Source organism: Pseudophryne corroboree, chromosome 3, assembly GCF_028390025.1.
Source record: "Pseudophryne corroboree isolate aPseCor3 chromosome 3, aPseCor3.hap2, whole genome shotgun sequence".
Classification (NCBI taxonomy): domain Eukaryota; kingdom Metazoa; phylum Chordata; class Amphibia; order Anura; family Myobatrachidae; genus Pseudophryne; species Pseudophryne corroboree.
In genome coordinates, this window is record NC_086446.1 from 596307652 (window position 1) to 596451830 (window position 144179).

The 144179-nt window shown below is 44.5% G+C and overlaps 2 protein-coding genes across 3 annotated transcripts; one reads left to right on the forward strand and one right to left on the reverse strand.

Annotated features, from left to right (window-relative positions):
- Positions 1 to 9994: 9994 nt before the first annotated feature.
- Positions 9995 to 50359, forward strand: PLA2G12B (phospholipase A2 group XIIB). 2 transcript variants are annotated; one of them, XM_063963694.1, is made up of 4 exons: positions 9995 to 10305; positions 13657 to 13733; positions 46055 to 46220; positions 49663 to 50359. In XM_063963694.1, exons 1-4 carry the CDS (start codon positions 10074 to 10076, stop codon positions 49779 to 49781), a joined length of 594 nt encoding a protein of 197 aa, XP_063819764.1. In that variant the 5' UTR covers positions 9995 to 10073; the 3' UTR covers positions 49782 to 50359. The 2 variants fall into 2 exon arrangements, with proteins under 2 accessions (XP_063819764.1, XP_063819763.1); XM_063963693.1 differs by having other exon boundaries at positions 9996 to 10305; positions 13657 to 13745.
- Positions 50360 to 64007: 13648 nt separating this feature from the next.
- Positions 64008 to 118018, reverse strand: OIT3 (oncoprotein induced transcript 3). The gene is made up of 9 exons (XM_063963695.1): positions 117816 to 118018; positions 115395 to 115769; positions 113371 to 113481; positions 97811 to 97933; positions 92761 to 92883; positions 89644 to 89804; positions 83796 to 84211; positions 67360 to 67459; positions 64008 to 64441 (listed from the first exon to the last, which is right to left on the reverse strand). Exons 1-9 carry the CDS (start codon positions 117871 to 117873, stop codon positions 64268 to 64270), a joined length of 1641 nt encoding a protein of 546 aa, XP_063819765.1. The 5' UTR covers positions 117874 to 118018; the 3' UTR covers positions 64008 to 64267.
- Between the last annotated feature and the right edge of the window lie 26161 nt (positions 118019 to 144179).

Sequence of the window (144179 nt, forward strand, 5' to 3'; positions counted from 1 at the left end):
GAGGCACTGGATTATAAGGAAAGGTTACTAGGTTAGATATGTTTACACTAGAAAAGAGGCATCGAAGAGGAGCTATGATTAATATTTACAAATATATAAAGGGACAATACATGGAGCTAGCAAGCGATTTGTTTATTGAGAGATCTCTACACAGGGCACGCGGACACCCCCTGAGGTTAGAGGAAAGGAAATTTCATACCCAGCGAAGGAAGGGATTCTTCACAGTAAGGGCAGTAAGGATTTGGAATTCTCTGCCAGAGAAGGTAGTAATGGCAGACTCAGTAAATATGTTTAAAAATGGGTTAGATAAATTTTTAACTGAAAAAGATATCCAAGAATATAGTATTTAAAATGAAGGTATTTTGGTAACAGTATGCAATATAGTTGTCAAGTAGACTAACAACATAACGTCATCTCGGTCAGTATAGTTAAACTATACATACAGAATAGTGTAGGAAATATAATACAGGGTGAACTCGATGGACAACTTGTCTTTTATTAACCTCATTAACTATGTTACTATGTTACTCTATGGTGGTACTGGTAACCAGGGCCAGATTGGCCACCTGGCACTTCTGGCAAATGCCAGAAAGGCAGATGGCCCAATGGACCGGTCTGGCCACACAGAGATCGGGTCTGGCCAAGCAGTGCAGTCTCCCAGGGTTCTGTTTGGCTGCTCGAAACATAGAGACAGGGGCTGGCCGAGCGTATCCGGACTCCAGGTCGACACCACTTAGGTCGACACCATCAGTAGGTCGAAACGGACAGAGGGTCGACATGAACAAGGTCGACATGAGTTTTTCACATTTTTGTTTTCATATATTTTTACATTTTCATACTTTACGAGTCCACGTGGACTACAATTGGGAACGGTAACCTGTGCTGAGTGTAGCGGTAGTGGAGTGAGGCACCTTGCCCGAAGCATGGTGAGCCATGCGAGGGGGACACGGTCACTTTACAAAGAAAACGACACAAACCCCCCCACCCCATAAAAAACACATGTTTACCTTTTTTCCATGTCGATATTGTTCATGTCGACAGTTTGTCGACCGTTCTCTCACGTTGATATAATAGTGCTCACATTACTAATGAAACACTGCCATTTACGTTATTACATTATGCTTTGCTATGCTATTTTAGCTTTTATTCATATCAATAACATTTCTCTTACATCCTAGAGGATGCTGGGGTCCACATTAGTACCATGGGGTATAGACGGGTCCACTAGGAGCCATGGGCACTTTAAGAGTTTAATAGTGTGAGCTGGCTCTTCCCTCTATGGCCCTCCTACTAGACCCAGTTTAGAAAATGTGCCCGGTGGAGCCAGTCACAGCTAGGGGAGCTCCTAGGAGTTCTTTTAGTTTTATTATTTTTTTTAAAGAGTTAGGTACAGGGAGACTGCTGGCAACAGCCTCCCTGGTTCGTGGGACTTAGGGGAGAGTAGGATCAAACCCTCTGAGGTTAATGGCACCTATCTCCGCTGACAAGACACTGAGTTACTGAGGGTGTCGATCTCAAGCCTGCGAGGCGACCGCTCGCTCCCGCAGCACTGCCGCCACCCCATAACAGAGCCAGAAGAAGTCGGTGGTGAGTACGACGCCGGCGCCCCGACAAGCGGGGAGCTGGTGAGAATGGCGGCATCAGGGTGGGAGGGCTCAGAGGTACAGTGTGTGGCACTGTGAGGGGCGCCCTGGGCCAGCTCAAACACCCTTACACTGGTCACTGTTGCTATCAGGGACATCTGTACTACTGCTAGCGCCATTACCTCAGGCCAGTATAATCTGTGCGGGAATACACGCCATTTTAGGGGGGGAGCTTCTCATCAGAGTGGATCCCGCACTCACCAGCGCCATTTTCTCCCTGCAGATCACACTACAGAGATGCGGACAGGGAGCTCTGACCCTCCACATAACTCCAGCTATCCTGTGCGGTACCATGGGGTTATAGAGGGGGGGGGGGAGTGTTTATTCATATTACTGTGTAGTCTGTTTAGGTTACTCAGTCGGCGCCAGGCATTTATTATTATAACTGTCTACTGGGGCGCTGTGTGGGCTGGCTCCCTAACTCTGTGTCTCTCTGAAGGCAGTTGGGGGAAACTGTGTCTGACATTTTCGTGTGTGTGTGTGTGTGTGTGTGTGTGTGTGTGTGTGTGTTATATATCTCACATTACCATGTCTAGGGATTCTGTATCTCGTGCTGCAGTGTATGTATCTTCTCCAGAAGAGTCTATTCCATGTACTCAGGAATACAATATACTGTCTCAGCCCTCTGAATCCGAACCCCAGTGGGTGGCTTCTATTAAGGGTATGATATCCCAAATTTCATCTAGGATAGCTCATTATGAGACTGAAACACAGGTTTTAAAAACTCTTGTAGTCTTCTACTCCCACTACCTCAACAAACTCTCCTAGTATATGCCCAAAAAAGCGTGCTCTTGCCCAGGTAATGCAAGTCGACACGGATACCGACTCTGATATGGGTGACGGTGATGGGGATATACTGCGGGGGAGGCATCCCTTGCTAAGGGGGTGCAGCTAATGATTGAGGCCATTAGGGACGTTTTACACATTACTGACAAGGTACCTGAACAGGTCGAGGAGGCTTACTTTACAGACAATAAGAAAGTCTCCCTTACCTTCCCTGCGTCTAGGGAACTAAACGCATTATTTGAAAAATCCTGGGAAAATCCGGAGAAAAAATTCCAGATCCCAAAGAGAGTTCTAGTTGCTTTTCCTTTCCCTGAAGAAAATAGGAAAAAGTAGGAAAACCCTCCTATAGTAGACGCTTCTGTTTCTAGATTGTCTAAAAAGGTGGTTTTACCTGACCCTGGGTCTACCACTTTGAAAGAACCGACAGACCGTAAGATTGAGACTATGCTCAAATCCATATACACTGCTTCAGGCGTGGCGCTTAGGCCCACTATTGCTCTAGTAACGTGCCTGACCACTTTACTATTTCTAAGGCCATAGTAAAGTGGTCAGGCACGTTACTAGAGGATTTAGATACTATGTATAGAAGTGACATTGAAATGTTTTTACATCACATACAGGATTCTGCGGGTTTCATGGTGGAGGCCATGAAAGACCTTGGTAATCTAAATGCACGGACGTCTTCCATGGCTGTCTTGGCACGCAGGGGACTCTGGCTACGCAGTGGACCTCCCAGCCTGGAGGTCGGGCAGGTGGGAGCACGTCTAAGAAATTTCAGTCAGGTCTGGGCGTCCTCAGACCAGGACCCCTGGGTACAAGATATGTATCTCAGGGGTACAGACTGGAGTTCCAAAAGCTCCCACCTCATAGATTTTTCAAATCAGGCTTACCAACTTTTCTGACAGAAAGGGCTATCTTACAGGAAGCCATTCAAAAATTGGAAAGGGCAAATGTCATTGTTCCAGTTCCACCTCATCTGGAAAACAAGGGTTACTACTCAAACCATTTTGTGGTGCCGAAGCCGGGCGGTTCGGTCAGACCAATATTGAACCTCAAATCGTTAAATCCATATTTGAGGGAATTCAAGTTCAAGATGGAATCTCTGAGAGCGGTGATCTCAGGTCTGGAGGAGTAGGAATTCCTGGTATCCTTAGATATCAAGGATGCATACCTTCACATTCGTATTTGGCCGCCACACCAGGCTTATCTCAGGTTTGCGCTGTTGGACTGTCACTATCAGTTCCAGGCGCTGCCATTCGGCCTATCCACGGCACCGAGGGTGTTCACCAAAGTAATAGCAGAGATGATGCTTCTACTCCGCAAGCAGGGAGTGAACATAGGCCCTCATTCCGAGTTGTTCGCTCGCAAGCTGCTTTTAGCAGCTTTACACACGCTAAGCCGCCGCCTACTGGGAGTGAATCTTAGCTTCTTAAAATTGCGAACGAAAGATTCTCAAAATTGCGACCACACACCTCTTAGCAGTTTCTGAGTAGCTCCAGACTTACTCGGCATCTGCGATCAGTTCAGTGCTTGTCGTTCCTGGTTTGACGTCACAAACACACCCAGCGTTCGCCCAGACACTCCTCCGTTTCTCCAGCCACTCCCGCGTTTTTCCCAGAAACGGTAGCGTTTTTTCGCACACACCCATAAAACGGCCTGTTTCCGCCCAGAAACACCCACTTCCTGTCAATCACATTACGATCACCAGAACGAAGAAAAAACCGTGAGTAAAATTCCTAACTGCATAGTAAATTTACTTGGCGCAGTCGCAGTGCGGACATTGCGCATGCGCACTAAGCGGAAAATCGCTGCGATGTGAAAAAATTTACAGAGCGAACAACTCGGAATGACCCCCATAATTCCATATCTGGACGATCTGCTGATAAAAGCATCGTCCAGGGAGAAGTTGTTGCAGTCCATTGCTCTCACAACTCGACTGCTCTGGGATCATGCATGGATCCTGAATCTTCCAAAGTCACATTTGGAGCCGACAAGGAGATTGTCTTTCCTAGGGATGATCCTCGACACGGAAGTGCAGAGGGTATTTCTACCACTGGAGATAGCATTGGTGATACAAACAATGATCCAGGATGTCTTGAAACCTACCCGGGTATCGGTTCATCAGTGCATTCGTCTTGTGGGGAAGGTGGTTGCCTCTTACGAGGATCTACAGTACGGAAGATTTCATGCACGGTCCTTCCAACTGGATATTCTGGACAAGTGGTCGGGATCTCACCTACACATGCAACAGAGGACACATCTGTCACCGAAAGCCAGGATTTCACTCCTATGGTGGCTGCAAATGCCTCACCTTCTCGAGGGCCGCAGGTTCGGGATTCAGAACTGGATCCTTCTAACCATGGATGCAAGTCTCAGAGGTTGGGGCGCGGTAACCCAAGGGGAAAACTTCCAAGGAAGGTGTTCAAGTCTGGAATCCATCCTTCCAATAAACATTCTGGAACTGAGAGCCGTATTCAATGGCCTTCTACAAGCGGCACATCTTCAGCAGGGTCAGGCCATTCAGGTGCAGTCGGACAATGTAACGATGGTAGCCTACATCAACCAACAAGGCGGAAACGAAGAGCAGAGCTGCAATGACAGAGGTAACAAAGATCCTCCTCTGGGCAGAAAGACGTGTTGGCACTGTCAGCAATCTTCATTCCAGGAGTGAACAATTGGGATGCAGACGTCCTCAGCAGACACTATCTCCATCCAGGAGAGTGGGGACTCCACCCAGAACTGTTCGCAGAGGTGACAAGTCTTTGGGGCGTACCTCACATAGACATGATGGCTCCTGCCTCAACAAGAAGCTTCGCAGGTACTGTTCCAGGTCGAGAGACTCACATAGTCAGTGGCGGTGGATGCACTGGTGGCTCCGTGAATCTTCCAGTCGGTGTATGTGTTCCCTACACTCCTACTCATCCCAAGAATTCTAAAACTTATAAAAAGAACAAGAGTTCAGGCGATCCTCATAGCTCCGGACTGGCCAAGACGGGCTTGGTACGCGGATCTTCTGGAGTTACTGCTGGAACATCCGAGGCATCTTACTCTTCGGGAGGACCTTCTGCAACAGGGGCCGTTCACTTATCAAGACTTACCACGGCTACGTTTGACGGCATGGAGGTTGAACGCCAGATCTTAGCTCGGAAAGGCATTCTGAAAAAGGTTATTCCTACCCTGATGCAGGCTAGGAAAGGAGTAACATCTAAACATTACCATCGCATTTGGAAAAAGTATTTGTCTTGGTGTGAATCCAAGAAGTTTCCTACGGTGGAGTTTCAACTTGGGCGGTTTCTCCTCTTCCTGCTAGCAGGTGTGGATGTGGACCTACGTTTGGGCTTCATAAATGTCCAGATTTCGGCCATGTCCATTTTTTTTCCAGAAGCAGTTGGCTTCCTTCCCTGAGGTTCAGGTGTGGATGTGGACCTACGTTTGGGCTTCATAAATGTCCAGATTTCGGCCATGTCCATTTTTTCCCCAGAAGCAGTTGGCTTCCTTCCCTGAGATTCAGACTTTCTTGAAAGGGGTGCTGCACATCCAGCCTCCCTTTTGTGCCTCCTGCGGCACCTTGGGATCTTAACATGGTGTTGCACTTCCTGCAATCAGATTGGTTCGAACCTTTACAGGAGGTTGAGGTCAAGTTTCTCACTTGGAAGGCGGTCACACTGCTGGCATTAGCATCTGCTATGCGCGTGTCTGACTTGGGGGCTTTGTCCTGTAAAGGCCACAACTTTAATTTTTCATGAAGATAGAGCTGAGCTCAGGACGCATCAGCAATTTCTTCCGAAGGTTGTGTCGGCTTTTCATATCAACCAACCTATTGTGTTGCCAGTGGCTACTGACTCCTCACTTACCTCACAGTCCTTGGGTGTTGTGAGGGCTTTGAAGAATTATGTGAAGAGAACTTCTCGTCACAGAAAGTCGGACTCTCTGTTTGTTTGTCCTTTATGACCCCAACGAGATTGGGTGTCCTGCTTCTAAGCAGACGATTTCTCGCTGGATCAGGTTCACTATCCAGCATGCTTATTCCATGGCAGGCTTGCCGTGTCCAAAATCTGTTAAGGCTCACTCTACTCGTAAGGTGAGTTCTTCCTGGGCGGCTGCCCGGGGTGTCTCGGCTTTACAGCTTTGCCGAGCGGCTACTTGGTCTGGATCCAACATGTTTGCTAAGTTCTACAAGTTTGATACTTTGGCCTCTGAGGACCTAAAGTTTGGTCGATCAGTTCTGCAGGAGCCTCCGCGCTCTCCCTCCCGTACTGGGAGCTTTGGTACATCCCCATGGTACTAATGTGGACCCCAGCATCCTCTAGGACGTAAGAGAAAATAGGATTTTAATTACCTACCGGTTAATCCTTTTCTTGTAGTCCGCAGAGGATGCTGGGTGCCCGCCCAGCGCTTCGTTTTCCTGCAGTTGTTTCTTGGTTCAGTACTGCCTTATTACTTGGCTGAGTACGGCATTGTTACTTGGTTAAGTACTGTTGTTCAGCTGTTGCTGGATTGTTTCAAGCAGGTTAGCTTAGTTTGCTTTGTTACAGTATGTGAGAGCTGGTGTGAATCTCACCCCTATCTGTGTATTTCCTTCTCTCGAAGTATGTCCGTCTCCTCGGGCACAGTTTCTAGACTGGGTCTGGTAGGAGGGGCATAGAGGGAGGAGCCAGCCCACAGTATTAAACTCTTAAAGTGCCCATGGCTCTTAGTGAACCCGTCTATACCCCATGGTACTAATGTGGACCCCAGCATCCTCTACGGACTACAAGAAAAGGATTTACCGGTAGGCAGGGGTTAAAGTGAGCTGAAACGGGGTGGAACTGCGTTACGTCCGTTCCACATGGAGACGGAACGCAGTTACGCCTCCTCCGGCTCACCTAACCCGATGTCCCGGCGCTACAGGGAGATGCCGGGCGCCCACTGAGATTGCGATACCAGCGAGCGCCCGTCTCCCTCTCCACAGCCGCAGCCAGGAGCTCACTACTGAGCTCCGGCTTCCGGCTCTGTCAGTGCGCGCTATGGGAGAGACGTCATGACGTCTCTCCCATAGTGCCGAGTTGCGGACGCCCAGAGAGGACTGCGGCGGGAGCGGGGCTTGGTGAGTATGGTGCCCCCCCTCCCGTATGTGTACTAGTAGCGGCGCTTTTACTGGGGGCAAGTTACTTTGGAGCTTTACTACTGGGGGCAAACTACAAAGGGCAAACTACTGGGGGCTTTACTGCTGGGGCAAACTACTGGGGGCATTACTACAGGGGGGCTAAACTACTGGCGGCATTACTACAGGGGGCTAAACTACAAAGGGGCATAACTACAGGAGCTAAACTACTGGGGGTATAACCACAGGGGGGCATTACTACAAGGGGACATTACTAACGGGGGCAAACTACATGGGGGCTAAACTACAGGGGCTAAACAACTGGGGGCACAACTAGAGGGGGCATTACCACTGGGGTCTAAACTACAGGGGGTGGGGCAAACTACACGAGGGCAAAACTACTGGGGGCATTACCACTGGGAGGCTAAACTAAAAGGGGGTAGTAAACTACTGGGGTCATAACTGCAGGGGCATTACCAGTGGGGGCATGACTACTGGGGCTAAACTACAGGGTTCTAAACGACTGGGGCCATTACTACAGGCAACATTACTACTGGGGGCAGTACTACACAGGGGCATTACCATTAAGGGTATTAATGAGGGCATTGTAAAGGGGGCATTTAATAAGGGGCACCACTCCTGGGGACATAAGGGGCACTACTATTGCGGGTATTGCATAATGGGCACTACTACTGTGGGCATTGTATAAGGGCTGCTACTGCTGTGGGCATTACTATATGGGCCGACAAAGAATTTGAGCTCCCGGTCCGCCCTCCCTCGCTCCGCCCCTACCATCGCCACTGCACTGGAAGCCCTGGTTCCAGACTCCCAGCTGCAGCGGATCTGGGACCAGGCCGGCTTTATTATCCCTGCCGCCGCATCGAGCTCCTGTGACCGCGGCACTACTAGTTCAAATCTGTCGCTGATTGGCTGCCGATCCGCAGCAGTTTTGAAATATTAGCGCTGTGGTCACAGGAGCTCGATGCGGCGACAGGGATGATAAAGCCAGCCTGATTCCAGATCCACTGCAGCCACCCTCAGCATCCTCTGCCGCCCTGCCCTCGGACCTCTGCATGCCCACAGCCTCCTCCTCCGCATTATCTCTGAGGCCCACAGCCTCCTCCACTCCACGCCTACCACAGCCTACTCATCCACCGCACCGCAGACCACCGCCGCTGCTAAACAGGTAATCTTACCCTGCTGCCTTTCTCTCTCCCTAATCCCTACTGTATGCCCTTGCTGTCACTCTCCATGTCCCTGCTGTCACTTTCCATGTCCCTGCTGTCACTCTCCCTGTCACTCTATAATGTGAATTTCGGCTCATACCATGTGCTATAATGTGAATTTCGTCTCATTCTGTGTGCTATAATGTGAATTTCGGCTCATACCATGTGTTATAATGTGAATTTCGGCTCATACCATGTGCTATAATGTGAATTTCGGCTCATACCGTGTGCTATAATGTGAATTTCGGCTCATACCATGAGCTATAATGTGAATTTCGGCCCATACTGTGTGCTCATAATGTGAATTTCGGCCCATACCGTGTGCTATAATGTGAATTTCTGCTCATACCGTGTGCTATAATGTGAATTTCGGCTCATACCGTGTGCGGTGATGTGAATTTCGGCTCATACTGTGTGGTGTAATGTGAATTTGGCTCATACTGTGTGGTGTAATATGAATGTGGCTCATACTGTGTGGTATAATGTGAAAGGGGTCCTACTATTGTGGTGCATAATGTGTATAAGGGGTATATGGTGTGGTAAACTACACTGAAGGGCACGCCCCCTTTTGCATGGGCACACCCCCTTTTCAGGAGCGCGTGCGCCTTTGGCGCACACATAACTACAACCTTCACTTTTCCATACCCCCACTTCAAAATTTCTACTTGGGTGCTACTACTGTGGGCATTATTACTATTGTGTGACCACGCCCCTATCTTTTTGAAACCACACACCCTTTTTGCCGCACGCGCCTACGGCGCGCGCAATACATTTGTTACATGGGCACCGTGGAGAGGGGGGTGAGTTTCACCACCTCTCTAGGACCACTTTAAGCACTGCCGGTAGGTAATTAAAATCCTATTATTGCCTGTTGGGTAATAGCTGTGGACGGTATGTGTATTTTGTGATTGTGGGGAAAGAGAATTACTCCATCCCTCTTTTTAGCGAAGCTTACAGGGTAAGTAAGGGAAATATTTATTAATGCAGCATTATACCTTCATACTGACCTGTACTGTATCAGTCTAGTTATGCCCTCCTGCCACCATTGCTGATATTTTGTGTTGTAATAATAACAATTTTCTGTATGCAGAAACAATAATACATAAGACATGAAATTGTTAGATTTGGAGAAATCACTAGCTAAGAGTTTGACTAATCATCTCCTGGTCAGACTTCCACCAGGTCCAACCTTTGAACTGAATGTTCCCTGTATTTTTATTATTTCAGTGACCTCACCTCAGTTACTATTTCAGTGTGTAAAGTCCATTCTCAGGCATTATAGAAACTGCAGCCTGACAACACAGAGAACCTGCACAGCTGAGGTTTACGCACAGGATGAAGGTGATCATTAGAGCCACTGTGCTCTGTCTGGCACTTAGCATTGCCACCAGTACAGATGATGTAACACAAAATACCACCAACAACCAGATACCCCCTGATGATTCATCCTCAGACTGGGGCCTAGGTACAGTACGTGATGGATTTGAGGCAGTCAATGGTTATTTTGACTCCTTTTTGGAACTCCTGGGTGGACGAAATGGAGTTTGTCAATACAAATGTCGATATGGTAAGTTCTTGTTTCATGTTAACCCAAGAAAGTGCATTTTTAATAGAGCATTTACCTGTTATAGAACAATATAATATAGATCTGTATTCACTAGCTGTATGGGTTTTGATAATATTTCTGCTAGAAATTAGCAAAGTGTCCTGCGACACTCATTCTGCATTTAGGTGTGCTATGTGCATGCGTTGCAAGTGGAATTTGGCTTAACATTTTCCAGTCAAGGCCTGGGCAACCTGCGGCTCTCCAGCTGTTATGAAACTACACAACCCAGCATCCCCTGCCACAGTTTTAGCATTCCCTAATAGCAAAACTGTGGCAGAGCAAGCTGGGACTTGTAGTTTCACAACAGCTGGAGAGCCAAGGGCTGACCAGGCCTGTCCCAGTCCTAGTTAGGGTTGCCACCTTTCAAGAATACCAGGGCTGGACAATTCCTCCTACCCACCAGGACTACTATGTTAACACGAATAAGACAAACATTAAGAAAATGTCTTTAGCAAAGTATGTGTGTCTGCCAGTTGTCACAGTCTGACACTGAGCTCAGTGACTGCTGAGGAGACTGTGCCCAGTGTCCAGAATTTCAGGGGTCCTATGTGTTTTGCTTCAAATTTAAAATCACTGTAAAATCTACCAATATGCACTCACTGTCTGAAGAAATGTAAGCGCAAGCACAAACAAATGGCCACCACGCAGCCTCCGCCTGGCAGCCTGGCCTAGTGTCCACAGACCTCTGCTCTTTCTCCGTCAGCTGATGCAAGTGGTCCTTACTTCTAACTGTGGTGGCCAATCCTGGGATCAGAATCATCGGGATCCTAGGATTTAGGCCAAAAATCGTCAGGGATTAAATACCGGGGAGTTTGGGATCAGGTAGTCCTTTGATTTTTTTTAATGTCGGATAGCGTTGAACGTCCTCAGGAGACTCGGACGATGCCCGGCTCCCTCCTCCCGGCTCCCCATGCGCAGCATGACGTGAAGTCAGAGGTCACGCTGCGCAGCCAGACACCCGCCACACAGACCGTACCAAACTGGAAGAAGTGACCCATCTACCTTCCCAGGTACTATGGTGGTCAGTTATGTGGGTGGGGCGGGGAAAAAAGGAACCAACTAATCCCAGGATTAACCATTTTTCAATCCTGATACCCGGGATTGTAAAAATGGCCCGGGATTGGCCACCCTACTTCTGACCCATCCACGGTCGATTTCACTCCCAGGTAGTGACTCAGTCAGTAAAGTGGGCAGACGGCAGCGGCAGGTCACACGATATGGTGTCAGCAGTGGGCAGCAGCTGCTAGTCCTCCTAGGGCTCCTCTCCTCTTGCTGGTTTTGCTCACAGCGGGGACTTGGGGAGAACATTCCAAGCCAACTCCAGTCAGCCAGTATCCAAGATGGCCCTGGCATCTGTGCACCTGTGTAGGAGTGCTGCGACCTGAGGCTGCGGAGCTTGAGCAGGTAGAGAGGGCTCTCACTCTCACAGGCAGGGCATATGCAGACTGTGGTGGCTGGCAGGAGCGGGACAATATGCTCTTGGTCCAGGACAATCCCGCCGAAAACTGAATGGGTGGTAACCCTAGTCCTAGCCCTTCTGCACCACAGCACACCACAAAATGAATAGACTGTCATTGCCCCAGTTCTATTTGTTATACATTCAGTGAAATACAAATTTCACAAATGCAGTGCAGAGAATAATGCAGAAAAATAGGATTTATTTGGAAAACAAGAGCTAAACTCTGCAGAATTTGGTAAAAAAGAGTCCAGACAGCAGTCCCCACTTAGAATAATGGCTACTGCAGTCTGGAGCATCAGTTTGCCTAATGCCGAGATATACCCTATATTATACTTTTCTAAAATTGCAGACATACTATACACTAAAAGAACGGTACAGATTATGATAAACTGGCCACTGGGTGTCACTGTTTGACTTTTGTCCATGGAAAATAGACATTTTTGGTTTTGTATTACACAATAATTCTTTAATCCCCTTATTGTTTAACCTCTAGCACAGTTGCTGGGAAGTAATTTCAGAAATGTACAAGTAATAATATTAAATGAAAATTCTTTTACTATTAAATTAGTTTTCAATTGCAGGATGGGTGCCCTAGTAAACCTCAAACCTCTGGAATATTGCCCAATATATTGTCTTGCTTTAGGTCTCATACACAGTCTATTCGCCACTCCAAATTAAATGACTCTGCTTTATATGTTACTTGTGCAGTTACTTTGTCTGACAAAATATATTAGCCTGAACAACAGTTGTACTTTGACATATCTGTAATTATTTATTTATTAACAGTTTCTTATATAGCGCAGCAAATTCCATTGCGCTTTACAATTGTAAATAACAATGATATAACAAAACTGCCTAGTAACAAACAGTCATAGAGGTAGGAAGGCCCTGCTCGTAAGCTTACAATCTATAGGAAATATCAAAATAATGTTCTAGTAGGCATAGCATAACACAACAAACAACAAGAATACATACTTTTATAGCAATTCGAACAGCTTTGGCGTTTGGGCCAGTTACAATGTATACTTTTTTTGGAGAGTGAGTGACATTTCAATTCAATATAAAATTTGTCTGAAGAAGAGTATTCCCATTTCACCTAAATAATTATATGTTGTTATTATCAGTCTGTTGTTATTATCAGTCTGAACAGAAGTGGCAATAGAGAAGCTGATGCAAAAGAAGTACTACATTGCAGCATCACAATGAGGTCAGATGGAAGAGAACACATTACAGACATGTATTACAGGCACTGAACTGGTTTTCAGGAACATAATTTCCTTAGTGGTGATATTATAATTTTCTGATTGCGGCATTTAGCTACCCATTGTCCTCTCAGTCAGCAAGTCGGCAATGACCATATAGGCAGTCATAATGTCAACAACAGCATTTTGCATTGTACCATGTCAACAAATTATATGTCTGCATAACGGGGTTCAGTCAGGATCCTGACAGTCAGAATACTGACAGTGGGATGCCGGTGGTCAGAATCTAAATGGATCCAGATGGTAAGTACTGGCCTTGGGGTTAGGGTTAGACCCTTTGGTGGGAGGGTCAGGGTTAGGCTACAGGGGTGGAGTAGGTTAGGGTTAGATTGTTGGGGATGGTTAGGGTTAGGCTTCGGGAGGGGACAGTTAGGGTTAGACTGCAGCTGAAGCTGAATAAGGCCCTCTGTTCTCTAGATTAGATTCAGGCCAGGGATTTTGTTAGTAAATAGTTTGCTAAAGGTTGCAGAATGTTTCAAACTTGCTTGGAAAACCATTAAGGTAAATATTGTGCTTTGTTTGGTATTTTAGTTATTGTACGGTGAAGCTCTGCTTTTTAATATGATGGTTATTTGTTATTTTTGATTGCAGGTAAAGCCCCTCTACCCAGGCCAGACTACAAGCCCCCAGAACCCAATGGCTGCAGTTCCTATTTCCTTGGTCTCAAGGTACCAGAAAGTGTATGTACCGCTAACATCAACTGTATTCCCAGCACAGACCATTATAGTTTTTAATTCCAACAATTCATAAGCATCAACTGGCTGAAAAACAAGCAATTATAACACTGTGATAAAAAAAAAAAAAAAAAAAATTTCGACCATAAAATCACATTTGTATATATTTTTGTCAAAAAATCACAGACATGTACTGTATAATTGAGACACACACATTACAATATATGGGCCTGATTAAGGGACGGGCAATGACTGGACATTATCAGGTAGGCTGTGTTTTCCTAGGTTATGTAGGTAGAATTGCAGGCTATTCAAAGTTAAGCATACACAAAGATCCATCTGATTTCTAATATCTTTCATTGGATATAGGGCTAGTGTAAGTGCACGCAGAGGCGTAGCATGGAGCCATGACACTAGGAGCAGGTTCATGTCCACACACACACATTCAAACATACACATACGGGGATTGACACAGACACACACGTATACACAGACATATACACACATACATACACACACATGAACACGCACATATACACACATACACATAAACACCCACATATATACATATACACACACACATACAGTATACACACATCAATTCTCACAAGAAGAGGGCAGCAGCTCCTCGGTCTAGTCTGGAGGGGTGGAGCTTCTATGTGATTGATAGGCTGGGCCACTGTGGGTAGGAGGAAAGGACTGATGAGAGGGAAGGGATAGCCACCACATTGCCTGCATGTTCCATATTACTGAATGCAGGTACCTGGCAGCCAGGAAGGTTCTTTTGACAAGCCTTCAAATTTCCTCTCATCCCCCAAAACTACACTGCACTGGACTCCCTGCAATGCAGTCAGTGACCAGGAACATACAGGCTCCGCCCTCATTACGGCCCTTAATGCCGTAATGAGGGCATTAAGGGCCGTAATTATGATGCCTACATTCACAAGCGGATCAATAGGGCAATCACATACTGTAGTTGTGGCCAACTCTGAATACAGGCGAAGTGCCGCATTTATTTCCAGACAATTCAGCAGTATCTATTGTCGACTTGTGTGCAGATCTGAATAAGGCCTTATTTGTTTACAATGTAATTGTTTTAAATCACATTGTAATAATAAAAAAAATGCTTGGTGAAACAGTTTTTATGTCAGCCTTTGTGATGTCACTCAGTTTTGGTATAATAGTCCCTGCTTGTTATATAGTTGCCAGTTTACAGCTGCATTTGCTGATATGACATCTCACAGCGTAATGTAATCTTATTTTAACCTAATTGTTATATGCAAATAGTGTTAGATGGATAACGATAGAAAGCAGTGTTGAAATGAAGTCAGATTGTGATTATCACTTTAATAGGCTGATCATAGCCTTTATGATTTCAGTCAGCTGTGGTATAAAAGTAACCAAACAAATTAACAGGTGGCGCTTGTCAATCAGTTGAAATAAAAAAACATTTATTTAAGCACAATGAATAAGATTATAACACACTCCCGGGAGAATAAAAGAATGTAACAGAGTTCACAATAATAAAAAAATGTGCCCTATAATAAGGCTGCTTATTTCATTCCTCAGGAAACCAGTTATAATTTGATGAACTTAAATGCACATGTTAAATAAATAACTGCGCCCAGAGGATTTGCACTATCAGTAATATATTTTTGATGCAAACAAATTAAAATATAAAATATATATGTGTAAATAATTAATTGATTGATATACTATCATAACAAAAGTCACTCACGTCTTGGTATACCAAAAGGTACTGAATGAGTCACAAATCCACTGCAGTTGGTATTTAATTGTAAAGACACTTTGTTGAATTACCTCCGCTGGGCAGGAGCCTATTCTATCCTTGCTCCCTGGTGTCGTCCCGCTGTGCTGTCAGGGAAACGCACCAGAGCCTCAGCGGGTAAAGTGTGCTGCGCCGTGCAGTGTGCCTCACCGAGCTGTGCAGGTAGATTACACTGCCTCCGGTACCTCCGCACTTGCAGACAGGAGGCTGTTTGAGCTGATATTCTGGAGTGCGCCGGTCTGCGCCGGGTTGCAGGGAAACAGCACCGATGGTGACCACTTCCCCAGATGGCGTGGTTGGCCGTAGCAACGGGGATGGGAAATGCAGTGCAAATGCAGGTGCTCCCGGTGGTGATGCTGTAAGAGTGGGCTACTCTGCACGGACAATGCTTTGGTGCAGCGGCTGATGGGAGTGTGAATCCTTCCAAGTAGAACCTTGTGGTATAAAAGTCACTGCTTGGTATACTATCAATTAACAGCTGTATCTGCTGATATGACATTTCATGCTGTAAGGAAAGCTTCTTTTTTAACCTAATTGTTATATGAAAATAATGATAATGGATATGAGTAGTGAAAAGCAGGCAGGTTTTATCACTTCAATAGGCTGATTTATGTGACTGACTAACATCATACAGCCTTTGTGTTGTCACTCAACTTTGGTGTAAAAGTAACTGCCTAGAATGTCAGTTATTAGCTGTATCTGCTGATATGACAGTTCAGTGTCCTATATATCCCTCTATCTCTATCCAGCTATCATTATTTACATATAACATTTAGGTTAAAAAAACATACTTTACACTGTGAGATGTCAAATCACCAGATGCAGCTGATAACTGACCTTTCTATACCAAGCAGTGACTTTTATGCCAACACTGAGTCACAATGCAAAGACTGTTTATGATGTTAACCAGTCATATGATAAGCCTACTGATAAGCCAACTTGCCTGTATTTCAGCATAGATATCTATCATTACTTTCATAAACATTTAGCTTAAAATAAACTTTTTTTCTCTGTCAGATGTTATATTCAGCTTACAGCTGATACGACATGGCAAAGGCTGTTTAACGTGTAAGGCAATCACATAATTATCCTTATTGTTCTCATTTAATGAGCACACAGCAAAAATGCTAAACGTAAACACCTATCAAAACTTAGCAGTAGGCGCTAGATACTGTATACATTAATAGTTAAAGTGCATTATTTATGGGAAAAATACCTTTAAGAAATTGTTAATGATGTAAAAAATCTTCTTGCATGAACTAACTGCCAAATATTCTGGGCACAACTGTTGTCTGACACTTATTATGCAGGTTGTTTTAATAAATAATCTACAAATTGGGAAATTGTTTGAAGATAGCTTTATTTTTCATAAATTATCAAATTAATTACCTTCCTCAAAGTCACCTTTCTGATTTTAAATTTACATTGGTGTAAATTCAGCCAGTTCCTTCTTTAAATGTTTTGTACATATTTACATGAATATTTATCAAACAAATGTAATATCCAGAAAGGTACTATCATTGGCTCCTGTACCTATAGTGTACATACTGGGTATCTAGAATGAGGAAACCCATGGCGCATGTTCCAGACTAAGTATTGGAACAATATGAAGGAAATTGGACTAAAAAAATTGAGCATGGCTTATTTATTTGTTCCAGAGGAATTACTTATCGTGCAATACATTACAGAGGAGGCTCCCCCAGCATTTACTCCAGATGGATTTAGATGAGCCATAAAGTCACACATTTTACACTGTATGTCTACTGTATTTCTTTTTATAAAGTGCACTACAGGTCCAACAGACTCTGAATGCCAGGGCATGGTGATGCTGAGAGCACTACAAGTGCCTGCATACTCTGCTGTGTGACAGTATGATATGAGGGTTCCATGCTGCGGGTTTTCTTGTTATAGCATCACCAGGCCAGCCTGTCGCAGCCTAGTGCATGTATTGGCTATTTTGTGCCCTATTGTATCAGTAGACTATAAGCACTGCTCCTGATGACACTTTGAGAGCGGGGGGGACATGCTGGTTTTTATTTAACAATGTTATTATTATTATTATTATTATTAATAATAATAATAAAAAAAATAATAATAATATAAAACACTGCAGAGGACTGCTCTGATTGTTTTCATATGCATGGAACTTTTTACAAACGAACTGTTGTATACATACAGATAGATATATAGAGATAATAGTCTCAGAGCTGTACTGAATAGTGCTGATGTAGTAATGTATATCAGCAGCCACCTGGGAAACAGGATTGCCAGCATATTAAAACGAAAAGCACACTATATAGACCCAGGCAGCGCTTAATAATACATATACACAACAGTAAATATGAATAATCTCCCGGGGGTATAGGTATAAAATTGGATATAAATAATGCACTTATCGAGCATATACAGATAGCATTATACCATGGTATTTCTCACAAAATGAAAAAATACAATAAAATCACATGAAATAAAACAGCCTGTTTGCTGAATGGGTAGAGCTCTATAGTACACTAAATGTCCAGTGATATTAGATGTAATACCGCTAGGTCAGCCGGCCATTAGAGAACAGCGGCGGCACTCAGATTTGAAACAGTCTGCCCAATCCGCTGGAATGGCATTGGTGTACATAGAATAGCCAGATATAAATATATTTTCTCTAGCATCCATAAGGGATATTGGGGACAGAATTAGATGGGGTATAGACGGGTGCAAAGGAGCCAGTGCACTTTACATTTCTTCAACTGGGTGTTCTGGCTCCTCCCCTCTATGCCCCCTCCTACAGGTCAGTTTAGAAAAAAGTGCCCTCAGGAGAGGATGCACACTCTGCAAGCTCCAGAGTTTTTCTTCAGTTTCTTTTAAAGTTTTATTTTTTTTGGTATGCTGTTTGGACAACAGCATTCCTGCACAGTGGGAGTTAGGGAGGGACGGTCACAGGCATCTTGAGGTGCAGAGCCGCTTCCCCGGTGCAGGACCACCGTCCTGAGGGGCTGTTTGTTCAGCGGGGCATGGCGCCTTGGCTGTCGCAGCTGCAGCATGCTACACACCCCTAACGCTGCCTGAAGGTGATCATAAGTGGTGAGTACATGCAAAGGACCCCACTGGGGGTCCCCCCTGGTTCACTGTACGGATGAAGCGCGGGGGAGACCCACTGTAGCACCTGCGTGAGACTGGCTAAAATGCATTGTACTGTTCCAAGCATTTATGTGAGGCTACAAACATAGGGAGACATGGCCAGTATAAATATAAAACAGTAGCTACGGCACCATGGCGGGAGGCAGAGCTACATGAGAGCAGGCTCAGCTGCATTTTAGCACATTCCTCTGCATAGCAGCAGCAGCCTCATATAGCTCCTCCATAACAGTCCCTGGATCGCTGGTACCGGGTGTAGAGGGGGAGAGCCGCTATATATGTGCACAAGTAACATCCCTCTGAGAGATTTCTCAAAATATAATCTCACTGTTGTTTACATATAAAACGCTGACAGCCTCACTGGGGCTGTGCAGCGCTGGGTGCGCTGGTGTCCTCTCTCCTGTGTCTCCTCTCACATGCAATAGGACAGGCTTGTGTTGTATTTCAGGCTGTGTTGTATGTGTATTGTTCCTGTTTTCTTATTCAATATGGTAAAACAGAAGTTATGCAGTGTTTATAATGCTAGATTCTCTCCTAGTTCATCTGGCTCAATATCATATGAGCAGTGTAGTCGGTCATCTCAGAATGCTGATAACAATGTGGGGGAGAGTCCAGAGCCCTCCTGGTTTGGGGCTATCAAAACTATTATGTCTGATATGTCATCTCAACTCACTGCAAATGCCAATAAGACTCAGGAACTGCAACAAGCAGTGGCAAGTCTAACGGCTAAACATCCCTCCCTGTCTGCAACAGGGGCACAAAAATGTGCTCTACCTGCACTCCTATCAGATACTAATGATATACAGGATGATGGGGATGATGTGGACCCCATAAGTGGGGATCCCACCCAGGGGTGTATCTACCCATTGGCCAGGATGGCACTCGCCAGGGGCGCCAGGCAAGGAGGGGGCGCCGCCTGGCTGTGCCACCCGCGCAGCCAAAGGGTAGAAAAGCAGTACTGTCAGACTGTACCTGGTGAGAGTCTGTTACTGCTGGAGCGGCGCTGGTGTCCGGTAGCACCGCACTTGTAATCAGACTCAAAATAAACTACAGCTCCCAGCAGCCCTTGTTGCTGGGAGCTCCCGGCAGCAAGGGCGGCTGGGAACTGTAGTTTATTGTGAGTCTGATTACAAGTGCGGTGCTGCCGGACACTAGTCTTATCACTAGTGCAGTGTGGTATGCGGTGCTGACGGACACCGGCGCCGCGCCGGCAGTAAAAGACTATCACCAGGTACACAGCAATTGTTATATAGCACAGTACTATAGATCTATTTGTTGTTGAAGATAATAAAATAGTGTCAGTGTTTGGGAGAAGGGACTGTAGTACCGGGAAAACTACACGATTTTCATGCATGTTAGATGTAAGTAAGTAGCAAGTAAGCGAAAACTTTAACTCGTTGAGTGTAATAAAGAAAATACATATCTTACCTATTTCAAGGCCAGGTTCAAGGAAATGTATATCAGTTAATTGTATAATTGATCATTTTATCTTGGAAGTGATGGCACCCTGATGTTTTTTCTAACAGGAAGCACTTTTACCATCCAACTAATGGTGTTTGGTTAATAGCTGGGTCCATTTGAGGCTCATCTCACTGCAGCTCATTAGCATTTAATTCAGAATGCAGTCAAGATGCCAGCGTTTGGCATTCCGGCGGTCGGAAAGCTGACGCCAGCATCCCGAAACTGCTCGGAATGCTGATGCTGGCATCCCAACATAGATAGCGATGCAGAATGCCAAAATCCGGATCGAGTTGGTGCCAAAGTTTCTACTGGCAAGCCACGTGGGAGGGTTAGGGTTAGGCAGCGAGGGTTAGGGTTAGGCTGCAGGGAGAGAGATTAAGAAGGGTGGGTTAGGGTTAGGCACCACTGAAGAGGCTTTTGGGGGGGCAGGTTAAGATCAGGCTGTGTGAAAGGTAGGTTAGGGGGGAGGGATGGTATAATATGAATATGAGGCACTAGTGTGCAGTGTAATGCAAATAAGGGACACTACTGTGTCGCATAATTTGAATTGGAAGTACTATAGTGTCCATGCCCTTCCCACACAAGACCATGCCCCATTTCCAATACTCACACCTTATTCCAAATGTGTGTAGGGGGGGAGGGGGGCGCCAACCCCTTACTTTGCCAGGGGCGCTCGGACCCCTAGATACACCCCCGATCCCACCCCTACCCAGGGTATTGCACCCCTCATATTGGCTTTTCGAAATGTGTTAAAGCTACCCCTGGAGGATGCTAATAGTCAGCAGTAATTTTTCCTCCCACGAGACAAACGGACAGTCACATTTCCTGATTCCAAGGAATTGGATGACTTACTTAAAATGGCCTGGAAAAATCCAGATAAAAAATATCAGGTGTCCAAATGGATTCTGCATACATTCCCCTTTGCCCGTGAAGGCAGAAAATTCTGGGAACAATCTCCAGCAGTGGATGTCTCAGTCTCTCGCCTTTCTAAAAAGGCGGTATTTCCTGCTTCGGGCTCCTTTACGGTAAAGGACCTGGCAGATAGGAAAATTTAGTCCACTCTAAAATCTATCTACACTGCTGCAGGTGTAGCTCATAGACCGGTCATTGCAGGTTGCTGGATGACACATGTAATTCATTCCTGGGCTACTCAAATTCAGGAAGGTCTTTCGGGAGATATGACCTTAGTTACTACTGTAACTTTTCTAAATCACATTCAGGACACGGCAAGAGTCCTCTGTGACTCCCTTAAAGAGATTGGCAACATTAATGCTAGGACCTCTGCTATGGCTGTGTCCGCGTGCAGAGCCATATGGTTGTGTTAGTGGATTGCTGATGCAGATTCCAAACGTAATGTGGAATCTCCTCCCTTCAAAAGTGAATGGCTCTTTGGAGGTGAATTGGACACATTGATCTCCAAAGCTACTGCTGGGAAATCCACATTTCTCCCTTCAGGAGCTCCGCCTGCTAGACGTGCCTAACCGGGACCGTCTACTCAGTTCTTTCGGTCCTCTAGATTTCGATCTAGCGCCAGAGGGGCCTCCAATGCAGCTAGAGGCACCAGAGGTAAGCCTAAGAAACCAGCCGTTGCCGGATCTCAGGATCAAAGCACAAGTTCGGGTTCCGCAAAGACTTCAGCATGACGGTGCCCACCCACCCCGAGGGGATCTCGCGGTGGGAGCTTGGTTACGTCACTACAGCCACATCTGGGAAGGTTCCTGCCAAGATGCTTGGGTAAGGGACCTTATCTCTCAGGGTTACAAGCTGGAGTTCGACGGTGCTCCTCCCCAACTATTTTTCGAGAACGGCTTACCAGCTTGGAAAATATGTGAGGTACGCTGCTACTGACCATCAACAAGTTGGTCCAGTCCCAGGTCATTGTTCCAGTACCCCTACAACAACAAGGACAAGGTTACTACTCCAGTATGTTCGTGGTACCAAAACCAGAAGGGTCGGTGAGACCCATTCTGAATCTGAAGTCCTTGAATCCTTACCTGAAGGTTTTCAGATTCAAGATGGAATCTTTGAGAACGGTGATTGCAGGCCTGGAGCCACAGGAGTTCCTTGTGTGCCTGGATATACCAATTTGGCCTCCTCATCAGGCTTATCTGCGGTTCGCCATACTGAATGATCACTACAAGTGATCCGGTGATGATTTGGCTGTCGACCCAGGCCAGGATTTCTCTCCTGTGGTGGCTACAGTCTTCCAACCTTCTGGAAGGTCGACACTTTGGGATTCAGGATTGGATCCTCCTCACGACGGATGCGAGTCTGAGAGGATGGGTAGCTGGTCACCCAGGGGCGCAGTTCCAGGGCAGGTGGTCTGCCCCAGAGGCCCTACTTCCAATCAACATTCTGGAACTTCGGGCTATCTACAATGCTCTGATTCAGGCATTCCCTCTACTTCGGGAGCAGTCTGACAACGCGACGGCGGTGGAGTACATCAATCGACAAGGAGGGACAAAAAGCAGGGCCTGCATGCAAGAAGTGTCAAGAATACTCCTCTGAGCAGAAAGAATTGCAAGAGCACTGTCCGCAATCTTCATTCCGGGAGTGGACACGATCTCCACGCGGGAGAGTGGGGACTACACCCTCAGGTGTTTCAACAGATCGACAGGTGGGGATACCCACAGATCGACTTGATGGCCTCTCGCCTCAACAAGAAGCTTTGCTGCTATTGCTCACATACAAGGGACCCTCAGGTGAGCGCAGTGGATGCGCTGACATTGCCTTGGCCTTACCAGCTGGTCTACCTGTTTCCTCCGATTCCGCTGATCCCAAGGGTGCTCAAGCGGATCGGGCATCAAAGAGTGAGAGCAATCTGGATTGCCCCAGATTGGCCCTGAGGAGCGTGGTACATGGCTCCTCTGGACATGTCCATAGAGGACCCTTGGCGTCTGCCTCTAAGAAGGGGTCTTCTTCAACAAGGACCGTTCATCTACCCGGACTTACGGCGGCTTCGTTTGATGGCATGGAAGTTGAGCGGAACATCATAGAGGGGAGGAGCCAGCACACCCAGTTGAAGAAATTTAAAGTGTACTGGCTCCTTTGGACCCGTCTATACCCCATCGTACTAATTCTGTCCCTAATATGCCTTATGGACTACGAGAAAAGGATTTATGGGTAGGTATTTATTTCCTATTATCTCACAGCTGAGCCCATATGTGGCTTAGTAGCCTCTGTATTGGTCCTGTATGGACTGTGGCCAGCGCTGTGGCTGAAAGCAATTGCCGGGCAGTCAGAGACGTGACGGGCGGTGAGTGCACTATCAAGTCTGAGCGCTTCCATCTCTCACTGGTAACCTGCCTTTTGAAAAAGCCGCCCTGTTGTGCGGAGTGTAAAGATCACAGGTGTACTAATCTCTTCCCAGTGGATGTTTAATACTTGTTCTATTGCCGCACAAGCCACATTGGTGCCGGATCCACTGGTAATAACATCTACCAGTGGCGGAACTAGCGAGCGGTGGGCCCAGGTGCAACAAAAAGCTTTGGGACCCCCCCATCCCGTCCAAGTCCATCCACTCACCCCTGGAGAGGATCTGGTGAGAGGGACCTGCTCAGGGCCAGGGTAATGGATTCCTAGCAACAGTGCTGTAACTAGACATTTTAGCGCAGTGTGCAAGAAATGGCATCGGAGACCCCCTCTTTGTAAAACAATGGCCGTGCGCGCCGTAGGCGCACACAAAATATATAGGGCGTGGCTTCATGGGGAAGGGGTGTGGCCACAAAATAATACCAATTCATATAACGGTGCACAGTAGTCTCCATTATTCAAATTACGCCGCACAGTAGCACCACTACACCGGGTAGAGCCCCTTTTTACACATTACGGCGGACAGATTCCCCTTTTTACACATTACGGCGGACAGATTCCCCTTTTTACACATTACGGCAGACAGTGTCCCCTTTTTACACATTATGGCAGACAGTCCCCCTTTTTACACATTGCGGCAGACAGCGTCCCCTTTTTACACATTATGCAGACAGCGTCCCCTTTTTTACACATTACGGCAGACAGCGTCCCCTTTTTACACATTACGGCAGACCGCACCCCCTTTTTTCACATTACGACAGACAGCATCCCCTTTTGTACACATTACGGCAGACAGCGTCCCCTTTTGTACACATTACGGCAGACGGCGTCCCCTTTTTACACATTACGGCAGACAGCGTCCCCTTTTTTACACATTACGGCAGACAGCGTCCCCTTTTACACATTAAGGCAGACAGACAGAATATATAGGTAGATAGATAGATAGATAGAATAGATTATAGTCAGTCAGGCTCCTCGGTGCTGCAGCTTCTGGCAGATCCCGGGCAGGGGAGAAGAAGGGAGGGTGACTCGGGAGCTGCAGCAGCGCAGTGTAATTGGTGGAGGCGCCGCTGCAGCAGTCCCTGTCCATCCACATAGGCTGGCCGCCGCTACTGTGATGAGGGAAGCGCATCCCAGCATTCACAGCGGTGGCCAGCCTATGTGGAAGGAGAGGGACAGCTGCAGCAGCACCTCCACCAATTACACTGCGCTGCTGCGGCTTCCTCCTCCACCTCTCTCCTCCTCCCCCCCTTCGCCGTGGCCACTGCATCCCTGTGCTCTTCTCGGCGGGCGGCGGTGGCCCGCAGCACACAGCAGCAGTCAGGCGGCATGTAATGAGTCAGTTTGACTCATTACATGTCGCGCTGGCTTTGGGCCCCTTGAGCCCCGCTTGCACTGGTGGAGTCCCTTGAGCCCCGCTTGCACCCCTTTGGGCCCCGCTTGCACTGGTGGTAGTTCCGCCACTGACATCTACAGCCAGACATCACTGCCTTACGGTGCACAGTCTGTCACCATCAACCAAGTCTCCGGTGGTTACCAGTAATAGACTGAAGTGCTCAGACTTGATAGCGCACTCACCACCAGTCATGTCTCTGACTGCCCGGCAACTGCTGCCAGCCGGACCAATTCAGAGGCTACTAAGCCACATACGGGCTCAGCGGTGAGATAATATATTTATATATGGCTACTCTATCTACACCAATGTCATTCCTGCGGATTGGGCAGACTGCGGAGTGCCGGCTGACCTAGCGGTAATACATCTAATATCACTGGACATTTAAGGGTAATTCAGACCTGATCGCTAGGCTGCATTTTCATACAGCGGGCGATCAGGTCTAAACTGCGCATGCATCACAAAGGAGCGTCGCACGGGTATAAAGCGGATCGTCGCTCAGTGATGGGATTGTGCAAAGGATCCATTCGCAAGGGCGTTCGCAAGGAGATTGACAGGGAGAAGACGTTTGTGGGTGGCAACTGACCGTTTTCTGGGAGTGTTTGGAAAAACGCAGGCGTGTCCAAGCGTGTGCAGGGCGGGTGTGTGACGTCAATTCCGGTCCTAAACAGGCTGAAGCGACCGCAGCGGCTGAATATGCCCTGGGCCGTGCAGACACTGCACAAAATCTGTTTGTACAGTTCTGCTACACGTGTTCGCACACTGGCACAGCTAAAATACCCTCCCCGTGTAGGCGACGATTATCTGATCACAGCAGTGCAAAAATCGCCTGCTAGCGATCAGGTCTGAATTAGGCCCTTAGTGCATTATAGAGCTCTACCCATTTAGCAAACAGGTTGTTTTATTTCATGTGGTTTTATTGTATTTTTTTCATTTTGTGAGAAATACTATGTTATAATGCTATCTGCTCGATAAGTGCATTATTTGTATTCAAATTTTATACATATACCCCCGGGAGGGTTATACTATTTCTTATCCTTATTAAACATCATTTATTCATATTTACGGTTGTGTATACTGTATATATTATTAAGCGCTACCTGGGTCTACAGTATATGCATTATACAGATAGATGTGCATACTGACAGGAGCATGTGTGTGTCCCTGCAGTGTGCATTTGACCACATATTTGTAAACGTGCCCTTATTGTACTTGTAGTGCTTGCACTCCCTTTAGTCATAAGATGGTGCAAATGCAGATGCAAGCATCTCTGGAAAACTGCATGTGTGCATTCTCTTGTGAGCATGTCCAGCACAAGTATGCATGTTTTATACTAAAAGAGGCCCAAACCCCTGGCAAAGTAAGGGACTGGCAATAATAATTGGAATAATTAAAACAGTACAGGTTTTCTCTTTGCCACTTCCTGCAACAGTAGAATCTAATTGCATTACTAGGTACACTCCAGCGTTATTAACAAATAATTAGCGAGAAGTATCACTGGATGTGATGCGTAGTACATCCCGTCCAGTGGTGGGATTCAAATAAATTAACAACCGATTCTATGTCCTAATGACCATTTTAAGTATACCGAAAGGTAGTTTAATAATTAATGCATTTAATACTCAAATAACATCCATTATGCGTTATGCCACACACTGTAATGCCAATTACATATTATGATACACACAGTTGTGGTCCTGACACCATTTTATGCCCACACACAATAATGCCACTTACATTGCCTGGGGTCTCCTATGCGTTGCCAGGGGTTTCATGCGCGTTGCTAGGGTTCTCCTGTGCGTTGCCAGGGGTTTCATGCATGTTGCTAGGGTTCTCCTGTGCATTGCCAGGGGTTTCATGCATGTTGCTAGGGGTCTCCTGTGCGTTGCCAGGGGTTTCATGCGCGTTGCTAGGGGTCTCCTGTGCGTTGTCAGGGGTTTCCTGCGTGTTGCCAGGTATCTCCTGGCCGCTGCCCCAGTAAAGTTGAGAAGGGTGGGTGTGGACTTCAGTGGTTACTGCTAGCCCCCGCAGTAGATTGAGACGCGCTGGGGGCTGCGGAAGCGCTTCTGTACCATAGCAGTCACAGCAGTGTAAAAAAAACACCCTCTTAAAATGCCCGCCGCCGAGGAGACAGGTGCTAGAGGTCAAATGTGACCTCTAGCATCTGTCTCCTCCTTGGCGGCGGCCATTTTTTTTTTTTTTTACATTGCTATGGTACAGAAGCACTTCCGCAGCCCCCAGCGTGTCTCAATCTACTGCGGGGGCAGCGGCGGCTAGCGCTACTGGGGCAGCGGCGGATTCCATGGGTGCTCCTCGCGGTCCATGGGTGCTCGGGCCCGGGAGCACCCACGCAATTAGCAACCGGTTCTAAGAACCATACCTAACTTTAGGTATCGGTTCTGAAGAACCGGTGTGAACCGGCTGAATCCCACCACTGATCCCGTCCATATAGTTTACTACTCTTTACTCTTGTTCCACTCGCTCATTATATACTCGCATCCTCTTTACTCTCCTTCCTTTACTTTATCCACTTCTCTCTTTATTCTTTGTATTCTTCCATGCTGTCATACATTATCCTCCTTCCTTCCTTATTCTCTCAGCTCTCTGAAGCCTCACCTTTCCCTTTAGTCTTCATGTACTTTGGGTCTAATTCAGACCTGGCCTTCTAATGCGGCCGCATTGCAGTTTGCCGTACATCGGCAAACTGCGCATGTGCTGCGACGGCATTGTGCATTAACATTGCGGGCGCATCCCAGAAGGATGCATCTGCAACATGATTGACAGAGGCGGGCATTAGGTGGACAGTGACGGAGCGTTTTGCGGGCATACCGGAAGCATTTTCACACAGGGACGGGACTGCAAAAATAAATAAATTAAATAATATATATTCAGGTGCTAAACTCTGAACTGATTTTCTAAGCGGCTGTTTTACTGGAGGTAGTCAGTCTTCGTAACAAGATACACAAAAAAATATATACTATTACAGCGCTAAATCTTAAACAGACAGGTGCTTAGAAAGGACAATGCATTTATTCATACATAAACATGGGTATAAAAATACATATAGAGAACCTTAAAACTTCAGTTATGAAAACTTATATTAAGGACCTTGTTATCATTCTCTGGTCCACAATTAATGAATCATTAGGGCACTAAATTATGACAGTATAGGGATAGACCGTTTAGTTCACGTTGAACAAGCCTTTTAGCAAAAGCAATCAAGTCTTTAGGTAGATAATTAACAGTTCAGTGTCTGTGGCTGGGTGTTCCACATAGCAATGATCCACAGCGCAGTACTGAGGTCCAAACGCAAACAGTAATGGATATCGCTTTTTGTCCATGGATGTAGCTGGAATTTTCAATGGCTTTATATGTCCAAACCGTCTCCCAAGAAGGCTAGCTGGCAGTGTCCAGGTCCAGAGGCTGCCCACCTAACGCGTTTCACTGTCTTTTAGAAGCTTTATCAAAGGTATTATTACATGGACCATGTACCTTTTTTATAGGAGTGTCATTAGCCTACATAATTACTGTAGCACCTGTCTGTAATTGATAATACAATTAACTTTTCTGTTTCTCAAAACATCTCAACTCAAACTATGTAGTAGTTGTAGGAAGGAAAAGCAAAATTAAAAAACGTATTTAAGTATAGAAACGAGGCTTAAAAACATGATTATTTTTAATGTTTATTCATAATTTTCTTGATCACATGATCACCTAGCGATCACTTGATCCGACAGTAAACAGTAAAATTCAGCCCTGTTTACCCTGAGTTACACAACAATACATCACTTACAGGGTCTTGTTCTTTGTGATTAACCTGTTACAATTTATTTTATTTCAAAGAAATACAATCTACAGTACAAACCACGAATAAACCAAATCAAATATTGACTTAAGATCCATTGGCTTTGTTTCTTGTATTTGTGCTCTTCAATGTTTCTCTTGGTTCACTATATAAGAAATGTCCTTCCAGAATGAACATGTAGCTTACCTTTCTGCTTTCAGAAGGTCTAGGTGTCCTGACCTTGAGTACATGTGCCCGAGATTTAGGGGGACATGTACTAAGCAGTGATAAAAGTGGAGAAGTGAGCCAGTGGAGAAGTTGCTCAAGGTAACCAATCAGCTGCTCTGTATACTTTTGTAGTGTGAAAACTATAAATGTTACGTCAATGCTGATTGGTTGCCATGGGCAATTTCTCCACTGGCTCACTTCATCTCCCCCTCAGAGTAGCTGTCCATGAAAAATGTAGCTGTAAACTAGCAGGATAGACAATTATAGGTAGCTTTCCAGATATGTATGTTTTAGGCTTTTAGTTATTGTGAATTATATTGTAACATACCTTCATACAATGGGGCAAATGTATTAAGCCTGGAGAAGGGATAAAGAAGTGATAAGGCATTGATAAGTGGAAGGTGATAACACACCAGCCAATCAGCTACCAACTGTCAGTTTACATTTTGGAGCTGATTGGCTGGTGCGTTATCACCTTGCACTTATCACCACCGCTTGATCACTTCTCCAGGCTTAATCCATCTGCCCCCGTTTGAAATGCGTGATGCTGACAGAACAACGGAGGAGTAGCTGATTCAGTTGAGCAGTTATTTTATAGAATCCCCTCTAAACTCGCACTAACCCTCTCCCTATCCTAATCCTAAAGCAATCCAGAACTCCACATCTAAGCCTTAAATGGAGACAGACCCAGGATACAGCACGCTTGGTTATGCCACTGTTTCTTAAGCAAAGGGCCAGTCATTTTAATTATGGGTCACCTGGAAATGAATTGTTATATTTCAATATCTATTTCATAAAATTAAGTTTCACGCAATAATTTGACTATGTTTTGACATGGATAAAGCAAACAACTGATGTGTTACAATTTACTGTAGATTCCATGATCAAAGGTTTCTTCATAATTTATGTTCCTTGAATACAGGTTGAGTCTCACATATCCCAAATTCTGAAATACGGAATATTCTAAAATACAGATTTTTTTTCGCGTGACTGAGATACTGACACCTTTGCTTTCTAATGGTTCAACATACACAAACTTTATTTAATGCACAAAATTATTAAAATGATTGCATGCAATGACCTTCAGGCTGTATGTATACGGTATATATGAACCATAAATGCATTTTGTGTTTTACAGTTAGGTCCCATCCCCTAGATATCTCATTATGGTATGCAAAGATTCCCAAATACTTCTGGTCCCAAGCATATATGGGAGACTCAACTGTAATAGCCACGGGCCCCCTGAAATCACAGGGTCCCAAGTAGCTCATCTCCCTGACAATCCCCATGACTCTGCCTATGCATGGAGAATAGTCTTTCATGTAACACAAACAGCAACTGTAGCTGTAACAACTGACAATAATATGTGCTGCTTCTAAGCAACTCTTGGATATCATTCAAACACAAACTCAGCAGTCAATTGGACTTTTCATAAAACCAAACTAAATTCTCATTGGCCACTGATAAGTTGAGTGTGTGAAAAACAAGCAAAAGTAGCATAACACTATTTTTGAGAAAGCAAGATCAGCACGTTTTCATCAAAGGTAGCTAATAATGCAGGTGCCGTGTCATGGCCGGTTAGCCACATACTGTAGGTTGTCCAGTGGTGAATAAATTATACATACACTGTCACTCACAAATCCCAGAGACATAAACCCTGACATGTATCCCACTTCTGATGTATCATAAAATAAAGCTGCATACTGGTGCAAGATTTCAGCATCAGCACAACATTGCTGGAATAAAGAATTTCCGATATAATGTACACTGTGGTGTAAAATGTGCTAGTGGAAGCTAACGGGTGTAGTATGATTCGCCGGCGCTTGGGATCCCGAGCGGCAGAATGCCGGCAGCGGGGCAAGTACAAAAGAGCCCCTTGCGGGCTCTCTGCGCTCGCCGTGCTTCGCTCGCTGCACTACACGCGCCACACTATTTATTCTCCCTCCAGGGGTGTCGTGGACACCCCAAGGGGGTGAATAGTTGTCGGTATACTGGTGGTAGGGATTCCAGCACCGGTATGCTGAGCGCCGGGATCTCGACAGCCGGTGTATCAAGTGCCACCCGAAGCTAACACATATGCTCAGCACTGCTGTTGCTGCTAGCATAATATTCATAGTAACTTGCAGCACCTGGAACAGAGGTTTATAGTATTCCACCTTATTTTTAGTGTATGTAAGCACAGCAAATTATTCCAAAGCATGAAAGAGAGGGTGGCTAATTCTCTCTGGGGACTGGCCATTCCCCTTTGTAGGCCCATACTATTGCAGTCCCCCTGTGCACCCATCATGCCCCAGTCTTCCACTGGCTGGGATGCTAAGATTAGAGAAAATCATAGTATCCTCAATATTATCGGGACACAATAATATTGCTGGTCACTATATGCTGGTTACTTGTATCATACTTACCAACCTTTATCATGTCCTCTCTGGGAGAAGCCCATAAAGGAGATGCAGATGTTAGCTGATGGGGGTGGTTCCAGACTATTCACAGTATTAGGCCCCACCTGTCATGGCAAAATGTCAGGACAGAGGGTCTTAGCAGAAGAGGTGTACATAATGATACACTTCTCATAGAATCGCATAGTATTGGCCCGCCCCCTCTCCATGGATGCTCAGTTCCCGGCATTATGCTCCACATCCTACCCTCTTGCCCATAGGGTCTGCCCAGGGGACTCCCTACAAATTTAGAATTCTCCAAGAGTTTCTGGGATATTAGGTAGGTATGAGTTGTATACTCTGCTGGGCACAGCTCGTATCTGTTGGTATAAGTATGTTGAACACTGTCAATATGTGTTGGATATTTGTGTTAAATATATTATTTGCGGCAATTATATTCTCTTAAATGGGGTGTTCTTTATTTTGTCAGCTTTCATCATATAGACATGGTCATGAGTTTGACAGGCAGCATCTTGACACTGATTAAGTGTTGACATGATTAGAAAGTCAACAAAATGTCCCTGTTTGTGTAGTAGTGACTTACCTGGTCCAGTTGTTATGGCTCAGGTTGTGTATTTCGGGTCCTGCGTTGACGTCAGGATGACTTCTGGCTGATTCTGCTTGACTTCCGGTAGTAAGCAGAGCTGATACGAACCCCTAACCTCCCTTCCTGTAGCCTAACCATGACCCGCTGCTGACGGTGCATGCAGAATGTTGGCATCTCATATGTCAACATTCTGCAATAACGTCATGGCACAAATAAACAAACTACTACTCACAAGCAGACTGCTGTGTCCTTTATTCCAAACTATGTCATTATCATAGCCTCAGGCCTGCTCCTGTCCTGCTCACTGTATGTTGGGCCTGGCGCTGTAGGATTCTCCTGTCAACGTTGCAGCCTCCATTATTATATAGGTCTGAGTTTATTTTAGGCAAAATGGTTTCCAGCAAATCACTAAGGGCAGACAACAAAAGTGTGAATGTATTCTGAAGGGAAAAGGATATCCAGAACAGCAGAGACCAGTGGCGTGCGGTGAGGTCAGTGGCTGGTGAGGCACTACAGCCATAATATCCTCCGAATCCTGACGATGACCCCTACCGCCGCAGAGCCAATGCCCGCTTCCACCGCCAATGGCTTAAAAACTCGCCCACCATCAACTGACCCAGCCCTCCGCCACTGATTTGCATCTCAGTCCGATGCAGCCAATGCCCGCTGCCAGCCTGCTCATCATACTTGTGATATATTGTACATTTTTATAGAAAAACTAAATAAAAATTACTGTTTGGGACTGGGAAGGGAGTGGGAGGAGGACATGAATGCAATTTTGTTGTCCAGGGCTTCCATTAACTTAATGGGGAAGGGTCTGAATGGGTGAAAAAATGTAAAAAAAAAAAAAAAAACACTTACACACTGACACATACTTACTTACATCCCACGCCGATCACGTCCACTTTTCCAGTATAATCCAATAGGGGTACCTGTAAAAATTTAAATTATACTTACAAACGAAGTAATCTACAGGAGGGGGGGAGAGAGAGAGAGATTGCTGGGAGCGGAAGGACGGAGGAGCACAGACAGGTGAGAGTGCCGCTGCTGGCTGGGAGGACGGAGCCGGTGTCGGAGGAGGAACGAGGGTGGAGGGGATTCCTACCCGGCCACCGCATTCAGGTACACAGGCGCCGCGCCGGAGGAGGAATGAAGGGGGGGGATTCCTACCCGCCCACCGCACTCAGGCACCGCCACTTTCGCCTCCAACGTCGCCTGTGGGTCATTGGACAGCGGATCCAGCACTGGATCCGCTGGGCCAATCACATCTGGGAGCAGGGGCGGATTGGGAAACAAAAGTGTCCCTGGAAAAATTTCTAAAAGTGGCCTCATGTGGGTGGCACCAAACCAACTGTAGGCAGAGCCAATACCAAAGTAGGCGGGATTAATACTTCAAAATTATATTAACCACAGACATATTACACCTCACACCCCCAGACATATTACACCTCACACCCCCAGACATAATATTACACCTCACACCCCCAGACATAATATTACACCTAACAACTCATACCTACAAATATTATATTACGCCTCATACCCACAGATATATTACATCTCATAGCCACAGACACACTGTATTACACCTCAAAACCCCCAGACATAATATTAAACCTGACACCTTACACCCTCAGAAATATTACACCTAACACCTCCAAATATTATATTACACCTCATACCCCCAGACATATTACATCTCATACCTCCATACATAATACACCTCACACCCCCAGACATAATAGTACACCTCACACCCCCAGACATAATATTACACCTCACGCCCCCAGACATAATATTACACCTCACACCTCCAAATATTATATTACACCTCAAAACCCCCAGACATTATATTAAACCTAACACCTCATGCCCCCAGAAATAATATTACACCTAACACCTCCAAATATTATATTACACCTCATACCCACAGACACATTACACCTCATTCCCCCATACATATTAATGCACCTCATTCCCCCATACATATTAATGCACCTCATTCCCCCATACATATTAATGCACCTCATTCCCCCATACATAATGCACCTCGCACCTCATTCCCCCATACATAATGCACCCCATTCCCCCATACATAATGCACCTCATTCCCAATACATATTAATGCACCTCATTCCCCCATACATAATGCACCTAATTCCCCCATACATAATGCACCTAATTCCCCCATACATAATGCACCTAATTCCCCCATACATACTGCACCTCGCACCTCATTCCTCCTAGTGATGAGCGGGTTCGGTTTTACTCGGTTCTCAAAACGGCATCTTATTGGCTATCCAAAACACGTGACATCCGTGAGCCAATAAGATGCCGCTTTGAGAACCGAGTAGAACCGAGTAAAACCGAACCCGCTCATTTCCTCCATACATAATGCACCTCATTCCTCCATACATAATGCACCTCATTCCCCCATACATAAGGCACCTCATTCCCCCAAACATAAGGCACCTCATTCCCCCATACATAAGGCACCTCGCACCTCATTCCCCCATACATAAGGCACCTCATTCCCCCATACATAAGGCACCTCATTCCCCCATACATAATGCACCTCGCACCTCATTCCCCCATACATAATGCACCTTATTCCCCCATACTTAATCATACACCTCACACTCCACCGCGATCGGACCTTCTCTTACCGCCGATGACGACAGTGGCCCTTACAGGTGCGCGGACCTCCTCTTCTGGTCAGCCGGATAGGTTCGGCCGGCTCTCCTGACAGCGGCCGCAGGCCGCAGCGCTCACATCGCAGGCACACAGGTGACGGGAAGGGGGGGATGGCCGGCTCTTAGGTAGCGGCCGCTGGCCGCACATTGCAGCAAGTAAGCAGGTGACGGGGAGGGGGGGGGGGGGGATGGCCGGCTCCCTAGAAAGACAACGCAGGCACACAGGTGACGGGAAGGGAGGGATGGCCGGCTCTTAGATAGCGGCCGCTGGCCGCACATTGCAGCAAGTAAGCAGGTGACGGGGAGGGGGGGGGGGGATGGCCGGCTCTTAGGTAGCGGCCGCTGGCCGCACATTGCAGCAAGTAAGCAGGTGACGGGGAGGGGGGGGGGGATGGCCGGCTCCCTAGAAAGACAACGCAGGCACACAGGTGACGGGAAGGGAGGGATGGCCAGCTCTTAGATAGCGGCCGCTGGCCGCACATTGCAGCAAGTAAGCAGGTGACGGGGAGGGGGGGGGGGGGATGGCCGGCTCCCTAGAAAGACAACGCAGGCACACAGGTGACGGGAAGGGAGGGATGGCCGGCTCTTAGATAGCGGCCGCTGGCCGCACATTGCAGCAAGTAAGCAGGTGACGGGGAGGGGGGGGGGGGGGGGGGGATGGCCGGCTCCCTAGAAAGACATCGCAGGCACACTGGTGACGGGAAGGGGGGATGGCCGGCTCTCCTGACAGCGGCCGCTGGCCGCAGCGCAGCACTCTCAGGTAATCCATTCAACAGTTAGCAGGTGACGTGGAGGAGGGCAGTGCTGCTTATGACAGGCGGCCTCACACCCCAATCGGACCACCGGGATATTCCCTAGTTTGACCAATAGCCAATCCGGGCCTGTCTGGGGGACTGACAGGGGCGTGCATTCATCGGGGCTGAATGCACGCCCCTGTCATTGAGGCACCAGTATAGGTGCCGCTTCACCATTCATTTTCAATGGGCTTTCACAGCCCATTGCTGCGCCCCGCCCCCTGCCCGCCCCCCGCTGCCTGGTCTTTTAGTGTTAGCAGCGGGAGGCACCTCTCCTGCTGCCTCCTACCCTCACATGCAGCCACATACACAGGGGGGAAATGATTACAATAATAAAAGAAGATATTTATCACAGAATCTGTGCTATAAGTATCTTCTTTTTATTATTTTAATCATTATGACAGGGGAGGCACTGCCTCCCCTGACTGCATGTCCCTGGCAGAGACTCAGTTGGGTCTGTCACCTCAGTTGGATTATTTAATCAGAGAGGCCCTGTTATCACAGACCAGCAATCAGCTGTTTTATTACCCAGTTTAGCGGCTGCCATTTTCCCAGAGATTTCCTTACTGCGTATATTCCGAACTCTGGCAAAAATAGCCGCTGCACCATTTTTCCGGAGATTTGTGGAGAGGTGCTGCTGCCGGAGGACGGGTTCGGAGAGGTGAGTATTGAACACGTGGGTGCAGGGCATGCTGTGTGGGCACCCCTGGGGCCCATGTACACCGTACACACAGCACCCACGATAGATATGCCACTGTGCGAGACATATTAGCCCCACAATGAGTATTGTGCCTGGCATAAGCGCTTAATTTAACTCATTTGTAGCTTACACACCCTGAAGGTTTGTGCCGTAGAAAAGCTGGCATACTGTATATTCAGCATTTATATGAGTATGTGTGCTGTAAGTCTTATCTAGATGTATAAAACTTATAGTACACACACTGTTGCTGAAATCTTGTATATGCCTGGTTAAAGATTTAATGTACATATTCTATTATAATATTTAGATTTGGAATCACCATCTCTGCACAGACTTCCTCACTTTCTGATGCTAATCATGGTTAGGCACGTAAGGGAAAACATACACCAAGTTTTGTGCTGATCTTTCCTTGCAAAATTGCTGACTCCTACCTTTTGATCTTTCCTCCTAACTGTCAGGATAGTGTCCAAGCATTGTAATCTATTCAGCTGAACATAATGTAGAGTAGTGGAATCCTGTAAAGTGGGCTGACAAACGCACTGATTAATGCGGCTGCTGTGTCAGCTGGAGGACAGATCTGTTAACTTTGCATAGATGTTCCGGAATAGAGTGGGTAACTTATTACCACTATGTGCAGCCTGGTAAACTCTACTAATGCTCATGACATGAATGACATATTGAGTATAGCCCTTTATGTTGTGAAAGTGACAGGTAAGTGGGAAATTAGTCGTATGACATATTTACCATACTTGACACCCTATGCCGCAAGTAAAATTGCCCCTGTGACCGGAGTTGTTGGGACAATAGATATTGACAATAGGGGAGGAATTCAATTCTCTTCACACTTCACAGGCAGCTGTCAGTGCCAGGAGCTTAACAGAGCAATTCAATTGTTGCTCCGTTCGGGTGCGAACAGCTGCTGTAGCTTGTATTTCAGCTTGCACCCCCCAGAAGTGGCGAGCTAAAATGAGCAAAGTGACCAATTTGTGCACTCATACGGCACTTTTCGCATCATGACCAACACTTTGGTCGGGTTTAACTATTTTACGCGGCTAAACCCGGTCTATATGGGCGATAATCAAACCCATTTGATTATTGCCCCCCCCAATTTCCCATCACTTTAGACGGGAGAGCGGGTTCGATAAATAATTGAGTTCTGCCCTATGAATGCTGATTATTATTGACAATTACATACAGTGTCGGACTGGGGCGTGAAGGGCCCACCGAGGGAATGCTGTTGTAGGGGTCCATGCTTAAAGGTGTGGCCAGGATCCAGTGGGGGCGTGGCCAGCCACCACAGAGGTTTGGCTAACCATTACATGTTCTGTGCCCCTTGGTAAATATATAATAAACCAAATTATTGTGAAGTATAATGCATAAATCCAGTGCACTAGGATAGTCTGGAACCTGATCCCTAGAGGAGGAGGAAGGCCCACAGGCAGTAGCGCCCACCGGTGGTTTCCCCTGTTCCCATGTGGGCCACTCCGACCCTGATTACATATACACAGACACAGATCAGGCATGTTGTGGAGTACAGCTACACAAGGCAATAGGGAGCAGAATGCATGGGAAATTACAGTGAATGTCTCTGTCTCTTTTTTAAAAAACAAACTAAAAAAATGCAAGCAGTGTTTCTTATTTTTTCTTTTTAAATATCATTTGTGAAGATTGTATTCAAACTATCATTCTGGACATGGTGTTGTTTAGGATATTTTAGATATAGGAGCAGATTCAATTAGAAGCGCACAATATTCACAAATTTATTCCCATGGGCAGTAAACGCAGGAGTACTAAACTCAAACCGATGTGGCTTAACAAGAAGGTCATGGCAGAAATGGATAACAAGAAGTGTGCTTTCAAAGCATTTAAATCTAATGGAAAGGAGGAGTCATTCAAGTATTACAAGGGATGCAATAAAAAATGCAAAAAAGCAATAAGAGCAGCTAAAATGGAAAATGAAAAGCAAATAGCTATAGAGAGTAAAACAAATCCTAAAAAGTTTTTTAAATACATAAACAGTAATAGCTTAAAAAAAGGAGAGCATAGGTCCAATAAAAGATGAATGTGGAGTAATGATAAATGATGACGAAATAAAATCTGAAATACTGAACACATTTTTTTCATCCGTGTTCACCAGTGAAGAACTGATGGTGGGAGGAGTGCATAACGATAGTGAGAGTAATGATTCATGGTTAGATACTTGTTTAAGTGAAGAAGTAGTCCGGGAGAGACTAAGCAAAATTAAGATTAATAAATCACCTGGTCCTGATGGACTTCACCCGAGGGTTCTTATGGAGCTTAGGTCAGAACTAGCAAGACCCATATACTTCAATAGTTCAGTTAGATCAGGCATGGTACTGAAGGATTGGCGTATAGCTGAGGAAGTGGCATTATTTAAAAAGGGATCCAAAAAACATACAGGTAACTACAAACCGGTTAGTTTGACATCTATAGTGGGGAAAATATTGGAAGGAATTCTAAGGGATAGCATACAGGAGTATCTAAAGACCGCTAAGATTATTAGCAAGAACCAGCATGGGTTTGTGAGGGACAGATCATGTCAAACTAACTTTATTGCTCACTTCCTCGTAGAAGCTAATTATCTCAACCAGGGAAAAGCAGTGGATGTGGTCTACTTAGATTCTGCAAAAAACTTCGATACAGTGCCTCACAGAAGACTGATCATCAAATTAAATGAGCTTGGCCTAGGAAAAAACTGTTTGCACATGGATAAGTAACTGGCTGGATAACAGGGTACAGCGAGTAGTGGTCAACGGGAAGTCCTCAAGCTGGACCCCAGTAGTCAGCGGAATACCACGAGGGTCCATACTCAGGCCACTACTGTTCAACATATTTATCAATGACCTAGAAATAGGCCTGGAAAGCACAGTGTCAATCTTTGCAGACAATGCTAAACTGTGTAGGGTAATTCAGAAATAGATGTGGAGTCTCTGCAGAATGATTTATCTAAACTTGAAATCTGGGCGTCTAAATGGAGAATGAGGTTCAATATAGAAAAAGGCAAGGTTATGCATTTCGGGACTAAAAACAAACTTGCATCCTATATATTAAATGGGGAACGTTTAGGGGTAATAATAGGCTTAATACCCGTACACAATGTCAAAGTGCAGTAAAGAAGGCAAGTAAGGTGCTAGTGTGCATAAAACGGGGAATTATGACAAGGGACGAGGATATAATCCTGCAGCTGTAGAAATCATTGGTACGACCGCACCTGGAATATTGTGTTCAGTTTTGGGCACCACTGTATAAAAAAAGATATCTGTGAATTCTAAAGGGTTCAAAGACGAGCTACTAAATTGATTAAAGGGCTAGAGTGACTGGACTACCTGGAAAGGCTTACTAGGTTGAATATGTATACACTGGAAAAGAGGCGTCTAAGTGGAGACATTATTAATATCTTCAAATATGTAAAGGGGCATTACAAAGAGTTATCAGAGGAATTATTTATTAAAAGAACATTGTTTAGACCACGTGGGCACTCGCTGAGGCTGGAGGAGAGAAAATTCCGTACGCAACGGAGGAAAGGGTTCTTCACTGTTAGGGCAATAAGGATTTGGTATTACCTGCCAGGGAAGGTGGTAATGGCAGACTCTGTAAATGCATTTAAAAAAGGATTGGATAAATTTCTGATTGAAAATGATATCCAAGGTTATAACATTTAAAATATTGACGTTGTTTATCCGGGTTTAACATGATTTATAGTTGTTAACTAGTCATAAAACATTACTTCAGCAGGTACATTATAATCAACACAACTTAATACGGGTTGAACACGATGGGCATTTTGCCTCTATTCAACCTCAATTATTATGTTACTATATCCAGGCATAGGCGCCGCGTTCTGATAGGAGCCTCTCCCAGAAATGTGATGATCGCATCAGGGATCACTTTACTTTATACTGTGGGCCTACTGCGCATGTGCTGTCACTAGAGAGCACATGCACCGGTGCAGTGGCGGAACTAGCGAGCGGTGGGCCCAGGTGCGACAAAATGCTTTGGCCCCCCCCCCACATCCCATCCAAGTCCACCCCCTCACCCCTGGAGAGGATCTGGTGATGGAGACCTGCTCAGGGCCAGAGAAATGGATACCTAGCAACAGTGCCGTAACTAGACATTTTAGCACTGTGTGCAAGAAACGTCATCGGAGCCCCACCACTGCATGCAAAACAGGGGCAGTGCACGCCGTAGGCGCGCGCAAAAATACATAGTGGCGTGGCTTCGTGGGGAAGGGGTGTGGCCACAAAATAATACCAATTTATAAAACGGTGCACAGTAGTCTCCATTCTTCAAATTACGCCGCACAGTAGCACCACTACACCAGGTAGAGACCCTTTTACACCTTACAGCGGACAGATTCCTCTTTTTACACATTACGGCAGACAGCATCCCCTTTTTACACATTACGGCAGACAGCATCCCCTTTTTACACATTACGGCAGACAGCGTCCCCCTTTTTACACATTACGGCAGACAGCGTCCCCCTTTTTACACATTACGGCAGACAGCGTCCCCCTTTTTACACATTACGGCAGACAGCGTCCCCCTTTTTACACATTACGGCAGACAGCGTCCCCTTTTTACACATAATGACAGACAGCGTGCCCTTGTTACACATAGCGGCAGACAGCGTACACTTTTTACACATAACGGCTGACAGCATACACTTTTTACACATAATGGCAGACAGCGTCCCCTTTTTACACATTACGGCAGACAGCGTGCCCTTGTTACACATTACGGCAGACAGCGTCCCCCTTGTTACACATTATGGCAGACAGCATCCCCCTTTTTACACATAGCGGCAGGCAGATTCCCCATTTTTACACATAGCAGCAGGCAGTCCCCCCTTTTTACACATTGCGGCAGGCAGATTCCCCCTTTTTACACATTGCGGCAGGCAGATTCCCCCTTTTTACACATTGCGGCAGGCAGATTCCCCCTTTTTACACATTGCGGCAGGCAGATTCCCTCTTTTTACACATTGCGGCAGGCAGATTCCCCAGTTTTACACATTGCGGCAGGCAGATTCCCCCTTTTTACACATAGCGGCAGGCAGTCCCCCATTTTTACACATAGCGGCAGGCAGTCCCCCATTTTTACACATAGCGGCAGGCAGTCCCAACAAAGAAAGAAAGAAAGAGAAAGAAAGAAAGAAAGAAAGAAAGAAAGAAAGAAAGAAAGAAAGAAAGAGAAAGAAAGAAAGAAAGAAAGAAAGAAAGAATTATACTTACCCTCTCCGCTGGCTCAGGCTCCTCGGTGCAGCGTCAGACGATTCCCGGGCTGGAGAGAAGGAGGAGGACGGAGGTGAAGGAGGGAGCCGCAGCAGCGCTTTGTTACTGGTGGAGGCGCTGCTGCTGCTGCTGCTGCCCCTCTGCTTCACTATAGGCTGTTCTCGGAAGACAGCCTATAGTGAAGCAGAGGGGCAGCAGCAGCAGCGCCTCCACCAGTAACAAAGCGCTGCTGCGGCTCCCTCCTTCACCTCCCTCCTCCTCCTTCCCCCGTCCGTGCCGCTGCTCCTCTCCTCTCCGGGCGGCTGTGCGCTGCGGGCAGCGGTTGCCCGCAGCGCACAGCGGCATGTAATGAGTCAGTTTGACTCATTACATGCTTGGGCCCCTGGACAGAGGCGGGCCCCAGTGCAACGCACTGCTTGCACTGCCGGTAGTTCCGCCTCTGCACCGGTGGCTGTTACTGGGGAGGGATCCAGACAATCCTACTCCTGGTTAATTGAGTGAAATATAGCCCGTAGACTACAATGGTAAATGCTATCACTATTGTGAACCCTAAAATACTTTCAGGTGATACAGTACTTACAATATAAGGGTATCCTGACTTTTCGGGTAACTTCCACAAAATGTGTATTATAAATACGGCCCAACAACATAACTGTAACATGTGAGTGACTTTTTGTATAAGACAAAGAGATAGAATCCACTCCTAGCTCACACCATGGCTGAGGCTGTGCATGGAAGGTAATAAGACTTACAGGGTACATTTTCAACTGCACCCAGTTAGAACATATAACGTGGGAGGTGAGAAGGGTGCAGGGTTGGTTGTAGAGGAGGACCCAGCCTATAGTAACTAGCCACACACTGTAGGGATTAGTGCTGGGTGCAGGGGGAAGTAGGGCCTTGGAAGCAGATGGAGAAGGGCTGTGGGGAGGGAGGAGGTGGAGCATCCGGAAAGGGTATTATCTCCATCCTGACACTGCTCATTTTAACTATAGTGGCGGCTGCACTGCGCCCCATGACCCAGTATTTTGACTGGCACTTTTCAAATATTTTCGTCGGTGAGCCGTCCCCTTGCTCCCCCTGTTCCAGCACCTATGGCCATAAGCAAAGTATTGGAGGCAGTTAAATGGTGTCAAATGGTCAATTTTTTATCTTTTTTTAAACTTTTAAAAATGAAGTAAAAATAAAAGCAAGCAAGAGTGTTTCTGCAAATAAAAGTAGCTAGAGTATTTTGGGGTACATTAAAGTATTTATATAGTGATTTATAAGGGTGTATATACAAGTTTGCAAAAAGTTGGAAAATAATATTTGCATCTCCCGCTTCTACTATCTGCATGTTCAGCAATCCCCGTTCCTAGCAATACAACACCCAATGTAAAAATAAATATTTTTTCTGCTTTGTAAAGAAAATCACCTATAAAATGATGTCTTTATTGGACATATTTTTCTATCTCAAAACCTCTAAATACATTATTATTCATTGACAGAGGTGTTCCAGGGGTACTGCACGGTATCTTAAAATTAGCATTATTCTCTACTTTTCACCTAGTCTGGAGCCGCACAAATACATGTTATCTTCCGTGTTAGCTTACAGTAACACATATTTATAGCCGAATAACACAAAGTTTGTATCAAGCAATTTTCGGCCATGTCAAAGCTAATTGAATTGGTCCCATAGTGAGTCAAAATAAGGATTATCAGTTTAGGTATACCCTGGTCTGCGCCAGACATTTCTGATCCCAATCTGGTGAGGCTTGGAGAACTTAGGGGTCTATTTACTAAGTCTTGAATGGAGATAAAGTGGATGGAGGTAAAGTACCAGCCAATCAGCTCCTAGCTGCCATGTCACAGGCTGTGTTTGAAAAAAATTACAGTTGGGAGGTGGTTGGTTGGGACTTTAACTCTAGCCACTTTATCTCCATCCAAGGCTTAGTAAATAGACCCCATAGACCAACATCTGAGTGTTCAAATCTAAGAACAGAGTAGTGATATGTACAAACTGGTGCAGAAAGAATTTAGCACCAAAGTTTAATATGTTCTGTAACTGTATATGAAATACAATTCCTACATACAACTTATTTACTTTTCTGTTTAGTCACATGGATCTATTGATGTGGTGTAGTGTAATGTTAAGCATCTTATCATTGATGGAGGAATGCTTAGTAAGCAGACCTTTATGCTATTTCATGGAATTAATGGTCAGTGCTGTGAAATATGTTGGCCATTCTATAAATAGCAGGACAGCAATTCTGCTTTTTCTAATTTCAGCCTTTAATCTAAATTGATAAAACTACAGTGAATCTGATTTAGATCACAGTAACAATGATCCAAGAGAACAGAGAAAACTATTATTCCCAGCAACTGTATTGTACAAGTATGATGTATTAATTAAAGCTGCAGAAAGAGAATTAACAATAATAAATGACTGGAGCAGAGGAAGCTGAATAGGCTGTCACCATGGCCACATACCTAGCCGCCAATTGTTCCCGGTTATAATGAGATTAAGGCAATATTTATCTATTTAAGTATCATGGTATCAACTGCGTTTCGCATAAGCTTTGTAATAACAATAGTTTTAGGACATTAAACTAAATTATAGTCTTATTTGGTTGCTGCTTCGCAAGAAAAACATTAAACCAAGGTCAAACTAAATGATCAAGCTACAGATTCTCTTTGTAATTGTTAAGTTTGATTAACTTTCAGGAAAGAAAAGCAATACCTTAAATGCACAAATGTTCAGGCTGCTGCGACCGCTTAGTGTGGGTGTAAAACCCCTATGAAATACGTACACGTTGCATAAGCACGCCATCACGCTGTAAGCACAAAGTAGCTACACGTGCGGCGTAATACACTTTATAACCCCTAACAGGAATGGAATGCGACACCAATTGTATATGTAATGTTGAGGTCCAACCCAGCAACAAATATTTACTTAAAAGGGGGTTACAACAGAAATACAATAACATAAGAGAAAAGCTACAATCAATGATACGTTTGTTCGCCAGCGCCACCCGGTTCCGGTCCTCAGTCAATCTGGATAGATGACCTTCAGAGAATGTGTGTGACCGGCCAGGAGGCTTGGCTTTTATACAATAGTCCAAAGTGTGAAACAAAGGAATCTGTAATCTCTTCATCCATAGGTCAAAGGACTGGTCATTTACAGTACATAAGGGGTCATAGGTGGGTTTGAATAGGTGGGCGATGCCTGGTCCAGGTGCACTTGCAGATGTCCTCCACTGGGATCCCGCCGAATATCAAGAGTACAGTAAATACAGTGTGATATTAATATTCTGTACCTGCGCATATCTATGCGGAGGAGCGTGCTACATTCTGCAAACTGCCATCGGAATATTGCCCTTGAAATACTGTACAGCTGGATACTAAACACCACCTCCTAACCTAATTCTGTCCCCTCATATCCTGTAAAGTTGAATCCCTCTGTTGCTATACGTCTGAAGCAAATGTATCTTGCTGGTGTGGTGCGTGTAAGCTATGTGTAAATTATGTGCTATGTGGATTAAATATGAGATATGTCTTTGTGGCTTTTCCATATACTACTGTATTTACTCATACCACACGTTAATACGCAAGACCTTTTGAGCCAATATACGCAACGTGCGGGTATGCGCACACATGGCAGAACAAGCACGGGCACGGAGGCCACTCTGTGTGGTGTTTGCACTTGATGCATGTGGCTATAATATTTTCGACTTCGACATTATATATATATGTATATATATATGTATATATATAAAACAAATGGATTCCTTATGCGCTAATCCGTAATTTATATTTTAGTTTTTGATTTTTAAAGTTTTTACTAATTGGATAATTCACCAATCCTAGACAGCATCCCCAAGAGGTCCCTTGCCAATATGGGACTACAAAAATCAGTATAAACAATAATTCTTGAGGAGTGCTCTGATTTAATCGTTTCTACCAATATGGATGTGAACTGTGGACACTCTATTAACACCTTATATATCAAACAAAAAGATCATAAAAACTTTTATTTCATAAAATGTTTATAAAAGACTTTTTAAAAAAAAATCTTTGTTCAATCTCAATTCAAGTATTAATTTGTATAGGGTATATACCCTTTCACTTTTGTTGATACAAAATTAGTACAATAAATTATTATGTATCACCCAACGCATTTCGTCTGTAACGACTTCCTCAGGGGTGTTAATTATTAGACTAATGAGGGTTTATAGTAGTATCAGGAATATTTCTCATTCTCGGATGGTAACACCATAGAAAATATTTATACAGAAAATAGAGAATTCTCTCATTTGGATTAATCGGTGGTATTTAGCATAATTTATTTCTCATTAGGAGTCTAATAACTCAAATTGACCTCAATAATCTTCCATGGGTACCCACAGATTTTCTATTTTTAGTAGGAGTCCACAAATTCTAGAGACCAGCAGCAGTTAGTCTCATCTGTATAGTCTGGGATCCAATAGCAGAATCTGTGGAAGATTATTGAATTATTAAATTTTAGTTACCTTTGCTTCCTATTGGAGTGACATTTGGGGCTGGAATTGCTCCATGGTCCAGTAGTGTAGTATAATTGTGTGTACTATCGTATATTGGAAGAGGTGTAGTGAAAGAGTTGGATCATGGAGATTAGAATTAATATCCCATCCCCTTACCTTAAGTTTGACGGTCCTGACTCGGGTTTCTTTGCTCATTGGTAATAGTCTGCCTTCCACCCTTTGCTAGATACCCATGTCAGACTTCCTTATTGATCCCAGTTATTCTCATATTTTTTAAATGCACCTCTCACCCTTTTTTGCAGTTGGATATGGGTATCCCTGCAATGACAAAATGCTGCAACCAACTTGACATTTGCTATGATACCTGCGGGGCAAACAAGTATCGCTGTGACGCAAAGTTCCGCTGGTGCCTGCACTCAATCTGCTCAGACCTGAAAAAGAGCCTGGGCTTTGTCTCCAAAGTTGAAGGTAAGTACTAACCTTTCTCTTTACATTTCCTAATACCATATTATCATCCATCCATCCAGAGTATATGTTTATAGTGTCTTGGTTTATTCAAATGGTATCAACTGTTTCCTAACTGGCATTAAACTATAGTAAAACAGTGGGTTTCTATGAACACAGAACAGGTAAAATTAAGGATGGAGGATGGCTAATGTGATGATAGGCAGCATTATGTGATGGTGTTTTTACTATGACATGTACATAGAATTGAATCCAGTGCCTATGAATGCAGGAATATGGAAATGGACATATACTTCTGAAAAATACAAACTCGTAAAAGTAGGTGCAATTGTACAAATGTAGATGCTCTGCACAGTCTTTATGACTTATAAGTCACCTTCCTATATCTGTAGCATACAATGTACACCATTACCACAGGTGGGGTGTCCTGATAGCGGTGGTACGTCATTGCCATGGGAGGGGTGTCCTAATGGCCGTTGAACATAATTATCGTGGGTGAGGTGTCTTGATGGCGGTGGTATATCATCATTACCACGGGTGGGTGTCCTGATGGCGGTGGTATATCATCATTACCACGGGTGTGTGACCTGATGGCGGTGGTATATCATCATTACCACGGGTGGGGTGTCGACTCTTGATGGCGGTAGTACATTGTTACCAAGGTAAGTCTGTCCTGATAGCAGTAGTACATTATTACCAAAATAAGACTGTCCTGCTGGCATTAACACATGCTCAGGCTGCTCTACATACTGCATAATCTGTAGAGCAGACCAGAGCAACCTTTGGATGCTTCAAGCAACATTGAAGCTGCACAACAATCTGCAGTGTCCATTCCAGGCACCATGCTAGCCAGATGCGGGGGACTATGAGGCAGTAATGGTGCCTCCCCCAGGGCCCTGAGCCATGACACTGCTCACACTTCCCTCCCTATGGCCCTGTGGTGTCCTGTTGGTGGTGGCTGGAACACATCCTGGTGTCCCTCTGTACACACTTTCACCTATGTATGAAATCTGGCAGTATGCGCATATAGCTTACTAGACACTCTACAGAGAAATAGAGGAAAGTGCACATACTGGGTTGATGCATCATTGTGAATATTTGGTAATTCCCCCCGCAATATGGCAGGTGTCAGTCACAGATATACAGATGTAGCCATGTTCAATACGCATTGGGGCATGGAATGGCGCAACTAATGTGCCTGCATTTATGAGAGGGGGATGCATATGCATGCCATAGATTGTAATACACTGTGTACACTGCAGTTTTCCACGATGCATATGCCTGTGTACGCATCGTACAACAATGAGCATGGCTACATCTGTACTTTCAGTCTGCTTAAATGAGAAATACTGAGCATACCTGCTTGGATGTGAAACTATTTTCCATAGACCCCAACAGACCCTATTTTCAGAGGCAGTAAGCATGAGGGGCATCTCTGGGAAATGGATGTGACACTGGGGAATCTGGGTGGGCACTGCCAACTTTCTCCTGCCAGATAGGCAATTGTATTCCCTTTTATAACCAATATTGGGGTCAATCTAATTAGGTGTGAGTTTTTCTCAGAAGCGAGTTAGCATAGTGGCAGCCACACTTTCTGTCAGCCAGAACACCCACAAAACTGGGCGAATTCGGGCTGCGAGGGGTATGAGATGTTATGCCGTTCCTGCCATTGAAACTCAATGCCGATTTGCACCCTTTGCATCTAATTGGATTGATCCCATTATGACAAACAGGCTGTTTCATAAATTATATTGTTATTTGAAGACACTGGGTATGAAACCAAGTGAATCATGGGGTATAACAATTTAAATAGATTTATAATCTTAAAGGCGCATTTCTAGTTAAATGGTTGGTTAAGTTTAACCTAACTGCATTTTCCCCTTAGTAGAGCTGCACACTGAAACACTTGTTCTTGGGGCTCCAGGTTTGTTGTAGTAACTGCGTACACACTATATGGGGGTATGATTGGAATAGGAAGCCATGGGGAGTGAGATTCAATGTTCTGGTTTCAAGAGGCGCTATTAAAGGGAAAGAGTAGCTTGCTGAACTGTTAAAGGGAGGTTTTTCCACATACTCATGACATAGTAATTCAAGGTTTAAAAACTATACAGGACCTATTGTTTGTGAAATTCAGTAAGTCTGAAAATCTGGAGGTAACAGGAACACTGCCATGTCCCTAGTCAGACAGAAGTAGCTGAGAGGCAGATGTATTAACCTGTAGAAGGCATAAGGAAGTGATAAACCAGTGACATGTGCAAGGTGATAAAGGCACCAGCCAATAAGATCCTAACTGTTAATTTACATATTGGAGCTGATTGGCTGGTGCCTTTATCACCTTGCACATATCACTGGTTTATCACTTCCTTATGCCTTCTCCAGGTTAATACATCTGCCCCTGAATTTCTAGTGGTAGAACAAAACAAAACAAAACAAAAAAATAGCTGTTTGATAAATCAGAAACTTGTAGTTTTTAGATCTCTGTTTCTCAACTCTAATCATTACATTTCCCCATACACATGGGTGTAGCTACCATAGTTGCAGGAAGGTCAGCTGCTATGGTGCCCAGTGCTGAGTAGGACCCACCTTTTCTGTCAGTTAGATGTGTTATATATACATTTTTATTTTCGTCAATCTAAACCAGTGGCTCTGAACTCCAGTCCTCAAGTACCCCAAATTGTCATGTTTTCAGGATTTATGTCTGTGGAAGGAGGTACTGTAGGATAACTACTGACCCAGTAAAACAGATCAACTAACCTGTGCATGATTGAAGAAATCCACAAAACATGACCTGTAGTAGCTGGGGCAGAGCCAGAACTTTATGGGCCCCATGGCAACATTTTATTGGTGCCCCATGGCAACATTTTATTGGGGCCCCATGGCAACATTTTATTGGAGCCCCTGTACCAATGCTTTTGGAAAGACACCTCTCCGCAGCAGTTGCTAATTTTATGCTTCGTTATAGTGCCCTAGTTCATTTTCTGGTCAATAGTAGTGCCTTAGTTAATGCTATGCCCCATAGTAGTGCCCTAGGTTGTTTTATGAACAATAGTGGTGCTCTAGTTCACGTTATGTCCTCTAATTCACATTATGACGTACAGTGTACCCAGTTCATACATTACAGTGCTCCAGTTCATTTTATACAACATTACAATGAGCAGGTCCAGGGGCATATTCCTGCGTCAGCTAGTCACAGAAAAATTGAGGGTAACACAATTAAAGCAGTAGTATAATAAGGGTGGCACAATGCAAATGTAGTGCATTAGGGAAGTATTATAAAATGCTTTCTGCATTTCAGACAGTTATTCTTAGAGGGCTCTAATGGAAAAATAATACAGTTCAGTATTGTATCTTTCAGTTCTTTGTCAATACAACATGATGTTTCTTTCGAGTCTTGTGTAACACATATAGATATATATAATATAACTTGTGCTTTCACTCCCTGCAGCCTGTGAAGGAGTGGCAGACACAGTCTTTAACACTGTCTGGACCTTGGGATGTAAACCTTTCATGAACAGCCAAAGATCGTCTTGCATCTGCAACGAGGAGGAAAAAGATGAATTATAAGAATAATGAATCCTTTGTCCAGTCGTCCTGAAGTATTGCTGCAGTGCACAGCCTGGTATCCAGTGGTTACTGCACAGTATTACAGCACTGCATAGCTACTCACCTGATACCACTGAAGCATTGCCCTAATGGACAGTTGTTTAACGTATGTGTATATTAAGCATGCAGCTGGCTACCAGGGTGACGTGATGGCAGTTTTTTTTTTTTAACAGAGTGTTGCCTCCCATTTCCAGATGCCACAGCTGGACTTGTCTATCTGCAACTTGCAATTCTTCTCACCCTACTGGGCATGTCGGAGGCATTTCCCGTTCTGCATAACTGATGTGTGTTCACAGTATTTCCATTTTCACTTAGCTTAGATTTTCCATATTTATTATTAAATACATTTCTACAAGAAATCCCATTAACTGTTTAGACTTTATAATCCTCCTGTTAATTAGAACAAACCAATAAATATAGGCACAGTTACTTTTGTACTGCTCCCTAGGCTGTACAATATTATTGCCCCATGTCACTAATGTGTATATTTTAAGTTAAGAAGAAGATTTGTATTGTCTTTATTAAAAGCTGTGCTCTTTTGGCTGTGGTATATATTTCATTGTATTAAAGCACACGCTATGGGACTAATTCAGTAAGGATTGCAAATTATGCTAATTAGTAGAATTGCAATCCTTCTGTTCGCATGCTGGGGGCCACCCAAAGCAGGGTAAAGCCCCCGAGCATGCTAACCGCCCCCCTCCCCTCTCTTCAACGAGCAGAAATTGGATTGCATTGCAATTTCTGCTTGTTAGCAGAAATTAAGGATGCCTCCTGCCGGCGCAGTTTAGCTGCAACTGCAGGAGGCCCGCCGCCATGTTTCCGATAGCCGCAGTGATCAGGCCCCCGCCATACCCCCATTCACGCAGCACCGCCCCCCCCGTTTGCCGGCCGCCGCCCCTGCAACGCTCCGCCTCCTCCCTGGAAATGGAGTGTTGCGCCCTCCCCGCCCCGCGACCTCATTTTCTGCGCACCCCACCACGCACAGAAAATGTGGGGGCATGCGCAGGACAGATGTATGCGCTCGCATATTTTTCTAATTTTTTGCGGTTGGATCGCACACTGTGATCCAACCTGAATTAGCCCCTATATACATTGTTCTGTTGAAGAATGAAACAAATGAGTGCAGAGTTGAAATACCATTCTCTGCTGATACAGGGAATCCTTATTTCTGAAATTAGAATCAGTAGCCAGATATTCATGATATCTATGTAGTTTCCCATCATGAAATAAAAGCATTTCCCATCATGACATAGGAGACCCTAGAAATGCATAGGAAACTGGGAAATATACTTTAAAATGGTTGCTATAGATACAAAGGACTCATTATCTGTCAATAAGCGGCAGATAATCTATAGGTGCAGCCTCACTGAGCAATACATTATTGGATGGCTGGAACCAAAGCCCTACTTAGACCATGATTCAGTGGTCAATGCCTCTCTGATTGATGAAGGCCCTGAATGCTTCACTAGGCAATAGCTGAGTTATAACCTAATTTAGGAGCCAGTCAGTCAAACACTGGTCATGGTGTAAACATGATTTATATATTTGGATATTAAATCAGGCCCAGAGTGATGTTTTTACTACCCAAACCTTCATTTGTATTGTTCTCTTATCCACCCCTGAAGCTCTGCATGGGTCTAACCTCCAATGCACATCATTTCTGTAAAATACTTATGCTGAAACATTCCAGCTCACGCTGTGCCCAGGATGTTCCAGATACTAATATATAATACAAGAAAAACTTGAATGAATGCAGTCCATCAGCACTGATGCATTTCTACAGATCCAGTTTTCAATATAATAAGTATATTACATAGATCTATAGCGCAATCTAAGCAATGGAGAAACTGTTTGTCACATATCTATTGTACCTAGACGAGCAATGCTATGTCACCTAGGTCATCCACACACACTGGTCATTTTGCAGATGAATTGTGTCATTTAGCTGCATCATTATTTTTGGTGAAAAAATAAATAAATCTGTTTTATGAAATACCGTAATGCCTAATATATATATATATATATATATATATATATAAATACACTGAAAAATGATGCCAGAACCTCCTCACAACCTCCCGTGATACTAACGGATAGCAATATGCAGTGACTTGCCATATCATCACCCTACTTGGGGGTACATGAGCAGTAGCGACCCCCATGTGTGACCACACAGGGCTCTGCACATGAAAGCACAGTCTCCGTTTCAGTCTCAGGCTTCCAGATGCACATTCATTACACAGAAAAGAAGAACAAAAAAATATGTATTTTTAAATAATGTGTATATATATATATATATATATAAATATATATATACACACACAGTTGTGCTCATAAGTTTACATACCCTAGCAGAATTTGTGATTTTCTGGCCATTTGTCAGAGAATATGAATGATAACTCACAAACTTTTCCTTTACTCATGGTTAGTGGTTGGGTGATGCCATTTATTGTCAAACAACTGTGTTTACTCTTTTTAAATCATAATGACAACAGAAACTACCCAATGACCCTGATCAAAAGTTTACATACCCTGGAGATTTTGGCCTGATAACATGCACACAAGTTGACACAAACGGGTTTGAATGGCTACTAAAGGTAGCCATCCTCACCTGTGATCTGTTTGCTTGTAATCAGTGTGTGTGTATAAAAGGTCAGTGAGTTTCTGGACTCCTGAAAGACCCTTGCATCTTTCATCCAGTGCTGCACTGACGTGTCTGGATTCTGAGTCATGGGGAAAGCAAAAGAATTGTCAAAAGATCTGCGGGAAAAGGTAATTGAACTGTATAAAACAGGAAAGGGATATAAAAAGATATCCAAGCAATTGAGAATGCCAATCAGCAGTGTTCAAACTCTAATTAAGAAGTGGAAAATGAGGGATTCTGTGGAAACCAAATCACGGTCAGGTAGACCAACAAATATTTCAGCCACAACTGCCAGGAAAATTGTTCGGGATGCAAAGAAAAATCCACAAATAACTTCAGATGAAATACAGGACTCTCTGAAAAAAAGTGGTGTGGTTGTTTCAAGATGTACAATAAGGAGGCATTTGAAGAAAAATGGGCAGCATGGTCGAGTCGCCAGAAGAAAGCCATTACTACGCAAATGCCACAAAGCATCCTGCTTACAATACTCCAAACAGCACAGAGACAAGCCTCAAAACTTCTGGAACAAAGTCATTTGGAGTGATGAGACCAAAATTTAACTTTTTGGCCACAACCATAAATGTTACATTTGGAGAGGAGTCAACAAGGCCTATGATGAAAGGTACACCATTCCTACTGTGAAACACAGAGGTGGATCAATGATGTTTTGAGGATGTGTGAGCTACAAAGGCAATGGAAACTTGGTCAAAATTGATGGCAAGATGAATGCAGCATGTTATCAGAAAATACTGGAGGAAAATTTGCACTCATCAACCCGGAAGCTGCGCATGAGACGTATTTGGACGTTCCAACATGACAATGATCCAAAACACAAGGCCAAGTCGACCTGTCATTGGCTACAGCAGAATAAAGTGAAGGTTCTGGAGTGGACATCTCAGTCTCCTGACCTCAATATCATTGAGCCACTCTGGGGAGATCTCAAATGTGCAGTTCATGCAAGACAGCCCAAGAATTTACAGGAACTGGAGGCTTTTTGCCAAGAAGAATGGGCAGCTTTACCATCTGAGAAAATAAAGAGCCTCATCCACAACTACCACAAAAGACTTCAAGCTGTCATTGATGTTAAAGAGGGCAATACACGGTATTAAGAACTGGGGTATGTAAACTTTTGATCAGGGTCATTTGGGTAGTTTCTGTTGTCATTATGATTTAAAAAGAGTAAACACAGTTGTTTGATAATAAATGGCTTCACCCAACCACTAACCAGGAGTGAAAGAAAAGTTTGTGAGTTATCATTCATATCCTCTGACAAATGGCCAGAAAATCACAAATTCTGCTAGGGTATGTAAACTTATGAGCACAACTGTATGTATATATATATATATATATATATATATATATATGATCTTTCTGACAGAAACATTTCCCAAAATGCAGAATTTACCACAAAAGTCAAATGATTTCACGTCAGACCTTATCACACATGGCTTGTACAATGATGATCTATTCAAGCAGCCACTTCCGAATCGGTAAACATCTGTCTCACCCTACATTACCTCCACATAGAATTATATTGTCACAACAGGGACCGTTTTATAAGGTGGATATACCACTCTTGGGTGTGCGGTCGTACTCTTATATATACACGCCTTGGGTGGTTGTACCTTCGGCGTGCGTATTTCAGAGCCCAACCGCATACCCAAGAGTGGTGTATCTATTATATATCTCATACCTCCCAACATGACCCTCTCTATGAGAGACAAAATGCTCTACTCCTGGACTTTTCTCTTAATTTGTGGTTGCCATCACCTGTTTTGAACAGATTAGTGGATAAGAAAGGTGTTTCAGCACAGGTGATGGCAATCATATATTAAGAGGGAGCAGAGCATTCTGTCCCTCCTGGAGAGGGTCATGGTGGGAGGTATTATTTACACTGCTGCAAAAAATAAAGGGAACACTAAAATAACACATCCTAGATCTGAATGAATGAAATATTCTTATTAAATACTTTGTTCTTTACATAGTTGAATGTGCTGACAACAAAATCACACAAAAATTATCAATGGAAAGCAAATTTATTAACCCATGGAGGTCTGGATTTGGAGTCACACTCAAAATTAAAGTGGATAAACACACTACAGGGTGATCCAACTTTGATGTAATGTCCTTAAAACAAGTCAAAATGAGGCTCAGTAGTGTGTGTGGCCTCCACATGCCTGTATCACCTCCCTACAACGCCTGGGCATGCTCCTGATGAGGTGGCGGATAGTCTCCTGAGGGATCTCCTCCCAGACCTGGACTAAAGCATCCGCCAACTCCTGGACAATCTGTGGTGCAATGTGGCATTGGTGGATGGAGCGATGTCCCAGATGTGCTCAATTGGATTCAGATCTGGGGAGCGGGCGGGCCAGTCCATAGCATCAATGCCTTCGTCTTGCAGGAACTGCTGACACACTCCAGCCACATGAGGTCTAGCATTGTCTTGCATTAGGAAGAACCCAGGGCCAACCGCACCAGCATATGGTCTCACAAGGGGTCTGAGGATCTCATCTCGGTACCTAATGGCAGTCAGGCTACCTCTGGCGAGCACATGGAGGGCTGTGCGACCCCCCAAAGAAATGCCACCCCACACCATTACTGACCCACTGCCAAACCGGTCATGCTGGAGGATGTTGCAGGCAGAACGTTCTCCTTGGCGTCTCCAGACTCTGTCACATCTGTCACATGTGCTCAGTGAGAACCTGCTTTCATCTGTGAAGAACACAGGGCACCAGTGGCGAATTTGCCAATCTTGGTGTTCTCTGGCAAATGCCAAACGTCCTGCACGGTGTTGGGCTGTAAGCACAACCCCAACCTGTGGACGTCGGGCCCTCATACCACCCTCATGGAGTCTGTTTCTGATTGTTTGAGTAGACACATGCACATTTGTGGCTTGCTGGAGGTCATTTTGCAGGGCTCTGGCAGTGCTCCTCCTGTTCCTCCTTGCACAAAGGCGGAGGTAGCGGTCCTGCTGCTGGGTTGTTGCCCTCCTACGGCCTCCTCCACGTCTCCTGATGTACTGGCCTGTCTCCTGGTAACGCCTCCATGCTCTGGACACTACGCTGACAGACACAGCAAACCTTCTTGCCACAGCTCGCATTGATGTGCCATCCTGGATGAGCTGCACTACCTGAGCCACTTGTGTGGGTTGTAGACTCCGTCTCATGCTACCACTAGAGTGAAAGCACCGACAGCTTTCAAAAGTGACCAAAACAGCAGCCAGAAAGCATAGGAGCTGAGAAGTGGTCTGTGGTCACCACCTGCAGAACAACTCCTTTATTAGGGGTGTCTTGCTAATTGCTTATAATTCCCACCTGTTGTCTATTCCATTTGCACAACAGTATGTGAAATTGATTGTCAATCAGTGTTGCTCCCTAAGTGGACAGTTTGATTTCACAGAAGTGTGATTGACTTGGAGTTACATTGTGTTGTTTAAGTGTTCCCTTTATTTTTTTGAGCAGTATATATATATATATATATATATATATATATATGTATATGAGATCAGTTTAGATGTTTAGATTTTGAAGTCTGGATTAGGCAATGTCTTTAACTGGCTTTTGAAAGCTGAGAAATTTTCAATGATTGATGTTATTGGCCCAAATGTATTAAGTCTTAAAAAGTGATAAGGTGGAGATGGATAATGAGTGATAAATGACCAGCCAACCAGCTCCTAACTGTCATTTTTCAAACACAGCCTGTAACATGGCAGTTAGGAGCTGATTGGTTGGTCCTTTATCACTCTTTATCTGTCTCCACCTTATCTCTTCTTAAGGCTTAATACATTTGGGTCAATGTCCTTTATTTACTGTATATGGGACCACAAAAGGGCCACAGTGCCTTACAGAGTATATACTGTAAATAGAAACAGAATGAACAAAACAAGAAAAAAGTGATATATAGTATATAACATTGCAGGACAGGGACAAGGTTTATAAACATTGCTGCATCATCTGCAGTCATAGGGCTAGATGCATCATCGCTTGGAAAGTGATAAAATAGAGAGTGAAAAAGCACCAGCCAATCAGGTACTAACTGCCATGTCACAGGCTGTGTTTGAAAAATGTCAGTTAGGAGCTGATTGGCTGGTACTTTTTCACTCTCCATTTTATCACTTTCCAAGCGATGATGCATCTAGCCCATAATACCAAAATAAGTAGGGATGGCCATTGGTTGTGTATGTCTTCGATGGTTACCATTAATAGTGAAACTGCAAGTGGCCATCGATGGTTGCAAACTATGTAATGGAAGAAAATCTATGGTTTCACCAACCGATGGTAATTCCCGTTCTTTCACTAACTGGCCTGTGGGCCCAATCAGAAACTGGGGACGGGGCTTTGCGGGTGTCAGGTGGCGGAAATATGCTCCTTTTCCCGACACTTGGTAAAAAATTAAATAAACAATAACCATCCGGTGGTTTTGTACCGTCTGGTTCTCCCTCATTGAGGGCAAAAGCATTTACCAGCAACCATCAATGTTTTGGAATCATCAATGGTTGATTGACTTCTCTACAAATAAGCAGCAGGGTGGCAGAACCAAGGGTAAGGGATGGAATAGCACATGAAGGAAGATGATCCTGCTCATGAGAGCTTACAGTTTAAATTAAAGTGTTTTACTTTTGTATGAATGTGCATAAAATATATGAGGTGTGTTTTTATAAAAGTGTATTATAGTGATGAGCGGATTCGGTTTTACTCGGTTTTACTCGGTTTTACTCGGTTCTCAAAACGGCATCTTATTGGCTCACGGATGTCACGTGTTTTGGATAGCCAATAAGATGCCGTTTTGAGAACCGAGTAAAACCGAGTAAAACCGAACCTCGCTCATCATACATGCATGTAATGTTGTGTTTGAGTATTATACAAACACTCACACAACCACCTGCTATATTACTGTGTATTTCAACAGCTTAAAAAGGATTTGCAATGCCGGTAATATTTGCAGACAGGATTGATTTAGACACAGGTTAGATCATGATGAAAGTCAAACACTTCAAACATTACTTAATAAGGCAATGGGGAGACAAAGTGCAAGTATATGTTTAACTTCATAGCAGCTAGCCGGATTCAGAAGCATGTTTAGGAGCTGCAGACTTTTGGTAAATATCCAAAGCACATATCCTGATGGGAAATAGTCTCAGGCCAAAACCCCCCAAAATCTTGTTAGCTGGGGTGACCATAACCATGTCTACATTCATAGATTGTTTCTTATCTGTTTGGTCACACAACATTTACATAGTCTCCTATATATAGCCACTTAAAGTAGACAAATGGAAAGCAAGACATTAACAAATGTTTGATAATAAAAAAAATGTAAATGCTTAGCTTCCTAGCAAACCTAACATACAACTACAGTTATCTCTCAAACAGGTTAGTTACCTGCATATTTAATAGTTGACATTCCCCTACTTACATTTATATGCATATTTGTGTTCTGCTACTTTTGAAATATATTTTTCCAATTCCTCAAATTTGCCAGGTACTTGGCTAAATTAGATAATTAATAAAATGTTTTAAATTGGACTAAAAATTTTCAAAAACAAATACATTTTGTGGAAACCGGATTGAAGTTTTATATATTTAACCAAGTTTCAAAAAGAAATCTGGTGAATAAGAAACTACAATAAATACAGAAAATTTAAAATTTGATTGATTTCTGGAGCCTTATTAAGAACTCCATTTGTTTCACTTGATTTGCTGTATTCTGTGAAATAAAAAAAATAAATATACACACACACACACACACACACACACACACACACACACACACACACACACACACACACACACATATAAATCTATCTATCTATCTATCTATCTATCTATCTAACAAATATAAAACCACAGCACTCGCCACCCCAGAAGTGGGGTGCAATGTCTGCACTCACCCCTCATAGGGTGAGGTGCATGTAGCCCATGGCAACCTACTTAAATATATACAAACAGAAAATTCAGCACTCACCATAGCAAGCTCACTTAGCCTCACAACATCCATAAATAAATGATGGGGGTTTAGTTAGTGAATTGGCCAATGCACGGAAGCCTGCAAACCACTCGCCAAGGTACCCCGTTTCTGGGGTGGCGAGTGCTGTGGTTTTATATTTGTTTGTATATTGCAGGGTTAACTCTTATTAACTGTGGAGAGATATCTTTTTTATAGTGTGGTGCCCAGAACTGTACATAATATTCCAGGTGTGGCCACACCAATGATTTATACAGTGACAGGATTATACTCTCATCCCTTGTCTCCATTCCCCGTTTAATGCATTCTAACACCTTATTTGCTTTTGTTGCTGCATTTTGACATTGCGTACTGCTACCAAGTTTTTTTGTCGATGAGCACTCCCAAATCTTTTTCAACTACTGTTATCCCTAAATCTTCCCCATTTAGTTTATAGGCTGCCTAATTGTTCTTAGTCCCAAAGTGCATAACTTTACATTTGTCTGTATTGAACCTCATTCTCCATTATCCGCCCAGACCTCAAGTCTAGATGAGTCATTCTGAAGAGACTCAACATCTTTGAGTCTGAATTAATTACGCTACATAGCTTAGTATCATCTGCAAAAATTGATACTGTGCTTTCCAGTCCCTTTCCTAGGTCATTAATGAATATATTAAACAACAATGGTCCGAGTACTGAACCCTGTGGTATTCCACTGAGTACTAGGGCCCATTCAGAGTACATCCTATTAATCCCCACTCACTGTTCCCTATTGAACAGCCAATTATTCACCCTAGTACAAATAGTGTCCCCTACCCCAAGCTCCCTTTAATTTGAGAATTAGTCTCTTATGTGGAACTTTGTCAAAGGCCTTAGCGAAGTCCAAAAATATCACATCAGCTGCATGACTCTGATCAATATTATCGCTCACTTTCTCATAGAAGCTTATTAAGTACAGGATCTTTCCTTCACAAAACCATGCTGATTCCTAGTAATAACCTTCCAAGTACTCAAGTATACTGTCCCTTAATATACCTTCTAGTAATTTCCCCACTATAGATGTCAAACTTACCGGTCTATAGTTACCTGGGTGAGTTTTAATACCCTTTTTAAATATTTGGACTACGTCTGCTATATGCCAGTCCTTTGGTATCATTCCTGATCTAATTGACTCTCTGAAAATCAAATATAGGGGTCTCGATGTCGCTACATTAAGTTCCATAAGAACCCTGGGGTGCAGTCCATCCGGCCCAGGAGATTTATTTATCTTAATTTTACTTAGTCTCTCCTGGACTACATCCTCGTTTACCAAGTACCTAGCATTGGGTCATTTTCGTACCTTATTTTATGCTCTACTCTCGCCAACCTGTCCTCATTGGTGAATACTGATGAAAATAATTTATTAAATAAATCTGCTTTATCCCTATCATTATTAATCAAGACACCCAACTCGCCATTTAAAGGCCCAATATTCTCCCTTTTTAATCTTTTTCCGTTTATGTATTTAAATAACTTTTAAGGGTTTGTTATACTCTCCTTTGCGATTTGTTTTTAGTTTTCTATTTTTGCTGCTCTGATTTCTTTTTTGCATTTTTTGTTACATTCCTTGTAGAACTGGAATGATTCCACCATTCCGTCAGACTTAAATGCTTTGAAAGCACACCTTTTTTTATCCATTTGTTCCTTGACCCTCTTATTAAGCCACATCGGTTTGAATTTCCTACTCCTGTTTTTGTTGACTTTGGGAATATACAAATGAGTGTACTTATTGAGCGTAGTTGTAAAAACATCCCACATTTCAGCAGTATTCTTACCTTGCAATACAATTTCCCAATTGATGTCCCTTATTGCTTGTTTCAGCAATTTGTAATTGGCTTTCTTAAAGTTAAAAGTTTTAGTTAAACCCTTATATTGTTGTTTTTGAAAGCTGATATCGAATGTGATCATATTGTGATCACTATTTCCTAGGGTCTCCCCTACTTTAGTATTTGATATTATTTCCTCATTATTAGTGAGTACTAGGTCCAGTATATCCCTATGCCTAGTTGGTTCCCGAATTACCTGGGACAAGTAGTGATCTTTAAGCATGTTTAAGAACCTATTACCCCTAGTTGTATTTATTGTTTTGGTGTTCCAGTTTATGTCTGGGTAATTAAAGTCCCCAACAATAATGATGTCCCCCATACCTGCACCTTTTTCGATTTGCTGCCAGAGTAGTAATTTATCAGACACACTAATATCTGGCTGTTTATAGCATGTCCCTATTAGAAGTTTTTTTGTATCTTTACCCCCACTCGAAATCTCAACCCACAATGACTCCACGTTATCTCTAGTCCCTTTGTAAATGACTTCCTTTAAAACGGTTTTAAGAAAGGTTTAACATATAGACAAACACCCCCTCCCTTTTTGTTCATCCTATCTCTCCTGAAGAGGGTGAACCCCTCTATGTTTGCCGCCCAGTCGTGTGAATCATCCCACCATGTCTCTGTAATGCCTATTATATCATATTGGTCATTAAGTGCAATTGTTTCTAATTGTCCCATTTTACTTGTTAGGCTTCTTGCATTTGTAATCATACACTTTAGTTTGGTAATTCCCTGATCCGTGAGTTTTGTTGTGGATAACGTTTCCTTAGGAATCTGAGTTTCCCTTAAATTACCATCACTGACTATTTTTCTCCTCCCCCCCACTCCACCCTCATTATACTTTATACATCCCATTTTTCTTTGCTCTCTAGTTGTCCCACTAATTCTTCTAAACCCTCCCCCCAGGCACCTAGTTTAAAATCTCCAACCTTCTAACCATCCTTTCCCCAGCACCGCTGCCCCCTCCTCATTCAGGTGCAATCCATTGCGATAAAAAAGATGGTGCCTGACTAAGAAGTATGCCCAGTGTTCTAAGAACACAAACCCCTCTTTACTGCACCAGCTTCTGAGCCACACATTTACCTCCCTAATCTCCCTCTGCCTCCCTGGACTAGCGCGTGGCACAGGTAATATTTCAGAGAATATTACCTTAGATGTTCTAGCCTTTAATTTTTGGCTTAGGTCCCTATAATCTTTCTTAAGGACATCCCACCTACCGCCAACTTTGTCGTTGGTGCCAACGTGCACCAAGACCTCCGGGTCATTCCTGGCCCCTCCCAACAATCTTTCTACCCGGTCCACAATGTGCCGTACCCGAGCACCCGGGATACAACAGACTGTATGGTGATCACGGTCCCGGTAGCCGATTGACCTGTCTGTTCTCCTGATAACAGAATCCCCTACCACCACAATCTGGCTAGGTACCTTGCTTTCTTTTGTTCCCTTTGTCCTGGAGGGACCGCTCCTTCAGTTGCTAGAGGGAATGGTCTCCTCCAGTGCCGTCATTTCCTCCCTAGAATTTTCATCCAATCGAGCGCATTTATTGGGGTTTGGCAGATTGGAGATGTCCTGTCTCCCCCTCTTCTTCTTCCATCTATCCGTGACCTAGCTAGCTACCTGATTATCCTCATCCTCGAGTGTTAAAAATTTGGTAAGTCTATAGAGATGTATATTTGAGACATCTTAATGTAAGTAAATATTAATCCGTGGTTCTTGATTACCCGGGGAGCACCCGTAGCAGATACGGTAAAAAGTGACTGGACCATTTTTGTAGTTTATTAAAGTCTACCCAATGAAGGTGCAATCCAAATTTTGATCCAATTGTCTGTTTGGGCATTATCGTTCACACAACGCAAGCCACGCATCGGTAATAACGAAATTATGTCAACCCCCTGTTCATCCTCTTAGGGAAGGTTTATTAAAATTCTAATTACCGTATATACTCGAGTATAAGTCGACCCGAATATAAGCCGAGGCACCTAATTTTACCACAAAAAACTGGGAAAACTTATTGACTCGAGTATAAGCCTAGGGTGGGAAATGCAGATCTAGCCGTACACATCCATTCGCACAGCGAGCACGTTGATGCGCAAGAAAAGATTTATATATATACACGTACACACACAAACATATAATATGCACACACACACATGTAACTGCATGTATGCAGTATTTGGCGGCTCCAGCATCTGATACAACACTACATACACATGTACAATTGCAGCCCTGTTTGAGGAGTAACTTGCCGCCCACTGTGCCCCAGGCATGGAGGGGTCTAACATACATGCCAGCAGCCCCCGGCCAGGGCACATCAACTCTTTGCTGCTTGTACATTATTCAGGACACTACCAAATTGCATAGATAAACTGGTGGTACCTGAAACACAGCACAGGATCCCAAACGACACTCAGCATGGTCCTAACATCCGGGAGGACGTTCTTTTTACTTCTAGTGGTTGATCAGCCTCAGCGGTGCCAGCCGCTGATTGGATGGTTCCGCCATCAGCCATCAAAATTGAGAGGGCTGTATTTGGGGCGGCTGTTTGGCTGCAGCTGCTGTCATTCAGGCCAGCTGGGAGGAAGGAACGACTATTGGTGCTGCTGTCCTGCAGAGCTATCAGCCGTCACTGGGAAGTTAAGCAGCTGGGCCATGAGATACTGCACTGCCGCTGCTGATGCTCACCGCAGCGGCACTTTACATGCACAGATCGGGAAAGGCTGAGCTGTGTAACTTTGAAGCTGTGTGTGTTAGCAGCAACGGAGGTGAGGTCCGGCCGGGTGACTGTTCAGCAAGAGCAGCAGCGGCGGCAGTGCAGCGCGTATCTCACTTGCTGAACAGTCACCCGGCCGGACCTCACCGCCGTTGCCGCTAACACACACAGCTTCAAAGTCACACAGCTCAGCCTTTTCTGATCTGTGCATGTAAAGTGCGGCTGCGGTGATGTCACTGAGAACGGGCCGTGGCTGCTAATAAGAAAGGGATCCTGTCCAGCAAGACTCCAGCTCAATACACCGCTGGCGGGTGGCATGCGACCCGGGCCCTCCACTCGCTGTCAGAGAGGCCGGGCCCGGGACAGTTGTGGCCCCAGCACCCCCTTGATGGCGGCCCTGGCCGCTCACCCGGAAGCAGGTACTTTTCATTGTGGTCCTGGAGCATCACTCGAGTATAAGCCGAGGGGGGGCTTTTTCAGCACAAAAAATGTGCTGAAAAACTCGGCTTATACTCGAGTATATACGGTAAGTAGTTTTCCTATTTCCCAATTGAAGAATATCTATGTTGAATTTCAGCTTCGTAACATATCGGGAAGTAAGAGAATTAGTGATAAGTCAGTCACTCAGTTAGTGAGAGATCCAGTGAAAAGTGACAGGATAATTTTTCTAGTTTATGAAATTCTACACACTTGATGTGCAATCCAAATTTTGTACCGATTGCCCGTGTGGGCGTTATCGTGCAAGGTTTGCATCGGTAATGATGTCATTATGTCAACCCTCTTTTCATCCCCTTAAATAGGAGGGGGCCAAGACACATACTGCACACAGTCCCCCCTGCTCTCTTAATATGATGCTGGATAATGAACTAACATTTTTTACCTATAAAGAAGGATAAATGAATGGGAATGATAAAGAAATAGGATCAATTAAATTAAATTACTGTCTACCTGATATACCGAGTTGGAAGCAAAATAAAATGAAAAACACAAAAATGTATTAAAGCAAAAATGGGCAATACCCTGGACATTGAAAAGCTGTTCCCATTTAATCAGATACAATTAGAAACCATAGATTATTTTAGCTTTGTATATCTGGTGAAAAATGGATAGCCAGGTTTTCATATAGTACACAGAATGTAAAGTGTAAAAAATACTTACATGGGTTAGATAAATAAACACGTGAAATCAGGGAATAATTTTAAATACAGTATAAAGGCTAAAAAGATGGAATTAACATCATAGTGAGGCACATTATTTACAGCATTGTGGATCTGTATGAGGACAAAGCTATTCTTCCATATCTATTATTATGGGACCTCCAGTGAGGAGATGGTTCGACAGATGACTTGTTCCATCCTCCATATCTGCTGATCTGCGCATCCGGCGGCGGCAACCTTGGGCACAGCGTGATCGCTCATCCGTGGCTCCACAGACCAGAATCTGGCAGTGCAGGAACACCTCCTACGTGGTGGGAAACAAGATGATCTCAGTGACATGTTTTTATGGAACGTTGGTAGGTCTTCAGAGCTTCAATTGCTGTGGTGCCAAACTGTACTAAGAGCTCTTAGGACTGTCATTAATGACCCTGAGAATGTAGATATGGAAAATTGCCCAATGTGCATAATTTACACACAGTACCAGGTTTCAAAAAGTGTCCCTGGATGTGACCTCATGTTTATATTGATCTGATCAGCACAAAAAAAAAAATCCTTTAAGCTTTGATTCATCATTTTCTATTCAATTATTGTCATCTTTTCCTATTCAAATTTACTTTGTAAATGAAAATGTATTTTAAAAGAAAAACATATGCTGGAAATGAATACAGTAAGAATAATATGATTGCAGTAATGGAATTACCAGGGACAAGCTTACCATGTACCTCAACTTGGTTCTATGCAAAGTATCAGAAATTAGTTTACCCGTCTATTACACACAGGGTTCAGTCATTTATCAAAGAAAGCATAAATATATGTTGAAAGAGAATATTCCATAGAATTTCATATCAACTTTTTTTGTTTTGTTTGTTTGTTAATTGTGGTAATCCTGGGAAATAGATTTGGCCATTTTGTGGGCTGAATAAATACTGATGTGACTTTAGTCTGTGTACTCATTATGAACAAATTACATCACCGTGACAGTAAGCCAACTCACTTTTCGTTTTTGCATTCGATAGGCTACATTCACATAGACATATTGCTTGTGTTAACAAAATGGCCGCTTCCATTGACTGCTGTGACAGATACACACAATCCTCCATTTCTGTCTAACAAAAACTTTGAGAGCCAGATTCAATTAGACACAAGCAGTGATTGTCAGCTCACGCTGTGCTTATAAGTGCAATTGCAGAAGGCTGATCTCTGCTTGCACTGCCATAGACAGAAATTGCCCCTGAGACACACCACATAGAGCCCACTAAAGCTGTTCCAAGGACCTTCATAGCTAAATGTATTTGGCCCTAGTTTTCTGTCAGCAAATTCAATGAACTATTTGTGTCATGTCAATGAATGGGTGTTAGGAGGGCAGTAAGTGGTAGTGTACAGTAGTGCTTCAAGAGCTGCCTGGCAAGATTGCCTTACTATATAGACATCCTTTCAACATGATGTAGCCATGCCCCAGGAATGATTCCCTACATTATAAAATTAAGAGGTAGGTATCTTTAATATCACATTACTGTATTACACATTTTCAAAGTCACCAAATATATGGCAGAATTTTATTATTTTATATACAGAAGCTACTATGTACATAGAAATTATGTCTCTTTTTAGAACTTAGGAAATTAGAGCTAAGGGTGCCTTTTTAGTGTTATGATATAAAAGCCTTTGAAACAGGATATTGAACTGTACATTAAGCAGGCACCACTGGCTATTGAAAGCAGTGCAGGTTTTTCACTGCAGATATTTCCCTTGCAAAGCATGGAGAAATCTATTTAACTCTGACCATAATTGTGCAAATCTCCAATGGTTTTTAAACATTTTTTTCTTTTAAACTCTTTAATCTGTTTTTAAAATGTATTTTCCATCCATGTAGTGGAACTGGAAGTACAAGTTTGAGCTTTCAGTTCCACAGAACGTCCATCAACTGCATAGTCAGGTTATGCATGCACATATTCCCTTCATGGAAAAATCAAAAGAATAGACAATTTTCAGTGCGCTCTAGGAATAGGCAGCTAGTTTATGTACCAATCACACAGAGGTAACTCTCATCTATACCTCCACCAAGAGAATAATCTCAAGCAAACTGCAAAATGTTGTGATAATACATACAAGCACCCATATAAAGGGACCGACTGTAGTTTCAGATTCCTTCCACAAATGATTTTCAATGTTATGCAACAAAGAAAAAAAGTGCATATAGTAAAACGGTACATCACTATATGCACTTTTTTTCTTTGTTGCATAACATTGAAAATCATTTGTGGAAGGACTCTGAAACTACAGTCGGTCCCTTTATATGGGCGCTTGTATGTATTATCACAACATATTCCCTTCACACTGGCCCAGCGAAGCAGCACGTTATACCTTACCGCTTCGGGACAGTATTGCCTTGGCGTTCCAAGCATAGCTCAAAAGTCATTTTATATACTATAAGCCAGTGGTTCCCAAACTTTTTAGAATCACGGCACCCTAGAGTATCAGAATTTTTTTTTCACTGCACCCCTAGGCCAAAGGTTTCTTACTGAGGAATTTAGAAATAAATATTAAATGAAGTACATTGTGTTTCTATGTCATCCTTAGGTTCCATTGTGTAGTGAGGGACAGGATTGGCTTGTGTTTGTCCACATACTGTAGTTTATGACTGACAGCCACCAGCACTGGTTTTGCCTATTACATTGAGCATAAATAATTTGAATTGATCCTCAATCACCAACCCAGGGCACCCATGCAAGTGTCCCGAGGCACCCCAGGGTGCCACGGCACACAGTTTGAGAACCACTACTATAAGCAATGTCAGAAAATCAGCCTTGATGCTGAATATTAGTAAATAGGCTCCAAAGTTATGATTCTGATGAAAGATTTTACTACATAAAGCAGGTTTCCTGTAAAGAATACCATTAAATGACACTGCAATCCTGTAATTATCTTTTCCAGTGACTGAGAACAGATGTTTGCATTCACAGTAAACTTTTACATGTACATTTGTGGATATCATTCTAACCTCTTTATTACAAGGACATTTACATTTTAGGTTTAGGTTTAATATTTTTTTTTGGCTCTGCTTCTTGTTCTAGTTATTCTTCTACACAGCTGCCATTGAAATGGAACAAAATTCTCTTACACAGCTTTGAATTCCATGTTAAAGACAGAGTTCTCTATGTATAAATTTCTGAACACATACTCAAATATAACAACCCAAAATATTAAAAGTATAAGATATACCTTGTTATCCTTTCCCACAAATTTAAACACTGGGACCTGAAAGTGTTTGGCAAGATGATCTTTTGATGTATATTGTTTTACAGCATCATCTGAGACACACCTGGAAATAAGGCAAAAATAAAATAAATAGTTAGATAAAGTGACATTTTCTCTTTGTTCTGTTGCTGCCTACATAGTTTGGTAAAGTAGCACAACTCATTTTCTGAAAAACTTAATTTTGTCCATTCTCTTATCCATGGTCAACATGGTACAACCACATTTATACAGGTTCAATAGAAAAAGGCACAATGCATGTTTGATGCTTCAACAAATAAGCATATTCTGCAATAGATTATGGCCCCAGGTACAGCACAAAAGAGAATGCAAACTATTTTTTAGTGAAATCTGCAAAGTGTATGTGAGTAATAATATAATATGGGGCTAATTCAGACTTTGACCAGGCTGTGCGTGTTCACACAGCAGTGATCAGGCCTGAACTGCGCATGCGACGACGCATGGCAGACAGCCAACGGCTGTCGTAGCCCAGCGATCGCCTCTGCCTGATTGACAGGCAGAGGCGGTCGCTGGGCGGGAGGGAGCAGGACGGCGGGGTTTACCCGCCGTTTAGGGGGCATGGTCTGGGCAAAGCAGGCGTGCCCGGACCATTGGGGGGGCGGGCTGTGGTGGCTGCGTGACATCACACGCAGCCGCTGTGGCCCAGGTTGCGACGGGTAGCTCCCTGCCAGCGTGCAGGAGCTGCACTGGCTGGGAGCTATTCTTCCAGTACAAAAGCAGCGCCGCTGTGCGCTGCTTTTGGACTTGTGCGTGGGAAGGCCCTGACATGCGGGGCGTACTAGCCCTGTGCTGGGCGTCCCCCAGCATGTCAGGGAAGCTGATTGTAAATGTGCTAAATTTAGCACATCTGCGATCAGGTCTGAATCACCCCCTATATTTCAAAGGGAGTAAAGGAAAGCAAGTGGCCAATTAGCTGTGGTTAAATTTATTAAAGATAATTATCAGCTGTGGAAATTGAAGTTTGAGATTTTACTATTCAGAGGTGATTGGTGGGATGTTATTATTACAGTCAGACCACAGGTTGATAAATAATAAGGTAAGAAATACAGACAGACACAAGCAACCATAATCTTATAAATTGAAGATGACCAGTAATTTTCATAAATTATTAGACTACCATAAAGGGCATGCGGGATGCATTACAGGTAGGCCATGAAAGATCCAGCTTGAATAGTAGACTGTTTTACTGAGGAAAATGAACCAAATGAGATTTTGAAAAAAAATAATAATAATAGGGCATGAAGTAGTCAAAGACAATTCTGACCATTTGTAAAGATATGGGTCTTCAACCTGCAGCCCTCCAGCTGCTGTGGAACTACACATCCCAGCATGCCCTGACACAGTTTTGCTGTTAAGGCATGCTAAAATTGAGGCAGGGCATGCTGGGATGTGTAGTTTCAGAGCAGCTGGAGGGCCGCAGGTTGAAGACCCATGATATAAAGTGTAACTATGTGGTAGCCATACTTCTGTGCAGTGTACCTGACACATACCTTGCACTTATTAATGACTTAGAAACACTTTCCTAAAGTGAAATTTAAACTAGATCTTGTGGAAGCTAGGCGAAGGGGCCCTACTCACTGGCCGACCCGCTGCCGAGCTGCCCGACGGCGGATACGGCCGACGAGCGACCCGGCGGCGGCGGGGCAGTGACGGGGGGAGTGAAGTTTCTTCACTCCCCCCGTCACGCGGCTGCATTGAAGTGCAGGCAAATATGGGCGAGATCGTCCATATTGGCCTACATGCACAGCCGACGGGAGACCAGCGATGAACGAGCGTGGGGACACGCATCGTTCATCGCTGGAGTCTCCACACTGAAAGATATGAACGAGTTCTCGTTCATTTATGAACGAGATCGTTCATATCTTTCAGAAAATCGGCCAGTGTGTAGGGCCTATTATAGATGAGAAAGGAACTCATACATACAGAGGCGGATTTAGACCTCATGGGGCTCCCCTACCTCAAACAATCCATAGCACTATATTTTTATTCTGAGTTATGCCCCCTTACATTACAGATGGATCCATGCTAATCGTGGCTCCATCTGTGCCTGGGAGCACCCGCCTGGTCGCGCCTATCACTGCATCGAATAGGAGCATCTGTGTGCACACCCGGCGGGGCTAGGCGGTGACCAGTCAGAGAGTGTTTGCAGTGGCAGGGAAGAGAAACTTCCCTCCACTGCTGCTCTCAGAGGAGGTGAGGACATGGGAGAGAGGTGAGGAGGGGAGAGATAAAGATTTGAAGATGGGAGAGAAAGGGAGGTGAAGATGCGAGAAAGAGAGAGAGAGAGAGAGAGAGAGAGAGAGAGAGAGAGAGGTGAAGACAGGAGAGACAGAGAGAGGGAGGTGACGGTGAGAGAGAGGGAGATGAAGACAAAAGAGAGAGAGAGAGAGAGAGAGGGAGGTGAGGACAGGAGAGAAAGAGATAGGGAGGTGAGGATGAGAGAGAGGAAGGTGAGGACGGGAGAGAGAGAGAGAGAGAGAGAGAGAGAGAAGGAGGTGAAGACAGGAGAGAAAGAGAGAGGGAGGTGAGGATGAGAGAGAGGAAGGTGAGGACGGGAGAGAGAGAGAGAGAGAGAGAGGTGAAGACAGGAGAGACAGAGAGAGGGAGGTGACGGTGAGAGAGAGGGAGATGAAGACAAAAGAGAGAGAGAGAGAGGGAGGTGAGGACAGGAGAGAAAGAGATAGGGAGGTGAGGATGAGAGAGAGGAAGGTGAGGACGGGAGAGAGAGAGAGAGAGAGAGAAGGAGGTGAAGACAGGAGAGAAAGAGAGAGGGAGGTGAGGATGAGAGAGAGGAAGGTGAGGATGGGAGAGAGAGAGAGAGAGAGAGAGAAGGAGGTGAAGACATGAGAGAAAGAGGGAAGTGAGGACAGGAGAGAGAGAGAGGGAGGGAGGGAGGTAAGGATGGGAGAGAGAGAGAGAGAGGGAGGAGAGGATGGGTGAGAGGGAGAGAGAGAGGTGTGAGTTAGCCAGGACAAGTGTACACCTGCACTCACCCTCCGCTGCTGCTCCCAGGATACCATGCGTGATGACATTGCTCCTGCATCTGCATTCTGGGAAGGAGGGATGAAAAAGAAGAGCGCAGCAGTAGGAATGGATGGGGAAAATATGGCCGCGGGCATGCAGGCAGGATGACTGCGGCTGCGCTGTGAGATAACGTCAGGCAGCCTCTCCCTATATATACATATAAATACATGTACAATTAAATACATATATATATATATATATATATATACAGTGCATCTGGAAAGTATTCACAGCGCTTCACTTTTTCCACATTTTGTTATGTTACAGCCTTATTCCAAAATGGAATAAATTCATTTTTCCCCTCAAGATTCTACACACAATGCCCTATAATGACAACGTGAAAAAAGTTTTTGAGATTTTTGCAAATTTATTAAAAATAAAAAACTAAGAAATCACATGTACATAAGTATTCACACCCTTTGCCACGAAGCTCAAAATTGAGCTCAGGTGCATCCTGTTTCCACTGATCATCCTTGAGATGTTCCTACATCTCAATTGGAGTCCACTTGTGGTAAATTCAGTTGATTGGACATGATTTGGAAAGGTCCCACACCTGACAGTGCATGTCTGAGCACAAACCAAGCATGAAGCCAAAGGAATTGTCTGTAGACCTCAGAGACAGGATTTTCTCGAGGCACAAATCTGGGGAAGGGTACAGAAAAATATCTGCTGCTTGAAGGTCCCAAGTGAACACAGTGGCCTCCATCATCTGTAAATGGAAGAAATTCGGAACCACCAAAACTCTTCCTAGAGCTGGCTGGCCGTCTAAACTGAGCACGATCTGGGGAGAAGGGCCCTAGTCAGTGAGGTGAACAAGAACCCGATGTTCACTCTGTCAGAGCTACAGCATTCCTCTGTGGAGAGAGGAGAACCTTCCAGAAGGACAACTATATCTGCAGCAATCAACCAATCAGGCCTGTATGGTGGAGTAGCCAGACAGAAGCCACTCCTTAGTAAAAAGCACATGGCAGCCCGCCTGAAGTTTGCCAAAATGCACCTGAAGGGCTCTCAGACCATGAGAAACAAAATTCTCCTGTCTGATGAGACAAAGATTGAATTATTTGGCATGAATGCCAGACGTCATGTTTGGAGGAAACCAGGCACCGCTCATCATCAGGCCAATTCCATCCCTACAGTGAAGCATGGTGGTGGCAGCATCATGCTGTGGGGATGTTTTTCAGTGGCAGGAACTAGGAGACTAGTCAGGATAGAGGGAAAGATGAATGCAGCAATGTACAAATACATCCTGGATGAAAACCTGCTCCAGAGCGCTCTTGACCTCAGACTGGGACGACGGTTCATCTTTCAGCAGGACAACGACCTTAAGCACACAGCCAAGATATCAAAGGAGTGGTGGCTTGAGGACAACTCTGTGAATGTCCTTGAGTGCCTAGCGAGAGCCCAGACTTGAATCCGATTGAACATCTCTGGAGAGATCTGAAAATGGCTGTGCACCAACACTTCCCATCCAACCTGATGGAGCTTGAGAGGTGCTGCAAAGAGGAATGGGTGAAACTGGGCAAGATAGGTATGCCAAGATTGTGGCATCATATTCAAAAAGACTTGAGGCTGTAATTGCTGCCAAAGGTGCATCAACAAAGTATTGAGTAAAGGCTGTGAAACCTTATGTACATGTAATTTCTTCATTTTTTTATTTTTTAATAAATTTGCAAAAATAAAAAAGGAAAGAAATTAATGTATTCCATTTTGGAATAAGGCTGTCACATAACAAAATGTGGAAAAAGTGAAGTGCTGTGAATACTTTCCGGATGCACTGTATATATACATATATGATGCAGCCTGCCTATATTTGCTTGTCACTTTTGAATAAATGTTAAATGCCTTACTTTTTTAAAAGTAGAGCAATTCTAGGCGCTGTGTTCGGTTCGCCCCTGCATTTGTAAAGCACCTTTACAGTGGGAAGGGAGGAGGAGACTGGCGGCTAAGTACCCGGAGTCTGACTGACTCCGTAGAGGACCATGTGAGGAGGAGCTGCTGCGGCTGGGCATGCACAGCAGCCCTCCTCTCCGATTGGTGGCCATATTTGTTAGGGGTAGTCAGGAGTGTCTGGTCTTCCGACACCGGCATACCCGTTACCACACTGCCCAGCAATGCATCAGCAGACTGTCTGCACCCGCTTCGGCGCTACCGCTGGCGGCTCTGCTCAGTGTGCAAGAGCAGAGCCGCCTGCGACGCCGATGAGCGAGTGCCCCACAGACCACCACCGTTAGCTCTGGTTGTGACTGCAGTTTTCGGGGAGCCCCGCTTCAGGCCCCTTTGGACATGGCAATCCGTAGGCAACCGCTTAGGTTGCCTAGCGGTAAATACGCATCTGCATACATAACATAGAAAGTGACACCAGAATAACCATTACAGACACGGATATATTGTCATGGAAACAATATCATGTTTTAGATGGAAGAAACAGGGTCATCAGAAGAAAAAAATAATCAATATGGAAAATCAGAGCACCAGAAAAAAGTTCCAAGAGCTGAAATGATAGTCACTGATGCATGCACACATCCAGGGCTGCCACCAGAAATTGTGGGGCCCGGGACTGACAAAATAGGCAGGTCCCCCCCTTCCCCCCCCCCTCACATCCTTTTACAAAAAATATTTTAGGCAGATATTTTGGCCAAAAATTATCAAGCCTGCCCCCACGTCAAGGTAGACTCTTTAGGCAGGTACCTAACCACTCATTAAATAAACCCTAGTGCCAGATATGCCCCTAGTGCCAGATATGCCTCCAGTGCCACATACAGAAATGCCCCCGCAGTGCCTACCAGATATGCCCCCAGTGCCAGATATGCCCCTAGTGCCAGATACATATATGCCCCCAGTGCCAGACATGCCCCCACAGTGCCTGCCAGATATGCCCCCAGTGCCAGATACAGAAATGCCCCCACAGTGCCTCCCAGATATGACCCCAGTGCCAGATATGCCCCCAGTGCCAGATACAGAAATGCCCCCACAGTACATGCCAGATATGCCCCCAGTGCCAGATAGATATATGTCCCCAGTGCCAGATATGCTCCCACAGTGCCTACCAGATATGCCCCCACAGTGCCTGCCAGATATGCCCCCAGTGCCACATAAAGAAATGCCCCCACAGCACCTGCCAGAAATGCCCCCAGTGCCCCACATACAGAAATGCCCCCACAGAGCCTGCCAGATATGCCCCCAGTGCCAGATATGCTCCCATTGCCAGATACAGAAATGCCCCCACAGTGCATGCCGGATATGCCCCCAGACCCTAGTGGCAGATATGACCCCAGTGCCAGATAAAGAAATGCCTGCACAGTGCCTGCCAGATATGCCCCCAGTGCCAGATACATGTATGCCCCCAGTGCCAGATATGCCCCCAGTGCCAGATATGCCCCCAGTGCCAGATATGCCCCCAGTGCCAGATATGCTCCCAGTGCCAGATACATATATGCCCCCAGTGCCAGATATGCCCCCAGTGCCAGATATGCTCCCAGTGCCAGATACTGGGAGCAGTAGCTTGCTGTGATCGGTGGCAGGCCGGCGGGATATGAAGGGGCAGCCGGCCAGGCGCGGTCAGTGTCACCGGCGGCAGCCACCGCCGGGAATAGCCACGGCTGGCTGTGTGTGCAGCCCGGGCCCTCCACTCTGTCAGAGTGGCCGGGCCCAGGACAACTGTACACATGGCACCCCCTTGATGGCGGCCCTGCACACATCAGTAGAGGAGAATTTTTAAGCAACATCTTTCCCATTGCTGGTGAATAGATTCAGGACAAACAAATCACTTGAAAATAGAAATCTCTCCATGGAACTTGAAAAGCATCACAAAGAGAAATCTATCTTGTATATGTAAGTAGTGTCTATGCACCTGAAGTGGGCATAGTCTACTCATGTTCTCCAACCAGTAAATGGGATCAATATGGGAGCACTAATGTTCTGCTGTGTGTTCCTAGCTTACTGTAAGGAACATGGCTGCTAAATGCAGTCAAAATGACAAAAGTGATCTTAAAACTAAGAATGACTCACCTCCAAAATGTTGTGACAAATGTAGTAAGTAGATTAGTCTTTATAATATGAATTTTACTAGACGGTTGAGCCATTCAATACACAAGCATTTCTTCATATATTCATTTAAAGTTTTTGATCCTGGATAAATGACCGTTTACGTACACACTAGAGCGATCTTGAACCAATATGTCATTTCTAGCTAAATCGGAATGACATATTGGCCGGATCGTAAAGTGTGTACCCATGATTTGCACGCTCTCGCGGTGCAATGTCTTCCGGTTGGCCCTGCTGCACTGCACAGCCAACTAGAACTTATTTTACCCTTTTGCTATGCCTCTCCACACAATGTTATTATGCAATCTGTAAACAGTGTACCCACCTACGTGTTATTTTTCATGCTTACATGGACATTCTGACTTTCTGATTCTGAAATTGTATAACATAAATAGGGCTGTATTAAGGGCCAAATGGGTTGGTCATTATCTCACCATCATGGTGATGGGTCTCTTTTTTCATGGAGGCTTTGAGCTGTAGTTCCAGGGGGATCCGATCAGGATCCTGGCAGTCGGAATACCAATGGCGGAATCCTGACACTGCCTGGAATGCCGATGCCAGCATCCCATCATGGATCAGAATGCCGGAATCCCGATCAAGGTTTGCCGGGACACCACACCGCTATGCTGTGGGGGCCGGGAGGGGGTGTTTAGGTTTAGGCTGTAGGGGGAAGGTTAAGGATAGGAAGCAGGTGGGAGGGTTAGGGTTACGCTTCGGGGGGGGAAGGTCACGTTTAGGCTGCAAGGTGGGGGGATTAGGTTTAGGCACCACCGAGGAGGGTTAGAATTAGGCTGTGGAGGGGAAAGGAGGGTTAGGGAGGTTGGGGGTAGTTTACTTATCAAATATGTGTCGGAATCCTGAGCGTCAGGATGCTGCTGTCGGTATTCCCAATACCATCTTGTTCTATCAAACCCATGGAAGATTTATGTACAGCCCATTAAGACTATGAGCAAAGGATCAAACACATAGATATTTGTAAAATTATGTGGTCTACTCTACGGGTTTGCTTTTCTTATCAACATGAGGTTGGCCTGAGGGTATCACCCTCTCTCCCCACCAAAAGAATGTTGTGTTGACAAGCAGGATTTTGGCTAATTTGTGTTGACATAGAAACTTGACACCAGTGCTACAAGTATGGCGGTACTGCGTACCGGTAAGAAATTGCCAGCCTGTAAGCAGTGCCGCTGGCCCGACCGCCAAGCTTGCAGCCGCTGCTGTGCTGTGTGTGAGGCCGGGAAGGAGAGCATGTGCCTCTCATGTGTGCCTCAGTGCTCATCCTGACTCTGGCAGCGGCATATCTCTCAAATGAGGCGCCAGTTCGTGAGCCAATTAGAGCTTGCAGACCGGCAGCTGCGGCTCCTGATTGTCTGCTGGTCCATGAGCTCTGACTGTCTCACGAACCGGCGCCTCATTTGTGAAGACATATCTGGCATGTGTGTATCTGGCACTATTGAGACATGTGTATCTGGCATGCCACTATTGGGGGCATATGTGTATCTGGCACTATTGGGGGCATATTTGTATCTGGTACTGTGTGGGCATATCTGGCACTGTGGGGGCATGTGTGTATTTGGCACTCCACTATTGGGGGCATATGTGTATCTCGCATTGTGCTATTGGGGTCATATGTGTATCTGGTCCTCCATAAGTGTATCACGCCCCTATTTTTATTGGCCATGCAACATGTGGCATGTAGCCACACCCATTTTTTTGCACGTGCACACAGTACCACTAAGAATTTTTTTCTGTTTACACCACTGCTTGACACCCAGATAGGGATAAATACCATGTCCTACATGCAGAACGTTGTACAATTATTGGGAGCCAATCTGACATTGAGAATTGTTCCACGTTGTCCTACCAAGCAGTGAAAAAATTATTTGGCTAAGACTATAATTGTGTGCCATTTTTATTGTATACACTTTAAGCATTGTATCTTACTCTTGGACTTCATTTAATAAGACTGATGTATGTGATTCTTATTGGATCTATTTTGCCTGTGGATTTGGCTTCATATCTTTACTATAGGTTATTATTTGGGTAATAATAACTGAGGGGTTTATTTACTAAGGTGCGGGTTTATAGAAGTGGAGATGTTGTCCATAGCAGACAATCAGATTCTAGCTATTATCAGTGGTGCAAGTGTGCGGGTACGGCGTACCCTTAAGAATTTAGCCGTGGGTACGCCGTACCCACACCGACGGGCCGCCGCACCTCGCCGCTCCCTGTCCCTCCCTCCCTCTGCTGCTCACCGCTGCTTCCCGCCGCTCACCGCCACTTCCCGCCGCTCACCGCCGCTGATGTGAGGGGAGGAGAGCGCAGCCTGCGCCTCTCCTGCCCCTCAGTGTCTTCGTTTAATTCAGCGCCGCCCATGAGCCAATCAGAGCTCGCGGACCGGCAGCCAAGGCTTCCGGACCTCGAGCTTTGATTGGCTCACGGATCGGCGCTGAATTGAACTGAGCAACCCACACCCGCCGCCTGCCGGACACTGAGGGGAAGGAGAGGCGCAGGCTGCACTCTCCTCCCCTGACACACACAAGACAACAGCAGCGGCGAGCGCGCGCGGGGGGGGGGAGCTTCATGTATACCTGGCACTGGGGGCATGTATACCTGGCACTGGGGGCATATCTGGCACTGGGGCATATCTGGCAAAGGGGGGACATGTGTATCTGGCACTGGGGCATATGTGGCACTGCGGGGACATGTGTATCTGGCACTGGGGGCATATGTGACACTGCAGGAATATGTGTATCTGGCACTGGGGGGGAAAGTATACCTGGCACTGGGGGCATATCTGGCAATGGGGGGACATGTGTATCTGGCACTGTTGGATATCTGGCACTGGGGGCAATGGGGGGACATGTGTATCTGGCACTGGGGGCATATCTGACACTGAGGGCATATCTGGCACTGGGGGGACATGTGTATCTGGCACTGGGAGCATGTCTGACACTGAGGGCATATCTGGCACTGGGGGGACATGTGTATCTGGCACTGGGGGCATATCTGGCACTGGGGGGACATGTGTATCTGGAACTGGGGGCATTTCTGTATCTGGCACTGGGGGCATACCTGGCACTGTGGGTGCATTTCTGTATCTGGCACTGGGGGGCAATGTATATCTGACACAGTGGGGGCATTTGTGTATCTGGCACTGTGGGGCAATGTATATCTGGCACTGTGAGGCAATGTGTATCTGGCACTGTGAGGCAATGTGTATCTGGGACTGTGGGGCAATGTCTATCTGGCACTGCGGGGCAATATATATCTAGCACTGTGTGGCAACGTCTATCTGGCTCATTTGGGGTCATATGTGTATCTGCCCCTCCCCCCATATGTGTACCACGCCCCCATTTTCATTGACCACACCCATTTTTGGCGTGCGCGTCTTCGGCGTGCGCACACTACCCGTAATACATTTTTTATACTTGCACCACTGGCTATTATCTTCCAGGAGGTGCTATATAAATGATCATTAGAATCTGATTAGTTGCTAACATCTCCACTTCTGTAAAACCGCACTTTAGTAAATATACTCCTGAGACTTTGGGGGACATGTACTAAGCAGTGATAAAAAGTGGGGAAGTGAGCCAGTGGAGACGTTGCCTATGGCAACCAATCAGCATTGACGTAACATCTAAAATTTGCATATTATAACAGTATACAGAGCAGCTGATTGGTTGCCATGGGCAACGTCTCCACTGGCTCACTTCTCCATTTTTACATGTCCCCCTTAATTGTAATTGCATAGGGAGATTGGAAACTCCCTACCTGGAGTGTTTCACTCCTGAAATCCTTTCTGTGGTGGCAACTACTAGGAAATTAATAGTGAGTGGGAGAGATACCGGGGAGTGTAATCATTTCTGCAGACGGATCAGATTGTTGTTATTTTGATGGACTCTGTATAAAATCCATGTCATGCAGACTCAAGTGAGTGCTGATCTTGAAAAGTTATTGACAGAGGTTAGAGATGATAGTATATTGGTGTGGGAATGGGCGAGAGAGAGAGAGAGAGAGAGAGAGAGAGAGAGAGAGAGAGAGTGCAGATGGATTAGGGAGTGGATCTGTTCATAACTTAGTTTAGTCTGTTACATGTTTTTTTAGGGGGGTTAATAATGGCTACCTGGGATGTGTTAGTTAAAAATGGAAACATAAGATAGGTAGAGTAATAAATGGAAGTGAGCAGAAATAATCAAGAAAAGCTGATAATGTGGATGGTGGTAAAAACAAAGCTTTTATTTATTGTTGAATATAAGAGGCCCTGTGAATTACTTATTCATTTTTTAATCTAAGCGGTTTGTGGGAGGGAAAATGCCTGTGTACACTTGGACGGCCCAAATGAAAAGTCATCTTCTATGGCCAACACTCAGAATTTACAGAGTGGTTTGCAAGCACCCTTGCCTCTGTATATCCAGTGGCAAATTTCCCATTAGGCGCGAGAGGCAATAGTTTGGGGGCGGCACTTGGATGCTTGTGTTGCTACAGTCAGCCCAAAAAGTACCAGTAACTGCAAAATATTTCCAGTCTACTGTACCATATGCCATCTTTAATAGAGTGTTAACCGATAGGATATGCATATACTGCCCCTGTAAACGGTCCTACTTAGTAAATATGTATACATAATTAAAAAATAAAAAATAATAATAGTGTCTCTCTCTTTTTTATTCTATTAAATTTGGCTATCATCAAATGTTGGCTTATAATCAATCAATCAATAAAAATAGTAAAATTAGGCAGGCGGGGGGCGGCTGTTACTGTAGTGCCTAGGTGTGACCTCACACCTAAATCTACCTCTGCATATATCCCGAACATATTGCCTGTGATACTAATGTTTTGACAAATTCCACACTCATTGAGCCCTAGTTGTAGGGGGCGCATGGGGTGCCATTGCTATGGGGCCCAGAGGCTTAGGGAGCCTGGACCCAGGTTATATAGTTTTCTACCAAGTTACCAGAATTTCTTACTGAGCAATTGGGTCTGACCTGTTGCCCAACCTGAATAGGGTGACATTTCATTTTCAATGAGTGGTGTGTGTAGTGGCTGCACAGACTGAAATAGATTGTATAATCTGATCAGACAGTTGAAAGGTATTTCACAATTTTTAGAAGATGCATTAGTGGCATGCATGTTATATAAGCATAACTCCCAACTTTTAGAAGTCCAGATGCGGGACTCCTCATGTGCCAAAAGCACACATGTACAAAGGGACGTGGTCTCATGCTCGCTGGGTCACGTCCCCCCGATGTGTGACATTATGCGTACATGTGCATGGCACCCATTCACTACTACTGCTCTGCTCTAGTAGAGGTCCTCACATGGGACACTGTGGCCTGTGGTTGAGATAGTGGGACAGTTCTCAAAATATGGGATTGTCTCACTGAAATCAGGATGGATGACAGGTATGTATAAGGCAAATTTGGAGGTGGTTGGAAAATGGACCTCGATTTTTATGTGTAAGTCATGCTGACTAAATAGAACTTCTACCTTCCCCTCCGATGAAATGGCACTCTTCATGAGTTTGAACTGTAGGATGAAGTTCTACATTTTGGAGCCTAATGTGAAATGAGGGGGATCAAAAAATAATTACAAAAATTTCACTCATATCTATGGGGGGCATATTTGTCAATATAATTTTGTGGGTGTTTGAGGGGGATCCGTTCAAATATTAATCACCAGAATGTATATAGGGGGCACTGCAGCAGTTTTCAACTTCAAAAACAGCACCCATAGCTTGGCCCATACATACACAATAGAAGGTCAGAGACCCCTTCTGTCTGGTGGTAGCACCCACGCCCACCTGTCCTATATATTGGTTTTAATTAGGTTCCTGACATTTCTTAGACTGCATGCAGAGCAAGGTGAGTCCTGCACAAATGTATATTGGATTACCAGATGGGGGTGCATTTCCGGGGTGTGGGTCCCCCTGGACTGTTGTGGCTGTTTTGCCCCAGGAGCAACACATATTAACACTTATTTTCATATTTACTTTCATCCCTATCGTGTGTTTTGTTTCAATGTAATTCATTTCCCACCTTCGCTTCTCACTACTTTACCTCTCACTAATTTACCCCTGCTCTTTTCAGCAGCCTCCCTCACTAACAAATTTTCACTTTTTCACTATATATTTTTTCACTTTTGTGTTGCCCTGGGGTCACTCAGCTGCTTCATTTTTGGGGGGTCCCGCACCCTAGATTTGTACCCCCCAAAATGTTAGGGATTTGCCCAACTAATGAGGTCACCTGGACACGGTGAGCAAGCCATTACTTATGGCTATAACTATGCGAAGAACCTCGCTTAAAATGTAAAATTTGATTGCAACGATTATTATTAATAAATTGGTAATGTTTGAATTGTGCACCTGCAGCCTTTTTCTTTGTATGCAGTTAATTTAATAAGACTGATGTATGTGATTCTTATTGGATCTGTTTTGCCTATGGATTTGGCTTCATATCTTTGCTATAGGTTATTATTTGGGTAATAATAACTGAGGGGTTTATTTACTAAGGTGCGGGTATATAGAAGTGGAGATGTTGTCCATAGCAACCAATCAGATTCTAGCTATTATCTTCCAGGAGGTGCTAAATAAATGATCATTAGATTCTGATTAGTTGCTAACATCTCTACTTCTGTAAACCCGCACTTTAGTAAATATACTCCGAGACATGTACTAAGCAGAGAAGTGAGCCAGTGGAGGAGTTGCCCATGGCAACCAATCAGCATTGACGTAACATCTAAAATTTGCATATTATAACAGTATACAGAGCAGCTGATTGGTTGCCATGGTCAACGTCTCCACTGGCTCACTTCTCCACTTTTACATGTCTCCCTTAATTATAATTGCATAGGGAGATTGGAAACTCCCTAAGCAATTACAGAAAGGATTTCACTCCTGAAATCCTTTCTGTGGTGGCAACTACTAGGAAATTAATAGTGAGTGGGAGAGATACCGGGGAGTGTAATCATTTCTGCAGACGGATCAGATTGTTTTTTTTTTTTTTTATGGACTCTGTACAGAATCCATGTCATGCAGACTCAAGTGAGTGCTGATCTTGAAAAGTTATTGACAGAGGTTAGAGATGATAGTATATTGGTGTGGGAATGGCCTAGAGAGAGAGAGAGAGAGAGAGAGAGAGAGAGAGAGAGAGAGAGAGAGTGCAGATGGATTAGGGAGTGGATCTGTTCATAACTCATAGGTGTGCGCAGGGGGGGTGCCTGGTGCGCACAGGCACCCCCTAATGTCTGGCACCCCGATCTCACATGCCTGATGCAGCGATTGCCGAGCAGGCTGATTACTGTCCCCTCTGCGCTGCACCCTGCAGGACTGCATTACTGACCGGACGCCTGGGTTAATCAAGGGTGCCACTGCCACCGGCTTTCAAATTCCCAGCTCCACCTCCATGTACAAAAACAGTGTGATGTGATGTGATTACATCATGCTGCTCGCACATCCATCCGTCACACGCCCACCTCTCTCCTTCTATGCTATGCCAACGCCAGCCACTGATGAGGAGCAGCATACAGCCAGCGTTCCTCTTAGAAGACAAATTCAATACTGGCAGACGGCCGGCAGCAGCTTTGACACGTCACTCGTTTTTCCAGCAGCAGCAGTACTAGTCTGTGACTGTCAGTGTCAGTGAGTGACTGCCTTGTAAGTAAGCTGCTGCAGCTTGCAGGGGAAAGGGAGAGGGAGCCAGACCAGGCTGAGGAGGAGAACTGTAATTGCATGAGTGCCATCAGGGGTGTTTGGTGCACACCACAACATCTGACAATGTATCTGCTTTATTAGGATTGGTACAAAGGTGGATATTTTATATGCGTTGACCATCAATAGATGGTGCTAGACACGCCCAAAAGGCGGTGCTAGACACACCCCTCCGACGGTGCACCCCCTAATAAAATGTGCTGCGCACGCCAGTGTCATAACTTAGTTTAGTCTGTTACATGTTTTTTTTAGGGGGGTTAATAATGGCTACCTGGGATGTGTTAGTTAAAAATGGAAACATAAGATAGGTAGAGTAATAAATGGAAGTGAGCAGAAAGAATCAAGAAAAGCTGATAATGTGGACGGTGGTAAAAACAAAGCTTTTATTTATTGTTGAATATAAGAGGCCCTGTGAATTACTTATTCATTTTTTAATCTAAGCGGTTTGTGGGAGGGAAAATGCCTGTGTACACTTGGACAGCCTCAAATGAAAAGTCATCTTCTATGGCCAACACTCAGAATTTACAGAGTGGTTTGCAAGCACCCTTGCCTCTGTATATCCAGTGGCAAATTTCCCATTAGGCGCGAGAGGCAATAGTTTGGGGGCGGCACTTGGATGCTTGTGTTGCTACAGTCAGCCCAAAAAGTACCAGTAACTGCGTCTGACCTGTTGCCCAACCTGAATAGGGTGACATTTCATTTTCAATGAGTGGTGTGTGTAGTGGCTGCACAGACTGAAACAGATTGTATAATCTGATCAGACAGTTGAAAGGTATTTCCCAATTTTTAGAAGATGTATTAGTGGCATGCATGTTATATAAGCATAACTCCCAACTTTTCGAAGTCCAGATGCGGGACTCCTCATGTGCCAAAAGCACACATGTACAAAGGGACGTGGTCTCATGCTCGCTAGGTCACATCCCCCTGATGTGTGACGTTATGCATACATGTGCATGGCACCCATTCTCTACTACTGCTCTGCTCTAGTAGAGGTCCTCAGATGGGACACTGTGGCCTGTGGTTGAGATAGTGGGACAGTTCTCAAAATATGGGATTGTCTCACTGAAATCAGGATGGATGACAGGTATGTATAAGGCAAATTTGGAGGTGGTTGGAAAATGGACCTCGATTTTTATGTGTAAGTCATGCTGACTAAATAGAACTTCCACCATCCCCTCCGATGAAATGGCACTCTTCATGAGTTTGAACTGTAGGCTGAAGTTCTACATTTTGGAGCCTAATGTGAAATGAGGGGATCAAAAAATAATTGCAAAAATGTCACTCATATCTATTAGGGGCATATTTGTCAATATAATGTTGTGGGTGTTTGAGGGGGATCCGTTCAAATATTAATCACCAAACTGCAGCAGTTTTTGACTTCAAAAACAGCACCCATAGCTTGGCCCAGGTAACGAAAGGCATCTACAAATAACGTTAGCCCATAGTAGCCTACTAGCTGCCACATCACATTTTTTACAGAGATGGATCCTTCGGAGACACCCCATGGCCTGTATTGACAGATGTGTCAATATGTCCCTTAGCATCTCCAGTATTGTAATTGTTTCAAATACAACCAAATATTATTTGTAAATTACGTAATTGTAATACTTGCCCGTCCTGGATTAAGTAGTACTTCAGAATTTCATCATTTTTGGAGGTAGGTGTTGCAAAACAACTCTCCACCAGGGTCTCAAGACCATTCACACGCATCAAAGGTTCAATGCCAAAGTAAAGGGAGTCTCTGAGTTTGAGCACTGGTGGAGTCTCTCTGTAGGGTTTGTCGAAATCCTTATCCTTGAATATCTCCAGGGTGAAGGGAAACGTTCCCCTATTACGCCCCATAATTTCCAAAGGCGAGTTCTTAAGGTTGGGCACATAACCCTCAGAGATTGTGTAAAGTCTTGGGAACTCGCATGTTATAGGGATCAGTATCTTGCTTGTACGAATTATAATGTCCCCATTACTCCCTAAGGTCTGCTTGGGCATTCCTGTCACTAGATTGGTAGCGATTATCTTATCGCTTACTACCTGTAACACATGGAAACAATTGCAGGTAGGTCACTTTAATCAATACATGTTTAAATACATTTGTTATTTTAGGTTTTTTTTTTACCAATACCAGGTTTTCTCAATATTATATATAAAATTATATCAAAATGTTTCTTACTTTTTGTCATAAGAGTGAATATAGGTATATCCAATAGTATTTTCTGTGCTGAATTCAAACATCAGGCATCTGTAGAATGCGTCTATCATGTAAGGATTTTGAGTGACACCCAATTAAAGTTTACATTATTACTAACAATAGTTTACAATATTTATTTATAACCAGATTTATATATAGTGCACACATATTCTCAGCAGAATATTTGGCCATTCACATCAGTCCCTTCCCCAGTGGAGCTTAAAATCTATGTTCCCTACAGCATACACAAACATACTAGGATTAATTTTTTGTTGAAAGTCAATTACCCTCCAAGTATATTTTTGGATTGTGGGAGGAAACTGGAGTACTCGGAAGAAACCCACGCAAGTACTGGGAGAATATACAAGCGTCACACAGTTACGGCCATGGTGGGAATTGAACCAAAGACCCACCAATTGCTGTGAGGCAGTAAAAAACATACATAGTAAAACAATTAACTCACTTAAAATGTAGAAGTATAGGATTTTCTGCAGTATTTTGCCTTAGGAGCATCCCTTGTAAGGGTCCAACAATAGTCAGCAGGCATACTTAGACTCCATTTGTCCTGATACTGCTTTTCCATTATGGAAATATCCTGATGGAACCATTAACCATATTCATTGCTGACTTCTCCAAGATTTGTTGGGTAGAAATCGAGGTGTGAGTCCAATAATTGGATTTTCAAAGACATGTTACATCCCTTGGTCTTGTAAGACTTTGAAAGATTGTCCACTATTTCTTCGTAGTTGTCTTCCTTATGTTTCCCTCAGAACTGCAAATACTCTTGAAAGACTCTTGTGCAGCTTTTTCAGCCTGACTCAACTGATCAGCGAAGCTCTCACCTTGTATCAGTTCTCTTATTTGAGGTCCTACAACAATCCCCTCTTTGAATTTTGCATCACTAATCCTTGGGAATGTTTTTCTTAAGTATGTATATTCAAGTCCACTCCGATCTATTGCTCCTTTGACTCATTGGGGTAAATTTACTAAGATGGGAGTTCTATTTAAGATGGGATGTTGCCCATAGCAACTAATCAGATTCTACTTCTCATTTATCTAGTACCTTCTAGAAGATAATACCTGGAATCTGATTGGTTGCCATGGGTAACGTCCCATCTCAAATAGAACTCCCATCTTAGTAAATTTACCCCATCATATCCAAAGTGCATCATCCAGCAGAATGTGACTCAACTGTTTATTATTTAGTACCCTTCTTAAGTTAAACTAATCTTCCCAGAATAGTATAATTAAAGATAAAAATGGAATTTTACTGAATAATAAAAAGCTCCCTAAATGTACTAGAAATGGGTTATATAGCGTAATGTATATTCTTATAGCGAGTGTAACATTAACACTATGATAACAAGATTCTTGACAAATCCTTTGTAATTTTATACCAAATAACTTTGTGGAACTAGACAATATAACTTATAACAGCAGCAAGTAGTCCTGATGCTTAAACACCGTTCTATGATGCTACTCATACTGTACATGGACTTCGTATGATGATGTTTGGACAACGTTATAGGTTCCGGTTAATCTGGGTTCAGTCTACAAAAAAACACGTGATGGTAAAAAGACATTCACCAAGTTGAATTCACAGAGGATTTTTTCAAGATCTGACTGTGCAAGAGAACATCCTCCTGATTGTGTGTACTAGATCACCTTTTTGTGCTCTAATTGTTTTTTTTATTGTCATTACTTTTTAATGCAATGTTATATTTTCTTTTTTTGTCTGTTAATAATAAATGTATTTTTAAATTATATACATCATCTCTTGCATTGTTTGTGAACTCTGCAGTTAATGACTTTATTTAAATTTCACAATTTATTACACATAACAGACCTTTACCAGCGCAATGTAACTTACAATTACTGTATATTTCAGATACTGATAAGTGTGTTTACATTAGCAGCAGGTGATACTATTGCTATAATTATTAAAATTCTATCACGTTAACACATACATGTTTGTGTGATATAAGATATGTAGATATATGTGTGTGCATGTGTCGGTCCGAGATTGCAACCGAGCTTGCCCATATTTTTAAAGCCAAAAAACAAGCTGTCTCTTGGCGCTTATTCGAATGGGAGATGACTATCAAAGTATAATAACTACAATTAAAAATCAGCTGCGGAGTATCGATTTATGCCTGTGTGAGCATAAATAGTAGTACCTATCCCTGTTACCACAGGAAAGGACACTTGGACAAAAATATATATAGTTACTCTGCGCTTAATACCATATGGTCCATAGGATGATTAAAAACACATGCAATATTATTAATAATTTATTATAATATTACACTTTAAAACACAAAATATCAACCACAATAAAAAATGCATATATATATATATATATATATATATATATATAAATGACCAAATGAAATAAGTTATACAACAGATATGACTTCCCACGTGATATTGACTATTAATAATATTCGATCTTAATAGACAATTTTTCACTATTCCTAATAAGAGGTGGATCAACCTAAAATAAATCAGTGCACTGATATATTTCCATATGGGGTCTCAATTAGCAGCAGTCCCGCAAATAGTGTAGGTTAATTGTCCCCGGAGGTGCTAGTCCCGAGCACTGTAAATATTGTTTTACTACGTTTGATGATAAATTAGTATGCAGTAGACCGGTATATATATTTAAATCGTGAATGGATCACACCAAGCTCACCACCAAGACGCACTTGTATAATGTTCAGAAAAAGGGTCAGCAATAGTTGAATTGAAAGGAGCCGGCTGGGAGGTACCGGACGTCTCCGTTCTCCCCAATGCTTGTGCCGCTACCACTTCCAATAGCCGCCCGAAGCCATCTAGCCGTGCAGGTGGATTGGTGTCCAAATAACGAAGTGTCCCCGGAATGAGACAAGCAGTCACCAGTGACCTCTGACGCGTTTCGTTCTTACCAGAGCTTTGTCGAAGAACGCGTTAGAGGCCACTGGTGACTGCTTGTCTCATTCCGGGGACACTTCATTATTTGGACACCAATCCACCTGCACGGCTAGACGGCTTCGGGTGGCTATTGGAAGTGGTAGCGGCACAAGCATTGGGGAGAACGGAGACGTCCGGTGCCTCCCACCCGGCTCCTTTCAATTCAACTATTGCTGACCCTTTTTCTGAACATTATACAAGTGCGCCTTGGTGGTGAGCTTGGTGTGATCCATTCACAATTTGAATATATATACCGGTCTACTGCATACTAATTTATCATCAAACGTAGTAAAACAATATTTACAGTGCTCGGGACTAGCACCTCCGGGGACAATTAACCTACACTATTTGCGGGACTGCTGCTAATTGAGACCCCATATGGAAATATATCAGTGCACTGATTTATTTTAGGTTAATCCACCTCTTATTAGGAATAGTGGAAAATTGTCTATTAAGATCGAATACAGGTTGAGTATCCCATATCCAAATATTCCGAAATACGGAATATTCTGAAATACAGACTTTTTTGAGTGAGACTGAGATAGTGAAACCTTTGTTTTTTGATGGCTCAATGTACACAAACTTTGTTTAATACACAAAGTTATAAAAAATATTGTATTAAATGACCTTCAGGCTGTGTGTATAAGGTGTATATGAAACATAAATGAATTGTGTGAATGTACACACACATTGTTTAATGTACAAAGTTATTAAAAATATTAAATGCATTCTGTGCTCAGATTTAGGTCCCATCACCATGATATCTCATTATAGTATGCAATTATTCCAAAATACGGAAAAATCCGATATCCAAAATACCTCTGGTCCCAAGCATTTTGGATAAGGGATACTCAACCTGTATTATTAATAGTCAATATCACATGGGAAGTCATATCTGTTGTATAACTTATTTCATTTGGTCATTTATATATATATATATATATATATATATATCAGGTGTTTTTCCAGACAACAAATCCAGAATAGAGGGCACTCACCAGTTCAATTTCAATATAAAGGATTTAATGGTACATCAGAGCAGATGTCTCTTTGGTTGTCCTGAGAAAGGCTTGCTTAAGCCGAAACGTCGACAGTATGAATTGGCTCTGATGTACCATTAAATCCTTTATATTGAAATTGAACTGGTGAGTGCCCTCTATTCTGGATTTGTTGTCTGGAAAAACACCTGATATATGTGGATGTCCTGATTTGGGCCTCCCTGAGGAGCACCCCCCTGGTGACTTTGATTGCTGTGAGTGCGGACATTACATATTGGTATATATATATATATATATATATATATGCATTTTTTATTGTGGTTGATATTTTGTGTTTTAAAGTGTAATATATTAATAAATTATTAATAATATTGCATGTGTTTTTAATCATCCTATGGACCATATGGTATTAAGCACAGAGTAACTATATATATTTTTGTCCATATTTTTAAAGCGCCAATCATTTACAAGGCAAATCCAAGTTGGTTTGTTTTTCTTGTAAATGATTGCCGCTTTAAAAATACAGCCAGTCTTGGCTGAAATCTCAGACCTCCACAAACCCAGACCCTTTTACATTACCCCGAGACAGTATTTATGCTAAAGAAGCTTTTGTGTTTATTATAAATGTATTCTATAATATGAGTGAGAAGGCCCAGATGCATACCTTCCATTAGTCATGGCTGAGAAAATAGGGCACGCTCTTGATTCACCCATACCATGTACAGCACCTACTAAACCAGTCTTGATCTGCCTAAACCATTGTCCTATCAGATGAGGAAATGCCCCTATAGGTTGTCAAATCTTGACTATCCTGCAAAAACTGTGACTATTGGTAGGTGTGCTGGAGTCCTGGGAATGTCAGAAGGCTTAACCAAAATACACATCTGTTATATCAATAAAACTTGCATTAAACTACTCTTCAGAAATGTTCAGTAAGCTTCTGAATTTCGGAGCATTCTCTTGCAATCCTGGGAGAGCAGACCAGCAGATTCCAGGATACGTCATCATGTCCCCCACTGCCCAATGTCCACATATGGATTCAGGACACACTTGGTTTCCCATTGAAAGAAAACATGTATCATTTTGATAAACAACAGGTATCTGGATAATTAAATGCTACTCTAGATGACACTCTGTTACCTTCCTTTTCAATAATTCGAATGGCACAATATATTAAATGCTGCGTCACTGTTTGGCAATGACTAACTTTAAAATTAAGAAGTTACATAAATAACCTTGTGTTATTAGGAAGACATAAGCATGAAAACATATATTGATCTCAAAACAATGTGCAATATTCAATGTATGTCACTATCGCAGCTACACACCTTGATGACTGTCCCACAAGTCTTCAGGGTGAAAAGGATATTGACGTGAGTACCATTGGACACACCCTTGCAGGAGGAATTAGTCAGTGACAGCTCAAGTCCCCCAACTAGATCCTTTGGGACAGAGACCTCTATGGAGCTTGGTTTACATATTACTGGAACTGAAAAGAGAAGAAATCAGAACACTGAAGAAATCTGGTGTAGAAAAAAATAAAACTGTTAAAAAAAAGTTTTACTATTCAACTCAGTTTTAAAGTATATTTTACAGAAGCCGCGGGAAGATAAATGCAGGTCACACATTCAGAAAATGTAACTTGTTATAACTTCTATCACATTCAATTGTGAGAATCCCTGGTGGTTATCAGAGGTAGGATTAAATGTTCCATCACGGACAGATCTTTGTAACGGAGCAGAACAATCACTCTCTGTACAGGTCAAGGTCGTCTACTACATTCACACCAGTACAATATTGAGCATGACAAGAGCTGATAACAATGTCTGTGGACTGTCAGGGTGGGCATTACAGCTTAACAGGAGCAGACCAAGTACTTTTTATGGGTAATTAAAAGAACTACACTTGGCGTCATACAAAGGTAACACAACAGCTCAGTGCTACTAAATTGCATTAAAAGATACATGGTTTAGACCTCATTAAGCATCACACATGCATAATCTCTGCTCTCTCCAGATGCTTCAACAAAGCTGAAGTACATCTACTCTAGGTGTATGAAATATGAATGACTGCTCTGTTAAAAGTGTAAATGTCATATCAAAATTCTACTTCTAAGCACTTAAGAGCAATACCCATTGTTCGCCTCAAATACTGATCAGTTGAAACCCATTAATGGCTTAAATTCATCATGGCCAAACTGCACTTACAAATGTGTCTCTTGCCCATCTGCAAAGGCTTCCCATCCAAGCACCGGGCGAGACACAAACGCTGCTAACTCATAGATAGTACAAAAATCAAGCTGTTTTGCAGAGAGAATATGGCAGCACAGAGCAAGGGAGAGCCTTTTAAATAATGCTGTAGGTGCGCTAATGCTCTGTGTGGTCAGGGAAGCCAAGAGGGTGTGGTATAACAGATAGACAGTGTCTAGTTAGACAGTCAATAGATAGACACCACATGTTAGACAGTCAAAAAGTCGACAGGGTCAAAAGATCGACATGAAAAAAGTAAAAGGTACAAAAGGTTGACAGGGTCAAAAGGTAGACCGGGTGAAAAAGGTCGACATGAAAATGGTTGACATAAAAAAAGGTAGACAACATTTTTTTTTGCATTTCAAGGGATTGTGTGAATAGTTTTGTCATCTGTGACCCCCAAATGTAGAAAAGCATTCCCACGTGGGGCTCGCTTCACTCACCACACTTCGGGCTCGGTGGCTCGATGCGCTTACCACAAGGTTTATAACCAACTCTATGCCGACATGAATAGAGAAGGTATGAAAAAAGTGCAAATACATATAAAATTGAAAAAACCCTGTCTACCTTTTTATGTCAACCATTTTCATGTCGACCATTTGACCATTTTGACATTTTGTACTGTCTACCTTTTTTTCATGTCGACCTTTTGACCTACTCGACCTACTGTTTTTCTAACATATGGTGTCCATCTATTGACTGTCTAGCTAGACACTGTCTATCTATCATCCGGATACCAACCAAGAGGGGTGGGTATAATTTCCTGGGCCTGAGGTGCTGAGACAGAAAAATGTCCTCCTTTGCCATGTTGAATCTAAATTACATGGGCCTGGCCCTGTTGGAGAGGCCTAGCATGGGCCCTGGCCAGCTGCTGAGAGAGGAAAAAATATCTCCCTTTACAGTGAATGGCAATGCGCATAGGGGGTTATTCAGAGATGTTAGCAAACCAAAAAAACACACTAATGGGCAAAACCATGTTACACTGCAAGTGGGGCAGATATAACATGTGCACAGAGAGTTAGATTTGGATAGGTTATATTGTTTCTGTGCAGGGTAAATACTGGCTGATTTATATTTACACTGCAATTTAGATTTTAGTTTTAACACACCCCACCCAAATCTAACTGTCTGCACATGTAACATCTGCCCCCCCTGCAGCGCAAATGGTTTTGCCCATTAGTGTGCTTTATTGGTTTGCTAACAACTCTGAATAACCCACATAGTCCTTTCCACAGTTTTTCCCTGAGGGAGACGTAACTACGCCTCCCATATTTGACCACACCGCCTTCAATACCTGGGTCCCGTAGCTGTCTCAACTGCCCTATGGGGGTAATTCCAAGTTGATCGCAGCAGGAAATTTTTTAGCAGTTGGGCAAAACCATGTGCACTGCAGGTGTGGCAGATATAACATTTGCAGAGAGAGTTAGATTTGGGTGGGTTATTTTATTTCTGTGCAGGGTAATACTGGCTGCTTTATTTTTACACTGCAAATTAGATTGCAGATTGAACACACCACACTTAAATCTAACTCTCTCTGCACATGTTATATCTGCCTCCCCTGCAGTGCACATGGTTTTGCCCAGTTGCTAACAGAGGGGGTAATTCCAAGTTGATCGCAGCAGGATATTTTTTAGCAGTTGGGCAAAACCATTTGCACTGCAGGGGGGGCAGATATAACATTTGCAGAGAGAGTTAGATTTGGGTGGGTTATTTTGTTTCTGTGCAGGGTAAATACTGGCTGCTTTATTTTTACACTGTAATTTAGATTGCAGATTGAACTCACCACACCCAAATCTCTCTCTTTCTGCACATGTTATATCTGCCCCCCCTGCAGTGCACATGGTTTTGCCCAACTGCTAAAAAATTTCCTGCTGCGATCAACTTGGAATTACCCCCAGAATTCCTGCTGCGATCAACTTGGAATTACCCCCAGAGTGCGGTACAAGATCATTCAAATTAGATAAAGGGCCAAAGTCCTACCCCATCACTAGCCACTCCGCCTTACAGTCCCAGTGGACCTGAAACAGTGCAGAATGCATTGACACTACACTCACCCTTTTTCATACATGGACTTTCAAAAATTTGATAGAGCCTCTCTCTTGTGTCATGCAAGTGTGCAGGAGAAGACATGTAATTGACATTTGCAGTTGAGTAATAATAAAAGAACAATGTAAATCATTTCCATGTTTTCCATACCTTGACATGTGCGGTTATCCTCAGATAAGATAAGCCCCCGTGGGCACTGACACTGGTATGTTTCACCAGACTGCACACAGCTGTGACTGCAACCTCCATTATTGTTTTGACAGCCCACAATATCTATTAGAGAATATATTATTACACTGAGCTGGTTAAGGAGTCGCAGGTCTCATCATAACAGAGCGTGAAAAAAATAAATAAATACATATATATATATATATATTGACATTCGATGCAGATAAAATATTGAAAAATGTTATTACAGTACATGAAAGATGTAAAAAGTAAAAAATAAATTGGGATTTACATTCCCGATGCCTTTCATGTGCATTGCTAGCATTCCTGTTCACTGCCTCAGTGGCCGGAGTTTGAGCAAAACAAATTCTGGGTAAGTTTCCATCTATGTGTATTTACACAAAAACAAAGGCTAGAACAGGAATAAGGATAGTTTCATAATCATGAATGGTTGGCCATAATATATATTTATGCCACTTATACAGCGGTGGACTTTACCAAGGGGCTGCAATCCCCCCACAGAAAAATAAGCTACTGGCAGTGACTTCTCTTTGGAAGTGCTTTGTGCCAATCACACACAGAACAGGCAGCCACGCCACAGGAGCTTGTGCCGCGATGGTCTTGCAATGTCGGACGTTGGTAGGATTTATACGCAACCTGATTGACACTCAGCACCATTTGTGGCTGGTAATGGGGGGTGGCTATAAAATCTAGAGATGAGCGGGTTCGGATTTAACGCCAGAATTAACGCCAGTTCGGTTTTATCCGGATTTTTTCTATTGGCTATCCAAAACACGTGACACCCGTGAGCCAATAAGATGCCGTTTTGAGAACCGAGTAAATCCGAGTAAAACCGAACCCGCTCATCTTATCGCAGAAGTGTTGCAACCATTTTTGAGGTGTGTAAGTGCCTGCAACTGTATTCCCATACGCAGTCAAAAGGGCTATGGTGTCAAAGTTCTGTCGGCCAGTCTGTGGGCCCACATGGTTACTTTGAAGGTCGTAGACCAATGTGCAACCAATGGTTGTGTCATCGTACACAAGCAGAGGATTTGAGATGCCTCCAGTGGGCGTCTGAGCATAAAATCCGGCGGCTGAGTCACTGGCAAAGTTTTCGCAACCTAATTTTTATCAGTAATTTTATTTTGTATATATATATATATATTAGAGATGAGCGGGTTCGGTTCGTCGAGATCCGAACCCTCCCCCCCCCCGAACTTCACCTATTTTACACGGGTCCGAGGCAGCCTCAGATCTTCCCGCCTTGCTCGGTTAACCCGAACGCGCCCGAACGTCATCATCCCGCTGTCGGATTCTCGCGAGATTCGTATTCCATATAAAAGCCGCACGTCGCCCCCATTTTCACTCGTGCATTGGAGATTGAACGGAGAGGACGTGGCTGTGTTCTCTCCCTGAAAAGCTCCGTATCTGTGCTCAGTGTGTTGCAAATATCTACGTTCTCTGCCTGAAAATGCTCCATATCTGTGCTCAGCGTGCTGCAAATATCTGTGCTCAGTGTGCTGCATTGTGGGGACCACCAGTATATAATTATAGTAGTACAGTACAGTAGGCCATTGCTGTATCTTGCAGCTCTGTGTCAAGTATACTATCCATATCTGTGCTGCATTATTGTGAGCAGTATATAGTAGGACAGTGCAGCATTTTGGTGACCAGCAGTATACATATAGTACAGTACAGTAGGCCATTGCTGTATCTTGCAGCTCTGTGTCACTTCTAGTATCCTGATCAGTGCTCGATATCTGCTGCATTGTTGTGACCAGTATGTATACTGTACTGTGCGACATGCGTTATACACCTGGTGATTTTATACATCCTGTAATCTGTACTGAGCAATGTGTGAGATACACCTGGGGATTATACACCCTGTATACTGTACTGTGCAACGTTTGGGATACACCTGGTGATTATACACCCTGTATACTGTACTGAGCGATGTGTGAGATACACCTGGGGATTATACACCCTATATACAGTACTGTGTGATGTGTGAGATACACCTGGGGATTATACACCCTATATACTGTACTGTGCGATGTGTATGATACACCTGGTAATTAATTATACATACTGTATACTGTACTGTGCAACGTGTGTTATACACCTGGTGATTATACATCCTGTAATCTGTACTGAGCGATGTGTGAGATACACCTGGGGATTATACACCCTATATACTGTACTGAGTGATGTGTGAGATACACCTGGGGATTATACACCCTGTATACTGTACTGTGCGACGTGTGTTATACACCTGGTGATTATACATCCTGTAATCTGTACTAAGCAATGTGTGAGATACACCTGGGGATTATACACCCTATATACTGTACTGTGTGATGTGTGAGATACACCTGGGGATTATACACCCTATATACTGTACTGTGTGATGTGTGTGATACACCTGGTAATTAATTATACACCCTGTATACTGTACTGTGCGACGTGTGTTATACACCTGGTGATTATACATCCTGTAATCTGTACTGAGCGATGTGTGAGATACACCTGGTAATATCTGTGCTCAGTGTGCTGCATTGTGGGGACCACCAGTATATAATTATAGTAGTACAGTACAGTAGGCCATTGCTGTATCTTGCAGCTCTGTGTCACTGCAAGTATCCATTCCATATCTGTGTTGCATTGTTGTGAGCAGTATATAGTAGGACAGTGCAGCATTTTGGTGACCAGCAGTATACATATATTACAGTACAGTAGGCCATTGTTGTATCTTGCAGCTCTGTGTCAGACTCAGTTCTAGTATCCTGATCAGCGCTCAATATCTGCTGCATTGTTGTGACCAGTATATAGTAGTACAGTGCAGCATTGTGGTGACCACCAGTACTATATAGTAGTACAGTACAGTAGGCCATTGCTGTATCTTGCAGCTCTGTGTCACTTCTAGTATCCTGATCAGTGCTTAATATCTGTGCTCAGTGTCAGTGCTGCATTGTGGTGACCAGTATACTACAGTACAATAGTCCAGTGCTGTTATCGCTGCTCAGTGTCAGTTCTCCGTAGTATCATCAGTGATCAGTATAATCAGTTCTCAGTATAATCAGTGCGCTGTTAGACGTGTGCCCATTTTCCGCCATTAGTGCAGTGGGATTTAGACAATTGATGAAGTTATTGTGTCCCCGGTACAAAATCCCATCTAGATTCCACTTCACTAGGCAGGCGATAACGAGATTTTACCAATTAATATCAGTGATTTATAATTATTAATTACAGTGATCTTGCCAAATAATTCCAGTGATTTAGTCATTTTCTTCCAGTGATTTGGACCAATAATACCATTGATTAGAAAGAATAATTCCAGTGATTTTGTCATTTTCTTCCAGTGATTTGGACCAATAATACCATTGATTAGAATGAATAATTCCTGTGATATTGAGGTGTTTGTGTCGCTTAGCTTAGCCGTCCAGCGACCACAGTGCACCTCTTTTTCTCTTTTGTTTGCATCATGTGCAGTTTGGGGACTATTTTTTTTAAGTGCCATCCTGTCTGACACTGCAGTGCCACTCCTAGATGGGCCAGGTGTTTGTGCTGGCCACTTGGGTCGCTTAGCTTAGTCATCCTGCGACCTCGGTGCAAATTGTAGGACTAAAAATAATATTGTGAGGTGTGAGGTGCTCAGAATAGACTGGAAATTAATGGAAATTGTAGTTATTGAGGTTAATAATACTAAAGGATCAAAATGACCCCCAAATTCTATGATTTAAGCTGTTTTTGAGGGGTTTTTGAAAAAAAAACACCCGAATCAAAAACACACCCGAATTCGACAAAAAATTTTCAGGGAGGTTTTGCCAAAACGTGTCCGAATCCAAAACACGGCCGAGGAACCGAATCCAAAACCAAAACCCGAAAAATTTCCGGTGCACATCTCATATGTATGTATATATATATATATATATATATATACATACACACACACACACAGTATATATTTGCTGATAGTGAAGCCTGCATGTAATGGGCACTCCATTGAGAACTTCCATGAACTGCAGGGATTGGGCCATTCCCCATTGTAGTGTTGTTGCCCGCTATCTGGGCAGCAAATGATCATTTAATTTAACTTAGGGGACATTTATAAAAACTGTTGTGCATGTAACTGTGTGGAAAAGATGGCATTGCCCGTAGTAACCAAACATTGTTATTTTAACTTATGTGCTGTTGCTTAGAAAATAAACTGCAATTTGGTTAATATGGGCAATATCACCATTTCTACATGCTCATATGTAGAACATGTATATACTGTAGATTATAGCCTGTATTGTCCTTCAATACACACTGGAGTTGCAGCGGTATCCTAGGTGTCTATTTAGCAGTTTCCCAAATATGTAGTGCCGCTTATTGCAGCGATATTTCTGGCTGCTGGTTCTGCTGCTGCTAAAGAGGGAAATCTAGTGATGTCAGTGTGCTCTGGCCAGGGGGCCCCCTGACAAAGGGGGGCCCGGGGTACAGTATGCCCAGCATCCCCCCCCTTAATCTGGCTATGCGGTAAGTCAATTACGGATGGTGCAATCCCCTTAATCCTTGGTTTAGGAAAGATTCCTCTTGAACAATGGGGATCTGTTAGGACAGTTGCTGTAAAATCCCAAACAGATAAAGGAAAGGTCCAATTTTTGTCAGCATGTAGTATGTAGCATGCTCCTGATGAAGCTGTTTATACCAGAGAAACGCATTGAGCCAGCATGCTGCTCACTGTGCCTTGCCACTTGGATCCATACTACATGCTGACAATTTTTAATATATTTGTTACATTTATATTATACAAGCTGTTCTGTCCTTTCATAAACAGCCAGCGCTGGTGTGTTTACTGTATATATATAACCACATTACAAAAACATACTGGTAAGTCAATTACACTTATGGTAAAAAAAAAAAAAATATATATATATATATATATATAATTAGTGCAATATTCTCTGTAAAGTTTTGCGTAATGTGTGTGCGCTAGCTACTGTAAGTAACTGTAAATAAAGTAAATAAAATCACGGAGAACATAAATCACCTTCACACGTTTTTCCATCACTGCGAAGCACTCGTCCTGTTCCACAGTCACAGCGATGGGAATTCTTTAGGTTGATACAGACCTCACTACAGCCACCATTGTTGTGCTCACATTCATTTTCATCTACAAAACATTTGAATAGTCACGCAAAAAGCAGTTTGTGTATGTGCTTCATGTTGTAAAACAAATAAGAACATCCACAACTTTGTTTTTCACTATATATTTCCTTTCAGTGTTGGAAAGGAGATGCAAGCAAACAAGTGATAGGCAACCTGGCCCACTTTAGGGGACATGTGGGTGGTCCTCTCACCATCAACAGGGCCGCACATTAACCTTAATCTCAAACAAATTAGAACAAAATATTAAATCAATAAAAGACACATTCCTGTAAAAACAAAATAGAAGGTAATTTAAACAAGTGTTACAAACTCTAACAAACAAATCTGACAAAAAGGTGGTGGCTTGGAGGGCCGCATGCAGCCTGCTGCTAATGTAAGAGAAACTATCCTAATGTTATTAGAGTATATGTAATTCTACAGATGCATATTTGAGCAAATGCATTTGACATTTTACTTTCAACTGTAAGGGGCCTATTTATTAATCCAATGCTATGGATTGCTCTAGCCTCTATGGTTCCAGATCCCTCCCCGGAAACCGCGACCCTGCACAACACATGTGCAGTACAAACACCTCCTTTGCTGCTATAATAAGCAAGCAGTGAATGAGGTTTTAATGGGACAAAGTAATTGCCAGTAATGTAATTGGTTCTGTTATTGTGGATGTATAGTGGATATTCATTAATGCATTTATTGAGTGTCCGTTAATAAGAAGGCCCCCTAACTGTACACTGTAAATCATTTTCTGTTAATAAACGTTCTGACTGATTGCTGCAAATTACCACAATGTTAATAATCAGTGTTTTGCACTAACCATCATTAATTTAGTTTTGAAATTCTGTGGTTAGACGTTTCAGGTGCTTCAGGGACCAGTATGAGATCCTAGCGGTCAGGAGACCGACGCTGGGATCCCAGCGGCAAGCGCAGAATGTCCCCATGCGGACTTGTTGCGCTCGCCACGCTTCCGGCTTAGTGGCGTTCTATTCCCCCCTCGGGTGGTGGCGTGGTATTCCAGCTGGTGACGGGATTCCAGCATCAGTCAATTGACTGCCTCCCATTTCTAGCTATGCAGGGGAGTAGGTGTATGTATGCCTTATACTCTTTAATGTTCACTATAAATGGACACACATGATGGGGAAGATGTATCAAACCTTAGAGAGAGGTAAAGTGGAGAAGTTGCTTATAGCAACAAATCACCTTCTGGCTATCATTTATCTAGCACCTTCTATAAAATGACAGTTAAAAGCTGGTCCTGCTATGGGCAACTTCTCCACTTTATCTCTAATGTTTGATACAGCTCCCCCACAGGCTGAGCACACTATTTTTTAATGTCATTTTTTTATATGGAATGTTTTTGTCTTTGGAAAAAAGCACTGACAATACCCAGAGTCACTGCAGCAAATAACATCACCAAATGATACCTGATTATTGCTTATTAGATAAGAAGTGTTACATTGCACAGATTCTATCATTACGTAAGGTGGACATTAGTGGTTGATATGTGTGTGTAACTGTGTATAGGGGAATTTCTATTGGAATTACAACGAATCAGCAATCTATTGTATCATTACTGATGCAACAAAAGGTTCAGGTATTCTCATGCCCCTTTCTCTGTTATTTCCCGGTCTGTCCTTTACAGTATCTTTAACAATTTCATGCTGTCCTATTTTTCTTGAAGTTACCAGATCTCTAACATGATTCAGGCAGAATAAATGAATAGATCAGTAATAGCTGCTGGCAGATGATTTTTCCATTGTGTTTGAAGCAAGGGTTGTGATAAATCAGAAAGAATTCAGCTTCTGTTCCCCTGGCAAATGGAAACTAAAAATATCCTTGGTCCTATTCATATAGAGTTAAAGCTGCTCATTCTTTATCTCCAGGAGGACACGGCTGATTATCCACTTAGCTTTTAACGTATTTCCCTCCATAATTTCATCTGCATGAGAGGGGAGGCTAATCATTCTTGTTAGAGCAGGTAATGCTTCATCCCGAATTGTATACTGAGCAGCCATAAAAGAATGAAATGAGAGGTGCTCAGCTATAATCTCTTTTACTCTGTTCCTTTTCTTCCCATAGAGGGCACTACTGTTTTGTTATAGACAAAGTTACAGTGCAATAATATCAGGTCATACAAAAAACTTACATAATACAGGTTGAGTCTCCCTTATCCAAAATGCTTGGGACCGGAAGAATTTTGGATATCGGATTTTTCCGTATTTTGGAATAATTGCATACCATAATGAGATATCATGGTGATGGGACCTAAATCTAAGCACAGAATGCATTTATGTTTCATATACACCTTATACAAACAGCCTGAAGGTCATTTTAGCCAATATTTTTAATAACTTTGTGCATTAAACAAAGTGTGTGTACATTCACACAATTCATTTATGTTTCATATACACCTTGTATACACAGCCTGAAGGTCATTTAATACAATATTTTTAATGACTTTGTGTATTAAACAAAGTTTGTGGACATTGAGCTTCAGAAAACAAAGGTTTCACTATCTCACTCTCACGAAAAAAGTTCCGTAATTCGGAATATTCCATATTTCGGAATATTTGGATATGGGATACTCAACCTGTATTATCAAAGAAGAGATTGTAAAGTGGTCTGTGTGAAATCACCACAGGACTCTTGAGAACTGCAGAAGCGTATCTTTACTAGAGATGAGCGGGTTCGGTTCTCAGAGAACCAAACCGTAACGAACTTCACCATTTGAGTCCGGTTCCGAGACAGGCTCGGGTTTTCCCGCCTGACTCGGAAACCAGAACAGGCAAAACGTCATCATCCCGCTGTCGGATTCTCACGGGGTTTGGATTCAATATAAGGAGCCGCGCGTCACCGCCATTTTCACTCCGGCATTGGAGAGCGTACAGAGAGGACATGTCTCCGTTCTCTCAGTGTCCGTGTCTTGTGCTGTATTTGTCCAGTCACAGTGGTTGTGTCCTCTTGCTGCCATATGTCCATTGCTGCTGTGTTGTGCTGCATCAGTTCAGTGGTGGTGTATTGTGCTGCTTCGGTCCAGTGGTAGTGTCCCATGCATCAGCCATCAGTCATTCCAGTGACCAGGCAGTCACAGTGGTTGTGTCCTCTTGCTGCCATATGTCCATTGCAGCTGTGTTGTGCTGCAGCACAATACACCACCAGTTCAGTGGTGGTGTATTGTGCTGCATCAGACCAATGGTAGTGTCCTGTGCATCAGCCAACAGTTATTCCAGTGACCAGGCAGTCACAGTGGATGTGTCTTCTTGCTGCCATATGTCCGTTGCTGTTGTGTTGTGCTGCATCAGTACAGTGGTGGTGTATTGGGTTCACTACGATATGCCGGCGGTCGGGCTCCCGGCGACCAGCATAACGGCGCCGGGAGCCCCACCGCCGGCTTACCGACAGTGTGGCGAGCGCAAATGAGCCCCTTGCGTGCTCACTGCGCTCGCCACGCTACGGGCACGGTGGTGCACTACGCGCGCCACGCTATTTTATTCTCCCTCCACGAGGGAGAATAAGTGTCGGTATGCCGGCTGTCGGGATCCCGGCGCCGGTATACTGTGCGCCGGGATCCCGTCAGTCGGCATACTGAAGACCACCCGGTGTATTGTACTGCATCAGTCCAGTGGTAGTGTCCTGTGCATCAGCCATCAGTCATTCCAGTGACCAGGCAGTCACAGTGGTATACTCTGCAGTCATATGTCCACTGCTGCCGTATAATAATAATAATAATAATAATAATAATAATAATAATAATAATAGTCCCTTACAGTGTTGCTGTGTTATTCTGCATCAGAACAGTGGCAGTGTCCTGTGCATCAGCCATCAATCATCCCTGTGCTAAATATTGTGTTATATAACTCCAGAAAAATAATGGAGAACAAAAATTTGGGGGATAAAATAGGGAAAGATCAAGAACCACTTCCTCCTAGTGCTGAAGCTGCTGCCACTAGCCATGACATAGACCAGTGATGGCTAACCTTGACACTCCAGCTGTTGTTGAACTACACATCCCAACATGCCCTGCATCAGTTTTAGCATGGCCAAATAACAAAACTGTAGCAGGGCATGCTGGGATATGTAGTTCAACAATAGCTGGAGTGTCAAGGTTAGCCATCACTGACATAGACGATGAAATGCCATCGTCGTCTGCCAAGGCCGATGCCCAGTGTGATAGTAGAGGGCATGTAATATCCAAAAAGCCAATGGGGGTCATTCCGAGTTGTTCGCTCGTTGCCGATTTTAAACGGAGCGATTAAGGCAAAAGTGCGCATGATACGCAGTGCGCATGCGCTAAGTATTTTAGCACAAAACTTAGTAGATTTGCTCACATCCGAACTAAGAATTTTCATTGTTGAAGTGATCGTTTTCTGGGAGTGTGCAGAAAAACACAGGCGTGCCAGGATAAAACGCGGGAGTGTCTGGAGTAATGGGGTAGTAGCTGGCCGAACGCAGGGCGTGTTTGTGACGTCAAACCAGGAACGAAACGGGCTGAGCTGATCGCAGTGTAGGAGTAAGTCTCGAGCTACTCAGAAACTGCTAAGAATTTTCTATTCGCAATTCTGCTAATCTTTCGTTCGCTATTCTGCTAAGCTAAGATACACTCCCAGAGGGCGGCGGCCTAGCGTGTGCAATGCTGCTAAAATCTGCTAGCAAGCGAACAACTCGGAATGACCCCCAATGTTCAGTAAAAACACCCAAAAAAAAGAAATTTAAATCGTCTGAGGAGAAACATAAACTTGCCAATATGCCATTTACGACACGGAGTGGCAAGGAACGGCTAAGGCCCTGGCCTATGTTCATAACTAGTGGTTCAGCTTCACATGACGATGGAAGCCCTCAACCTCCATTTTGCCATTTAATTCCAGTGATTTGGACGTATAATTCCAGTGATTTTGTAGTATATTTCCAGTGATTTTGCAGTAAAATTACAGTGATTTGGACGTATAATTCCAGTGATTTGGACGTATAATTCCAGTGATTTGGACATATAATTCCAGTGATTTTGCCATTTAATTCCAGTGATTTGGATGTATAATTCCAGTGATTTGGACGTATAATTCCAGTAGTTTTGCCATTTAATTCTAGTGATTTGGACGTATAATTCCAGTGATTTTGCCATTTAATTCCACTGATTTGGATGTATAATTCCAGTGATTTGGACATATAATTCCAGTTGGAATTGTTTGTGTCGCTTGGCTTAGTTATACAGCTACCTCATTGCACCTCTTCGACATCTTTGCATGAGGTGCTGTTTGGGGGCCTAGTTTTTGAAAAGTGCCATCCTGTCTGACACTGCCTTATGAGTCCAGGGGTACTGCTGTATTAGTCCTGGGGTACTGCCGTATAAGTCCACCAATTGCAGAATTTTTTAAAAATGACAGGGGCATGCTGGAGATGCTGTCAGTGAACCAAACAATTGCGGCTCACTCTCGACATTCAGCCACAGCGTGACACTACTAGATGGGCTAGGTGGTTGTGTCGCTTAGCTTAGTCATACAGCAACTTCGGTGCACCTTTTTTTCTTCTTTGCATCATGTGCTGTTTGGGGCCTTTTTTTGATATCTGCCCTCCTGTCTGCCACTGCAGTGCCACTCCTAGATGGGCCAATTGTTTGTGTCGCTTGGCTTAGTCATACAGCTACCTCATTGCACCTCTTCTACATCTTTGCATGAGGTGCTGTTTGGGGCCCAGTTTTTGAAAAGTGCCCTCCTGTCTGATACTGCAGTGCCACTCCTAGATGGGCCAGGTGTTTGTGCCGCACACTTGTGTCGCTTGGCTTAGTCCTACAGCAGCCTCTGTGCACCTCTTTTTCTTCTTTGCATCATGTGCTGTTTGGGGCCTTTTTTATATCTGCCCTCCTGTCTGATACTGCAGTGCCACTCCTAGATGGGTAAGGTGTTTGTGCTGCACACTTGTGTCGCTTGGCTTAGTCATACAGCAGCCTCGGTGCACCTCCTTTTCTTCTTTGCATCATGTGCTGTTTGGGACCTTTTTTTTTTATATCTGCCCTCCTGTCTGACACTGCAGTGCCACTCCTAGATGGGCCAGGTGTTTGTGCCGCACACTTGTGTCATTTAGCTTAGTCATACAGCCACCTCGGTGCAACCTTTTGGCCTAAAAACAATATTGTGAGGTGTGAGGTGTTCAGAATAGACTGGAAATGAGTGGAAATGAATGTTATTGAGGTTAATAATACCATAGGATCAAAATTGCCCCCAAATTCTGTGATTTTAGCCGTTTTTATGTTTTTTTTCAAAAATCATCCAGATCCAAAACCGAAACGCGAAAGGGTGGTTTTGGCAACACCAAGGGGGTCATTCCGAGTTGACCGTTCGCAAGCTACTTTAAGCAGCCCTGCAAATGCATTGTCACCGCCCACCGGGGAGTGTATTTTCGCTTTGCAGAAGTGCAAATGCTTGTGCAGCGGAGCGGCTGCAAAATAATTTTGTGCAAAACAAGACCAGCCCTGTAGTTACTCTTCGTGTGCGTTGATTCTAACAATGGAGGGACGGCTTTTGACGTCACACACCCGCCCAGCGTTCACCCAGCCATACCTGCATTTTCCCCGACGCACCTGCATTTTTCTAAGCATTCCCTAAAAACGGTCGGTTGCCACCCAGAAACGCCCACTTCATGTCAATTTCCTGCATTCTGCCGTGCGACTGAAAGCTTCTCTAGATCCTGGGCAAAACCACAAAGGATTTTGTACCCGTACGTTGCGCATGCGCATTGCAGTGTATACGCATGTGCAGAAATGCAGATTTTTAGCCTGATCGCTGCGCTGCGAACAACGGCAGCTAGCGATCAACTTGGAATGACCCCCTAAGCCAAAACCAAAACGCGAAAGTGGAATTAGAACCAAAACCAAAACACAAAACACGAAAAGTGCCAGCCGCACATCTCTAGTTTTTACTCACTCTACCATCCTGTATAATAGCTGCAGAAGCACTTCCTTGAGAGCAGTGATGCAACTTCCTGTCCTCCACATTAAAGCAACACAACATACATCTACAGAGCTCCACCTTCATAAAACAAATCTAATATGCTCACAGCCTTTGTATCAAACTACAGTCCATACATGTCGTCTTTTCTTCAGTGGCTTTGGCATTTAGTGTTTAAAATCCGATGATGTTAGCTAGATTATGTCACTTAGGGCCAGATGTACAGTACTAAGCCTTGAAAAGTGATAAAATGGAGATATATAAACTACCAGCCAATCAGCTCCGAAATGTCATGTTACAGGATGGGCTTGAAAAGTGACAGGAGCTGATTGGCTGGTACTTTATCACTCTCCATTTGATCACTTTTCAAGGCTTAGTACATCTGGCCCTTAGGAAGTTGTGTCTGTACCATGTTCACAACAGTTGTCAATGAATGGATTGATATACAATCAATGAAAAAAAATGACAGAAGCTGGGGGCAGCCTTATTACCACCATTTTTTTAAGGTATATACTTAATTACATAAAGTTTTTTAAACTGTAATTAAAGAAATCCACATCCTATACAACACATTTTGTTCTCTCCTGTACCCCCACGCAAACTCTCAATTTAAAAACACATGAATGTATACCCTGATAGAGGGATTCTCATTGTTTAGAGCAGGACCACTCTTAGCAGAAGTGATGTGAATGTCGAATGGCTTACCACGTAAGACTTTTGCATTTCATTTACATACAGAACACACTTTTACTGGTTTATGGCAGTGTGATGGGCACGTTTTTGTGTTTTTTCCATGGGTATTGAAGGCACAGAATTAGTAGCACAGCCAAGTTTTGAAGTCAGGAAGAAGAAAGGCTTACAAGCAATACTGTACGTTCTGTTGAATGGCAAAAGACCATTGTGTGTACTCGCACATCTGTGGCAGGGCTTTATAGTCTGATGTGGTCAAAGACTCTAATAGATAGGAGCAGGGTGTCAGCCAATTGCAGGGTATCCAGGCAGATGGTTGCCAATAAACAAGTCAACATTCATACTGTCAACACCACTGTCCACCATGGCGACATCCTCAGAATGTTACATGTTCACAATGTTGACCTATAAAATATCGACATACTCAGTATATGGACTGTTAGTGTTATGGGTCAGGCTGCATGGAGGGGTGCTAGGGTCAGGTTGTGAAGGGTAGGGAAGGTTTAAGCTATGCTTTCTGCCGACATGAGAACTATTGACCTAACATACACCCCACAAGTGCAGGATACCTTAAATTCTCAAAGATTAATATACTGTAGGTAGGAGTCATAACCACAATCTCAAGGAGAGCTGCCAAAGGATGTGTACTCAGATAAGTAAAAAATACCCGTACCAAATGCAGATCATTAAAAAAGAACTCAGTAGGCCAAAATGCTGGTTGGGGGTATTTGCTTCTTTTCTGGCTACACCGCTGCATACCTCCCAACTGTCCCGTTTCTCTGGGACTGTTTCACCTGCAGGCCGCAGTGTCCCATGGTGGTGGGGGGAGCAGGGGGAGCACGCACTGAGTTGCTGAACCTGTGCGCCTGTGCTCAGCATGTATTTCCAGTACAGGGAGAGCCTGGGGGCAGGCCAGTAACTCAGAGAGTGCAGAGCCTCAGCAAGTGGGCGGACGGAGGTTCCGACTTCCCTTTCAACAGGGAAGTATGCCATTGCACAGAGCAGGTATAGAACGATTGCTAAAGATATGGACTCTCCAACTACTGGATATGTAGAGAGTGAATGAATACAGTATCTAAATTCATTATCAGTGCAATTCAGATACCTATCCAAAGACATTCAGACTCTCTTACACACATGGGACCTAATTCAGACTGGATTGCTGCAGCGACTGAAGCCATTTGCGGAGTGCGCCCGCACCCCAGGAGCCCAGTGAGATGCTAAAAGCATCTCAGGGTTGCGATCGCATCTGCCTGATTGACAGGCAGAGGTGGTCGCGGGGCGGCCTGGACAACGCAGGCGTGTCTGGACCGTTGCATTGGTGAGCCGCAGTGGCTGCGTGACGTCACGCGCGTCTGGTAGCCAGCTTCCAGTGCAGCTAGGCTATGCAGGCAGGGAGCTACTTGCCGGGCGCAAACCCTTGCGGGGGGGTGGGGGGGGGTCATAGCCAGGCATGTGGGGAGGACTAGCCCTGTGCTGGGCGTCCCCCCGCATGTCTCAGAAACTGATCGTAGATGTGCTACATTTAGCACATCTACGATCAGATCAAAATTACCTCCATGGTTACTGGGAGCAGCGCACTCTAGAGAAGAACAGCAAGGGATATTTATACAGAGTTGTGATTATGGATTACTTTTAAAATCATGCTATCTGGTAACAAACAAACACAATGCCACACTATACATAGACAATTTCTGCACGAATACATGCAGAAAATAAAGATAAATATGAATATCTTCAGAGAAAAGTGACAAATTTCTAATCCTACCCTAAAAGTATTTGTCAACTACAGTTTATTTACGGACTAAAATTAGACTCAAATTAAAACTGAGATCCACTGACTAAGGGGTCTATTCAGATTTGAATGCAGCCGCGTGTTCGCACACAGGGGCGTCTGTGCACGTGCAGCTTCTATAGAGCACATGCGTGACCCTTCACCATGCAGCCGTAAGGCGATTGACAGTGGCAGCATTGATGCTGCGTTTAGTGGGCGTGGTACGGATAACGCAGGCATGTCCGGGCCGCATTTGGGGCGAATGCGTTATGTTACATGCAGTCACTCTGGAAAAAAATGGCATCAGACTGCCTGCCAGCACAGCCAGGCTGCGCAGGCAGGGGTCAATCTCTAATCAATGCGTTCGCTATTAAAATTGGAACGCATTGTGGGGCGGCGCCACACACATGCTGGGTGGCTTTGTCCTGTGCTGGTCGGCCACCAGCTTGTGAGTAGATGGATGCAGCTCTTGCTGCGGGAAGCAAGATCTGCGTCCATCTCTGAATAACCCTTTAAGTCTTTACTAAAACAATGCAAAGAAGCGACTAAGACTAAAACTAAATTTAAAATCCTTGTCAATATTAACACTGGAAGTAGGGTTTTACATTTTTAAATAACAATTATGTGTTCTAGATATTTGAAGAAGATACATATGAGCTGCTGTGAAGGAAATAAGATTGTGTACTATTGCACTTGTTTTACAAACTTAAGGCCCGTACACACTGGTCGATATATCGGCCGTTCTCTTGAACGGCCGATATATCGCAGGTCCGTCGGCCAGTGTGTACGGCCGATACGTCTGTGAACTCCGTCGTTCACAGACGTATCGCGTCGGCCGCGCAGCACAGCCGACGGCCAATATATCTACCGATATATTGGCGCGTCGCTGTGTGTGTACGGGGCGGTCGGCCGACCACCCGTACACATGCTGCGGCGGCCGGCGGTGATTGACAGCTGAACTGGGCGTGTGTACACGCCCGCCCAGTTCATGACGTCAGTCCCCGATCCGTCCATAGATATATCTGCAGATTAATTGATCTGCAGATATATCTATTAGTGTGTACCCACCTTAAGGACCTCATTGAGTATCAATCGTGAATGTCTGAAAACCGCAAACGGGTGACTTTCGTGAGCACAGCACACACGCAGACTTTCAGATTACAATTGCATCCCGGAAGGGATGCCGATGACGGAATCTGAAAGGGGCCAGGACACAGGTTCCGGAATCCTGACCGTTGGGCGTTGGGATCACGATCATCCAGACAGCAGGATGGGTAAGTACTATCCGGGGATGGAAGGTTTAGACAACCCCCGGGGAAGTTAGGATTAGGGTGTAGGGGAAGGGGGGAGGTAGGTTTTGGGTGTTTCATACCCAACCCGGTAGAATGAGGTGGATAGTCCTCGAAGCATGTCTTCGTTCTATATGTATGTCCACATAGAACAATGTTCAAACCATGACAAGTTGCCCCGTTTGGTGCACCATGGACTTTGTGACTTAGCTGTATCATGAGACACAGACTTTCTCCACAAAATATGCACATCATTAATACAACAAAAGTACAATGCACGGGTACCCTGAACACAGGCGCTTGCATTTCATGTAGCTGCTGTGAGCAACTCATTCACTATTCTGGGTAAAAAGGCAAAAGACAGCCGCAGGGGCGCTTTAAGAGAGGAGGAGACCCGTGTGCAGCCTCTTCCATTCAGGCCCCCTCCTCCCTGCCGGCAGGACTGTAGAGTCTGAGCACTAGAGGGCTCAGACTACTGCGCATGTGTAGATCTCTGGGAAAATGGCGCAGTGGCCATTTTCCCAGTGATTTCTCTACTATGCATGCGCAGAATACTGCAGAGATGGATGCGGCGCAATTTTCATGGTGATGTAACAGCGCTGATGACGTCGGCCTAGGACTCCGGAGGGGTGAGTATTCAAAAAATAGGTGCAGCGTGTGTGGTGTGAGCCAGTATGCACAGCACACACTGCACCCATTATAAATACGCCAGTGGACAGAGGACCAATACGAGTGAGCTGCACCATGCATCATTATGCTTAATCTGTGAGTTTATTTCAAGATGACTATTCCTAAGTACCTACAGCAGCATACTATAGGCAAATGCATGTGCACCTACGATGTTAATTACATGCAAAATTCAGGAAAAAGTAAGAATTTTACAGGAATAAAGTCGTGCCATACTCTGAAGTTCCAAAAGTCACGAGATAGCAGTATGCAGTGGTTGCTGCCCATAGGCTGCAGGGCAGACCACACATAAAATGGGAGGGTTTTTTTAACACATATGTTGTATGTAATATATGTGCTGGCTGCCTGTCCCCAGGGGATCAGCAGTGCTGCTGTGTTTCACAGCCGCAGCCAGCTGCACTTGGGACACAGCAATCAGCTTGTCCTTCTTCTGTAAGCCCGCCCCCAGACTCCTGTGTAAGTAGCCACTGAAGTCTGTAAGGCGGGCTTATTATACAGGAAGGTCAAGATGAGGAATGGGTCTCAAGTGCTGCGACGGTGGCAGCTGTGAAACACATCAGTCCTACTGAACCCCAAGGACAGGCAGCCAGCACGTATATTACGTACAACATTACAGGCATGTTTATGTGTTAACCACCTCCACCCCACCTTTTATGTGTGGTCTGTGCTGCAGCCCACAGCAGCAGCCACAAATGGCAGTATGCAACGGTAATGTAGGTAGTTCCACCATACTGTGATGTCGTGGAAATGGCCAGACATGTATCAGTTGTAATCTGACATCTATTGAGTCAGTATGAACACCATGGCAAGACAACATGCATAGTTTGAATGGGGTATGATAGTGAGTGATATGGGGTATGATAAGACATTCCATTTCCAAAGTTTTGCAGACACTCAAAATTCCGTGCTCTATGGTGCTGAGTGCGTTCCAGGAATGACTCATGGAAGGCATTTAGATTGTAAGCTTGCGAGCAGGGCCTTCCGACTTCTATGTCTGTCTGTTTTTACCCAGTTTTGTTCTACTTCTGTTACTGTTGTTCCAATTGTAAAGCGCAACAAAATATGCTGCACTATATAAGAAACTGTTAATAAATAAATAAATAAATTACCAACGACCGTTAACAGTGCAGTGACCGACAACGGATGATTAATGATCATGACCAGCAGCATCTGGCTAGAATTGTCCGTGGTAACAGTTAAGAGACACTGGCTTAAATTACAACCACATTCAATGCAGGCAGTACCAGAGGCATATCCAGCAGGTCAGTGCAGCGTTCTTTAGCTTCCATGGAATATGAGAGCAGAAGACCCACCAGAGGGCACCGGTTAACAGTATGACACCAGACACAGCACTTCACCTGGACTCGTGACATCGCTAATTGGACTGTGGATGACTGCCAACATGTTAATTGGCTCGAGGAGCATTCTGGGGAATTCTGATAAATGGTGTGGCCCCCACATTTGCAAGACATAAACCTAGTCAAGCATTTATGAGACATGGTGGATAGGTTCGATTCACACCCAAGTGCCTACACCTACAAATATCAGGAAGCTGTGGAAAGCTATCCAGATGGCACGTGTCAACATCTCTCCAGAGGTCTACTGTCCACTTCTGGAATCAATCCACGTGGAGTTGCTGTACTTCGCCGGGCTACAGGGGGTCCTACACAATACTAGGCATGTATCTCATGGCTTTTGGCACTTCAGTGTATGGTGCAAACAAGGTAGGACACATCTGTAAGTTAATTAATACATTGGAATGGTACCCAGCAGCAGCTGTCAACAAACAGGCAGTCATCAGTGGACTGTTGTCAGACACAGGGGATCCAGATGCCAGCAAGCTGGAATTTCCCTGAGTCTGTGATGTAAGTGTACCCGGGTGGAAAGGGAGCAAAAATTGTGGGACGACCGATGTGGAGGAGGGGGAAGAAGGAGTGAGCAGGAAGGGAGCACTGAGCACAGACAGTATGGGATGTGTCTGTGGATGGGGGAATAGGGGAGCACAGAACACGGAGGGGGAACAGAAGAGCCCACAGTGTCGGATGTGGAAGGGAAATGTGAATACACATTAAACATCAACTACCTCCCCCTAGTCATGCACTGATGCCCACTGCCACTCTCTACCACCCATCCTCTGTCGTTCCCCTATCACCCTCTGCCTCTGTCCTGCCTTTTCCTACCTCCCATTGTCATTCTCTGCTTTCCCATGCCACCCACTGCCTTCCCCTTCTTCTTCATGCCACCATCTGCCTTCCCCTAGCTCAATGTCACCCTCTGCCGCCTCGTCACCCACTACCATCCCGTAACCCACTGCCTCTCCTGTTCACCCTCTGCCTACCATTTCCTTCCCCTGCCACCCACTGCCTCCCCATCACTCAATGCCTACCCCTGCATCCCTAGTCCTCCACTGCCTCTCCCTGCACCCTCTACCTCCTCCTGTCACCCACTGCCACCATAGTCTCCCACTGCCTCTACCTAGTCACACTCTACCTTCTTCACTACCTATTTCCATTCTCTGCCTTCCCCTGCTACCAAATACTTAACTGACACCTTCTGCCTCACTCTGCTACCACCAAAGCCTTCACATGGGGTATAAACTTAACCATTGCATGAATGTATTAAAAAACACATCCACTGACAGCGGCTCCAAAAAGAAGCTTGTACCTGCGATGTGTAAGAAATTAAGTGATCGCATAAGTGGTCACTTTGCTTCTGTTTTGTGCCTCCACGGTCTGTTGACCATGCATGTGAGGTGGACATTCTGCTGTAACATGCTGGGGTTCTGCAAAAATTTGTATGAGATGCCCTGCTAAAGAGGGATTCAATATCGGAAAATGTTTGAAAAACAGGTACATTACACCCTGATTTTGTGCTACAACGAGACAGAAATGTCTGCATTTGAACACATTAAACATTTAAAGGACCAATAAATTCATAATGCCCTCTTATGTAAAAGATTATCTGCTTACATTTTTAGCTCTATGTAAAACTAATTGGAACTTGAAAGAAAGGGATTTTAATATAAAATAAAAAAAAACACTTTACAGATTGGTACAAATTATGTTTCAAACTTATCATACTGTAGACTTCATTAAACCAATCATTCAACTGCAATTCTAGAGTACAATCCTGCATATTTACTGTAAATATATAAAGAATTTTCAGAAAAATCTATATACAATATCAAACACATCTTACTGTAGGCTACTATCATGGTATGGGATCTGGGTTACCAGATAAATGAACAAGAAACAGCGTAGTGCCACACAAGGCATCAAACTTAGCATTTTGTAGCTTATGATACATAATTAATTGTTGCATTGTACTTCCATTATAGGGCTCGATTCAGCATGGAAAGCAGGTACGATTGCGTTTGAATGCTAGGATCTTATGAAGTGTGCGGACGCACAGAAGCTGCACTGCGCATGTGCACGCTGTGAGATGTGACGGCATCTCACATATACGAACGCTTCTACCTGATTGACAGGCAGATGCCTTCTTGGGGCGGGAGGGGCATCGCAGTGGTATGGGATGGGGGGGGGGGGGGGAAGGTGTCCAGACCATTTGCAGGGCGGGCCGTGATGGCTGCATGACGTCTTGTGCTGGGCATCCCCCCGCATGCTAGTGTAATGAATTACAGATGTGCGATTTTTATAAATAAAAGATAAAATAAACGTAAAACTTGTGCATTAGCGTGGTATAAATTAACTCATATTAGGGGTACTTCAGCGCTCAATTCTGAAATACATATATGTATGACCCAAAATGGTTCTATTATCATGTAGTTTAGGACTACCAAGCAGAGATGCCTTACAGTGACTGATGGCTTACTATGTGCTTGCAAATGTATGTAACTGAGATCTCTGCATTGCTCTTATAATGTAGGATGTATGTCTCTTTTGCTGGCCCATTGCAGTGTTCTGGGGGAATTTGTTTAGTTTTTTTCTTGTCTAGATTAACCTTTCTTTTGCATGCACCTGTGATGGACCAATAAATTAATAGAACAACTGCTATTCTATGCGCAATAAATTTTTTTTTCATGATTAGTTATATCAACTTTTCTCACCCAAACAGGTTTGCTCATCAGGACCTAGAACTGTTCCAGTACTGCAAATGCAATTTCCAGTGTCCAGACAGGTTCCTCCGCACTCCATCAAATCACAGATATCGTAGAAGTCTAATAACAGATACATCATGTTAAACATTTTGTGAAATCACAACTAGAGTATTGAACTGCTGCAGACTTTGATTTGTAATATTTGTCAATTCAACACTGTAAATACCTTACTGTAGCCACAGAATCAGGGTGCAGGGTGTGTGTTGCACATAGCCCCCAGAGTCAAGGCGTGGCCACACCACTCGCTCTACACCCACTGACTGTACTTAACTTGCCACTGTCGCTAAAGAAATCACTGGGAAAAAGGCACCAATGCCATTTTCCTACACATATGCACATACGCAGTAGATTCTGGAATCGTGCCAGAGTCTTCTCAACACATGCGATGGGAGGAGGGGGGGGGGGCACACAGATATTGCACATGCGCCCCCTCTTCTAGTATTGCACTTTAGTTGTGTTTATATTCTTGCACACATAACTAAGCAGACTTGATAAAAATGACTCAAACACAGCTTACCAAACACTTGCAATCTCCTTATTAATTATTAATGGTCAAATTCACAAATGTTTGGCTAATTAAAAACACTTTTTTTTATTAGAAATTTAATTAACTGTCCTATGCACAAAATCTAAAAAATAATAATACTAATTCTGTAATATTTTAAAAGAATTCACAAGTCAATAGAAGTTGGGTCAAAATGTTATTTCGGAGACAAATTATCAACTTGCCACAGTTTGTTGTTTTAATACCTTCTTTGTTTTCATAATCAGTTTGTATTTTAAGATTTTGTGATTCTGTGCAGAAACTAAAAACAAGAGTTGTGAATGAGCCCTACTATACAAAACAGTATAACCTCCTTTATTAAGACTATCCCTTGTAGCTAGCTCTGTAAGTACATCTGTTGGCTGTACACTGCAGGTTTGCTGACATTCTGGTTGCCCCCTCCAAGAGGGAGCAGCCATGTTGGTGCAACAGAGGGTGGTATCAGCATAGGTGGGCAGCGCAGAGGGCCTGGAGGCAAAAATCATCACAGCCCCGCTTTACAATGCCCAGATAACTGGCATTGCAAAGTAAGGGGGAAGAGTATGATGACGCAACTCAGCATGAGTTATGTCATCGCCCTGCCCACATTCGCTAGGTATGTGAGGCTGCGGTGGGGAGGGCCTGTGGGTAGGTGGAGACCAGCTCTGGGAGACTTGCTTTCCTTTCCAGGAAAACCAAGAGTCTCACGCGATTTTCGTGAGCCTTCCGTCCATTCTGGGAGAATAGGTAAGTATGAGTATATGTTCATGAATATTGGATTAGCACATGAAATCATGGTAATAACTGGGGCACTTTATTGCCATGATAATTCATTGATGTTTAGATAATCGGTGGGATGTAATGGAGTCCAAAATCAATGGAGATGCGGGATGCCGGCCGATATCAGAGTCCATTACATCCCACCACATATCTTTTGAGATGGGAACCCACTCTAGCCAACATTTCACATCTCGCTGCACCAGTGACACTTATTTTACATTCTGCCAGTGTGTTCATCAGATTAAATAAGTTATTATAATGCTCTTTTATTTCTAAGGCACACACAGGTTGTCTAGTGCAGTACAGGGGACTAAAATGAACAATAAACTACATAGGTATAGGCTAACACATAAGTAAACCTTTCCCATAAACACATAAGTACAGTGTACAATCAGCATAATTACATAGGGAAAACAAAGGGAGAGGGCTCTGCCCACATGAGCTTAGAATCTGTTGGGTGATGTGGATGGATACAGATAGCAGAGAAGAGGAGGGCAGAGACTGCAGAATCAGGAGCAGAGGCGGAAAGCTGCAACTGAGTCTTTAAGGGCATGTTAGTGTCAATGAAGCAGTCACCATCTGTATCAGTTGTTTCACAATGTAATGGTTAAGGGTAAATTAAATAGCTTTACAGTGTGCGGTTCTGTGTCTAGATATAAAGGATACTCACGTCCGCAGTAGACATGGAAGCAGACACTTGGTTTTGTTAGTCGATAAACATAGTAACCTCCTGGGCAAGCCTTGATATCCAAAGTGGTGTTCCACTGGCAGCAGTTATTACTGTAGCTGGCACAGGCTTGTCTTTGCACAATGCCCTCTGATTCATTTGGGTGGTTGCCATTTAGCCAGATTGGTGCATGCGTGCCACAGTGGTTCTCCGGAATACAAAATGTTGGCATAGCATCTCCAGCCATACCAGTGAACCGATACCACTCGCCGTCAAGGTGGTTGTCACACATCGGTTTGTCTTGGGACTCGTTAAACAAGTGGTCAGTATTTCTCCAAGGCTCATTCAGACTTATGTAGGCAGAACACGGGTCTAGAGCTGGAGATAGTGGAGAGATCTCATTATTATATACTTACTGCAAATGATTACACTGTATGGAGGATAATCTTATACAAGGTTAACATTTGTTTTGGTTTTCAGGTGTTAATGAACAACCCCAGCATGGGTAGACACATTTATTTATATATCATAAGTTGTTTATATATTGCCACCATATTACACAGTGCACATATTACATGAACTTAAAATCTTACTTTAATATTTCACAAAAATTATTTGTTATAGTTTTACTAGTAAACAGAAATCTAGCATCTAAAAGCACAAAATCTACACAAACACAATATACTACATACACTTCATAAGCAGTCAAGAAAGACTTCTAATAATGTCTTAATGTAAATGGAAAATGGCAAAGGTGAGACAAGGAAGAAATGGGAGAATCTTCAAAGTTCAGGGCAGTTTACATCCATCACTTGGAAGTTACTACACTGCAAAAATAATAGATATATTTTTATCATTTAAATACTGAGGGGGGTATCCAATTATCCACGATAATTTAACACGGATAATGGATTTGCCGGGGGCTAGCCAATTATCCCCAATAGCTGGCGCTTATCCCCTGATGCTGTTGGGGGTTTGGCTTAATCTCTGATGCTGGCACAAATTCACAATAAGCTGGCCTTTCTTCAGCGATTGCAGCTGCGAAAATACATAGGTCTGCAGCTTATTCAAAGACCCTATATATTTTCGTACAAAAAAACAGCGGGTTTTCGTGTGTAACAATAGGATGCCGGCGAAATAAAAATAGACGAATGCGATTAAAAAATATATAAAAACAACCCAGTTTTTGCTGGCACAACATTTTCGGGGCTAATTGGATACCATCCTGAGTCTGGTGTCATTCCAAATTATTGTTGTTGAGCAAAGGATTGGTTTGGTCTAAAATAACCACGCATAAGTGCAAATAAAGGTGCACTCTATAATACAATGATAAAACGTATACTTCAATAATACAGTGTAACAGTTTTCAGCAATATTAATCGCTATAAGATTGCATATATAATTTCCGTGCTGCGTTTAGAAACAGCTACTGTACTACGCTAGATTTTTGACAAATGATGTAATTTGCTAAAATGATCAAAATCAGCTCCAAGCTTAACGAACTTAGAATTATTATACATGATAATGTTAATTGTAAGTTAATGAATCATCCAAAGCACCAAACCCACTTTGACAAAGGTTACAACTCATATGCAAGATAAAGATTCCAATTCACTGCTATATATATATATATATATATATATATATATATATATAGTGTACACACAAGCGTATTGATATAGCTCATTATATATTATAGTATTGGACAACACTGTACTACAGTACTACAAACTTTCCTCTATAAGCCCCTAAGACGTCTTTGGAGGTCAGCAGCTCCTATCTAACATTACTTTGTACTAGCTATATGTGCACACATAAATTAAACAATGCTCCACATATACAGTTATATTTATTATGTAAGTAATCTAGCCCTCCCTTTTAATAACTGACCGCCTATTTATACCAGGGAAACAGTTAAATTAAGATATGGTTAATGGGCACATCCTATAATCGCTAATTAAAAGGTGTAATCAGTCACAATAAATAGTTTAGTGGCCACTCTAAACTCAGCCCTCAACTGGAAGAATTGTTAAATATTGTTGTTCATAGTTACATTGTTTGCATCAGCATTCACAGTCATTTAGTGCATCTGTTAGGGCTAGGGGCAAGTATAGCACAAAGGTGCAAATATGCACTTACAAAGAAATCGCCACTTTTGCATGTGACACACAAATAGTGGGCGGCTTTATTTTAGATCAATTGATTTAGAGTTTATATTAAAATGAGTTCTTTAGAGTTGAGCTCATAACTGTAACTTTGCCAGCAAATTGTCATCCACCCTACTCTGATACGTGGCTTTGCCAATGTTCAGATTTGCTGGATCTTGAGCTGTCTTCCAATAAGAACTGTTTAATTGATGTGTAACATATAGAAATGCTGAACCCAGGCAGTCTAACAATGTAAAATACTAAAAACAGTACTTACCCAATGGGTTCACTTGATTAAATCGGAAGTAGAAACAGAAGGTCAGAAGAAAAAACATTTTACAAATCCAAGTGTAAATAGCAGATTAGTATCTAGTCCTCTTTGAAAGGAACCTTGTATGATGGTCTTTCTTCCCTGGATCTCTGGTGTGAATGATCTTGTTTTGCAGTGACCTCTTCTTTATCATCTTCAGTGGACACATTATCAGACGGAAGAGGATGAAACAGACCAAACCTCTGACCCTTCCAACAGAGATCTGTCTGGTAAACAAGGATATTTTTACTGATTGATCCTGATGCCTCATCCTCCCATTGTCTTGACATGCTGGAATTCTGAAAATGATACAGTCTTATCCGAAAGGGAACTATGAGGAGGGACATTCAGGAGACAGGTCATTAGCTGAAGTCAGCCCTTCCGTTTGCCCTGTCCTACACTGTCACATGTTCTTCATGCTGTCTGACTCCCTATTTAGAATATTGACAGTCTATAATTGTCTTCACCATTTACCGGCACAGAAATTAGCAGAAACCAATGTAATGAATGCTCTAAAGACTATATACACCTATGCTTATGTAAACATGGGAACATAGACTTGGATATTAAATGGGTACCTGAAAGGCAAGTTGTGTTGTTTGTCTGTAAGTGTTATGGTTACAATTTTTTACTAAATGACCCTCGTGAATCATCTATTTTATTTATAAAACAGCTATTTTTTAAAATAAATTAAATATTTTGTTTAAAAATAATCTGCCTAGAGGTTGTCCTGTACCACCCCATGTCCATAGGTCCCTATCGTAAAATTATCTCCAATGGCCAATTGCAATAGACCCCCCTAGTGGTAATTGTTCTCCAGTAGCATTACCCCTCTACCCCCTCGTAGTTATGGATCCCCAGCTAATAAAATACCCTTCCCACCCCCAGTGTAATGGCGGGCAATATTATTATTATTTTTTTGCGCTGATCGCGCGGCACGACACTCCGTGTTTCGCCATGTAAAATAGCTAAACCCTACCAAAGTGCTGGATGTTTGGCCATCCAATTGGGTCACTTTTCACACATTTAAGCTAACCGGCGTGGGGGTTAGTGCGAGCTGAAATATGTCTCAGTGCAGCTCATCTCGACTTAACAGAACCAGGGGGTAGAATGATATGGTTGATGCAGCCTCTGTGCAGCCGCTCGGAGCAGTACTGCACTTATTTATGTTGCCAGCCCCGCAAGAATCAGTGGGGCGGGGCCAGCACTTGGCAATCTCTGCCACACTCAGGAGGAGGAGACAAAGGATGTAGGGGGCAGATGAATAAGTATATCCTCCTTGATTGGGGGGGGGGGGGTGGCTAGGGTACCCCTAAATGCCTCTCCAGCCTACAGACACAGTGAGGGAGGCTCGTCCTGGCCTGAAATAAACTTCCCAGGCTGTGTCCAATTTGTGGGGGCAGGGCCAGCATCTGGCACTGCCATAATCAGGGGGGTGGGGCCAGCACTCAGTGCTGTCATAATCACTGGGGGGAGGGGCAGCCCTCAGCATTGCCATGTAAAGTTCCTGACATTGATACCACACCAGTGGCAGGAAAAAAGGTAAGCAAAAAAAGAGAGTGGAAATTAAGGGGCCCATTTATCATTGATCACATATGCAATGTGATCTAGGCATGATATTGGCAGCTGCTGCGGGAATAGAGGGATTGCAGCAGGTATTCAAGATAGCTGCTGCCATTCCTTTCTACATACATTGCCTGGGGCGATCGGACCTCTAGATATACCCTTGCCCCCAGAAATCATGTTTGCTCCTGTTCCACATCTCTCTTTAGCTCCAGCAAGCCCCCCTGCGTATCTTTGGCTCCAGCTCTACAACTAACAAGCCCCCCCCCCCCCTGTCCAGAGTCTCTTTGGCTCCAGTACCAAACATAAAACCAACAGCATATATAGTACCCCTGTGAGTTCTTCACCAAGGAGTATATTGTCACCCTAGGCAGAATTTTGCAGCTAATACAGAGGATGGCTATCTCTATCCCATCAAACCCATGTGAGAGCAAAGCACCAAAGCCCACTGCATATGCTTCCATTTGGAGATACAATCTTCTGCTGAAGTCTGGTGCGTGGAATATTGGTGCTGAATACAGATCTATTCAAAGGTCCTGCCAGAAAGCCTCTGCTGCTTCGAACTAGACCAACTTGTCTGGATAAGCCTTTTTTTTAAGGAGCTCGGTAAGGCGAACAGCTCTAGTGGCAAAATTTGCCATGAACTGGCGATAATACCATACTAGACCCAGGAAAGTTCTAGGCTTGTTCTTCTGTACCAGTTCAGGGCAGTCTCTGACAGGCTCCATTTTGGGCATTTTGTTTATTTATTATTAACAGTTTCTTATATAGCGCAGCATATTCCGTTGCGCTTTACAATTAGAACAACAGTAACTGAACAAAACTTGGTAAAAACAGACAGAAATAGAGGTAGGAAGGCCCTGCTCACAAGCTTACAGTCTATAGGGAAATAGGCATTGATACAAAAGAATAGATGCTACCTATTGCATAATGGTCCACCAGATTGCCAACATTGCTGGGTGGTCATATCATACAACCCATTAAGAACCTAGCAAAGGGTCAGGAGGGGTTGAGAGTAAAAAAAGACAAAATATATGTGAGGTTATGTGTACTGTACAGAGAGGATGTAATTAGATAGGGAAGCATTGAAGGTTATGTGGGTGGGTCTGGAATTTAATAGGCTTGTCTGAAGAGGTGAGTTTTCAGGGAACGTTTAAAGGTTTGGAGACTAGAGGTGAGTCTTATTGTGGGGTTTGACTTGACCATGTCCTAGCATATACCCCAAGTACTTGGCTTCTCACATGGCCAATGTGCACTTCTCATAATTGGCAGTCAGACCAGTGCCCTGAGAGATACCAACATTGCTTTCACTTGTGGTAGATGTGAATCCCAGTCCTGGATACAATGACTATATCTTCTAAGTATGCAGAACTCCTTGTTGGCATCACGATCTGATTCATGGCCCTCTGAAAAGTTGTGGCAGCAACGTGAAGCACAAAAAGGGCTAGAAAGGCTGCCTTTACCTTGGCAGATGGTATTAGGGAAATCTACCAGTAGATCTAACATGATAAAGGTACTGACTATTCACCAATGATCCACTAACTCATCAATTCTAGGCATCGGGTATGTGTCGAAATTAGAAACTTCGTTTCATTTTTCAAAATCAGTGTAGAAATGATAACTCCTGTTTGGCTTGTGTACCAAAACAAGTGGACTCGGGTTGGACTGGACCACAGGTATACAGGGGAAATCCCTGGTGGGCCCCAACCCGTTCTCTAGCAGTCAGTAACTTGGTAAAGCTGGATTGTGGATGAACTTGGGCACTTGGCTTGTTTCTATGGAAACTACACCTAGATTAGCCCAAATGTCTAGGTTCTCTACACTCAAAGCATATTGGGTCCACAGCAATTTTCGTTGCCAATTTGTCAAGCAAACATCCCTCACAAATGCTAGTTCTCCTTCCCATATGCCAGGTATTAACAGAGGAACACGATTTTGAATGTGCAACAGAGGTTTGGGCATTAGCTGCAAGGCACAGTATATCTCTTCAACAGCAGCCAATTTCTCATATGTTTAAGGGGATGTCTGTATTACTTACCTTTGGAGCTCAGATACAAATATTAGTAGCCAGAATTTTAATCATTCTGACCTCAGTGTTCTTTTATTGCAGAAACCACTTTAAGTATTTTACTAGGTTACCAGAGTGTGTTGAAGCATCCTCACACAGTTTCACTAGCCCCAGCAGCTAATTTTGCCAGACATCCTGAGTGGCTGGCCATGATCATGCAGTTGATCAGATGGTGCATCTTTGAATGCAACAGAAAATCAGATTAGCTGGCAATGGGAGTCTTTTTACACAAGGCTTTTACATATTTTTGCACAGATGCTGTGCAGTGCTTTTAGCGTCCACATTTGAATCACATCATTGCCTGCTGCCAGGTCAGCAGGACCGGTGAGGTTGGGTTCTGACTCGGAGTGTTTTTTTTTTTATACAAATGAGGTCCTACCTACACCTGACCAACACTTCCAAACCATCATGCCCCTCTGCTATTGGTAGGACAAGATGGGAAGACAGCTCCAGGCCTCCACATAAAAACACGCATGAAATTGACTAGCTGCCCAAATATCCATAGTCCACCATAATTCATAAGTATTAAAATTTTATTTATATTTCACCTCATGCAATTTTTCACATTTTATGACCAACATGAAGCTTTACCTCACAAAAGTTGGTGGGAGTAGAAATGAATGTAGCTTATAAAGAGCAGGCGAGAAGCAGCAGGCAAAAAAGAACAAGGGGGCATATTTACAAAGATTCGTGTTTTTGCCGTTTTGAAGGGTGTTTGAACTCGAATATGTATCGGGTGCATTTTACTGCAACTTTTTGAATCCTGATCCGATCATTCACTAAGCTGCCGACTTTTCCCAATTCTTTTTTTCCGATGTCGATGGGATTCGTAATGTTAGGCAGTGTTTTACGGGAGTGATGAGTAAAACACTGCCTGACAAAACACAAGTAATCCCGGCCGGATCTGTGAGATCCGTGCAGGGCTTCATTGTGTACCTTAAAAAGGTGTTTAAAGTCGTTAAAAATCCGAAAAAAATTGCGTGGGGTCCCCCCCTCCTAAGCACAACCAGCCTCGGGCTCTTTGAGCCGGTCCTGGTTGACAAAATATGGCCAAAAAAATTACAGGGGTTCCCCCATATTTCATCAACCAGCACCGGGCTCTGCGCCTGGTCCTGGTTCCAAAAATACGGGGGACAAAAAGCGTAGGGGTCCTCCGTATTTTTGAAACCAGCACCGGGCTCCACTAGCCAGGTACATAATGCCACAGTCGGGGGACACTTTTATACTGGTACCTGCGGCCCTGCATTACATACCCAACTAGTCACCCCTGGCCGGGGTACCCTGGAGGAGTGGGAACCCCTTAAATCAAGTGGTCCCCCCTCCAGCTACCCAAGGGCCAGGGGTGAAGCCCGAGGCTGTCCCCCCCATCCAAGGGTGGCGGATGGGGGGCTGATAGCCATGTGTAAAAAATGTGAATATTGTTTTTAGTAGCAGTACTACAAACTTATACTTTCACGGTGTGTGTGTCCTGTTTTTTAGTAGCAGTACTACAAACTTATACTTTCACGGTGTGTGTGTCCTGTTTTTTTGGGGGTATTTTTTTAGTAGTAGTACTACAGGTACCAGCGGGCCAGGTTTTCAACCGCATGCTGGTACTTGTGGTTCTCCATGTACCAGCTTGCGGGGGAGGCTTGCTGGGACTTGTAGTACTGCTACTAAAAACAATATTCACATTTTTTACACATGGCTATCAGCCCCCCATCCGCTGCCCTTGGATGGGGGGGGACAGCCTCGGGCTTCACCCCTGGCCCTTGGGTGGCTGGAGGGGGGACCCCTTGATTTAAGGGGTTCCCACTCCTCCAGGGTACCCCAGCCAGGGGTGACTAGTTGGGTATGTAATGCCAGGGCCGCAGGGACCAGTATAAAAGTGTCCCCCGGCTGTGGCATTATGTACCTGGCTAGTGGAGCCCGGTGCTGGTTTCAAAAATACGGGGGACCCCTACGCTTTTTGTCCCCCGTATTTTTGGAACCAGGACTAGGCGCAGAGCCCGGTGCTGGTTGATGAAATATGGGGGAACCCCTATCATTTTTCCCCCCATATTTTGACAATCAGGACCGGCTCAAAGAGCCCGAGGCTGGTTATGCTTAGGAGGGGGGACCCCACGCAATTTTTTTAAAAGTTTCAACACTAAACAGACCCTTTCCCAGAGATAACCATGCACAGATCTCACTGATCCGTGCATGGTTATCCAAACTCGACTGGAAAAAGCAGGTCTATTTTTTTGCTGCTTTTTTTAACGAATCGAAAAAAAACAGACCCGCACTTGAGCACTCAGAGACTAACACCCAAATACGAATGAATAGTGAATGCCCGTATTGTATGAAGTAACAGCCGTGTTTGACCGATGGTCTATTCATTCGTATTTCTGAACTTTGCTAATCAAACCATTACGAATAGTCCAAACACTGCCGAGATTGGTGCTTAGTGAATTCCCGGATTGGGACTTAGAAAAAAAAACACAAATCGGACAAACTCGAATTCTTAGTAAATTTTGGCCAAGGAGTGGGCTGCAGTTAGAGATAGATGATGTAACCACTGCCTTAGTCACCCACTATCTCCCTGTCACCTCTGCCTCAGTCACCTACTATCACCCTGTAAGCCCTGCCTCAGTCACCAACTATCTCCCTGTCACCTCTGCCTCAGTCACCCACTATCTCCCTGTCACCGTTGCCTCAGTCACCCACTATCTCCCTGTCACCCCAGCCTCAGTCAGCCACTATCCCACTATCTCCCTGTCACCCCTGCCTCAGTCACCCACTATCTCCCTGTCACCCCTGCCTCAGTCACCCACTATCTCCCTGTCACCCCTGCCTCAGTCGCCCACCATCTCCCTGTCACCCCTGCCTCAGTCACCCACTATCTCCATGTCACCCCTGCCTCAGTTGCCCACTATTTCCCTGTCACCCCTGCCTCAGTCGCCCACTATCTCCCTGTCATCCCTGCCTCAGTCGCCCACTATCTCCCTGTAACCCCTGCCTCAGTCACCCATTCTCTGCCTGGCACCCATACTTCAGTCCCCTGCTATCTCCCTGTCACCTCTGCCTCAGTCATCCGCTATCTCCCTGTCACCTCTGCCTCAGTCAGCCACTATCTCCCTGTCACCCCTGCCTCAGTCGCCCACTATCTCCCTGTCACCCCTGCCTCAGTCACCCACTATCTCCCTGTCACCCCTGCCTCAGTCACCGACTATCTCCCTGTCACCCCTGCCTCAGTGACCCACTATCTCCCTATCACCCCTGCCTCAGTCACCAGCTATCTCCCTGTCACCCCTGCCTCAGTCGCCCACTATCTCCCTGTAACCCCTGCCTGAGTCACCGACTATCTCCATCACCTCTGCCTCAGTCACCCACTATCTCCCTGTCAACCCTGCCTCAGTCACCCGCTATTTCCCAGTCACCCCTGCCTCAGTCAGCCACTATCTCCCTGTCACCCCTGCCTCAGTCACCCACTAGCTCCCTGTAACCCCTGCCTCAGTCACCGACTATCTCCCTGTCACCCCTGCCTCAGTGACCCACTATCTCCCTATCACCCCTGCCTCAGTCATCCACTATCTCCCTGTCACCTCTGCCTCAGTCAGCCACTATCTCCCTGTCACCCCTGCCTCAGTGACCCACTATCTCCCTATCACCCCTGCCTCAGTTGCCCACTATCTCCCTGTCACCCCTGCCTCAGTTGCCCACTATCTCCCTGTCACCCCTGCCTCAGTCGCCTACTATCTCCCTGTCACCCCTGCCTCAGTCGCCCACTATCTCCCTGTAACCCCTGCCTCAGTCACCTGCTATCTCCCTGTCACCCCTGCCTCAGTCGCCCACTATCTCCCTGTAACCCCTGCCTCAGTCACCGACTATCTCCCTGTCACCTCTGCCTCAGTCACCGACTATCTCCCTGTCACCCCTGCCTCAGTCACCCACTATGTCCCTGTAACCCCTGCCTCAGTCACCGATTATCTTCCTGTCACCCCTGCCTCAGTGACCCACTATCTCCCTATCACCCCTGCCTCAGTCATCCACTATCTCACTGTCACCTCTGCCTCAGTCAGCCACTATCTCCCTGTCACCTCTGCCTCAGTCACCCACTATCTCCCTGTCACCCCTGCCTCAGTCACCCACTATCTCCCTGTCACCTCTGCCTCAGTCACCCACTATCTCCCTGTCATCCAGAGCCGGCTCCAGGCACATTCCAATAGAGCGGCCGAACAGGGTGCTGCACTTTATGGGCGCCGCTAGCTTTGGCCGCCAAATTGGAGCAGTCCCTACAGCAGCAGCACTGCAGTGTCTGTCTCCTAGCAGAGACGTGCACTGCATGCACAGCCTGTCCCCTGTGTAAACCTGACTCCTTGCTAACCGGCGCCGCCCTGTGAGCCAATCAGAGCTTGCGTTTCAGCAGCTGAGGCTCCTGATTGGCTGCCAGACCATGAGCTTTGATTGGCTTGCGGACCGACGCCTAGTTGGAGCTGTACACTGCCACAGCCGCCGGAGATGAGGGCTAGGAGAGGCGCTCTCCTCCTGGCCTCAGCTAAAGAGCAGCACCAGCAGCAGCCTCAGCAACAGACGCGCGGTGAGCAACACAGGGGCAGGTGTGTGTGTGTGTGGGGGATATCTGGCATTGTAACGATATGTGTATCTGGCACTGGGGGCATATCTGGCACTATAGGGTCATGTGTATCTGGCACTGGGGGCATATCTGGCACTATGGGGACATGTGTATCTGGCATTGGGGGCATGTGTATCTGGCATTGGGGGCATATCTCGCACTGTGGGGACATGTGTATCTGGCATTGGGGGCATGTCTGGCACTATGGGGACATGTGTATCTAGCACTGGGGGCATATTTGGCACTGGGGGACATGTGTATCTGACATTGGGGGCATATCTGGCACTGTGGGGACATGTGTATCTGGCATTAGGGGCATATCTAGCACTGAGTAGGGCATGTATGTATCTGGCACTGTGGGGCATATATGTATCTGGCACTGTGGGGACATGTGTATGTGGGGGCAAATCATGTGTAGCTGGCACTGTTGCCGGGCAAATCATGTGTGTCTGGCACTGCTGCAGGGCATATCATGTGTATCTGGCACTGCTGCGGGGCAAATCATGTGCATCTGGCACTGCTGCAGAGCATATCATATGTATCTGGCACTGTTGGGGGCAAATCATGTGTATCTGGCACTGCTGGGGGGCATATCATGTGTATCTGGCACTGCTGCGGGGCAAATCATGTGTATCTGGCACTGCTGCAGGGCATATCATGTGTATCTGGCACTGCTGCAGGGCATATCATGTTTATCTGGCACTGCTGCGGGGCATATCATGTGTATCTGGCACTGCTGCGGGGCATATCATGTTTATCTGGCACTGCTGTGGGGCATATCATGTGTATCTGGCACTGCTGTGGGGCATATCATGTGTATCTGGCACTGTTGGGGGAAAAATCATGTGTATTTGGCACTGCTGGGGGGGAAATCATGTGTATCTGGCACTGCTGGGGGGCATATCATGTGTATCTGGCACTGCTGGGGGGCATATCATGTGTATCTGGCACTGCTGGGGGGCATATCATGTGTATCTGGCAGTGCTGGGGGGCATGTCGTGTCTATCTGGCACTGCACTACTGGGGTCATTATGTGTATCTGGCACTATACTGGAGACATTATGTGCAAGGAACACTACTGTGGCTGCTATGTGTAAGGCTGCTAATTGTGAGTGTAGAGGGGGTGTGAAAAGATATTTATTTATAGTTTGATAATATGAAGTTGTGAGGCCACACCCACTTTTCCAGGAGCACGCACACCTTAGGCGTGCGCATGGGGGGGGGGGGGGGTGTTTCAAAATTTTCTAGCTCGGGGTGCTAGTAGGCCTGGAGCTGGGCCTGCTGTCACCTATGCCTCACTCACCCACTATCTCCCTGCCACCCCTGCCTCAGTCACCCACTTTTCCCTGTCAACCCTGCCTCACCATCACCCCCTAACTCCCTGTCACCCCTGCCTCACTAGTTACCTACTATCTCCCTGTCACCCACTATCACCCTGTACCACGGGGAGTACAATTGTGTAGCCACACCCTTTTCTTTTAAGACCACACCACTTTTTGTGGCACGCCTTTAGAAAGTTTATCCCATCTTGGGCCAGCCCTGGTTGCTGTACTGCAGAGATGGAATAACAGAATGAATGGCAACAATGCAGTGTACTGAGCGTGGTTGGCTGCCGGTCATGTGGGGTGTGTGGTCAAATGACAACACACAAAACAGGCTCAATAGACACGTCGGCCTAACAGGAATCTTCCTGGTGAGCCCTATAGCCAATCCGCCCCTGATGGTAGCCAAAGCAGAATCAGAGACTCTTCTCTGGGTGTGAAGGCTGAAAGATTAGCCTGCACTTTGCATGGTATCCAAAGTGTCTTGGAAATGTGTTGGGTGTTCCTGGGCTGTCACTGGGAGCTGGCTATTTAGGCGCACAAAGATAGTCCATCTTGGGGGCGTTATGGGTGTATCACTGAAAGTGTTGCAAACTCAGGAGCTTAAATCGCTCACAGCGGAGGCCATACTCTGAGGAAGAATCTGCACCTAGCATAGGGCTCATGCAAGTTTCAATGGTGCAACTGATGATTGCATCTAAAGACATTTAAAGTGGGCATCTTAGTTCTTGCACATGCAGATGCATAGATGTACACTAGAGGGCACTAAGGGCATGTAGCAGTATTTGCATAGTCACACACATAGGTGCAGTGGTATCCGGTCTCTAGGTCGACAGTAACTAGGTCGATAGTGTCTAGGTCAACCACTATAGGTCAACAGTAACTAGGTCGACAGGGTCTCTAGGTTGACATGTTCTAGGTCGACAGGTCAAACGGTTGACATGAGAGTTTTTCACATTTTTCTTCTTTTTTTAAAACTTTTTCATACTTAATGATCCACGCGGACTACGATTGGGAATAGAAACTGAAGCTCGCTCGCCATGCGAGGCGACACTGTGCACTAATTTGGGTTCCGTGTCACTGTACGGACAAAACAACACAAAAACCCCATTAAAAACTCATGGCGACCTTTTGACCTGTCGACCTAGACCATGTCGACCTACAGACTCTGTTGACCTAGCATCCCTGTCAACCTAGTTACTGTCGATCAATAGTGGTCTACTTAGACACTGTTGACCTAGTTTCTGTCGACCCTCCATACCACACCCGACGCAGTAGTGTCTGACTCAGCCCCTAAGTGTTGGGAATGCCAGTGAAACCACACAGCAGGTAAAGTAGTTATAACATTTCAGTAGTAAAAAAGAAATTAATATTTGGTAGTTGTTTACTCACAATTCATAATGAAAGTATTTTGTCAAATATAGGCTGATGATTTTTGGAAAAATTAAGTTATTGCTATTGGTGGGTTTTTCTTTTTTTTTTTTACTGTCAAAGGCGGAGACCTAACTAGATAACCTTTTCCACCTAAATTCCGGGTCTGGCCTGGGTTTTTGAACACTGTTCTAATGCGGGTAGACCCCGTTCACACCGCAGCTTCGACCCGGGTTATTATCAGTTGACACTGCACCCGTATGCAATCTTTCTATTCTGCTGGCACCAGTGATCCAGCTCTCCATAGGCCTGTAACGGGACCCGGGTTACCAGTTTACATTCCACTCTTACCAAGATTCCCAGGTAGCTTAACCAGGGTTATTTTTTTTGAGACCCTTTTCCACTGAGCCGCGACCTGGCAAAAACCTGGGTTATTGACACAGTGGAAAATGGGGATCACACAGAGGGCCTAATCCAGCATGAGTTGTAGTTTTGCAAGAAATCACAAAACTACAACTCCTTTCTCTAGCATGCAGGGGGCTGCCCAGCACAGGGCAAAGCTGTCCTGCATGACACCCCCCCCCCCCCTCCGTGAAATGCGAGCTCATGACTAAGCAGTGATGTACTTTATTCGCCACATTTCGGGTCACAGTGGCTGAGTGTGACATCACACAAAGTCGAGACATGCAAAGGTCGAGACACGTCGCCGTTGACTGGACCGCACCCCCCCCCCCCCCAACGCCACCCATAAAACACTGCCGTCCTGTTGGGAATTAGATTGCAATCATGTGCAATTGCAATCTAAGTCCTCACCCATGCATGCAGCGGCATGCACGCATGCGCAGGAGTGCAGAATTTGCCAAATAATGATTTCTGTACTCCTGCTAAAAATGCTGAATCGGGCCCAGAGTCTCTTTGTCAGATATACATACTTAATAGTGAGCTGCTGTAATATTTTGGATGAAGTACCTAGACCAGTGGTTCCCAAACTGTGTTCCGTGGCACCCAAGGGTGCCTCAGGACACTTGCAGGGGTGCCTCGGGTTGGTGGTCCAGAACCAATTCAAATTATTCATGGTCAATATAAAAAGCAAAACCAGTGCTGGTGGCTGCCAATCATAAAATATATTGGCAATCAGAAGCAAATCTTGTCCCTCACCACATAAGTGACACTAAGGATGACATATAAAGACAATTTACTTAATTTAATATTTCTTTCTAAATTTTTCAATAAGAAACTATTGGCCTAGGGGTGCCGTGAAAAAAATTCTGATACTCTAGGGTGCCGTGATTCCAAAAAGTTTGGAAACCACTGACCTAGACCAAACTGTTGTCTCCTCTACATATATGTACATAATGGTGGTACAATCAACTATTTTTCAGGCAGTTGAAAAATATAATTATATATTAAAAATGACGTTTCATTAGAACATGGTTCCATGGAAAGTTGTCTCTTAGTTCACAATGTGTAATAAAACCAGTTTGTAACGATCAGAGACAGCCCTAGGCGTAAGCAAACTAGGAAAATGCTTAGGGCATTTGGAATGCCTAGGGGCACAAGCCGCTTCTGCTAATTAAAATGACTATATTCTGTGTGTGACTGCGGCTGTATCTGCATACAAAATGCTATGTTACAGTGTATTCCTGGAAATCTCTGTAAAGTAGCATTTTTCATATGCAGATATAGCCACAATTACACACAGAATATAGGCATGCTACATATAATTTTTTTAAGCAGAAGCTACTTGTGCATCCTAGTCACATAACAATGAAAATAAGACATTTTCTGCAAAAAAGGCACCCAACATTAGCAGATCTGGACGGGAGCTGCATGGCATATTGAGATAAGATGTATGAGAACACATCTGTATCCAAGCAGAGGCGAGCTCACGGTGTTAGTGGCCGTGTGAGTGCTGTGTGTGGGTAGGATTGTTGTGTAATAGTGTTCGGCATATGTGTAAGGGGCATTATGTGTCATGTGTATATATGCATTAATAATGTGCAACATAAGTGCAAGGGGCATTATGTGTACAAGGACATTAATAAAGGTTGGCATAATGTGTAAGGCGCTTTATGTTTATAAGGACATTAATAATGTGTGTCATATGTGTAAGGGGCATTTCTGTGTGGTATAATGTGTATAAAGGCATTACTAATGTGTGGCATTATGTGTATAAGGTGCACTACTGTGTGGTGTAACGTATAGAAAGGGCACTACTATGTGGTCTTATGTGAATAAAGAGCAATATGGTGTGGTGTAATGTGTCCAAGGAGCAATTCAATGTGATGTAATGTGAATAAAGAGCACTACTGTGATTAGTAACATACATAAGTTAAAGTGGTACGACTCTGCGCTCTGTTCCTATTTAAAATATAGGGAGTAGGATCACCATAATGTATGACTGAGGGGTGATGGTGATAGGAAAGGGGTGCAGGGTCAGAGGTGGAACTAGCAGCGGTGCTAGTGGGCACTAGGCAAAATCTTGCCTAGGGCACCATATTGATTAGGGCTGGCTCTGGTAATGATATTAAAAGGTCAGTGGCATAAAAATAACATGTTAAGCAGTGCGTTCAAACCAACTCCACCCCCCATCCCCGTTAAATCACTATGCACCCCTTAATAAAATGGGAAAACATATACACACACACACACACACACACACACACACACACACACACACACACACACACACACACACACACACACACACACACACACACACACACACACATGAATTACAGAATTATATAAAGTAGTGCTACAGGGACTGGAGACAGCAGTAGATTGGCAGGACTGTGTGATAACAGCCGATGGGTCAGACTCTCTGCAGTATGCAGAATCAGCATTCACTGGCGGGTCCCATCTCACAGTCCAGAAGCAGCAGCGGGTGCACCATCATTTGCTGCTGCGCAGGCTGAGCATTACCAGGTGGGAGCCGTCCTGTTCCTATTGCAGGTGTTAGCAGGGCTCCTGGGACAGAGCCAAGTACTGTAACTCTGCAGCACTAGCAGGTGTGCCGCAGAGCTCCTTTGGAAGTTAGTGTTATTAGAGATGAGCGGGTTCGGTTTCTCTGAATCCGAACCCGCCCGAACTTCATGTTTTTTTACACGGGTCCGAGCGACTCGGATCTTCCCGCCTTGCTCGGTTAACCCGAGCGCGCCCGAACGTCATCATCACGCTGTCGGATTCTCGCGAGGCTCGGATTCTATCGCGAGACTCGGATTCTATATAAGGAGCCGCGCGTCGCGGCCATTTTCACACGTGCATTGAGATTGATAGGGAGAGGACGTGGCTGGCGTCCTCTCCGTTTAGAAATTAAAATAGATAGGAGAGTGAGAGTGAGACACTTCATTTACTTACTGGAGCTTAGGAGGAGTTATACTAGTGACTGATGACCACTGACCAGTGACCTGACCACCAGTGCAGTTTTATAATTTATTATTATTTAATAATCCATTCTGTTCTTGTTCTCTGCCTGAAAAAAACGATACACAGTGACTCAGTCACACTCACATACCATATCTGTGCTCAGCCCAGTGTGCTGCATCATCTATGTATAATATCTGACTGTGCTCACACAGCTTAATTGTGGGGGAGACTGGGGAGCAGTTATAGGTTATAGCAGGAGCCAGGAGTACATATTAAACAGTGCACACTTTTGCTGCCAGAGTGCCACTGCCAGTGTGACTGACCACTGACCACTGTGACCAGTGACCTGACCACACTGACCACCAGTATAGTATATTGTGACTGAATGTCTGCCTGAAAAAGTACACTCGTCGTGTGACTTGTGTGGTGTTTTTTTATTCTATAAAAATTAAAAAACTCATTCTGCTGACAGACAGTGTCCAGCAGGTCCGTCATTATATAATATATACCTGTCCGGCTGCAGTAGTGATATATATATATTTTTTATATCATTATTTATCATCCAGTCTATACTAGCAGCAGACACAGTACGGTAGTTCACGGCTGTAGCTACCTCTGTGTCGGCACTCGGCAGTCCATCCATAATTGTATACCACCTACCCGTGGTTTTTTTTTCTTTCTTCTTTATACATACTACATCTCATTATCATCCAGTCTATATTAGCAGCAGACACAGTACAGTACGGTAGTCCACGGCTGTAGCTATCTCTGTGTCGGCACTCGGCAGTCCATCCATAATTGTATACCACCTACCCGTGGTTTTTTTTTTCTTTCTTCTTTATACATACTACATCTCATTATCATCCAGTCTATATTAGCAGCAGACACAGTACAGTACGGTAGTCCACGGCTGTAGCTACCTCTGTGTCGGCACTCGGCAGTCCATCCATAATTGTATACCACCTACCCGTGGTTTTTTTTTCTTTCTTCTTTATACATACTACATCTTATTATCATCCAGTCTATATTAGCAGCAGACACAGTACAGTACGGTAGTCCACGGCTGTAGCTACCTCTGTGTCGGCACTCGGCAGTCCATCCATAATTGTATACCACCTACCCGTGGGTTTTTTTTTCTTTCTTCTTTATACATACTACATCTCATTATCATCCAGTCTATATTAGCAGCAGACACAGTACAGTACGGTAGTCCACGGCTGTAGCTACCTCTGTGTCGGCACTCGGCAGTCCATCCATAATTGTATACCACCTACCCGTGGTTTTTTTTTTCTTTCTTCTTTATACATACTACATCTCATTATCAACCAGTCTATATTAGCAGCAGACACAGTACAGTACGGTAGTCCACGGCTGTAGCTACCTCTGTGTCGGCACTCGGCAGTCCATCCATAATTGTATACTAGTATCCATCCATCTCCATTGTTTACCTGAGGTGCCTTTTAGTTGTGCCTATTAAAATATGGAGAACAAAAATGTTGAGGTTCCAAAATTAGGGAAAGATCAAGATCCACTTCCACCTCGTGCTGAAGCTGCTGCCACTAGTCATGGCCGAGACGATGAAATGCCAGCAACGTTGTCTGCCAAGGCCGATGCCCAATGTCATAGTACAGAGCATGTCAAATCAAAAACACCAAATATCAGTAAAAAAAGGACTCCAAAACCTAAAATAAAATTGTCGGAGGAGAAGCGTAAACTTGCCAATATGCCATTTACCACACGGAGTGGCAAGGAACGGCTGAGGCCCTGGCCTATGTTCATGGCTAGTGGTTCAGCTTCACATGAGGATGGAAGCACTCAGCCTCTCGCTAGAAAACTGAAAAGACTCAAGCTGGCAAAAGCACCGCAAAGAACTGTGCGTTCTTCGAAATCCCAAATCCACAAGGAGAGTCCAATTGTCTCGGTTGCGATGCCTGACCTTCCCAACACTGGACGTGAAGAGCATGCGCCTTCCACCATTTGCACGCCCCCTGCAAGTGCTGGAAGGAGCACCCGCAGTCCAGTTCCTGATAGTCAGATTGAAGATGTCAGTGTTGAAGTACACCAGGATGAGGAGGATATGGGTGTTGCTGGCGCTGGGGAGGAAATTGACCAGGAGGATTCTGATGGTGAGGTGGTTTGTTTAAGTCAGGCACCCGGGGAGACACCTGTTGTCCGTGGGAGGAATATGGCCGTTGACATGCCTGGTGAAAATACCAAAAAAATCAGCTCTTCAGTGTGGAGGTATTTCAACAGAAAAGCGGACAACAGGTGTCAAGCCGTGTGTTGCCTTTGTCAAGCTGTAATAAGTAGGGGTAAGGACGTTAACCACCTCGGAACATCCTCCCTTATACGTCACCTGCAGCGCATTCATAATAAGTCAGTGACAAGTTCAAAAACTTTGGGCGACAGCGGAAGCAGTCCACTGACCAGTAAATCCCTTCCTCTTGTAACCAAGCTCACGCAAACCACCCCACCAACTCCCTCAGTGTCAATTTCCTCCTTCCCCAGGAATGCCAATAGTCCTGCAGGCCATGTCACTGGCAATTCTGACGAGTCCTCTCCTGCCTGGGATTCCTCCGATGCATCCTTGCGTGTAACGCCTACTGCTGCTGGCGCTGCTGTTGTTGCTGCTGGGAGTCGATGGTCATCCCAGAGGGGAAGTCGTAAGCCCACTTGTACTACTTCCAGTAAGCAATTGACTGTTCAACAGTCCTTTGCGAGGAAGATGAAATATCACAGCAGTCATCCTGCTGCAAAGCGGATAACTGAGGCCTTGACAACTATGTTGGTGTTAGACGTGCGTCCGGTATCCGCCGTTAGTTCACAGGGAACTAGACAATTTATTGAGGCAGTGTGCCCCCGTTACCAAATACCATCTAGGTTCCACTTCTGTAGGCAGGCGATACCGAGAATGTACACGGACGTCAGAAAAAGACTCACCAGTGTCCTAAAAAATGCAGTTGTACCCAATGTCCACTTAACCACGGACATGTGGACAAGTGGAGCAGGGCAGGGTCAGGACTATATGACTGTGACAGCCCACTGGGTAGATGTATGGACTCCCGCCGCAAGAACAGCAGCGGCGGCACCAGTAGCAGCATCTCGCAAACGCCAACTCTTTCCTAGGCAGGCTACGCTTTGTATCATCGGTTTCCAGAATACGCACACAGCTGAAAACCTCTTACGGCAACTGAGGAAGATCATCGCGGAATGGCTTACCCCAATTGGACTCTCCTGTGGATTTGTGGCATCGGACAACACCAGCAATATTGTGTGTGCATTAAATATGGGCAAATTCCAGCACGTCCCATGTTTTGCACATACCTTGAATTTGGTGGTGCAGAATTTTTTAAAAAACGACAGGGGCGTGCAAGAGATGCTGTCGGTGGCCAGAAGAATTGCGGGACACTTTCGGCGTACAGGCACCACGTACAGAAGACTGGAGCACCACCAAAAACTACTGAACCTGCCCTGCCATCATCTGAAGCAAGAAGTGGTAACGAGGTGGAATTCAACCCTCTATATGCTTCAGAGGTTGGAGGAGCAGCAAAAGGCCATTCAAGCCTATACAATTGAGCACGATATAGGAGGTGGAATGCACCTGTCTCAAGCGCAGTGGAGAATGATTTCAACGTTGTGCAAGGTTCTGATGCCCTTTGAACTTGCCACACGTGAAGTCAGTTCAGACACTGCCAGCCTGAGTCAGGTCATTCCCCTCATCAGGCTTTTGCAGAAGAAGCTGGAGACATTGAAGGAGGAGCTAACACGGAGCGATTCCGCTAGGCATGTGGGACTTGTAGATGGAGCCCTTAATTCGCTTAACAAGGATTCACGGGTGGTCAATCTGTTGAAATCAGAGCACTACATTTTGGCCACCGTGCTCGATCCTAGATTTAAAGCCTACCTTGGATCTCTCTTTCCGGCAGACACAAGTCTGCTGGGGTTGAAAGACCTGCTGGTGAGAAAATTGTCAAGTCAAGCGGAACGCGACCTGTCAACATCTCCTCCTTCACATTCTCCCGCAACTGGGGGTGCGAGGAAAAGGCTCAGAATTCCGAGCCCACCCGCTGGCGGTGATGCAGGGCAGTCTGGAGCGACTGCTGATGCTGACATCTGGTCCGGACTGAAGGACCTGACAACGATTACGGATACGGACATGTCGTCTACTGGCACTGCATATGATTCTCTCCCCATTGAAAGAATGGTGGAGGATTATATGAGTGACCGCATCCAAGTAGGCACGTCAGACAGTCCGTACTTATACTGGCAGGAAAAAGAGGCAATTTGGAGGCCCTTGCACAAACTGGCTTTATTCTACCTAAGTTGCCCTCCCACAAGTGTGTACTCCGAAAGAGTGTTTAGTGCCGCCGCTCACCTTGTCAGCAATCGGCGTACGAGGTTACATCCAGAAAATGTGGAGAAGATGATGTTCATTAAAATGAATTATAATCAATTCCTCCGCGGAGACATTGACCAGCAGCAATTGCCTCCACAAAGTACACAGGGAGCTGAGATGGTGGATTCCAGTGGGGACGAATTGATAATCTGTGAGGAGGGGGATGTACACGGTGATATATCGGAGGATGATGATGAGGTGGACATCTTGCCTCTGTAGAGCCAGTTTGTGCAAGGAGAGATTAATTGCTTCTTTTTTGGTGGGGGTCCAAACCAACCCGTCATATCAGTCACAGTCGTGTGGCAGACCCTGTCACTGAAATGATGGGTTGGTTAAAGTGTGCATGTCCTGTTTATACAACATAAGGGTGGGTGGGAGGGCCCAAGGACAATTCCATCTTGCACCTCTTTTTTCTTTAATTTTTCTTTGCGTCATGTGCTGTTTGGGGAGGGTTTTTTGGAAGGGACATCCTGCGTGACACTGCAGTGACACTCCTAGATGGGCCCGGTGTTTGTGTCGGCCACTAGGGTCGCTTATCTTACTCACACAGCTACCTCATTGCGCCTCTTTTTTTCTTTGCGTTATGTGCTGTTTGGGGAGGGTTTTTTGGAAGGGACATCCTGCGTGACACTGCAGTGCCACTCCTAGATGGGCCCGGTGTTTGTGTCGGCCACTAGGGTCGCTTATCTTACTCACACAGCTACCTCATTGCGCCTCTTTTTTTCTTTGCGTCATGTGCTGTTTGGGGAGGGTTTTTTGGAAGGGACATCCTGCGTGACACTGCAGTGACACTCCTAGATGGGCCCGGTGTTTGTGTCGGCCACTAGGGTCGCTTATCTTACTCACACAGCTACCTCATTGCGCCTCTTTTTTTCTTTGCGTCATGTGCTGTTTGGGGAGGGTTTTTTGGAAGGGACATCCTGCGTGACACTGCAGTGCCACTCCTAGATGGGCCAGGTGTTTGTGTCGGCCACTAGGGTCGCTTAGCTTAGTCATCCAGCGACCTCGGTGCAAATTTTAGGACTAAAAATAATATTGTGAGGTGTGAGGTATTCAGAATAGAGATGAGCGGGTTCGGTTTCTCTGAATCCGAACCCGCCAGAACTTCATGTTTTTTTTCACGGGTCCGAGCGACTCGGATCTTCCCGCCTTGCTCGGTTAACCCGAGCGCGCCCGAACGTCATCATGACGCTGTCGGATTCTCGCGAGGCTCGGATTCTATCGCAAGACTCGGATTCTATATAAGGAGCCGCGCGTCGCCGCCATTTTCACACGTGCATTGAGATTGATAGGGAGAGGACGTGGCTGGCGTCCTCTCCGTTTAGACACTTGATTTACTAATTTTGGGGAGCATTAGGAGTACTCAGTAGTGTACAGTGCAGAGTTTTGCTGATAGTGACCAGTGACCACCACTTTTATTTATAATCCGTTCTCTGCCTGAAAAAAGCGATACACAGCACACAGTGACTCAGTCACATACATACCATATCTGTGTGCACTGCTCAGGCTCAGGCCAGTGTGCTGCATCATCTATATATATTATATATCTGTCTGACTGCTCAGCTCACACAGCTTATAATTGTGGGGGAGACTGGGGAGCACTACTGCAGTGCCAGTTATAGGTTATAGCAGGAGCCAGGAGTACATAATATTATATTAAAATTAAACAGTGCACACTTTTGCTGCAGGAGTGCCACTGCCAGTGTGACTAGTGACCAGTGACCTGACCACCAGTATATAATATTAGTAGTATACTATCTCTTTATCAACCAGTCTATATTAGCAGCAGACACAGTACAGTGCGGTAGTTCACGGCTGTGGCTACCTCTGTGTCGGCACTCGGCAGCCCGTCCATAATTGTATATACCAGTGACCTAACCGTGGTTTTTTTTTCTTTCTTTATACATACATACTAGTTACGAGTATACTATCTCTTTATCAACCAGTCTATATATTAGCAGCAGACACAGTACAGTGCGGTAGTTCACGGCTGTGGCTACCTCTGTGTCGGCACTCGGCAGCCCGTCCATAATTGTATATACCAGTGACCTAACCGTGGTTTTTTTTTCTTTCTTTATACATACATACTAGTTACGAGTATACTATCTCTTTATCAACCAGTCTATATATTAGCAGCAGACACAGTACAGTGCGGTAGTTCACGGCTGTGGCTACCTCTGTGTCGGCACTCGGCAGCCCGTCCATAATTGTATATACCACCTAACCGTGTTTTTTTTTTCTTTCTTTATACATACATACTAGTTACGAGTATACTATCTCTTTATCAACCAGTCTATATATTAGCAGCAGACACAGTACAGTGCGGTAGTTCACGGCTGTGGCTACCTCTGTGTCGGCACTCGGCAGCCCGTCCATAATTGTATATACCACCTAACCGTGGTTTTTTTTTCTTTCTTTATACATACATACTAGTTACGAGTATACTATCTCTTTATCAACCAGTCTATATATTAGCAGCAGACACAGTACAGTGCGGTAGTTCACGGCTGTGGCTACCTCTGTGTCGGCACTCGGCAGCCCGTCCATAATTGTATATACCACCTAACCGTGGTTTTTTTTTCTTTCTTTATACATACATACTAGTTACGAGTATACTATCTCTTTATCAACCAGTCTATATATTAGCAGCAGACACAGTACAGTGCGGTAGTTCACGGCTGTGGCTACCTCTGTGTCGGCACTCGGCAGCCCGTCCATAATTGTATATACCACCTAACCGTGGTTTTTTTTTCTTTCTTTATACATACATACTAGTTACGAGTATACTATCTCTTTATCAACCAGTCTATATATTAGCAGCAGACACAGTACAGTGCGGTAGTTCACGGCTGTGGCTACCTCTGTGTCGGCACTCGGCAGCCCGTCCATAATTGTATATACCAGTGACCTAACCGTGGTTTTTTTTTCTTTCTTTATACATACATACTAGTTACGAGTATACTATCTCTTTATCAACCAGTCTATATATTAGCAGCAGACACAGTACAGTGCGGTAGTTCACGGCTGTGGCTACCTCTGTGTCGGCACTCGGCAGCCCGTCCATAATTGTATATACCACCTAACCGTGGTTTTTTTTTCTTTCTTTATACATACATACTAGTTACGAGTATACTATCTCTTTATCAACCAGTCTATATATTAGCAGCAGACACAGTACAGTGCGGTAGTTCACGGCTGTGGCTACCTCTGTGTCGGCACTCGGCAGCCCGTCCATAATTGTATATACCACCTAACCGTGGTTTTTTTTTCTTTCTTTATACATACATACTAGTTACGAGTATACTATCTCTTTATCAACCAGTCTATATATTAGCAGCAGACACAGTACAGTGCGGTAGTTCACGGCTGTGGCTACCTCTGTGTCGGCACTCGGCAGCCCGTCCATAATTGTATATACCACCTAACCGTGGTTTTTTTTTCTTTCTTTATACATACATACTAGTTACGAGTATACTATCTCTTTATCAACCAGTCTATATATTAGCAGCAGACACAGTACAGTGCGGTAGTTCACGGCTGTGGCTACCTCTGTGTCGGCACTCGGCAGCCCGTCCATAATTGTATATACCACCTAACCGTGGTTTTTTTTCTTTCTTTATACATACATACTAGTTACGAGTATACTATCTCTTTATCAACCAGTCTATATATTAGCAGCAGACACAGTACAGTGCGGTAGTTCACGGCTGTGGCTACCTCTGTGTCGGCACTCGGCAGCCCGTCCATAATTGTATATACCACCTAACCGTGGTTTTTTTTTCTTTCTTTATACATACATACTAGTTACGAGTATACTATCTCTTTATCAACCAGTCTATATATTAGCAGCAGACACAGTACAGTGCGGTAGTTCACGGCTGTGGCTACCTCTGTGTCGGCACTCGGCAGCCCGTCCATAATTGTATACTAGTATCCAATCCATCCATCTCCATTGTTTACCTGAGGTGCCTTTTAGTTGTGCCTATTAAAATATGGAGAACAAAAATGTTGAGGTTCCAAAATTAGGGAAAGATCAAGATCCACTTCCACCTCGTGCTGAAGCTGCTGCCACTAGTCATGGCCGAGACGATGAAATGCCAGCAACGTCGTCTGCCAAGGCCGATGCCCAATGGCATAGTACAGAGCATGTCAAAACCAAAACACCAAATATCAGTAAAAAAAGGACTCCAAAACCTAAAATAAAATTGTCGGAGGAGAAGCGTAAACTTGCCAATATGCCATTTACCACACGGAGTGGCAAGGAACGGCTGAGGCCCTGGCCTATGTTCATGGCTAGTGGTTCAGCTTCACATGAGGATGGAAGCACTCAGCCTCTCGCTAGAAAACTGAAAAGACTCAAGCTGGCAAAAGCACCGCAAAGAACTGTGCGTTCTTTGAAATCCCAAATCCACAAGGAGAGTCCAATTGTGTCGGTTGCGATGCCTGACCTTCCCAACACTGGACGTGAAGAGCATGCGCCTTCCACCATTTGCACGCCCCCTGCAAGTGCTGGAAGGAGCACCCGCAGTCCAGTTCCTGATAGTCAGATTGAAGATGTCAGTGTTGAAGTACACCAGGATGAGGAGGATATGGGTGTTGCTGGCGCTGGGGAGGAAATTGACCAGGAGGATTCTGATGGTGAGGTGGTTTGTTTAAGTCAGGCACCCGGGGAGACACCTGTTGTCCGTGGGAGGAATATGGCCGTTGACATGCCAGGTGAAAATACCAAAAAAATCAGCTCTTCGGTGTGGAGGTATTTCACCAGAAATGCGGACAACAGGTGTCAAGCCGTGTGTTCCCTTTGTCAAGCTGTAATAAGTAGGGGTAAGGACGTTAACCACCTCGGAACATCCTCCCTTATACGTCACCTGCAGCGCATTCATAATAAGTCAGTGACAAGTTCAAAAACTTTGGGTGACAGCGGAAGCAGTCCACTGACCAGTAAATCCCTTCCTCTTGTAACCAAGCTCACGCAAACCACCCCACCAACTCCCTCAGTGTCAATTTCCTCCTTCCCCAGGAATGCCAATAGTCCTGCAGGCCATGTCACTGGCAAGTCTGACGAGTCCTCTCCTGCCTGGGATTCCTCCGATGCATCCTTGCGTGTAACGCCTACTGCTGCTGGCGCTGCTGTTGTTGCCGCTGGGAGTCGATGGTCATCCCAGAGGGGAAGTCGTAAGCCCACTTGTACTACTTCCAGTAAGCAATTGACTGTTCAACAGTCCTTTGCGAGGAAGATGAAATATCACAGCAGTCATCCTACTGCAAAGCGGATAACTGAGTCCTTGACAACTATGTTGGTGTTAGACGTGCGTCCGGTATCCGCCGTTAGTTCACAGGGAACTAGACAATTTATTGAGGCAGTGTGCCCCCGTTACCAAATACCATCTAGGTTCCACTTCTCTAGGCAGGCGATACCGAGAATGTACACGGACGTCAGAAAAAGACTCACCAGTCTCCTAAAAAATGCAGTTGTACCCAATGTCCACTTAACCACGGACATGTGGACAAGTGGAGCAGGGCAGGGTCAGGACTATATGACTGTGACAGCCCACTGGGTAGATGTATGGACTCCCGCCGCAAGAACAGCAGCGGCGGCACCAGTAGCAGCATCTCGCAAACGCCAACTCTTTCCTAGGCAGGCTACGCTTTGTATCACCGCTTTCCAGAATACGCACACAGCTGAAAACCTCTTACGGCAACTGAGGAAGATCATCGCGGAATGGCTTACCCCAATTGGACTCTCCTGTGGATTTGTGGCATCGGACAACGCCAGCAATATTGTGTGTGCATTAAATATGGGCAAATTCCAGCACGTCCCATGTTTTGCACATACCTTGAATTTGGTGGTGCAGAATTTTTTAAAAAACGACAGGGGCGTGCAAGAGATGCTGTCGGTGGCCAGAAAAATTGCGGGACACTTTCGGCGTACAGGCACCACGTACAGAAGACTGGAGCACCACCAAAAACTACTGAACCTGCCCTGCCATCATCTGAAGCAAGAAGTGGTAACGAGGTGGAATTCAACCCTCTATATGCTTCAGAGGTTGGAGGAGCAGCAAAAGGCCATTCAAGCCTATACAATTGAGCACGATATAGGAGATGGAATGCACCTGTCTCAAGTGCAGTGGAGAATGATTTCAACGTTGTGCAAGGTTCTGATGCCCTTTGAACTTGCCACACGTGAAGTCAGTTCAGACACTGCCAGCCTGAGTCAGGTCATTCCCCTCATCAGGCTTTTGCAGAAGAAGCTGGAGGCATTGAAGAAGGAGCTAAAAGGGAGCGATTCCGCTAGGCATGTGGGACTTGTGGATGCAGCCCTTAATTCGCTTAACAAGGATTCACGGGTGGTCAATCTGTTGAAATCAGAGCACTACATTTTGGCCACCGTGCTCGATCCTAGATTTAAAGCCTACCTTGGATCTCTCTTTCCGGCAGACACAGGTCTGCTGGGGTTGAAAGACCTGCTGGTGACAAAATTGTCAAGTCAAGCGGAACGCGACCTGTCAACATCTCCTCCTTCACATTCTCCCGCAACTGGGGGTGCGAGGAAAAGGCTCAGAATTCCGAGCCCACCCACTGGCGGTGATGCAGGGCAGTCTGGAGCGACTGCTGATGCTGACATCTGGTCCGGACTGAAGGACCTGACAACGATTACGGACATGTCGTCTACTGTCACTGCATATGATTCTCTCAACATTGATAGAATGGTGTAGGATTATATGAGTGACCGCATCCAAGTAGGCACGTCACACAGTCCGTACTTATACTGGCAGGAAAAAGAGGCAATTTGGAGGCCCTTGCACAAACTGGCTTTATTCTACCTAAGTTGCCCTCCCACAAGTGTGTACTCCGAAAGAGTGTTTAGTGCCGCCGCTCACCTTGTCAGCAATCGGCGTACGAGGTTACATCCAGAAAATGTGGAGAAGATGATGTTCATTAAAATGAATTATAATCAATTCCTCCGCGGAGACATTGACCAGCAGCAATTGCCTCCACAAAGTACACAGGGAGCTGAGATGGTGGATTCCAGTGGGGACGAATTGATAATCTGTGAGGAGGGGGATGTACACGGTGATATATCGGAGGGTGAAGATGAGGTGGACATCTTGCCTCTGTAGAGCCAGTTTGTGCAAGGAGAGATTAATTGCTTCTTTTTTGGGGGGGGTCCAAACCAACCCGTCATATCAGTCACAGTCGTGTGGCAGACCCTGTCACTGAAATGATGGGTTGGTTAAAGTGTGCATGTCCTGTTTTGTTTATACAACATAAGGGTGGGTGGGAGGGCCCAAGGACAATTCCATCTTGCACCTCTTTTTTCTTTTCTTTTTCTTTGCATCATGTGCTGATTGGGGAGGGTTTTTTGGAAGGGACATCCTGCGTGACACTGCAGTGACACTCCTAGATGGGCCCGGTGTTTGTGTCGGCCACTAGGGTCGCTAATCTTACTCACACAGCTACCTCATTGCGCCTCTTTTTTTCTTTGCGTCATGTGCTGTTTGGGGAGGGTTTTTTGGAAGGGACATCCTGCGTGACACTGCAGTGCCACTCCTAGATGGGCCCGGTGTTTGTGTCGGCCACTAGGGTCGCTAATCTTACTCACACAGCTACCTCATTGCGCCTCTTTTTTTCTTTGCGTCATGTGCTG

What these genes read in the sequence shown, in the direction of transcription:
- PLA2G12B (XM_063963693.1), top strand. Translation starts at nt 10,074, where the DNA reads ATGAAGGTGATCATTAGAGCCACTGTGCTCTGTCTGGCACTTAGCATT. An exon ending in TCAATACAAATGTCGATATG is followed by an intron (nt 10,306 to 13,656) that starts GTAAGTTCTTGT and finishes TTTTGATTGCAG; the next exon opens with GTAAAGCCCCTCTACCCAGG. An exon ending in GTCTCAAGGTACCAGAAAGT is followed by an intron (nt 13,746 to 46,054) that starts GTATGTACCGCT and finishes CCTTTTTTGCAG; the next exon opens with TTGGATATGGGTATCCCTGC.
- OIT3 (XM_063963695.1), bottom strand. Translation starts at nt 117,873, where the DNA reads ATGTTTTTTCTTCTGACCTTCTGTTTCTACTTCCGATTTAATCAAGTG. An exon ending in TGATGAGCAAACCTGTTTGG is followed by an intron (nt 97,934 to 113,370) that starts GTGAGAAAAGTT and finishes AATGTTTTGTAG; the next exon opens with ATGAAAATGAATGTGAGCAC. An exon ending in CTTGTGGGACAGTCATCAAG is followed by an intron (nt 84,212 to 89,643) that starts GTGTGTAGCTGC and finishes CATGTGTTACAG; the next exon opens with GTAGTAAGCGATAAGATAAT.